Below are 138,323 nucleotides of genomic sequence, written 5' to 3'. Positions count from 1 at the left end.
AGAGATTTATGTGATGCTAAAGCTTCAAATTCTCTTGATAACATCTACCTCTGCAGCAGTAAAATGTAAAGCACATGGGAAAAAAAATGAGGAAAAACACCATTTTACCAATATAGAAGTTACGATACCTGGAAAAAAATTATTTATAAAGTGGTATCAAAGAGATTTACATTAAAGACAGATAAGCAAAAAAATAAAAATTGTATTGGGTAATTACCCAGTTATCCGCCTAATAATCCAACTTGGATCTGTAAAGATGAGTTCAACACAATACTTTGAATAGTTATTTTGGGGGAAAGAAACTCCCTCCCCTAAAACAGAGAGGGCATTTCTACTGCTGAGCTTTAACTCCAACATCATCTGTGAATCTCAGCCCAGCCCATTCCAGCCCAGGTCCCATGGAGCAGAGACAGCACCTGGGGGTGCACTGGGGAAACTCAGAGAGTCAGGTGGGTGACTGCAGCAATTAACCTCATCTGGCTAATTGCAATCATGGTTTTCTCTGTGTTCATGTCCTTCCAGTGTGTTTTCAGCAGTTCAAATGTGCAGCAGCCTGACACAGCACTGCAGCTGTGGTTTGGATGGGGCTTGTGTGGGTGGGTGGGTGTCTGGCACAGCAGGTGGGTTTATTTAAAGCACACTCGGGTTAAAAGTGCTCCAGTGAACCTGTTCCATGTTTCAGTGGGCAAGGCTGGATGGTGAAGATGTGGAGGTGTTTGTCAAAGCATCTTCTCCAGATCCAGCTGTGATCATCCCAACCTTTGCTACTGAGATTATTCCCTCCAGCTGTTCCAGTGAGCTAAACCCTCCCTAACCTACTGCAGGTGGGTCAGCCTGTAAAACCCACAGCAGAGCCACACCATTCCCTGACCTGGCAGATAAACACTGCACCAAGGAAACATGGATTCACTCAGGCTGGACCTGCAATCACAGCAATGAACTCCTGTCCACACCTTTAGCTACCTTCAAACACTGATAAACTTTGCCTAAGCATAGAAATCTAGGATTGTGTATGATCCTAACTTAGCTAGTTTCTGACCTTATCTCCAGTTATTCTTGCTTAAGGTCTCCTGTAGATCCTGAAATTTAACCTAGCTGACCGTCCCACAAGCATTAAGCATGAGCTGACTTCAAAAAAACATCCCCCTCCCATCCCCCCCCCCCCACAAAAAACAACCCTAAAATAAAAAACATCAAGGAACACTCATCCTTCAACGTTTTCAAAGATTTATGTAGATATCAGACCAGGAAGACTGAACCACAACGACTTCCTTGTTGCTTAGATAATGTATTATTGTCCTACCACTCCTAGAAGGCATTTTGTCAAATTGTCTGCAATTAGCCCAAGTAACTTCTACCAGTTAAAATCACAGAAAGTCCAAACCTTTCTTCCCTGGAAGTCATGTGCCCCTAGCTGGAGTTGGCACATGTGTAGTGGGGACTGGAAAATGCTGAGAGAGCTATGCTGAGGTGGAAAAACTCAGAACCAGGTCAGAAAGAGATGACACAGCTGGAGCACTGGAAAGCCAACAGCTTTCTGCTGACAAACTTCACAGATCAATGTCATCATCATGGAATGGTTTGGGTTGGAAGCACCCTAAAGATCATTTAGTTCCAACCCCCTGTCATGGGCAGGGACAACTTCCACCACCCCAGGTTTTTCCAAGTTCCATCCAACCTGGTCTCAGTGAAGATACACCAGCCTCTCTTTCACCAGCATGATTTTTGTTGAACCATTTACCAACCCAGCTAAATCTGAGCCTTAGGACAGAACCAGTTTTTATTTGTTTGGACAACTCTGTGCTCACACCTACAGGCTGCTTGGGTGTTCTATGTGCTCCTGCAGAAGCACTTAATAAGTTAATTAATAAGCTGGATTTAACAGAGGACTGTTTTCTTTCCTACTGCTAGTTCTCTCCTAACTCCTGGCACCATGAGCCAAGAAATTTTCTTTCACTGATTTCCTTCCTTGCTGTATTCAGTTGAAAAGTGCAGAATAATCCCAAACCAATGCATCCTGACAAGGGTGAGCTCATCATTGTCCTTATTCTTCTACAGTCAATAATGATCACAGTGAGAGACCAAAGTGAGCAGAGCTCCTCTTCCACCCATGCACAGCTCTCATCAGTCTGAGGTTCAACAGGTAAAGATTGTTCCTCTTTGTTTTCAAGAGTTTCTGTGCAAATTTCTCCTAATTTGATGCTCTTAAATGATTGCCATTGGAGGGAGGGGAGCAGAATTGCAGCAAAACCCTCTCCAAAATAAAAGTTTCCTGTCCAGCACTGCTCCCCATCTCAGTTTCATGTTAGTTTGCAAAATCTGAGCAGCAGTGTCTTGGCAGCCTGTAAGTAAAACTCACCAGAAAGGGAAGTTTAAGACAGGATTTTGGCAGATAATCATGCTAATCATTGCCTCTTATCAAAGCAATCTGGATAGAAAACACATGCTTGTACAAGATGCTGCACATTCAGCTGTAATGAAGGCAAGAAGTTTCACAAGTCTGAAATAAAAAGGGGTAAGTTAGAGGAGATAAATCATCTCTGTTCATTTACCAGAACTGGGAGCCTCAACCATTATACAAACATATTGTGCTTACTAAGAATGGAGATAAAACAGAAGCATGATGGTTTGTACTGATTTTACTCACTCATGGAAAGATGTGCCCAGAAAACAGTATTTTGTCAGTCTATGAGCCCCAAAGAGAATCAAACATATTTTTAATTTTTTTTTTTTGAAGTTATAGAAAAAGGTAGAAAAGCTGAGCCACTTTTCTGAAGGAAGAATAAATAAACAGCTACACCAAAAGCAGGAAGGAATTTCTCTGAAGACCTGAGCGCCTGCCCCTATCCAGCCCTGGAAGTATGAGGAATAATTAGAAAATATGAAAAAATGTTTTTAATCCTAGAATATCCTGAGTTGGAGGGGACCCACAAGGACCACCCAAAACCAGCTCCTGGAACTCCTCTTTGTGAGCAGCAAAAGCAGAAAGTGTAGTTTGTGTCTGGTGCTGAGCCTGGCTGGCATCTTCTCAGCTCCTGAGAGCCAGCACAAGCACATGCCCCATCCCCACCAACAGCTCTGGCTCTGCTGAGTGGTACCAGACAATCACAGACATTTTTAGCAGGTTTGAAATGGGTTTTTTTTTTTTTGTTGGTTTTTTTTTTGTCACTGTAGAAAATGCAGAATCAGCCCACTCATTTTTCTTGAGCACAAGGTTAAAAATAAGGGAAAAGGGAGAAGGAGATTAAGACAGAAGGAGATTGTGGAATTATTGAATGATTTGGGTTGGAAAAGACATTAAAGATCAGACAGTTCCACTCCCTGCCATGGGCAGGGACATCTTCCTCTGTCCCAGGTTGTTCCAAGCCCCATCCAGCCTGGCCTTGGACACTTCCAGGGATCCAGGGGCAGCCACAGCTTCTCTCTGCCACTGCCTCACCATCCTCACATTGAAGGTCAAGGAAAGCCTCCTGTTTTGGAGGAGATGCTGACACAGAAGCAGGTGTCTGGTCTGGTCTTCTTGGGCCATCTCTAGAACCTGCAGCTGATACAGAAACTCATCCTATCATCTATACCCATCATGCTGGCACCAACCCACAGATCTCCACATGATTGACCAGAAAATTGCCCTTCCAGAGAATTTCTGGACTGATCAGAATATTACTCATTCCTATAATATCAAACTCCCAATAAACCATGGTGATTTTCCAGCCATTAACCCTCTGGCCTACCAAATAGATAATTGTTGGTTTATTTTCAACCTTTCAGCATGCATCCTTTGCATTCTTTACATATTTAATTGTGTAACACATTCCAAAGCAATGATTTTTGTGGAATAGGCTGCCTAGGCCTTTGAACACTCCCAGGAGCACCTGCCTGTGTTCAGGGGTCCAGGAAAGCCTGAGATAGATTCTGGTCAGCACATTCTGGTCACAGCACAGGTCTGGGAGGAGGTATCAGCTGTGCTGGTGTCACTGCTGTGCCCCCCAGCCCCTGGTGATGCAGGGGGCTCTGCACTGTGCTCTACCCCATGGAGCTGCTGCACCAGCATCAGCTGCCAGAACACACAGCCAAGGGGAGCAGAGAGCAAAACAACAAAGGCAGGAGGTCAGAAGAGAAAAGGAATAGGAAAAGCCACGAGGCTCAGACACCCACCTGTGACTGGAGGCTGCTGAGCCCAGCAGGCTGCAAGAAGATGCTGTGGCACTGCTGCTACACCTCCAGCTGTGTCTTCTCCTCCTGCTGAAACAATCCAGTCTCTGGAGGCTGCTCCAAGCCCCATTTCAGAGCCAGAGATGCCCAGCTGAGCACACAGGGTGCTGGGTTCACTGCTGCAAAGGGGGACAAACCAAGCAAAGCTTTGGGCAAAGCCTGTGAATTGCACTTGCTCTCGGTGCTGATATGACTGTGCTGTTTGTAAGAGGCATAAATTTGTTTGCTCTGTTCCCCGATTCATAGAAACACAAGGTGGTTTGTGTTGGAAGGGATCTTAAAGAGCATCTAGTTCCAGCCCCCAAATTAATAGATTGCTGGCAGCAAAATCCAGCACCCAAAAAACAACCAGGCTTGTATTTACAAGCAGCTGCACTCTAAGAATGATGCCATTACGAGGAAACAAACCCCATGTACAAGCAATGCCTCCCTGAGTGGTGTGTGGTTTGCAGCTGAGAGTTCTGCCTGCAAAACCTCATGACCCATGGGTGAGACCTCCTTAATTACCCATCTATGTATTTTCCTAATTAGCTACTTCATTGTCCATCCAGCTAGCACCACTCTTAGCTGGTGGGTGTTCAGGAGCATCAGCACAGGATGATGCCATGAACCCAGTGTCAATTCTGACTGAGGGGAGAGATGCTGGGTAATTTTCTCCCTGCAAAGCCAGTGAGGGCAGCCCCAGCAGGCAGGCTTGTGGAGAGAAGTAGGTCAGGAGTAAGAAGAGGGTTGCGATTTCCTGGTCAGTGGTTAGAGGAGGAGGAGAGCAGGAGACGCCTCCCAGGGCTGGCTCTGCACCACATGAAGAGCTTGGTGATCATAATGAAACAGCTGCTGCCACAGGGTGCAGATGCTTGTAACTGGATGGGAAGGGTACCCAGAGATTGCTGAGGTGGCTCCCAGTGAGCCATGGGGTGCAGAACACACTCAACTCAACAAAAAGCATCAGAGGAGACATCACAGAATCACAGAATCATTGAATTGGGTTGGAAGGGAACTCAAAGCCCATCTCATTCCACTCCCTGCCATGGGCAGGGACACCTTCCACTATCCCAAGGTGGCCCAAAGCCCCATCCAGCCTGGCCTTGAGTCATTTAGACCAAACAACTTGCCTAGCCCACCCTGGGGAGGAAACACAGGATCTATCTGCACAAGGTGGATCTGATTTAAAGTGGTTTCTATGCAGTCAAAATGAAATACTAGAATGCTTGCATAGGTTTGTCCTGATTTAAATGAAAAAGGAAATACAGGATTGAAACCTCCTGCAGCAGAAACAAAATCAGAGGTCTGAGAGCCTGGCCCAGCTCTGGGTAAAAGAGGAGCAATGTCAAATAAAACAATATGGCAGTGATTTGAGAAAACCGTAGATACTTGTAAGGTCATGGAATATCCTCATGGACACACAAGGATCATCCAGTCCAACTCCTGAACAGTGAGCTGTGCTCCTCGTGCAGCTCAGGGAGGGAAAGGACAATTCCTCATTTCCTAAGGCAGGAGACTCAGCTCAGCAGAGAACCACACCCTGCAGGTACAGTTCCTGGTGCCTTGATGTGAGGGATCCTCACCCACCACTTCAACCCCAGCACTGTGAATTACCTGCTGAGGAGCAGTGAGATGGAGCCATCTGAGCTCCCCCTGCATTCCTGCTCAGCCAACCTGTCCTGGTTTGAAGGACAGGTGTCTGCCAAGAAAGGCAGAAGCTTCTCTTTGAAATGGAGACTCAATGGCCATGAACAGGAGATATCTCCTGGAGGGAGGATGGGCTGTGGGAAGATAAAGATGATTGCCCAGCTGGTTTAGAGATGGCCCATTAGCAGAAAATATGTGCCAGGAGATAAGGAATCACTACTCCACCTGGTTTTAACAGATGGGGACAGAATACACATTGCTGGACACATCCTGTACTGCAACCTAAGATACAACCATTCAGCTGGAGCAGGAGAAGGTTGTTTAAAGGGATGAAAGCTTGCCTGGAAGAGGACAGGACAGACCTTTCCCAGCTCTAATGAACCATCCCAAATTCTGGCTGCAGCCCTGGTCATCTCCCATCTCTTTTCCCATCATCTCTAGAGACCATCCCAGAGTTCTAAAAACCTCATTCAACTGCAACCACTGCCTGCAGAATCTCCCTGCAATCCTTTCAGCTCTTCTCTGCATCTTTTCATCTTTCTAGGCTCAAAGTTCTCTTCTGCTGCCTCTTACTCATCTCACTGTACAGGAAAATGCCTGATCTGTGGCAAAATCTCTTAGTGCTACTGCAGCACAAACCATTATCCATGTCTGTTGTCATTCTCAATCACCACAAAAATCCATTTTTTAAAATAAAATATTATTTTTATTTCGCATATAAGTTATTGAATAAATACAGATTAAATTTAACAATTTCTTTTATACTCTGAGCACGCACAGAGCCATAAATACAGCCATAAATAGAAGACATAAATAGAAATATAGATATCTTACCATTTTAGCACTCAACAAGTGGAATCAATTACCTCCCAAAATGTTTGAATTGCAGCAGTGACATAAACCCAGACAACCATTGGCCTGGTGGCACCAGTGTCTGACTGACACCAGTAGTATCCCATTGAGCAGGGATGGTCAGAGAAGGGAAATGGGACAGAAATTAAAAGGGAGGGAGAAGGTTCAAGGGGAGGAATTTTCTGTGGCAGTGCTGGTGGGCATGCATTCAATTAGGGCAACTTACTGCCAAGGACAACTTTGGGAACCCTAATTAATTTGTTGCACCAAATTGACATAAACCACAATGAAAAATAAATTTTTAACAAGCACTGCATTGCCCTCTCACTTCTTGGGGCCACAAACAAAACTCTTCCTCCATCCCCAAACCCATAAACAAACAACAGCAAGAACCATGACTTTCAGGAGGCGATTTGCTCAGATTTGAACACGGGGGTTTCCCCAGAGGGGTTTTTATGGGAAACACTCCCTGTCCCGGCGCTGCTAGGGCTGGTGCTGCACCACAGGGGTGACACAGGTGCATCCCACGGTGAGCAGGCGCTTCTCCAGGCGGTAGGAGGGGACGCAGCCGCGCTGCTCCCGCCGCAGCACCAGGATCTCCTGCCGGATGGGCACCGAGTTGAGGCTGCGATCCTCCTGCCCCAGCGCGCCGGCACAGCCCGACAGGCGGCACTGGGCATCCGCCACCACCCGCGGGAAGCGCGTGGGATCCTCGTCCAGCCTGGGCACAGACACACAAACTCACTGAGGCATGGTTTGGCAGGATCTTGTTTATGTCTCCATCATGCTATTTATCTGTGTGTTCTCACAGGATTGCCTTATCCTCAGCGTTTTCACACTGGTTTCCTAGAAGTGGAATCGGCATTGATTCCACTGATTGGTGATTGATTCGCTTGCAGGTGGTATTGCTGAATCATTCTTTAGGAGCTGATGAATGGCATGGAGCTGGGTTAAATAATACAGAATTCATAACTTGCCTATTAATTTTTTTGTTTGGTTTTAATTTTGGCATTTGGATGCTTGTTTCTGTTTCTGGAAAATGTGAAATGTCAATATACTCGCATCATTCTTTTCCTAGAGGAATAATTAATTTTGTCATTAATTTAATCATTATGTCAACCTCATGAGCACTACAGGCTTGGGGCAGAGGGGTTAGGAAGCTGCTCAGAAGAGCTGGGGAAGGGGCTGGGGCACCAGGAGAGGCTGATGGAGCTGGAAAGAGGCTCAGCCTTGAGAAAAGGAGGCTCAGGGGGAACCTTGTGGCTCTGCACAACTCCTGACAGGAGGGGACAGCCAGGGGGACCAGGCTCTGCTCCCAGGGAACAAGAGGAAACAGCCTCAAGTTGTTCCAGGGGATGTTTAGATTGGATATTAAGAAAGATTTCTTCCCTGAAAGGGCTGTTAAGGCCTGGCACAGCTGCCCAAGGAGGTGGTGGAGTCCCCATCCCTGGAGAGATTTAAAAGCCACGTGGATGTGGCACTTGGGGACATGGGTCAGTGATGGCCTTGGCAGTGCTGGGGAACAGTTGGACTCAAAGACCTCAGAGGGCTTTTCCAACCTAAATGATTCTGTGATTAACAAAGACTGACAAGAGGATTAGAAACCACTCCAATGATATCCCCTCACACTGCAAACAATTCCTCTTGAAGAAATCTCCCCCAACATCCGAACATCAGGGTGTGACAAGAAGTGTTTGCAACATTCACAGGACTCTGGCCATGTGCTGAGGATGAACCACAGACACCACAAAACCATCTGTGACACAGCCCTCACAATTTAGAAGCAGCTGAGCAGTTACCTGTAATCCCAAGGAGCGAGGGACCTGTTCCTGATGTCCTGGACCACCCCAAAGGCGCGCTCCGAGTTGCTGATCCGAATGTCAACTTTCACTGTCGTGGGGAATTTGGGATCCTTTTGGCCTGGGCAACCTTCCCTCAGCCTTGCAGAGGCACCAGCCTTCCTGTGGGGTGAGCTCCTCACAGTGAGGGCTAAAACCAGCATCAAAACCAGTGATCTGAACTGGGAGAGAGAAAGGTGCTGTTAGTCCTGCCCAGTCAGGAGAGAGAGAGCACAAAGAGCCAAGTCTTGGTTAGGCTGGACCATCACTGCACCATCTTCACACTCATATTTGTGTGAAATGGGCCAAGAGGAGCAAATAGCAAAATGATGTTAGTAAAAATCATCATAACTGATGCTAAACTCTGATTTAAATTCGGGTTCATAGTTGATTCTGCACCACGAGCATCTGTCCAACAATCTATGAAAATCCTACTCTGCAGTCACACAGCACCATCTTTTCATCTAAAAATTGGGGTAAGGACTCAGCTGACCCTGTGGCTAAGCTTAAAACCTTGCCCAGCCATGGCTTTCTCAGGACAGTAACAACAGGCCATCCGTCTGCTGGAAATACCCCTTTTCCTAAGAAAATCTGGGATTCTTGGGCCATTTCCAGCAGGCAGACTTTTAGTAAATAATAGAATCATAGAATATCCTAAACTGAAAGGAAACCACAATGATCATTAAGTTCATATCCTGAAAACAAGACAAAATAAATGCAGGACTTTCAAGAAAATCACAGGAGCTGACAAATCACAGTGCTGCAAATGCTACCCAGGTTGAAATTCAAATGCATAGGTATCCACAGTGAAATTATCCATAGTGAAATTTCAGCAATTTTGATAACATGTTGTCTGCAAAAAAAAAAGGACTCTGCCAATCCCACATCAGCAGAGGTGATGAGCAAGAGGTAAATAAATAATGGGTAGTCCACCACTCCCTTGTCACTCTGTCAGCAAGCAGCTGCACCAGACACACCCAGCATCCCATTCAGCTCCCAGGAGATTAAAAGTGTTTTCTGCACAAATCAGGGCATCTGTACTCTGCTTTCTGTCTTGCAGCAAATATATCTTATCCTTTATTGTAAATATAAATACTTACCCCAGCAGAGCTGGTGAAAGCCATGGTAACCTCCCTGCTGCTTTGGGTGGATGTTAGGGCAAGAGGACAAGAGAATTCTCCTTCTCTGGGACCCTTTCAACCCTGCTTGTGTCTCAAAGCCAGTTGTGCTCTCCATTTTATAGCCAAGCTGAGGCACTGCCACCCTTTCCATTGCACAGCTGGCTTACCTGACCCGAGGTTAGGAGCTGACATTGCAATTTTTGCCCACTTCCTCCCATCTACCTCCAAAAAAGGGAAGGGCAGACACTACTACCAGCATCCCAAATCAGCCAATACCATTTTTTTTAGTAGATCAAGAGATAAGGGAAGAAAAAGAAAAAAAAAACAAACCTCAAACTGTTCAGGCAGGTGGTTTTTTTTTACTCCTTCCCACCCCCCCCTTTCTAATAATAGTGTTCTTTCACCACAAACATGTGTGGATGCACTTCCACGTGCCTCCAACCACCCCAACAGCAGAGATCAGTGAGCTGCAAAATCAGGCACCCAACAGGGGTTTCAAAATGAGGGCAGGACATGGAACTTCACCATTTAACCTCCCTTCAACTGCACAATGCACCCACCTGGGCTTGGGGATCCCTGTGTCCTGCAGGGAGTGGGCAGGGGGAGAATGAGTGCCATGGGAATTCCTTCTGGGGGACATCAGGGCACCAGGAGCTGGGATGCCTTCCCCACTGTGGTGACACATTGTGGAGAATTCTGAAAACTCATCCACACCCTGTTAGGGTCCTGGCCATCTTCACTGGCCATGGCCACCAGCAGCAGCCCCATTCTGGCTCAGCTTTGGCTCCCAGTCCCAGCCTGAGCTGTGCTGTTGGAATTCTGCTCCCCTGTCCCTTCTCTGGCCCTGGGTAAACTGGGTGCAGCATTTCTCCTGGATGGGCTCCTTGGACAAACCTGGTGGCTAATGGAGCTGGGGAAGGGGCTGGAGCACCAGGAGGGGCCCAGATTTACAGAATAATCTGGAGCTAATCCACCTTGGTATCTTTAGCACTCCCACACACACAGTTCTGACTGATCCACCTTCACCCTTTCCTTTGCACACCCTACTCCTGCACATCCCATAAGCCTTGCACAATCCCAAAACACCCTAATAAGCCACAGGGCCCTGTAGCCACAGCAAGGTTTTGTGAGGAAAGCCTCTCCTGACTTGTCTGGTGGGACTCACATGGAATTTGGTGGGATTGGGTTGACCATGGTCCCCAAACAGCCCTGAAAGAGCTGGGCCAGAAGCTTCATTTGAACTCCTCCACCTGGTCCTGTTCCTTTGTGTTAATGGAAGATTTAACCCCTCTCAACCACACAATCCTCACTTAATAGGAGAAGGAAGCATGAAAATAGAAGAGGAAACAGAATTCTGCATCCTGTGATCCAGAAAGGAGCAGCCACCAACTGGAAAGACAAGTGCATGTGGTGTTCCCTGGAGCACCAGCAGGTTTCTCTGGGAGCAAAAGCTATTTTTATGGGAGAAAAAAACAAAACAAAAAACAACCCACTAAACAACTTTATGGAGTTTATTTGTGGAGAAAAGGTCTGAGAGAAACCCTCCCCAAAGCTATGGAAGGACAAAAGTGCAGAACTCTTCACACAAATTCATCCTCAGTCACCCAGGAAATCAACAGATTCATTTTCAGTGCTACAAAACAAACCAGAAACCTCTTACAAATTCATAGAACTTTCCAAGGAGAAGAGACTAATGGTCCCTGCTCTGTCACCACTCTTGAATCACAGCAGCAGAAATCTCCAGTGACTGATGCTTTACATCACTGCAGGATGTTGTCATGAGTTTGTGGTCTGACATCTCAGAGCCCAGCACCTCTCCTCATCTACATTTGTCACATTTCAGGTTACCAATTCCACCTGAGGCAACACCAGGGCTGTGACACACGTTCCTATTCTGACTGTCCCAGATATTCACCAGCACATCACCGAGATGCAACACAGAGCAAGAGAGGGTAGAATTACCAGAAATCCACTTTTTAGCCCAGAAGCTGACCTCCTTTTTTTCCCCTTGGGTGCTCACTGTGAAAAGAAAGGGCACTGCCATGAAAATGGGTTGGATTGTGCAGGAACAGGGTTGGGTGGAAATGGTTATGTGTGAAGCAATGATGTCATCACACCAAATTCTGGGTTATGAACCCCCACCACCACTTTCCACTCACTTCTGGTGTCTTCAACAGCTTGTAACTTCAGCAGGGATTCCCTCTTTGACCCACAATTTCCTACAAATGAACTTGGCTTGAGTTGAAGTTCACTGAAAAAAGTTAATGAAAAATAGGCCGCCAAATATGAATCATTGCAAGGGAGGAAAAATAATTTTATTTATAGAATCACAGAATGGCTCTGGTGGGAAGGGACATTAAAGTTCATACAGTTCCAATCCCCTTCCCCTATCACAGGTTGCTCCAAGCCCCATCCAGCCTGGTCCTGGACACTTCCAGGGATCCAGGGGCAGCCACAGCTTCTCTGGGCAAACTGTGCCAGAGCCTCCCCACCCTCATAAAGATTTTTTTTTTTTATATATATATAGAAATATAAAGTTCTCAAAATGCTTGCCCTTCTCACATCAAGGTTTGGAGAAGGGGTGGAGAGTTGGAGATAAAAGAGAATTTTAATTCCACTTACAAGAACTCTTCTACTCTTGAGTTCCCATAAGGAAACAGCACTGATGCACTACAGGATATGTTACACACTTAGGTTTTCATGGATGATAAAATCACAGAAGAGTTTGGGTTGGAAAGAACCTTAAAGACCATCCAGTCCCACCCCCTGCCATGGGCAGGGACACCTCCCACTATCTCAGGTGCTCAGAGAAATTTCCACAGCCTACAGCAGCCAAAGGCTGAAATTGCAGCCTCTGAAATCTCCAGATGACAGCATCAAATAAAATTTCAGCTGCAGCTCAGGACATGGCTTGTACTTCCAGCAGCTTATTCCTGCCTCTCCAGACACCTTTGGCAGTTTTTTCTTTGACAATCAAATTGCAAAGGATGGACAGAGGTGGTCACCAGCACACTGGGATGTGGACACCCAGAGCCTACAGCCCGGGGCTGCAGGAGAGGGAAATCTACCCTGGAGCTCCTCCTGGTGTCCTCTCACGGGAAATTCAGTATTAGCTCTTGCCCAGCTCTAAGAGCAGGGAAAACACAAAATCAAGGAATTATGGAATGGGCAGGGACGCCTTCCACTATCTCCAAGCCCCGTTCAACCTGGCCTTGGACATTTCCAGGGATTCAGAGACCCTCCCCACTTTCACAGCCAAGAATTCCTGCCCAATATCCCACCCATCCCTGCCCTCTGGCAGTGGGAGCCATTCCCTGTGTCCTGTCCCTCCATCCCTTGTCCCCAGTCCCTCTCCAGCTCTCTTGGAGTCTCTCTAAGCACTGGAAGGGGCTCTTAAATCTGTCCAGAGTCTTCTGTAGGCTGAACAATCCCAGCTCTTCCACCCCATCTCCAAAGAGGATCTGTGTTTAACTTGCACCAGTCTTTGCAGTTTTGAGCCAGTCCCTGCCTGAAGGTCCAAGGTTCCTCTGTACCAGCACAATACACCCACCCAGAGATCTTCAGGAGGCTTCAAACCTGCAACATCCCCTCCAACCCTGCTGTCCTGGCTGTGTTGGCATTTAGAGCTCACCAGGCAGCTGAATTCCTTCCACAGCAGCACAAATCCCACCTGTGTAACTGCAGCTGTATCCCCAGAGTGGGATCCTACATCCTCCTAAACAGCCAGTCATGGGGTGAACAATACAGACATTTTTATAACCCAAATAAAGATTTGTGGCACCCAGAAAAGGAGCAGGAGCTGTGCAAGTGTCTGGAGATGGGCAGTGACAACAGCAAACCTCTTAAGGGGTTTCTACAAAGCTCAAACTCACCAGGACAAAAGAAAAAGAAATTAAAGAAAAACCCCAAACCTTCAGCAGCTCTGGACCACAAGCAGCCAGAACTGATCTGATTGTGTGTTCAGCTTTTCTTGAAAGTTTGCCATCCCCAGCACATGATCCCAGGCTAAAGGCAGGAGCAGGAGAGATGGAATCCATCTGTGCCAGGGACACATTCCCTGGGCAGCTCTGAGACCTCCCTTCCCTGGGTAAAAAACCCCATTAGAGGTGTGAAATCTGGAAATTCAAGCTGACTCAGGTCAGACTACACCTGGCCCTGCATTGGCAGGAATCACCCTCCACAGGATGGGTGGGAAGAACAGAACCAACAGGACAGGCTTCTCCTTGTGAGACAAGCAGATCTAGGCTATATAATAGGGGCAAAATGGAAAAAAAAGGGGGAAATCAAAGCTTCATTAACAGTGGAGCTGTCATGTTGCTCCCCATTACCGCTACTGAATGTTGGATTTCTAAATCCAGATTTTTTTATTTAAAAGCTGGAACCCTTGAACACCAAAGCTAAAAACAATACATTAAAAACACTGACAATTTGCTCCCAGGTTTTTCCCCTCATCTTGCAGAAACCAAATTCTTCCCAAATTCTCCACTCTGAAGACAGCAAGAACTTCCAGAGCTCCTGGCTCTTTTCTTCAGCAAGGAAATGCAGAGACTTGAGCTCCCCAAAATCCAGCTCAGCCACATGAAGCATTCAAACACAGAGAGTCTCCAGGCTGAGAGTCCATGAAAAACTCAGGCTCCTCCACCCAGAGGCTCAGATTAAGAAGATAATGTCATCAGACACCATGACCTGGTTGTCATCCTGCATGTGGGCCAGGGCCAGCTTCACCTCAGCAGCTGAGAAGGGCTCGGGGTTGTCCTGGTTGATGGATTCCATCACACTCTTCAGGCCCACAGACTGGGCATGGGAAGCCTTGAACACCTCCAGGAGAGCAGCCTTGAATGCTTTCAACCTGGTCAGGGGAGAGGGAGTCACCCTTGGAGAATGCACACAAATCCTTCCACCTCCAGCCCAGGATGCTTCAGCCTTTCCCCATTCCAGCAGAAGGAAAGCAAAAAATCACAGCTGGGAGCATCACAGGTGCACCTCCAGCTTGGGACATCAGCCTGGAGCCCAGAGGGAGGTGGACACACAGGGACAGCCCCACTCACCTTGGCTCAGCCAACTCCAGCTTCTTCCCTTCCCCAGCTCCTGAGCCTTCGGGTGTTTTCGGAGGGTGTGCCTGAACTGAAGCAGAAGGAAGAGTTATCTTCACCCTGTGCCTGGTGACCAAGTGTCCAGAGAGCAAAAGTATTGGGCTCAGGATGGGGGGTGATGACAAACTGCCTCTCAATACTGTTATTTATGCTGCAGTTTGGAAGTGGATGGAAAAAAATTAATAGGCAATAGAATCACAGAATGGTTTAGGTGGGAAGGGACTCTAAAGCTCATCCAGTTCCACTCCTGGCATGGGCAGGAACACCTTCCACTATCCCAGGTTGCTCCAAGCCCCATCCAGCCTGGCTTTAGGCAATTCCAGGGATCCAGGGGCAGCCACAGCTTCTCTGGGCACCTGTGCCAGGGCCTTCCCCCCTCACAGCCAAAAATTCCTTCCAAGTACCCCATCTAATCCTATATAAATTTGTGGCTCTGAATGGTCCTGTACCACACCAGGGACCACAGGTGACAGCAGCACTGCTGCTCCCAGGCTGTGCAGACTCAGCAGCCCCCTGAAGGAGCCAGATGTCACCAAACCCAGGGACTCACCCTGTGGCATCTCCTCCTCAGCATCACTGAAGTCGTAGGGGTCGTAGGAACCCTCCTCACCTTCTGTGCGTGCCTTCTTCCTTCTGGGAGGGGGAAAGAGGAGGTCACCCAGGGGTTTGGATTGGAAAAGACCTTTAAACATCATCTTGTTCTACTTTCTGGTATGGGTAAGGAAACTTTCCACGATCCCAGGTTGCTTCAAGCCCCATCCAACCTGGCCTTGGACACTTCCACAGTTCCAAGGGCAGGCACAGCTTCTCTTGGCAGCCTGTGCCAGTGCTAACCAGCCAGCTCCTTACACATGAAATTATGATGTCCCTCTATTACAAATGGGATGGAACAAACCACCTGGCTGAGCAAAACTTGGAGTATTTCCCCAAGGTCTGTGGCAACCTCAGAAGAGTCTGGTGCCCTTTGCACCATGTCCTCCCACTGCCTTGCTGTGGCTCCTACCTCCTTGTCCTGCGCTCCTCCTTGTCCTGAGACTCCTGATCCTCCTCCTTCTCAGTCTCTGAGTCATCCTCCACCGGCTTCCTGCGCTTTTTCTCCTTCTCCAGCACCTGTGTGGCAAAGGCAGGATGGACTCAGACCTCATTTTCACTCAAGCTGCTTTTAGGGACCAACCCCAAGCACCCAAAATCCCAAAGCGATCCCATACTGTGTCCTGAAAAGTTCACATCAGCAGCTTGCACCAAGTCCAACTTTTCCCATGACAACCTCAGGTTCCCCTGGGAACACAGGGACACCTTCCCCCTACCTTTTTGAAGTAGGCAAACTGCACCAGCTCCAGAGCTGCCTCAGCATCCTGCAGATCCACAGTCTTGTTCATCCTGGCCTTGGCATGGGCTGTGGAGAGGCGGATCAGGGTCTCCAGGGTCCGGGCTGTGATGGGGGAAGTCTGGGGGAACAGACAGAGGTGTCACCCAGAGGTGCCACATCCAGGTGCAATAAGAAGAGAGGCCTGTGCCTCAGTTTCCCTGCTCCTGGCCCAAGGGGGAGCTGCTCACCCTGGCCAGGTCGGAGTTGGTCTCGTTCTGGCTGCGCAGGCGGGAATACTCCTCGGCGATGTAGCTCGCCGACTCCTCGGTCAGCACGGGCTTGATCATCTTGGCTACGTGGATGTACTTCCTCATGAACTCCATGCTGACCACCTTCTCCCTGCAGGAATGCACATACACACACGTGTTGGGTTGATGTGGCCAGCAATGTGTATTCTGTCCCCATCTGTTAAACCTGCTGGGGCAGTGACCCTGATCTCTTGGCACATATTCTCTGCTAATGGGCCATCTTTAAACCAGCTGGGCAATCATCTTTATCTTCCCACAGCCCATCCTCCCTCCAGGAGATATCTCCTGTTCATGGCCACTGAGTCCCAGTGCATGACTGATAAAATTCCATCATCCCACTGGGAGATGCTCCAGCCAGGGGAGGAGCCAAGCCTTTCCTACCCAGACAAAAACTGAGATTTTGGACACCAAGTTACTTTTCTTTCCACTGGATTCCAGAGGAAAACTGGACCTTTCCACATCATCCCTGGACCTTCAGAGGAAACTGCACCTTCTCCAGGAGCACTGCTCCAGCTGAACCACATCTGCCCCTGCAGGAGGATGCAGCCACCATGGAATGGGACTGTGCCACCACCCTGACTGACTGACGGGTGTCAGCTTGGATTCTGACTCTGGCAGGGTTTGGGATTGTTCTTTGTAATACTGTATTCCTACTTTACTTTTCCTAGTAAAAAACTGTTATTCCTAATTCCCCTATCTTTGCCTGAGAGCCCCTTAATTTCAAAATTATAATAGTAATTTGGAGGGAGGGGCTTTACATTCTCCATTTCAAAGAGAAGCTCCTGCCTTTATTGGCAGACACCTGTCCTTCAAAGCAGGACAACACACATTACCCACACTGGGGATGGGCTTCCCATCCATTTACATCCCTGTGTAGGAAATTCAGCTCCAGATGTTCCCCACCTGCCTGGCACAGAGATGAAGCAAGGCTCCCTTAGCATCCTACCCATGGATCAGCTGTTGGCACTGTAGATACTCAGGCCAAACCCCTGAACCCACAGGGCTGGACACCCTCAGGGAGCTCCAGGGTGTGAGGACTCACTTGCGGCGGTTGGGCCCGTGCAGGAGGTCATCATGTTTCTCATAGACCTGCAGCTCCTGGTCCTCCTCCTGTGCAAAGTCAGGGTCATCTGTAGCCAGCATCTCCACAGCACTGCCCAGGGGCATGGCTGCAAAGGGGAATGTCACAGATAACAGGATTTTACCAACTGGAGCAACTTGTAAGAGCCCCCAGAAACAGCCCCCAGAGCTGTCCGAGGGGTGGCCCCTGGCTGAGCAGGGATGGCACTCACCATCCCCATCCTGCTCGTTGGGGTTGCGGTAGCGGTGCATCCTCAGGACGTGGTCTGAGATCTCCCTGTCCTGCTCAGGGTCCATCTGGTCCAGCACGATGAAGAGCAGGTCAAAACGGGAGAGCAGGGAGTCCTGCAGGCCAATGTTCTCCATGGGCGTCTTGTACTGGTCATACTGGGGAGGGACAGAGGGAGGGGTCACAGGAGACACTCAGGGGTCAGTCCAGGCTGCAGGGAGGGGTGGGGGACCTGCTGGAGCAAGGCCTGAAAGGATGGAGGCATGATGGATGGATGTGGATGGATGGATGGATGGATGGATGGATGGATGGATGGATGGATGGATGTGGATGGATGGATGGATGGATGGATGGATGGATGGATGGATGGATGGATGGATGGATGGATGGATGGATGGATGGATGTAGATGGATGTGGATGGATGTGGATGGATGTGGATGGATGTGGATGGATGTGGATGGATGTGGATGGATGTGGATGTCCTGGCAGCTGGACACCCTACCAAACCCAGCCTGCTGCAGCAGTGCAGCCACTTCTCCCCATCCTGCAAGGCTCTTATTCCCAAAGAAAATGAGTATTTTTTGCAATCCCTGATCAGACATCAAGACTGAAGCTCATCACCAGCACGAGAGTCACTGGGCTGCCCTAACACCCAGGCAGAACCAAAACAGGGTGAGAAACCCCAGGAGCTCCTCTCTCCTCTAGGAAAGCCACAACACCCACCAAACCAACAAGGTCTTTGCTGTGCCATGCCTCCAACTCTCTGCTCCGGGGGGATCATTTGGAATTCACCAGCCTCCTCCCCCCTGCAGGGAGGGTCAGGGCCGCACTCACCCGGCCGTAGACGGGGTTGGCAGCGGCCAGGACGCTGCAGCGCGAGTTGAGGCGGGCCTGGATGCCGGCCTTGGCGATGGTGACCCGGCCCTGCTCCATCACCTCGTGGATGGCCGTGCGGTCCAGGTCCGACATCTTGTCGAACTCGTCGATGCACACCACGCCCCGGTCTGCCAGCACCATGGCTCCTGCCTCCAGCCGCCGCTCCCCTGGGCGGGACACAACAGCCTCAGCCACCACACTGACCCCACACACCCACCCCACACACCCACCCCACACACCCACCCCACACACCCACCCACACACACCCACCCCACACACCCACCCCATACACTGACCCCACACACCCACCCCACACACTGACCCCACACACCCACCCCACACACCCACCCCACCCTGCTGTGCGGCTGCTCCACCTCCAGGGCTCCAGGCACCAGCTCTGAGCTCTTGGCTCCTGCTTAGTTGGGTTAGCTTAAATCAGCAAGCAGCTAATAGTTAAAAGGGTTATTTGTTACAAAGCACTTCTTATTGTAAGGCTCAACAGGTGTGCAGACAGCAATGGCAAATGCAGTGGCAATAAGAGAATGGCTAAAAGCTCTGGCAAAAGCCACTGAAGATACCAGTTTGTTTCAACCTTCACTAGAACTCACTCTGCTACTCTGGAATCTAAACCCTTTCACTTACTAAAAACATTACAACTCACTCTAAAATTACTGACTTGGTTCTACTTAAATGTCCACTTTACGTGTGAGTGGCTTAATATACTTCAATCCAACCAAAGGCTTTAATTCAATCCCTCCACTCTGATTTCTCTCTGAAGAATTAATTAAGAGAGACCTCTGACTCACTGACTCCAACACCCTGCCATATCTATCACCCCTGGGATGAGGGTGAACCTTGAGGAGCAGTGGCATCCTTCTGGGGTGCTCTCCAATCCAACTCTACAGCAGAGATGCTTAGGGTAAGGATTAGGGTTAGGAATGTCTTCCCACAAGGAAGGCTGCTGCTAGCCCTCAGATGTGGCACCAAGTGGAAGAGGAGTAAAGAAAACCTAAGAGAGGTGGAGGAAATATCCCAAAACACAGGATCCCATGATCACAAATGATCATTACCATAAAGCTTCTGGTTGGAGCAAGTCCTTCAAGTGTCACTGCAGAACGAACACCATAAAACCACTAGGGTTGGAACAGACCTTCCAGAGCATTGAGATCAGCATCCCTGGATGTCACAGAGCCCTCCCAGGAGTTAAAGCCATCCCCCCAATCCCCTCACCTGTCTCCTGGTCTGTGGTGACGGCAGCGGTGAGGCCGACGCCGGAGGAGCCCCTGCCCGTGGTGGGGATGGCCCGGGGTGCTGTGCTCAGCACGTACCTCAGCAGCTGGGATTTGGCCACAGAAGGGTCTCCTGGCAAGGAGAATGAATGGCATGTTTAGGAAAAATAAATATCATCCCCTGGGTACCAACTGCACCATCACCCCGTGTCTGCTTTGGGGGAGGCAAGAACAGGGGGGTGGAGGGGAAAAGGGACAGAAGGGTTTTGTTCATAAATATACTTCAAGACTTCAAAAAATAAGGTAAGCAGATGATCTTCCCAACATCATCAATAATCCCATGGGAGGAAATAGGGAAAATGGAGATAAGAGACTTGAGGGATGGGGACGGGACAAGAGGCAATGGGGACAATTCAGAATATAGGAAACCCCAATGGGACAAAAGAAAACAAAAACAAAATTCTCCTTGACCACGAGCAAATACTGGGTTAAGGGCTCACAAAGGTCATGGGATGCCCTAGAACCATGGAATGGTTTGGGCTGGAAAGGACATTAAGGGTCACCTTGTTTCAACTCCCTGACATGGGCCAGGCACCTTCCACTGTCCAAGGTTGCTCCAAACCCCATCCAACCTGGCCTTGGACACTGCCAGGGATCCAGGAGCAGCTGCAGCTTCTCTGGGCACCCTGTGCCAGGGTCTCCCCACCCTCACAGCAAAGAATTCCTTCCCAATATCCCACCCATCCCTGTGTCATGTCCTTCCAGGCCCTTGTCCTCAGTCCCTCTCCAGCTCTCCTGTAGTCCCTTTAGGCTCTGGAAAGAGCTCCAAGGTGTCCCTGGAGACTTCTCCAGGCTGAACAACCCCAGATCTCCCAGCCTGGCTCCAGAGCTGGTGGGGTCTAGTCCTTGCACTCCTCTCCAAGGTTTCCTCTGCACTCACACCAACAGGTCCACATCTTTCTTGTGCATTTGGACACATCTCCATCCCTGGATATGTTCAAACCCAACTGGACAAGTCCCAAAGCATCCTGACCTACCAGTGACACCCACCCAGCCTGGCACACATCCCTGGACCAGGGACCTCCAGATGTCCTTTCTAACCTCATTTACTCCACAAAACTAAGTCCAGAATCCTCCACCTCATCCCCAACACACCAACCCAGGGTGCCCAGCCCTCCCACACCTATTAGCAAGATGTTGATGTCTCCTCGGATGCGGCTCCCATTCTCCAGGATCTTCTCCACCCCTCCCAGCAGCATGCAGAGAATGGCCTTCTTGATGTACTCATGCCCATGGATGCTGGGAGCCAGGGATCTGGCCAGCTGGTCAAAGATATCCTAAGGCAGAGAAGGCAGAGAATGGCCTGTCACATGGGCTGGAGCAAATAACAACAAGCAATACTTTAAAAGTTTCCATTTCAGCCCAAATTTCAGCTTATTCCTATCACAGAGCCACATGGTGAAAATTATTTAGAAAGGAGAAGATTGTTGGCCAGTTTTCTTTCACAGTGGGATTGATCTGAAGTCCAGGAGCATCTTGTCACCATCACCCAAACAAGCACTGGAAGCAGTGAGAGCAAGGCTTGCACCTCTCTGTGCTGCAAAGGCTCTGAGCATGAGAGACTGGGGCAGAACCTCATTATCTCAGTCTGGGGTGAGAGGTGTTTCTTCTGCAGAGAAAATTCCCTGGAAATCTGCTGGTAGGGTCACTACACAGCAGAGCTGACAACAGGAAAGATACTGTGCAAGCAGTACAGAAGCAGCAAGAACAACAACAGTGCCTGATCACAATCTAAGCAGAAAACTCCAAGAAAATGAGTTAGAAAATCCAACAACCTGCTAAGAGGGTTGAAGAGTTACTTGCAACCCAACTCCTTAGCCACATGCCAAGCTGAAACTTCATGCCTGACACAAGACTCAGGTACCTTGGAGCGGCTCTTGCTGAATCTCTTGATCTTGGCCACATCTGAAGCAGAGTACAGAGGCCGGACGTCTTTGCTCATCTGCTTCACATGGCAGGCAATGAGGATGGTCCTGGAGAGGGGACACAGCTATGGTCAGCTCTGCAAACCCCACAGAGACACAGCAGAAGGTTGCACAGGGCCATCACTTGCTCTAGGAAGCCTTGGAAGGGGGTGGGTCCTACAGCTGTAGGAGCCTCGATTTGACTGTGCTGGACCATCAGTGGAGCATCTTTTAAAAGCATCCAAACCCTTCTGGGCACAGCTGGAAGTCACAGCTACACTTTGTGAGGGGGCATCTCACCACAGTCTACAGCTTCCTTACAAGAAGTGGAGAAGTGGCACCAATCTCTCTCTGGTGACCTCTGGACTCAAGGGAATGGCTGGAACTGGGTTAGGGGATGTTTGGGTTGGATATCAGGTTAAGGTTCTTCCACCAGAGGGTGTTTGGGCACTGGAACAGCTCCCCAGGGAATGGGCACACCCCAAGGCTGCCAGAGCTCCAGAGGAGTTTGGACAGTGCTCTCAGGGCTGCACAGGGTGGCACTGCTGGGGTGTCTGTGCAGGGCCAGGAATTGGACTCAATGATCCTTGTGGGTCCTTTCTAACTCAGCACATCTGGTAAACAGGATCAAGGCACAAACCACTTCACTGTTTGACCCAGCTCTCTGATAGCCACATCCCACAGACCCAGCCAAACAGAGGGGGCTGAATGCCAAGGAAGACCCACCTGAAAGTGCCTGAAGTGTAGCCCCCCTTCTTCCCTGGCAGGCAGCGATATGTCCCCACCACCTGCACACGGTCCCCAGGCTTCACCCTGTCCACCAGGTCATCATCCAGAACCACATCCACCGAGCGGGGCAGCTGCCCTGCTGGGGCCTTCTCAGGCATCTCCTGGATGGTGATGGTCTGGTGGTCCTTGTAGACTGAGAGGCCAAACTCTGTCTCCAGTGGGTTGTTCTCTTCATCCTAGAGCAGGAACACAAATTAAGAGGTGAGCAGCATTGTTCAGGAGAGCAGGGAGGAGAGGTGGGGCCAGCTGAGCAGGGGGAACAGTGGCTGCATCACCCAACCTGCACAAGGCTGCTGGGATGGAAGCTGGGGCTCACCAGCTGGCACATTCTCCCTAGAGGAACCTGCTGCTGCTTCACCTCACCTTTGTAGGGTAGATGGAGTTGGATGGGAAAGCATCCAGGGAGGTCATGTCTGTGTAGCGGCGCTCGATTGTTTTCTTGGTAGCTGGGCAATAATGGACACTCCGGACCACTTTCGGACGCACCAGAGAGCCTGGGGGTGGAAAAGAGAGGAGTTAGGGGCTGGGATGTCCCACCCCTCTGTCAGCAGACAGCTCCCAAGAGGGTCTCCAACATTAAAATTACTTGGGTCACAACTTGCTGTCAAATATGGATGGATTTGCTGATTTTAAAGATGATCCCAACACTCAAGACCTTCAACATAACTTCACAGCCCAGATGGTCAAGACACAGAATCATGGGATGGTTTGGGTTGGAAGGAATATTAAAGATCATCCAGTTTCACTCCCTGCCATGGGCAGGGACAACTTTCACTATCCCAGGTTGCTCCAAGCCCCATCCAACCTGGCCTTGGACACTTCCAGGGATGCAGGTGCAGCCACAGCTTCTTTGGCCATCCTCCCTCAGAGGGAACAATTCCTCCCCAATATCCCATCTAATCCCACCCTCTGTCAGCCTAAAGCCATTCCCCCTTCTCCTGCCCCTCCAGACCCTCATCCCAAGTCCCTGTCCACGCCACAGCCCCCGGGTGTGCTCCAGTCTCACATTTGGTCACGATGCCCTCCACGCAGACAATGGAGCTGAGGAAGCAGGCAGTCAGTGTCCGTGGGGACACGTGCTTGGAGCCAAAGCTGCCCTCCAGCCCGATGTAGAAGTCCTCGTACTGCTTGGCGTAGGTGGCGTCGACGGAGGCGACGAAATCCTTGAGGGCGCGCTGGAAGGCGATCAGCTCCTCGAAGGCATTGCTCAGGAGCCTGCAGCAAGGGAGGTGACAAAGCACGTGGGGCAACTTCTCAACACCCTTCTCACATCCTCACTTGCTCCACAAGTTTAACAGAAGCAGAAGGTGAAAAAATTAAATCCATCACAGTTCTGTATGAGTGCACTGGCACCAACAGCCAGGAGGGGAGTAATTCCAAGCATATTTAGAAAGCCTCACATGATCCTGGCCAGATTGGCAAGGCTGGTGCAAAATAGCACTGAGCATCCTCAAAAAGGCTGGGTTGTTCAGCCTGGAGAAGATCTCAGAGCCTCTTCCAGTGCCTAAAGGGGCTCCAGAAGAACTGGAGAGGACTTAGGACAAGGCTATGGAGAGAGAGGACAAGGGGGAATAGCTTCATGCTGCCAGAAGGAAGAGTTTGATGGGATATTGGGAAGGAATTTTTCCCTGTGAGGGTGGGGAGGCCCTGGCTTTCACAGAGGACAAGGTTTGGTGCTTTCTTGTGACAAATGACCTGCACAACCTGGGCTGGACCTTTGAAACCCCTCTCAGGCCCAGTGCCCACACCCACCTGCTGGCTCTCTTCTCATTCTTGCGCCGCAGGTCGTTGATGCTGACAACGAGCCGATACTGGTTATCACTGATCATGTCCCGGACCTTGCTCTGGTAAATCCCTTGGTCTTCCTAGAAGTGGGAATAGGGGAAAGACACCCAAAAGGCAACTCACTTTGCATGTCCGCCTGTGTGAAAAAATCCGCAGGAGCTGGATCCCCTTTATCCCACTGGCAAAGCAGGAAGGGGCAACGCAGGGATCAGCTGCTCCATAACCCTTGGCAGGAATGGGGGGACACAGGCACCAGGGTCTCCCAATCCTCTGGGGTACAGGGCGGGGAGGATCAGGTGGTTCCCAACTCCCGCGGACCCGGATCAGGGGGGACGGACAGGCACAGGGACCAGATGCTCCCGAATTTCGGGAGCAGACATGGGGCGGGGACGCACAGGGATGAGATGCTCCCCATTCCCCGAGGATACAGTGGGGAGGGGACACGGGGACACAAATCAGGTGTTCCCCAACCCCGGAGGGCATGGAGGGCAGGCAGCAGCCAGCTCATCTCACCTCATCGTCCAGGAAATCGAGATAATCGCGCTGCGCTTCTCGCAGCTCCGCATCCTCCAGCCCGCCCGCCGGCGCCGCCATTCTGCCGGCCGCCCTGGGACGGGTCCCTGCGCCGCTGCTGCCGCTGCCGCTGCTCCGGGGAAGGCGGTGAGAGCCGAGGGGAGCCGGGCTGGCCCCGAGAGCAGGCCCCGCGATCCGCTCAGACCCCGCGATCCGCTCACACCCCGAGATCCGATCAGACCCCGCGATCCGCTCAGACCCCGCGATCCGATCAGAACCCGCGATCCGCTCACACCCCGCGATCCGCTCAGACCCCGCGATCCGCTCAGACCCCGCGATCCGCTCAGACCCCGCGATCCGCTCACACCCCGCGATCCACTCAGAACCCGCGATCCGCTCAGAACCCGCGATCCGCTCAGACCCCGCGATCCGCTCAGAACCCGCGATCCGCTCAGACCCCGCGATCCGCTCAGACCCCGCGATCCGCTCACACCCCGCGATCCACTCAGAACCCGCGATCCGCTCAGAACCCGCGATCCGCTCAGACCCCGCGATCCGCTCAGAACCCGCGATCCGCTCAGGCCCCGCGATCCGATCAGAACCCGCGCTCCGCCCCCGCCGAGCGCCCGTTTCGCGCCAAACGCGGCTTCCTTCCCGCCACAGCGCGGGAAACCCGCCTCCGCCCCGCCCCCCGCCGCTGCTGATTGGTCAGTAGCGCAAGAATCAGCCAATGGGACAGCTAAAAAAATGATGAACAAGAACTTCAACCTATCAAAGTGCGGGGGTGGGGTCAGGGGGTACCAGGGATGGGATTGGATCCCGGCTCCGGCTCTTGGAAGTTATCGGGGAGCTGAAAATGCCGCTTTAGGAAAAAAAAAATATTTTAAAAGCAAACCCGAGAAGAACAAAACCACCCAGATAAATTCCCAAACCAAGAAAAAACCCAGTAAAAGCTAATAGAGAGCTAATTTAGGGTTTTGGGTGTTTTATGTTGTATTTTGGGGAGTTCCGTTTCCGGGTGTTTTCACCCCTACAGGCTGGGTGGGCGTTGCTTTTTTCTGTAACGTGATCCCGGTGTGATTCCAGCAGTTTGGGGGTGAACACACAAAATGCAGAGGTCCCGTGGTATTTGGAATGGAAAAGGCGATTTTGGACTTTTCTTAGAATCACAGAATGGTTTGGGTTGGAAGGGACCTTAAAGCTCATCCCATTCCACCCCTGCCATGGGCAGGGACACCTTCCACTGCATCCCAGGATGCTTCAAGCCCCATCCAGCCTGGCCTTGGACACTTCCAGGGATCCAGGGGCAGCCACAGCTTCTCTGCACTCTGTGCCAGGGCCTCGCCACCCTCACAGGGAAGAATTTTTCCCAATATTCCATCTAACCCTGCCCTCTGGCAACTTAAAAACCAGTCCCCCTTGTCCTATGACTATCTGCTTGTGCAAAAACTCCCTTTCCCTCCTTTTTCCAAGCCTCCTTTAAGTCTCCTAAGAATCCAAAAGGTGCTGCTGCCTACAGAGAAACCTGCTGCTCCCCCTTAAAAAAAAAAAACAAAAAACATTGCAGTATCCCTTAAAAATCTTTATCTAAACTCTATTCAAAAATAGAAAAAGAATAAAAAGCATGACAAAACTATTTTCATCAGCAAGGCATACCGGGCACACAAACTTGGCCGCGTTTTCTGGATACTGTAGCTCCCAGCAGTTTTTCCAGGATTAATCCTGGGAATGAATATCCACCCCGAGATCTGCTGGGCTGTGCAAAAGCTGAGGCACAGAATTCCTGCTGCCTGATGTCTCCAGAGGGAGCAGCTGCGGTTGGAGTTTCGGAAGAGGAGCAGGAAACAACCTTTGCTCCCTTTCCCGTTTTCTGTTGGTGTGCCTGGGTCGGATCACTCGCTGGAAACTCCTGGAAACTCTGTAGCCAGGTTGGGATCTGTGCAGCGCAAGTTTGTCCTGCTCCTGAGAGGTTTATTTTTTTTTTTTTACATTGCTCTGTGTCAAAGTGAAAGTTCAGTTTCCTTTTTAGGCCTTTTAGCTCCTCTGGAATAATTTGATGGAGTATTCAGTTTGGCAGGTTGGCAGATATAAATGATCTTATGCTCTGTTGCTGTTTTCATCCTTTTCCCCTTTTTTTTTTATCCTTTTCCTTCCCTTTCCATTTTCATTTTCCTTTCTTTTCTCTTTCCTTTCCATTTTTCTTCCTTTTTTTTTTTTTTTTTTTTTTTTCTTTAATCTTCCAGGTTGCCCTGCTAGCACCAGAGATGTTCCCTGCAGCTGGAATACCCTCCCTGCTTCTATACACTCAGCAGGACCCAATTTCCCTCCAGTTGCTCCTCAAATCCACCCCTTCCCTCTGATTTGATGAACATTTCTTGTTTTCACGAGTGGAAAAAGCACAAAGAATGAACAGAGAAAACCTTTGGTGTGGAACTATTTGTGTGGCCCTGGCACTTCTATTTCTATTTCTATTTCTATTTCTATTTCTATTTCTATTTCTATTTCTATTTCTATTTCTATTTCTATTTCTATTTCTATTTCTATTTCTATTTCTATTTCTATTTCCATATATTTTTGTTTATATTTTGTATTTATGTTTATATACTTCTAGGGGTTTTGTTTGGTTTCTTAAAGTGGGCACATCATCCACTGAGGATCAAAACTGGCTGGAGGAATCCATGTAAGTCACCAAACGAAATATGATTTATCCCAAATAAATTTTCAGAACCCAATGCAAGATTTCATTTCTGAGATGCTTTTTCTCCCTCTGCATCAGGAAGAATATTAAATCCAGCAATGGACAGTCTGCGTGCTTCAGTGCAGATAAAATACGGGTGAGAAAAATAAAATATGGGTGGAAAACATAAAATATTATATATATAAAACCACAGAGCGGGTACCAGGGTGGGATTCAGGCACATCTATGCCAACTGCACAAGATCTCACCCACATTTGGGTGGCCAAAATAAATCCCAGCCCGCAGAGACTTTGTGGATTGCTGCGTTTTTCCTCCTGCCAGGAGCTCCTGGCCGCAAGGTAACAGGAGTTCGGGATAAAAATAGCGCTGTTGTTATTCATGACAACGCCCTATAGCAACTGCTGCGTGCCTGAATAATTCATGGGAAGCAGGGCAGGCCGAGGAGGGATGGAGAGAGGTGGAGACAGCTGGGAAGAAGGCAGGAGCCTTTTGGGACTCCCCAGGGTTGTGCCCAAGGTTGGGTTCACCTCCCTGCTGCATTCTGGAGGTTACAGGGTGAAAAGGCAGCACAAGCTCACAGGGACATTTAGCACTTCCTATCCATTGAAAAAAAACCAAAAAAACAAAAAAACCCAAAACAGGAATTAAGCACTTAGCACACAGAGAGCCAGGTCTGCAAGGCTTGCAGAGAAACAGAAGGACCAAGGGTGGGTGCAGGAGAAATTTCATGGGTGAATTTTGTATGAGGGGTTCTGGCTAGAGCACTTCAACAGCACCCAGTGTGGATTTTCCCATCCCCTCCTCACACCTCTGTGTGTCAGCATCCACCTGTACTTGGTTTCTGAGATCCTTCTGTGATCCTTCTAAGACTCTGGGATGTTGTGGGGTTTTGTTGTTGTTGCTATCATTTTTGTTGGTTTTTTTGTTGGGTTTTTTTTTTTCCTCTTAGTTCAACTAAATGTCAATTTTCAAGCAGCAGTTCAATTATCAAGTTGCCATCTATTTGCTTTCCTGTCTGCTGAGTAGCCTTGCCTCACCCCTGAAGGGCAGGGGGGAGGCTTGTGGCTCATTTACAGCTCCAAAAACAGGGGGAGAGTAGCCCAAATTCGATGGAGTGTCCCCTGATCATCAAGCAACACATTGGAGTGGAGGTTTCAAACCCATTTGTAATAAAATAGAAGGGTAACAACGTGGAATACGATGTTCAGAATGGAGAAGTCACTTTTTAGAACTGAAATTGTGTGGAGAAGAGAGACCACCTATGAGATGTTGTTATCAGGATAAATTTTACATTTTCCAAGGGATTAGAGGGATTTATATTTACTGAGCTCTCCTGAAGCTGCAGTTACAGGAGCTGAACCCTAACTAGGGTTTGAATTCACTCTCACAGACTGTTGTCCTGACTCTCATCACAAATAATTTAATGCTGAAGGAGCCCCTCTTAATCCCCTCTCCTGACCTTTTCCCTAACATAGGCTGGAGAATTTCACCCCATCACATCTTCACCCAGCTCAGGCATTTCTGACATTGTTTTCTTGAAGGATTTGCTATTCCCGTGCACTCTGGTAAATCTTTAAATTATTCTAGCTTGTTTTTTTTTCTTAGTTGTGAAGAATGAAAACATGGAAAACTACTATCAGGGTGTATAAATGGAATTTCTTTACTGAAAGGCACAGGGAGCTGCTGGTACCTCACCAGGAGAGCACAGCAAAGTGGGTAAGGAGTTAAAGCTCTGACCTTCAGTGTGTTTGGATGGGCTGGAACCACCTTCTTTCTTCCCAGAGTAGCAGCCCAGAGCATATGGATTTGTTTTTCTTCCCAGATGCCTCTAGCACAGCCCAACACAGTGATGGGAACACAAAATCTTGTTGTGGTCCAGCTCCTGATGCTGTGGGGATTCATCCTGTCTTCCTGCTGTGCAGGAGGACAACACAGCAATTAATAGAAAACCAAAACAAACCCACACAGGCTGTGCCTGCAGGCATAGGGAAAACTGAATTCCACATGAAACCAGAGGAGTGGCTGAATCAATAACAAAGCTCCAGAGTGGAGCAACCCAACCACATTTGCAGGGAAGTCCAAAGGGCCCAGGAACACAGCTGAGGTTTGGTGTTGCTATTTTGGTCTCCTCGTCTGTTCTCATGACTTTTGGCTGTTACTAAAGTGACAGCTGGTTCCTTTTCTTTTGGTTTTTTTTTTTTTTTTTTTTTTTTTTTTTTTTTTTTTTTTTTTTTTTTTTTCCCTATTCTCTCATTTTCTCCACCCTCAAGCCTGGAAATCACCCATCTGTATGCAAAACATCTCTGCCTCTTCCTGAGAATCCCTGGGAGCTGCTGTCAGCCCTGGGGTGGGATGCATTGATCACTTCAGCAAGTGATGTCCAACTTTACAGTCACAGAATCACAGAGTGATTTGGGCTAGATGGGACCTAAAAGAACACCTGGTTTCACCCTCTGCCATGGGCAGGGACACCTTCCACTACCCCAGGCTGCTCCAAGCCCCATCCAGCCTGGCCTTGGGCACTTCCAGGGAAGTGTACATCATCCTCATTATAAGGAATTTATTCCAAGTATCTTTTTCACCCATTCCCTGTGTCCTGTCCCTCCATCCCTTGTCCCCAGTCCCTCTCCAGCTCTCCTGGAGCCCCTTTAGGCTCTGCAAGGGGCTCTGAGCTCTCCCTGGATCCTTCTCCTCTCCAGGTGAGCACCCCCAGCTCTCCCAGCCTGGCTCCAGAGCAGAGGGACTCCAACCCTTGGAGCATCTCCATGGCATCCTCTGGACTTGCTCCAGCTGCTCCATGTCCCTCTGATGTTGGGGGTCCCAGATCTGGAGGCAGCTCTGCAGGTGGAGTCTCAACAAGATGAAGCAGAGGGGCAGAATCCCCCCTCCCCTGCTGCCCCAGGACTTGGGGGGTTCAGGGGTGGGTCATGTCCAGCTCTCATCCACCAGCACCCCCAAATCCTTCTCCCCAGGGCTGCTGTGGATTTATTCCCTGCCTTGATGGGAAGCTGGGAAGCTGCAGCACTCGGTGCAAGGCACATTAGTAACTCCCATCAGACTGTCACAATGGGCTGTCACTGCTGCAGGCAAACCACGAGGAGGCAGGGAAATCCCGACCCCAAATTGCTTCACAATACTTGTGCAGCACGTGGGGAGCAGCTGATGGTGCCAAAATTAACTGTATCAAGTGCTTCTTTCTAGTTGCAGAGGCTGAACTTGGTAACCCAGGGCTTTTATGAAGGTGTTTTATTTTTTTTTCTGAACTATTAGTAAAGAAAGCCTTAGTGTTCTAATGTGTTCTAAGTGTTCTAATTCTGCATCTGCAGAATTTTTATTTAAAACTTGCCAAATGGATGAGCATCAATTCTTGCCTAGTGAGAAGGAGTTCCATATGAGCACAGACAGTGCAAAAAAAAATTCTTTTACCCCACTACAATAACAGCAAGTCAATATTCTTTATTACAGGCAAATACAGGGAAAAGGTGACCCATGCTACTTTCTGGATTACATTTGGTGCTTGGAATATCTTAGTTGCCTTTGGTGCAAAGCTGCTGCATTGCTCCTCAGCAGCACAGTGTGGACATGGTGTGTGTGGGTGTTTCTTGGTGGAGAGAGACACTGATCCACAAAAGAAAATCCTTTTTATGAGTAATAACTCTAAGCACCTAAAAAAACCAGAACAACCTTTTGCAGGTTCATTCTGACCCAAACCATTCTATGATGCACATTTGGCTGGGGAATTAAGGCATTCAGGACATGTTTGAGGGCACAAAGCATGTTTGAATCCTATCAGATGACTGTAGAGGGTAGGGAGAGCCCAGCCTGGTACAGTCCAGTCTTTACTCTGGGACTAATCTCCTGAGCAAACACAACCACACCTGGGTTTTGACTTGGAGGGAGCTGGGTGATTCATTTCAGGGTTTAAAATGTCAGTGGCAGGGAGTAACAGGGACTGCAGCACAGCAAGGGAAGTTTGAGATGAACTACAGAGTGTGGCTTGGTACCACTCACCTGAGAGCCCATGACCAAAGAGCTCTTTGATCAAAAAGATCACTGTGCAGCATCCTTGGGGTGCAAAACAGGCTGTCAGCACCCACCCAGCAGAGCAGTTATCCCACACAGAGCTGCCCTTTGCCCTTCCATGGCTGCCCTGGAGTCAAACAAGGTAAAAACCTTTCACTGGAGTGAAATAAGTGCAGGTGGTCTGGAACATTGCAAAGTCCATGTTACAGCAGGGGTGTCCCCCCCACCATCCCTATCTGCCTGGCTTGTATTTCATGTCCCACCTCCTGTGTCTTCTATTGCCTATTCCCTGTGTCCTGTCCCTCCATCCCTTGTCCCCAGTCCCTCTCCAGCTCTCCTGCAGCTCTTTTAGGCTCTGCAAGGGGCTCTGAGCTCTCCCTGGAGCCTTTTCTCCAGGTGAACACTTCCAGCTCTCCCAGGCTCCAGAGTGGAGAGGCTCCAGCCCTTGGAGCATCTCCATGGTCACCTCTGCACTTTGTCCAGCTGCTCCATGTCCCTCTGATTTGGGGGTCCCAAATCTGGAGGCAGCTCTGCAGGTGGAGTCTCAACAAGATGAAGCAGAGGGGCAGAATCCCCTCCCAGTTTAAGGAATGAGGAAGATGATGGTGCAGTATCATGGGGTCTTTCGGGAGATGTCTCAGAGGGAGAGAAAATGAATCCAAGATGTCACTGAGGGGGTTGGTAGCTGCCAGCTGTATCTCATCCATATCCCTGAGTGCAATGACAGGGAAAAATTGAGGTTCCTTCCCATCTTTTTCACCCTGGACGTTTTCCCTGCTCACTTTGGGGGCACTGCCTCACCCACATGCTGTGAGATTTGTGCTGGGATGTGCTGAACCTTCACCCAGGCTGCAGAGATCTTATCAGAGTCACAAAGTCACATTCCTGGGCTGCCTCTCTGTGGATCCTCTCCCTTCAGAACAAGCAGTGTTTCTGTTTTCCTCACAAACCCATCTGTTTTTCTCATAAACCCATCAAGAAACAGCGGTTCTGACAAAACTGGAGCAGCAAAACCTGCATGAAGCAGCTGAGGCAGAGCCTGGAGAGGGCAAAAACTCTGAACTCATAAATTAACCTGCTCCTGGGGTCACGGTGACTCTACAGCTGATCCCACCACTGTGGCTTTGGCACAGCTCCATCCAGGATGCATCAGCCTCTCCCAGACATTTCCCAGGCATAGCTCAGAGCCCAGAGGCTGCTCCTGAAAGGTATTTGGGTGAAAATATCCATTTTCTGGAGCCAAAGATTTTGGTGCTGGCAGCTGGCACAAGGCCATACTGCCTTTAGCCTTGGAAATCTTGTGGAAAACCATCTGCTCCTCCACATTTGCATGTCCCCAGCACCAAAATCAGGGTGCTGATTTTCAGGGTGCCCCACTCTGTGGAAGTCATCTGGTGCAGCCTCCTTGCTCATTTAGGGCCACACAGAGCAGGTTGCCTAGGTTCATGTCCAAATGGATTTTAAGTATCCCAAAGGATGGAGGTATCTCTTGCTGGGCAACCTGTTCTTGGCCACCCTCACCATTTTCTGGCGTTCAGAGGAATCTCCTGAGCTTCAGTGGGTGCCCATAATCCCCAGTCCTATGATTTGTATTTTAAAGGTAGAATCTCCATCTTTGAGAGTGATCTCCAGGGCTGAGCCAGGTGACTTCCAGAGGTCCCTCCCTATCCTCAAACACCTTGCAGTGACTTGTAAATCCTATGAGGGAGCTGGAAAGGGGCTCAGCTGGAGAAAAGGAGGCTCAGGGGGACCCTTGTGGCTCTGCACAACTCCCTGACAGGAGGGGACAGCCGGGGGGACAGGATCTGCTCCAGGGAACAGGGACAGGAGGAGAGGAACAGCCAGGGGAGGTTCAGGATGGACATGAGGAGGAATTTCTCCATGGAAAGGGTGGTTGGGCATTGGCAGGGTCTGCCCAGGGAGGTTTGGAGTGCCCATCCCTGGAGGTGCCCAAGGAATGACTGGATGTGGCACTCAGAGCTCTGGGCTGGGACCTGCCACAGGTTGGACTCTGTGATCCTGGAGGTCTCTCCCAACCTGAAGGATGCTGTGACTGTGACTTTACAGCGCTGCTCTCCCAGATGTGTCACACTCTGCACCCACAGCGGGGTGACGGCACCTGGGGGTGCTGCGGGTTTGAGCCAGGCTGGGTTAGGCTGGGCTAGGCTGGGCTGGGCTGGGCTGGGTTAGGCTGGGCTGGGCTGGGCTGGGCTGGGTTAGGCTGGGTTGGGTTAGGCAGGGTTAGGCTGAGCTGGGCTGGGTTGGATTGGTTGGGTTGGGTTAGACTGGGCCGGGTTGGGTTGGGTTAGGCTGGGTTAGGCTGGGCCGGGTTGGGCCGGGCTGGGCTGGGTTGCGTTAGGTTGGGTTAGGCTGAGCTGGGCTGGCTTGGGTTGGGCCGGTCTGGGTTAGGCTGGGCCGGGTTGGGTTGGGTTAGGCTGGGCCGGGTTGGGTTGGGTTAGGTTAGGCTAGGCTGGGTTGGGCCGGGCTGGGTTAGGCCGGGCCGGGCTGGGCTCGGCCCGCGGGGCCTCCCCGGGGCGGGGCGGGGCGCGCATGCGCGGGGCGGCCGCGGGGGCTCCCGGAGGCGCCGGGATCGGCGGCGGCAGCGGGACCGGGCAGGGAGCGGGGACACGGAGGGACAGCGAGGGACAGCGAGGGGACACCGAGAGCGGTGAGTGCGGCACGGGAGAGCGGGCGCTGGGTGCGGGAGGTGAGTGCAGACATGGGGAGATGCAGAGCTGGCGCTGAGTGCGGGTGCTGAGTTCGGTCGGTCCCATCCCCATCCCCATCCCCGAACTCCCCTCCTCTCCACCGGCACACCCCGCCCAGGGTCCCGGCGCGCTGCCGCTGCGGGTACCGCCGCTCCCGCATCCCCGGCGCGCCGGGAGCATCCTTCCTGCGGGACGGGCGGGATGCGGGATGGCTGCGGGGCTGCTCGGTGTGCGGGATCTTTCCTGCTGCGGGATCTTTCCCTCCGTGCCGCGCACTGCTGTGGCTCATCCAGCCGGGCTTGGTGCAGTGTTCAGGTGGGTGCTGGGGAAGAGCGTAAGGAAGGGAGGGATGAGCAGGGAAAACACGCATTTTGCTTTAAATGCCCCCGTTACCGGTGTCTCAAGGGCTTCCTGAAGGAGAGAGGTGGGCATGGCTCTCCTCGGTGTTTGTTTGAAATGGCTGTGGGCGGATGTTCCTTGAATGACTTTGACACCCGGGGAGCTCTGGAGGCCAGGGGAAGGAGATGCATAGTTCAGCCGTGAGCTGGGACAAGAACCAGCTCCCAGTGTTTGCCTTGGACACGAGCTGGGGCGCGTCCCCAAAGGTTGTTCCCTGCTGATCTTCTCCAGGATCCTCCGGGGTCGTGTCCCCCCTATATCCCATCTGGCTGAAAACAACACAAACATCTTTTTTTTTTTTTTTTTTTTTTCGTGGCGGGGAGCGGTAAATATTTTGGACAATCTTAGAGTGTTCTGGTTTTCTTGAACACAAATGTATAGACAGATAAGTTCAGGTAAACATTTAACAGTTGTTTATTTAGTGTCAAACTCAATTCCTCTCTGGCACAAGCAGGATTGGGTATGGAGCATCCCAGTAGCTCTGCCTAGGTGGCTTTCACTGGGGCACACAGGTTTTTACTGGGATGCAGAGGTGCATTTAGTGCAGGATGCTGCGGGATTGTGGCTTCAGAGCTGGGGAATGATTCACATGTTACTACCTGGAGGATTTTTGGGTGGGATGAGGCTTGGAGCAGCCTGGTATGGTGGAAGGGTATGACAGGAATGAGATGAGCTTGAAGGTCCTTTCCAACCCAAAACATTTTAGGATTCTAGGATGGCTTGCTGCAGATTAGGATGAGGAGGAATGTAATGTTACCCTGGGAGCAGTTGTTGAAAAACAGCAAAGTTACAGCAAGGTAATGAAAAAGGATGAATCCAGCAGGTTTGAAATCTGGTTTTTTCCCTCTGCCAGGGTGGCGGGGGGGGACAGGCAGCCATGAATTCTGAATCCTAGCAGCAGACTGTGCTCCTGCCTTGGGGTGCTGTGGTGATACATGCTGCAAACAATTCCTAGAAACCCACTCAGAGCTCATCAGGCCAAACCACACAGCTGCACATTTCCTTCCATGCAGCAAGGTGTGGGTTAACAGCCCTGCACCCTGCAGGATTTTCTGTTTCCTGGGCATTAATTGCTGTTATTTGTTTACGCTGAAGCTGCAGCCTGTGGCTGAGCAGAGAGCTGTGTCCCTGTGGATGCAGGGAGGGATGGCCATGCCAGCAAGGCTGGGGACAAGGGAGGTGCCACCACCGGGTCACATGTGTGAGCTTGCAGCTACTTGCACGTCTTGAGTCAAGCACCAGCTTAATTTTTTATCTGCCAGTTGACAGGGTAACCCTTGCTCATGGGGTCAGAGCAGTGGCCCTTTAATTGTGCAAACAATTAATCATTAGTAAATTCCAGAAGAAGAAATACCCAGGGAGGCTGCTGAAGGCTGGAGCCATACCTTATAAGCTCCATCCTTCACAGAATGATGGAACAGTTTGGGTTGGAAGGGATGATCCAGTTCCAACTCCCTGCCATGGACAGGGACACCTTCTACTAGACTCATGTAACCTGGCCTTGAACACTTCCAGGTAGTAAAGGGAAGCTTGGTCCCAGCTCCTTCCCACCCTCCCAGCCCCACCAAATCCTTGGGATTGGGTAGAGTTCTAAACAAGTGAATGCAGCACAGCCTGCATCCCTTTTGTGGAGGGAATCTTCCATCTGGCTCTTCCTTGCAGCTTTGTAGTCCCTAGAAAGGGCATCACTTCTGTCACTGCAAACCTAGAACGTGGCTGGGAGAGGCCATGGGGTTAACTGGCATGAGGTCCTGGATGGGGACAAAGACTTTCAGTGCAGGGGAGAGGAGAGCTTGCAGCTCCACGGGGTTGGCACAGGGCTGCAGTCTCTCCCTGGCAGTGCCTCCTCTCTGCTTGCAGCAGCCTCAGTGCTCTGCATGATTTATATACATTTTTTTCGAGTGACAAAAGCTCTAGAATCCACAGCCTTAAAAAAAAAAAACAAAAAAACCCCCTATGTTTTTGTGCAAGAGGCTTTTGTGGATGACAGCAAAACTGGGCAGCCTCAGGCCAGAGGTTCTTTTGGGGATGATTTGAACCCACAAAGAGCACATGGCCAGTTTGGTTTGGTTGCTCTCCTGCAGGGTTGTCCCATCAGCAGATGGATCTGAGTACAGAGGGATTGGGTGGCTTGTTGAGGTTTCCCTGTCCTAGCAGGAGTTCCCAGTTCTAAGTCTGCACTGAAGGAAGATTAGTGCTGAAGGAAATTTAGGATGTGAAAGTGGGATGCTGCTGTGACAAATCCACTCCTTTTTTAAGTCAGTTCAGGGGAAAACCCCCAGAAACTTTGCTGGCACAATTGCAGTTTCTGGAAATGGTCAGTCCCAGTCCCTCAGTGATCCCTGCATGGCTGAATACAAGCAGGGACTAGTGAGGGTGGCAGAACCAAAACCATGCCCAGGAGTGTGCTGACACTTCAGCAGCCTGATGGTTATAGTTTGGGACTGTGTCCTGGTCTGGTTTGATTCCTGGTGTACTCATCCAGGGATTTCACAGACACCTGAAATCCAGCCCCAAAGCACTGGGTGCTGTGTTGGTTGTGTGTGGGAACAGAAAGTGGTGAGTGGATCAGGAAAGCACAAACAGCAAAGGATTAGTCAGATCAGGAAGAAAAGCTGCAGAATATTATCTCTCCCTTGAGCAAATTTTGATACAGAGGGAGTGGATTTGCCAGAGGAGGGAATTCTCAGCCAGGGTCTGTGAGCAGGATTAGTGAATATTAACTGGTGCTGCAGGTGTAATTTCAGGAATTATTGACTGTGTTAGCAGCAGCATCACCAAGCTCTAACCTGGGTTAGGCATGAGGAAACTGCAGCTGTGCTATCACAGCAAGCCAGAGCTGTGCCATTCCCTAACATGGTGTGGGAGATAGCACAGCCCAGGGGTTGTTCCTGCTGACAGTTTGTGTGTGGCCACTGTCTTGAGGGGTGCAGCAGCACAGGAATGACCAAACCAGTCCAGCTGATGTCTGAGAACCTGGTAGATTTTTGGTGAAAATCTACCCCTACTTTGCACATGATGCTTGGACTCTCACAATAAAACCACCAGCCTCATCCAACCTTTGGTTTCCAAACTTTGGGGTTCTATTCCCTTGCTTTGCTCCCCCAAACACCACAGAGCCTCAGGGGTGCCCCCTTTGTTGGGATGCTTTGCTCAGGGATGTGGCACTTGCTTTGTTTTGCTCTGTGCCCTCCCAGCACAGCATTCCCTGTGCTGGCTCCACTGCTCTCATCCCCTGGCTCCATCCCAAAGCTCAGGCAATGCTGGGCCCATGTCAAGAGGCACTTGCTGCTCAGCATGGCTGAGCTGGCTGCTGGCCCAGCTCTCCTCCAGGCCAGGAATTGCAGGGGAGCTGACACTGCCATGGCTTCCCTGGGGGATCCTGCCACCTCCCCCTGGCTGTCATGGCTCGTCTCCCAGCATCACGGGACGTTGCTTTCCTGAGGGATATGAGCTTGGACAAACCCTGCCTGGGCTGCTCTGTGTGTGTGTGTATAGAGAAGGGGAGAATTTGAGCCATCTTCTTTTATTGGAAGTTTTCCACCTTTATTTTGACCATTTTTCCTAATAGAACATGTTGTTTGAAGTTGTGCCCTTCAGTAAATCACTGCCATCACCTTTTACCTTCCAGAGCATCCCAACCTGTGCAGGTCCCTGTTGGAGAAATAACAGGAACTGGGCTGATGTAAATCTAACAGGGTACTTAAGCGCCTTGAGGGAAATAAAATCTTCTGTGCAATGCACTGTTAAGTAGTCCCAGCACTGCCCAGTGCATTAGGAGCACCATACCCTCATTTCATAGATGGAGAAGTGTAAGCCCAGTTTACAGAAGCCTCAAGCACCTGGCCCCTCTTTGGTTGTGGGGATTTGCACTTTGATGCTGGGGTGTAGATAAGTCCTTCACACTCTGCTGCCTGCCCTGGCAGGGCTATTCCCTGGCACAAACCATCAAATCATGGAATCACAGAGTGGTTTGGGTTGGGGGGACATTAAAGCTTATCCAGTTCAATCCTCCTGCCACGGGCAGGGACACCTTCCACTGTCCCAGGCTGCTCCAAGCTCTGTCCAGCCTGGCCTTGGACTCTTCCAGGGATCCAGGGGCAGCCACAGCTTCTCTGGGCAACCTGTGCCAGTTGTAAATCCCATGTAAATCCCAGTAACTCCCTGCAGTCAGGATCTGAGCTCTGGGTGTTCCTGCTGCACTCTGGAGGAATGATGGAACCTCAATCTGTGGCAGGAGAAGGAAGCAGGTAATATCAAGACTGCACAGGAATTGCTGCTTGAGCCAGTCCATGGTCTCTTATTTTCTCAGCTCTGGAGGGACCTTTCCAAAACACAGGGCAGAATGGAATGGAGGAGCTGGCACTGTGCTCCCAGGATGGTCTTTCACAGTTTTCTCCAGCCCTTCCGAATGGTTTAATTACAGGAGGAGATGTTTGTGCTCAGGGAGGACCAGCCTTCAGCCAACAGGGTTTGGGATGGGGCTTATCCAGTGCCTCTGAGCTGGGTGCAGCCTCTCCCAGAGCTGAACTGCTCCCTGCCATCCTGGTGCAGTAGAAGCTGTGACACCAAAGTTAACCCCATGCAGGAAAGAGTCACAATAAAACCTCTTTCAAAATAACCTGGAGTCCCCCCAGGGACTTTTGCTCAACTGCCAGAAGAGAGGAATTGAGGCATTCATCACCTGCAGCTCTCCAAACTGGTATTTTGGCCACTGCTGTTATTTTCATGCTTTCCACAACCACCACTTCTTTTTTTTTTTTTTTTTTCTGTTTAAAATGCCATGCATTTATTAAAGACTTCCCCAAAGCTGAGTACCCCCAGTTCTCCCTGCTTTGTTTACCAGGAACTACTGCCTTTTTGGAAGCCTGTGTAAACTTCTGATGCCTGAATACCAGTCTGCAAGCAAATCTATCACATTGATCCAGCCTCAGTCCCAGACAGTGAACTCGGGGGCCAGACCGGTGGGAAAATCGACTGTACACTGTAGGAAATTTTCTCATTCAAACCCTTCCATCAGACTGTGACCAAAAAGCAAAAGAGCTGGGAAAAAGCTCAGGTTTCCAATTACCCTCTCTCAAAAGGGAGAGAAAAATTGGAACAGGATCGTTGTCCTCCTGTGCCGGCAGTTTTTATTGTGGATGTAATGATCCAGCCTGGCCATCATCCACGCCCTCCTTCTCGCCTTGCAGCTCTCTCCCTGAACAAACGATACTTGGTTGCTGTTAATTGGGAGCAGCCAAAATAACTGAATCCCCCGGAGATGGGGGTGAGGATGGAATCTCAACGAGACACCCCGTGGATGAATGTGGCTTTCAGCTGCTCCTACGCCTCCGTGAAGGGAAAAGAATAGGGGCTCTGTGAAAGTGAAACAGCCAGTGCTGACCTTGGGTTTCTGGGTCGGTGTATTTTTGTGGGTTTTTTTTTTTTTTTTCTTTTTTTTCTCTCTCTTTTCTAACGTTAATTACTCGTCACTTTGTCCCATCACATGATCGCTGGAAACTGCCAAATTGTTCTTACTCGCTCGTATCACAAGGTTTGAAATAAGCAGGTTTCTGATTCAGTGCTGTTCAGCACAGTATCAGATGTGTTTCTTGTGATTTTGGGCTATTATTTTGAAAATCTCTGCCCCTCTCAGCCTGTTTAAAAGTGGCATTTTCCAGCTCTGAAAGCCTGCCTGGAATAATCCGTGTGTCAGGGAGATGTGCAGTGCCCAGGCTCTCTGAGGTGATGCTCACTGCATGCACTGAGCTCTGGGGATGAGAGACTGTGGCAAAATCCTGGCATGAGCAGGAGCGGTGCAAGCCGGAGCCAGGCTGTGCCTGGGACAGAAGCTGCCTGTGTCTCACACCCCTGTCAGCATGCAAAGCAGGCAGCCCATGGACTGCATTCCCATGCATTCCTATTCCCAGGCTCCATTGCCTCCCTTCCATGTGTTGCCTTTGCTCAGTTTTCAGCAGGTTTCCCTGCAGGAGGTGAGCACTGACTCTGTTCTCTGCAGGTCTGTGCCCTCTTGGAGCTGGTTTTCAGTTCCTGTTGTGCTTGGCTTCACTCTGTGTTCTCAAAGATGTAAGAAACTTCAGCATGTCCTTCTTTTGCCTCACCATCATGATAATTGAATCACAAAATCCCAGAATGGTCTGGGTTGGAAAGATCATTTTATTCCAACTCCTCTGCCATGGGCAGGAAAAAAATTCTTCCCTGTGAGGGTGGTGAGGCCATGGCACAAGTTGCCCAGAGAAGCTTTGGTTGCTCCATCTCTGGAAGTGTCCATGGCTGGACAGGGCTTGGAACAGCCTGGCATAGTGGAAGGTGTTCCTGCCCATGGCAGGAGGTTGGATTGAGATGATCTTTAACATCCCTTCCATCCCAAACCACTGCACAATTCCATTATTTATGAATGAGCTCCATTAGCTACAAGAAGCCAGAATAGACTGGCTGTACACTGGAACAGGGCAGAGTGAAAATTTGACTCACCTCCCTAAATTTTGGCATATAACTCCAGAGGGATACACAACCTGCTGAAGGAAATGCATTTCCCATCATGGATCAGGACCCTGCAGACCCTTAGGAGGGAAACAAAGTCTTTATGAGTGTGCATAACATTAACTCTCCAGCAAGTGTGCTCTCTTCAGCATTACATATCTGTGAAATTAAAACAGCATTTCCAGGGACCATTTTGCCTTCTAAGGCAGCTCCATCAAACACAGCAGACAAAGTGCCCTGTGGCAAACAGGAGAAAAAAACCTCAAGCCTTGAGAGGTGCTAAGGGAGAAAACATAAGCAGTGTAGGGCAGGAAGAATATTCTGGAAAATGAAACCTAATTATGCCAGCTCCCTTCTGCTAGAATACAGAAGCAATATGAAAATATTTTGTCTGTTATCAGATGCACTGAGTTTCTACAGGAAGTGAGACTTGCTACCTACTTGAGAGTCTGCTCTGACTTTGCCCTTTGTATTGTCTCACCCTGGGACTGCCAGGTCCCACCTCCCTGCTTCCAGAAAACTCTCTTATGGTGTTTAACATTGTTCTGTTCTCTGTATCACAGCCTAGCAGGGGTCTCCCATCACAGAATCACAGGCTGGTTTGGGTTGGAAGGGATTTTAAAGCTCCTCTGGTTCCAGCCCTCTGCCATGGGTAGGGATGCCTTCACTAGAGCAGGTGCCCACACAAACTATTGGTGTCTCACCTCTGGACACAGCTGGTATTACATTTCCACACTCAGGCAAAATACTTATTTCTGTTTCCTTTTTTTTTTTTTTTTTTTTTTTTTTGCTACCTCCATTCCCTGCAGCTTCAGTTGTATGCATTCTGCTCATGCAAACCTGTGTGTGCAGGAATAACCAAAGTCCTGCACAATCTAGTGGGGCCCCATCAGCACCAATTTTAGTTTAACATGGGCATTTGTGATGAATTCTCCTCTGTTTTGTATGACACAAACAACAGCAGGGAAGAGAGCTTGTTGAGAAACGGGGTATTGGGAATTAATTCAATGCCAGGAGTTGTTCTCCACACATTAGGATCCTGCTATGCCCTGAATCTGAGTCTTGCCAGCCAGAGCTTAGCAAGTCTGGAGGTTACCAAGGAGCAGAGCAGGCAGAGGAGTGCCCAGCATTGGGTTTGGCTGCCCTGAGTATCCAGGGATTTCTCTGGCAGTCCCTCAGCATTGGCTCCATGGATGCTCCCAAACTGTACCCAAACTGCTGCCAGCTTGGGTGTGAAGCCTCTAATTTCTTCAGTCTCTCTCAGTCCTGATGCTTCTTGCTTGTGGAGGGATGAGGGCTGCAGGTTTGGGACTGTGGATTTCTCCACTTCTCTCTCTGCCATACTCACTGCAGTAACCCATGGGCAAGTTGTGTGACAGGGAAGCTTCAGTTTCTTTGCAGCCTCCATGGTCTGGTTGGGATGCTCTTAACTCACATGTGGACAGGTTGGTTATCCCTTAGATGAGTTTTTTACACCCCAGTTTTGTCCCTGAGCATTTTGTTCTGGGGTAAGGGATGAAAAATCACCTTCATAAATCATCAGATGCTTTCTTGCCAACTAACTGCTTCCTGCAGCCCCGTGTTGGCAGCTCGTGGCTCCTGAACATGCTCCAAGCTGAGTGCCTGAGGAAGTGGGGAGGAAGGGCAGGCTTGTGATGTTACTGTGCCTTGTGATGTTACTGTGCCCATCTAATGCAGGCTGACCTGGCTCTGCCATCCTCCTCTGTGCTGAATTTAGGTCAGGGAACACATACCCCTGGGAATCTGGTACTCCCTCAGACCCTACTCTAACTCCTCAGGAGATGTGGTACCCTAAAACTTGACAATATTCATAGAATCCTGGAATGGTTTGGGTTAGAAGGAACCTGAAAGATCATCTTGACCCAACACCCTGCCATGGGCAGGGACACCTTTCACTATCCCAGGTTGCTCCAAGTTCCATCCAGCCTGGCTTTGAACACTTCCAGGGATCCAGGGGCAGCCACAGCTTTTCTGAGCAACCTGTGTCAAGGACTTTCCACTCTCACAGGGAAGAATTCCTTCCCAATATCCCATCCATCCCTGCCCTCTGGCAGTGGGAAGCCATTCCCTGTGTCCTGTCCTTTGTCCTGGTTTGAAGGACAGGTATCTGCCAATAAAGGCAGAAGCATCTCCCTCCAAATTATTATCATTTTGAAATTAAGGAGCTCTCAGGCAAAGATTAGGAATTAGGAATAACAGTTCTTTACTAGGAAAATTAAAATAGAAATACAGTATTACAAAGAACAATCCCAAGCCCTGCCAGAGTCAGAATCCAAGCTGGCACAGTCAGTCAGTCAGGGTGGTGGCACAGTCCCATTCCATGGTGCTGCATCCTCCTGCAGTGGCAGATGTGGTTCAGCTGGAGCAGTGCTCCTGGAGAAGGTGCAGTTTCCTCTGAAGGTCCAGGGATGATGTGGAAAGGTCCAGTTTTCCTCTGGAATCCAGTGGAAAGAAAAATAACTTGGTGTCCAAAATTTCAGTTTTTCTCTGGGTAGGAAAGGCTTGGCTCCTGCCCTGGCTGGAGCATCTCCCAGTGGGATGATGGAATTTTATCAGTCATGCACTGGGACTCACTGGCCTTGAACAGGAGATATCTCCTGGAGGGAGGATGGGCTGTGGGAAGATAAAGATGATTGCCCAGCTGGTTTAAAGATGTCCCATTAGCAGAGAATATGTGCCAGGAGATCAGGGGCACTGTCCCACCTGGCTCCAACAGAAGGGGACAGAATACACATTTCTGGCCTAACACACCTTCCAGACCCTTGTCCCAAGTGCCTCTCCAGCTCTCTTGGAGCCCCTTTGTGTACTGGTAGGTGCTCTAAGGATCAGCATCTTGATGATGCCGTCTTTAATCCCACTGGGAATGGCAGCACGCTCTTCTCCCCATCGCACCACCATTAACATTCCCCCTTCTCCCCTCCCTGCAGGTCAGACATTGTTCCCTGGTGGTGGCTGAAGGATGACAGCCATCCTGGAGCGGCTCAGCACGCTGTCCCTCAGCGGGCAGCAGCTCAGCCGGCTGCCCCGGCTGCTGGAGGACGGCTTGCCCAAGATGCCGTGCACGGTGAAGGAGTGCGAGGTGCCGCAGCTCTTCCGCGAGCCCTACATCCACAGCGGCTACCGCCCCACCGGCCAGCACTGGCGCTACTACTTCCTCAGCCTCTTCCAGAAGCACAACGAGGTGGTCAACGTGTGGACTCATCTCCTGGCGGCGCTGGCCGTGCTGCTGAGGTTCAAGACGTTCGTGGAGGCCGAGCAGTTGCCCGTGGACGCGTGGTCAATGCCGTTGCTGATCTTTGTCCTCTCCTCTGTCACCTACCTGACCTGCAGCCTCTTGGCCCACCTGCTGCAGTCCAAGTCGGAGCTGTACCACTACACCTTCTACTTCGTGGACTATGTTGGAGTCAGCATCTACCAGTATGGCAGCGCCCTGGCTCATTTCTACTACAGCTCTGACCAAGCCTGGTACGACAAGTTCTGGCTTTTCTTCCTGCCGGCAGCGGCTTTCTGCGGCTGGCTGTCCTGTGCCGGCTGCTGCTACGCCAAATACCGCTACCGACGGCCTTACCCCATCATGAGGAAGATGTGCCAGGTGATCCCAGCAGGGCTGGCTTTCATCCTGGATATCAGCCCCGTGGCTCACCGGGTGGTTGTGTGTCATCTGGGGGGCTGTGAGGAAGATGCTGCTTGGTACCACACGTACCAGATACTGTTTTTCCTTATCAGTGCTTATTTCTTTTCCTGCCCCGTCCCTGAGAAATACTTCCCTGGCTCCTGCGATATTGTTGGTCACGCCCACCAGATCTTCCACACTTTCCTGGCCATCTGCACCCTGTCACAGCTGGAGGCCATTCTTTTGGATTACAAGAACAGGCAGGAGATTTTTCTGAAGAGACATGGGCCTTTCACCGTTTACCTCTCCTGCATCTCTTTTTTTGGTTTGGTGGCCTGTAGTGCCATCACAGCTTACATGCTGCGACGCAGGATCAAGGCCAGCCTGGCTAAAAAGGACTCCTGAGAGTCACAGATGTGACAGGCATGACACCACCAGAGAAAGTCAAGAGAAGGGGGCATAACATACTAGAGACATGACTGTCTTACTTGCCTAACACACCGTGACTAACCAGGACCCTGGATTCAGATGGAGGGCTGACACTTCATGCTGGATGCATTTTCACAGCAGGGATTGCCTTTTGCCATCCAGGGGGGGACATGGAGTGTTTTAAGCCAGAACAAGTCACTGAACCAAGGATGCTGGAATAGGCAGAGGTTCCTTGATCATTCTGGTAGAGCTGTGGGTGAGACCTTGCTGAAGGTCAGGGTGGGCAGCCTGGAGGCTGTGGGACTGTAGAAGGGTGTGCCAGGGCTCACAACACCACCAGGACCACAGCTGGATGTGATGACCTCTCTGGGTTTTGCCATATCTGTGTGAGAACTGTTCCTATCAAAGGCAGTAGGAAGGTTTTGGGAAGTCTGTGTTTCTAGGGTTTGGATGTGAGGGCATGTGTGGCACCGTGGCTGCTAGAATCCTTTCACTGTTCCAGCCAGGTTCTCTCTGCACTCCCCTTATCAAGTGTGTCAATGCCAGGTCACTTAGATGGCTTTGGAAAAACATCTTTGGAGAGCCAGGCTTAACCTGGGGTCCTCTGGCACAAACTGGGTCTGTGTCATCTGTCTGGGGAGTCTGACCAACATGTAGCAATGTCCATGAAACATGGAATAACTTGGATGTGTTCAGTTTTATACAGGAAAGGCTCTGCTCCTCCAACACCACTATTGTGGCCATGGCCAAAAGGGTGTGAAGGTGGAGGAGTCTTTATTCCCTTCTTAATGGTGCTTTGTGTCCCTGGTGAGCATTGGGGAAAATTGACCTTGAAGCTTCAGGGTTGCTGTTCTATGACCATTGGGGTTGTGTCTCTGGCATGTTTTTATCAGTATTAGGTGAAGGTGGAATAGCAAAAGGCAGGAGTAAAGTGACAACATTAGGGTTGTGCATAACTTCTGGATGGGTTTGTCCTTGGGACTTGGTGATTCTTGTGTGGAGTAACAAAGGCAGTGGTCAGGGTCACTTAATGTCCATGGGTCACTCCTGTCCAAGGTAACAAAGACTGGATTACCATGTCCCCCACTAGAAGAATCTATTCTGTGCTTGCCTTGGGGGAATACTGAATATGAAGCCATCAAGGAGGTTTAAATCCTTGCTGAAACCAAGGAATCCCTGGGATCTATCCCAGCCACGGATTTGTCTCACTGAACCCAAGGGCAGGCAAATGAATTGTGATTGCTGGTTCTGAGCAGGCAGAGTGTAGGGTTGGGGATATGGTTGATGAGGACAAGCACTGGTTTCTACACTTCATCTGTGTTTTAGCTCTTGAGGTGTGTGTTTGTTCATGTTCCATGTGTGTGCATGGGATTTGTTATCTAGAAAGGCTTTGCCTTGGGATTTTATATCTGCAGAGCCTCCTAGTTGGGTTAAGATTAACCTGAAGGAAACAGTGCTGTCCTGATGGAGGAGCAAGGTGGGCCAGACAACAGATTTGTTAATAGGTGGTGGAAAACGGACCTGAAAATAGGTACTTTGCTGGTCATGTGTTTAGTAGGTAAATTTGTAACTCATGGCCCTACAGAAAATTAAATAGAAAGGGAGAGGGAAGTAAGTTTGGAGTATAGGAAAAGAAATCATAGGAAGGCCTTCAGGAGGTCATCAGGTCCACCCTTTCTCATCAGTCCTGGCCTCATCTTAGAAATTAATTACTTAATTTTGTAGGGTGTTTTTGATGGTACAGCTGGTTCAGCCACGCTGACCTAGCAGAAAATCTGCCTCAGGGGAGATGCCAAGCAGGGGTGATCCCACTTGCACCTCATTGAACCTCTTCCCATGCACAGAAGCGAGCCAGTGCTGGGAGAGGGACCATTGGGAAACCAATCCTACTGAAAAAATGTCAGTAATTTTCAGCTGGTTTAACTCAGAGCCAGCTGACTTGGACAATGCAGCTGCTGGCAGGGAGGGGCTGAAGTGGAGGCCAGCAGCATTTCCTCCTTGCATGGCAGCTGGCTGCTCAACTCACTCATCTGCACTGATGGACTGCTCCCTCTGTGGCCTCTGGCCTTGTTTGTGGGTCTCCTCCCAGTTTGAGAAGAGGCTTCCAGTGGGAGCAGCTTTTTCTCACAGCCTGATTTGCCTTGGTTTTGTGGTAGGTGAGGCAGAACAAGGCACTGGGTGTGGAACTGGCTGGATGGCAGAAACAGAGGTAAATCAGCCTGGTCCAGAGCTCATTTCTGGCATAAAATGGAGAAGGATTGGGCATGGCTGATAATAGCACACCTGCTCTGCTGCTGCCTGGAGTTACACTGGTACCAAAGGAAGGGGTCACCCAGGTGTCCCCTCCTCTGAGGGTTTGAAAACAGATGACATGCCCTGCCCTTGTCAAAGGAGGGTGAGTATGGTAATTCCATCTCATTCAGGGAGAGGAGCCCACATGGCTCTTCCAAGGTACTTTTGATCATATCTTCTCCTCCCTGGCTGAGCAGAAGTGACACTTCTCTGGAGCAGTGGTGTGACAGTGGAGGTGTTTTTGCTCACTCCCACATCTCCCCTCAGGTGAAGCTGCTCCCATCTCCACCTGGCCTTCACTCCCACCTGGAGCCGACCTCCTGGTTAGGATGATGGGTGGAGTGAGTGGGAATCTGAAAAACAGATCTGTGCTGCTGTGAGGATGTGCCTTTGTGTCACAAGGGGCTCACCAACACTGGAGCTTCCTTCATCCCTGTCTCCATCCTCTTCCTCCAACCTGCTTCTTTCTTTCCTTCATTCCCAGCCTTCATCCTTGTGCCTTATGCACCTGGCTGCCTTCCTGGGCAGACTCCACATGCTGCAGTCTGCTGGATCTCAGCTGGGAAGTGGCTGTGGAAGCTTTGCCAGTGATCCAGAGGACACCAGGGCTGGATCTGGAAAAAGCCAAAGTGCTGCTGTGATAAATGCTCAGCTTGCCTGAGCCCCCAGGACCTTCTCCTTGGGCTCACTGCTTGGAGCAGGTCTCCTCCATAAGGAAGCACACCTGGGAAGGATAGACCAGTAGCCAGGCTTGGTGAAGAGCTGACCACCAAAGGCTGAGCACACCTGAGATCCCAAAGGGACTGAGGCCACAATCCTCTCCCTCAGGAATCTCTGGTCCTGAGGTAGTATTCCTTCAGATCTTGCAAACCAGGACAGCTCCTGAGAATTCATCCCAATGTGCCTTGTGCTATTCCTTTTGGGGATTAATCCTGAAGGGATCTGAGGATCAAGAGCAGCCTCTTTGCTGTCTGCTGGTCCATGGTTGCTCTTCACAGCCAATTCTCACTGACAGGATTTGCTCACTGTACAGAGCAGGAGGAGAGGATGGAGACAGGTGCCTTTAATTTGTATTTATGCCTAATTTGTGTAACGAGGCAAGGACGGGTTCCTCATGTGCCTTGCAATTTACATCTTTTACTGACAAGATTATTTTTAAGCGTCGTTTGTTACTAAACAGAAGTACAAAAGAATTTGGTTTTTTTTTTTCCTTTGGGAAACAGGGAAGGATATGTGTGTTCCTTATTAACCATCCCCTTCCCAACTCCCATCTGCTGACTTTGTATTGTTGAAAACATTGACAATATTTTAAGCTTTGTACTGTACTGATCTTTATTTGAAAACTTTAGTGGAAAAAAAAAAAATCTGTGAAAGCAAACCAGTTGGTGTGGTGTGAAATTCTCAAATGCACAGCTACAGAAGGTTATGAGTCATTAAAAAGAAAAGGGCATAATAATTACAGTGAGGGTATATTAGAGTGATATTAATTACAATAATAAACAATAAAGTGTGGTTTTATCTGTGCATCTCTAAGCACTTTCAAGGTTTCACGGTACCTATTGGGTTTCACTCCCATTCCATAAGAGAAGTGCAGAACAGCTGCCTTGACACTGATTAGAGAAGTTTTAGTTCATCGTCCACAATCACAGCAGGGTTGAGATTGGAAAAGATCCCTGGGGCCACTTGCTGCAACCCTCAGCTCAAGCAGGTCCACCAGAGCTGGTTGCCCAGGTCCATATCCAGATGGATGTTGAATATCTCCAAGGATGGCAACTCCATCATCTCTCTGGGCAACCTGTGCTCAGCCATCCTCACGGTAAAAAAGCATTTCCTGGTGCTCAGAGGAGCCTCCTGTGTTCCAGTGTGTGCCTGTGGCCTCTGGTCCTGCCCCTGGGACTTGGCACCCCTTCCACGTTGCACCCTCCCTTCAGGGATTTCTACACACACCTATAAAATCCTTTAAATATTCCCTGACCTGATCCTCTTCCACCACGGTACATACTCCTTGCTCCAGCCCTTCCCCCTGGTTTTAGGGGACCAGGGATTTCTGAAGGCTGGTCTTGCTGATAAGCACTGAGGTGAAGAAAACTTTTCCATGTTCTCTGTAGCCAGCTGCCACATCTTACTGAGGAATGGGCCCACAACATTTCCCCTATTCTCCCTTTTGTCACCTTACAGAAACCCTTCTGCTTGCCTTTGGCATTCCTGAACAGATTCCAGTTGGATTTTACCTTTCCTCATCCCCACACACTCAGATAATGTCTCTCTATTACTTTCTCTCCATGTCCTTGCTTTCACCTTCTCTTTGCTGCTTCTGTGTTTGAGTTTTTCCAGGACCTCCCTGTTTATCCATGCAAGCGTTTTTGCCCAGCTTCCTGCTCATTGGAATGGACTATTCTTGGAGATGACTCTTCCCAGGCCTCCTTATCCCAGAGTACTCTACCAAGGGCATAGAGGCCTTTGAAGAGATCAAAGTCTGAAGTCTAATGTTTGATGTTTGTCCTCCTCCCCTCCTTCAGGATCCTGAACTCCACCAGCCAGCTCTGCCTTTGACTCCCACATTCCCAGTGAACCATGGCTGGTGAGTCTGATGTCCAGCAAAGCACCTCCTGGACTGTGAATCACAGAATCATAGAAGTGTTTGGGTTGGAAGAGACCTTAAAGACCATCTCATCTCAACCCCCTGCCATGGCCAGGGACACTTTCCACTATCCCAGGTTTCTCAGGGCTCCATCCAGCTTGACCTTGAATGTTTCCACTGGCAGGGCATCAATAGGTTCTCTGGACAACCAGTGCCAGGGCTTCACCAACCCCATACTAAGTAATTTCTTCCTAATATCCAATCTAAATCTACTCTCCAGCTTCACTTTGAAGCCATTCCCCTTTGTCCTGTCACTACATGTTTTTGTAAATAGTCCCTGTCCATCTTTCCTGTAGGCTCCCTTCAGATACTGCAGTTAGGTTACCCCAAAGCCTTCTCCAGGACGAGCAATCCCAATTCTCTTGGCATTTCCTCTTAGGAGAGGTGCTCCATCCTTCTTTTGTTGTCCTTCCAGCAGGTATGAGGGTGGCTGAAGTCCTGCATGAGGAGCAGGGCCTGCAAAGAGGCAACTGCCCATTACAGCATCACCCAAACTGGTTATCCCCTGAACCCTCCCCCTGTCAGCTCTCTGTTGGCTCATCATCCACACAGAATTCCAGGCACTCCAGCTGTTCTCTAGCTAAAGGGCAGCTCCCTCTCCTCCCCTTTTTGGCTTGTCTGTATCCCTCCATTGCAACACTCAGGTCATGGGAGCCATCCCATGACATCTTCCTGATCCCAAGATCTCTGACTCGTCATGCCCAGTCCCCACACTGCTGGGGTTCTCTGCACACACTCCAGAGAGACACCCCAGCACACTGACTTCCAGGATTTAGGCATCCCAGTTTTAGGGATTTCTCCATCATGGTGGTTTGATGATTTTCTGATCCCATTCTGTCATGCCACTCCAGGTCCTCAACTCATCAGCTTTATCTGGAAGGGTTGTGTGTGATCACGTACATAATTTATCAATTTTTTTCTGAATCCCAGAACTTAAAAACTCTAGAATATCTTCTATTTTTCCTTCAGTTTTAATTATTGTTTCTTAAAGCAGCCCACAGAGCAAGGTTTCTGCAGGTTGTGTTTTTACCCACCAGAGGGCGAGTTGTCTCCATCTGTGTCTTCCAGTGCCATGAAAGCAGAGCCCGATAAAGAATTCCTTTTCCCTTTCATGAGTAGATAGCAGGGATGTGGGAGGCTGAAAAGGCTCATCTTAACCTTGGCAAGTCAGACTTGTCTGTACAGAAGTTGTCAAGGCTGAAGCTTAATCCAGATCTTCACTTGAATTCCTTATTCCTCATTGCTCCTCTCTCCTGTTTTGCAGTCCCATTCCTAAGCACCGGCTTCTGCTATGGCTTTTCTCCTGCTTCCTTCTGTGGAATCCCAGAATGGTTTGGGTTGGAAGGGACATTAAAGACAATCTCAAACCCTTACCATGAGCAGGGACACCTTTCATTAAACCAGGTTGCTCAACCTGGCCTTGGACACTTCCAGGGATGGAGCAGCCACAGCTTTGGTGGGTATCCTGTGCCAGGGCCTCCCCACCCTCACAGGGATGAATTCCTTCCCAATATCCCATTTAACCCTGCCCCTTGTCCTGGCACTGCATACCCTTGTAAATAATCCCTTTTTGGCCCTGCTGGAGACCCTTTAGGCACTGGAAAGGACTCCAAGGACTTCCCAGAGCCTTCTTTTCTCCAGGCTGAACATGCCTAGCCTGTCCTTTTTACAGGCACTCTGTCACAAATTTGCAGTCACTCTCCTTGGTGGTGATCCTTGGCACACAAAGGTGAGTTTCCTTCTCTGAGACAGGTCCTGTTCCCTGTTAAATGCTGCCTGGATATTGCAGCTTGAAAAATCAGAGCAAGGGCTTCATCAGGTCCTGCACCTGGGTCTAAGTCAGCCCTCACACCCAGAGCTTTGCTGGTTTCCAGATTCAGCTCCTGCCTGGCCTTCAGTGCATTATTTTCCTTTCTAAGCTCATCAGCTTCATTCTTTATCTCCCACTGTCTGGCTTCCTTCTCTCTCCCACACCGTGCTCAGACAGTCTGGCTGCAATTCTACCTGCTTAACTTCTGCTTACAAAACCCTCGGCTCTGCCTGCCCTTGAATCACAGCCTGGCTTGGCTGCTGGACTGGTGATAAAGAGGACAAAGCAAAGATGTACAGAAAAGCTTGTTTTTCATGGAATCCTAGGAGGTTTGGGTTGGAAGGGACGTTCAGGATCATCTCATTCCAGCCCCCTTGCAATGGACACCTTCCACTAGACCAGGTTTCTCCTAAATCCTGTCCAACCTGGCCTTGAACACTTCCAGGGATGAGAAATCCACTTTGATGGGGAATCCACAACTTCTGTAGGCAACAACTTCTGTTTTCCATGATGGATTTAGCTTTGTTTTCCTTCTTGCATTTGGGAGTGACTTTTGCACAGCCACCTATTCCTTGATGCTTCTTTTTGCCCCTTCCTCCAGATATAAAAATCATGTTTGAAAGAGAGGAATTTTATCACTGCTACATACAAAGAATACACTATTTCACAACTATATACATTTTTATACATGTATATATACATCATAAACCAGCACCACCACTTCTGTTAAAATATTTCAACCGCTCCAAGTATGGATTTTTCCCTTCAGAGCTGCTCCTTACTGTGGGCACTACAAAAAACAGGAAAAACTCCCCAAAATGAAGCAGTCCAGGTGTCACCATCACCCATTTGGGAGGCCAAGGTGTTTTAACGTGAGGGGGCTACAGGGAGATATGAGGGAGCTCTGAGGGGAGTATGAAAGGCTGGGATTGGGATCTGTTATAAATCAGAAACAAAAATCTCGATATCTAGCAAAATTTAGATTGCTTAATTTTATATAGACAGATCCAGCAGCGCTGGGAAGGCACAGAGGGCACAGCCCGCTCCATGCTCCACCCAACTTTGGTTTGCAGTTCCCTTTTATAGCATGGTTTCTTTGTAGTCATCAATAATTATTTTTTGTTGTCATAATTTTGCCAGGTAAGCAGTGGTGGTCCGTGGGATCGCTGGACGATGTGAATCTCTGGACAATTTGTCAAGTCCCACAGATAACATCTGCTCTTGATAAGAAATGGCAGAAGTCAGGCAGTCTGGTCTCAGGGATAGATTGCAATTGGTCACACAAATCTGGAAATCTGATTTTGCAGGATCTGTTGGGCTGTGTGAAAGCCTTGTTTTGCAAGCTGTCCGTAGATACAATTTAATTAGAAACATAATATTCATAACAGGAGGATTTAAAACAAAATTATTTAATCATATATTTCCCTTTCCTTAGTGTCCAGCTTAATTTCAGACCTAAGTATTCTGGTTTATACAAACCCCAATACTTTTATGATCTACACGAATCTTTTATCAATTATCACAGATCCGAGCGGACAGTGAAGGGCTGTGATGGGGAAATCCCTAATAAAACAGGACTAACGCTTCCCACGTGTTTGTTTCCACGCTGCGGGGCCGGACTCCCCTCACAGCGCTGGGAGGGGCGGCTCGGCCCCTCAGAGCCCTCCCGGTTGTCACGGTGACCGCGCGCCCCGCGGCGCTCAGTGCGCAGGCGCGGGGAGAGAGGCGCGAAGGGCGCTGCGCATGCGCACTGAGCGCGCGGGTGGTTGCCGTGGAGACGCGTCTGTCGGGCCGGGCCCGGAGCGCCGCCGCCGCCGCCATGAGCTCGGGGCCGGAGCCGGGGCCGGGGACACGGCCGGGGACAGGGACAGAGACAGGGACGGGGCCCCCGATCGGGCCCGGTCAGGGGCTACCCTTCCTCCCCGGCTGCGCCATCAAGGACCCCACGGTGAGCGCGCCCGCCCACTGTACCCTCGCTGTGCTCCCTTCCCACGGGAGGCTCCCCGCATCCAAGTGGGCTGGCCTGGCGGGTGCCCCCGGAGAGGCCTCAGAACGGGCCTCTGCACCTCCCCGCAGCACCTTCAGGTGGTACCTGGTATCTCCTGGAGACACTCTGGGAATCTGGTACTCCCTCAGACCTTCCTCTAAATCCACGGGAGACCTGGAGTCCCCAAACTTGACAATGTTCATAGAGTCGTGGAGTAATTTGGGTTAGAAGACCTTCAATGGTTTTGGTAAGAAGACCTTAAAGACCATTCTATTCCAAGCCCTGCCATGGGCAGGGACACCTTCCACTATCCCAGCTTGATCCAAACCCATCCAGCCTGGCCTTGGACACTGCCAGGGATCCAGGGACAGCCACAGCTTCTCTGGAAACCCTGTGCCAGGGCCTGCCCACCCTCACAGGGAACAATTCCTTCCAATATCCCATCCTCTGATAGTGGGAGCCATTCCCTGTGTCCTGTCCCTCCATCCCTTGTCCCCAGTCCCTCTCCAGCTCTCCTGGAGCCCCTTTAGGCTCTGCAAGGGGCTCTGAGCTCTCCCTGGATCCTTCTCTTCTCCAGGTGAGCACCCCCAGCTCTCCCAGCCTGGCTCAGAGCAGAAGGTTCCAGCCCCCAGAGCATCTCCATGGTTTCCTCTGGACTTGCTCCAACAGGTCCCTGCATTTCTTGTGCTTTGAGCTCCCAATCTGGATGCAGCACTGCAGGTGGGGTTTCACAAGAGCAGAGTAGAGCAGGAGCCAGTTTCTTCAGGGAACATGTTACCCTCTGAACCCACATCAGGGGAAACTGCTGCTCCCTCAGATTCCCTCTGTAATTCCCCCAAGAGGTCTGGTACCTCCTGCTTTCACCAAATACCCTGAGACAACTTGATGTCCTGGGAACCTCAAACTCACCAGACCCTGGACATGACCCCCAAAACTGGTGCTCTGTAAACTCATCTGATGCTCCTCAGCAGATTTAATATCCACTTCAGTCACCCCCAGGGACTTGGTGTTTCCCAAAGCCACCAAATACCTGCTGCACTCACTCCTGGGGGATCTGAATGCTCTGTACCCACCTGGAATCTCCTTATCCCACCCACAGCTGACCTGCTACTCCCATAATTCTTCCAACATTATTGAACAATGCAATCTGTTCCCAAGGGACCAAGTGTCCCTGAATTAGCCTTCAAGGAGACTTGGTACTTTTAATCTTCTCCCCAAGGAATCCATTGCATCATGTACCCATCTTATAACCCTGAATTTGTCCTGATAGCTTTGGAGAGAGACACACACACCCCTCTCCCCCTCATTTGTGAGCCTCATTTGAAATTCCAGAAGCTTTTTCCATAACTGCAGAACTACTGTCTGCAAACTCAGCCCTTTGGATATTCAGTTCCCCTGAATCCATCCAATAGTTCCCCCCCAGTTCATGAGACACCCCAAGGGAAATCCCCAAACTCACTTTACAGTCCTGAAACCTGATTCCCTCAGGAAAACTGCTGTTTCTCTGAACCATCTGAATTTTCCCAAAGCAAAGTCTTGTGAACTGATATTGATACTGTCCTGAGCCAAGTTCCTTCAATTCACCTGATATCTCCTCAACTGGATATACCCAGGAGAACCAATATTGGTCAAACCTTGAGCATTCCTCCACTAGGAATTAATCCCCCAAATCATCCTAATGTAATTATTTCCTGAGCATAATTTATCTGTTGCATAGATACACCTTGAAGTCACGAGTCTCATTGGCAATCAACACCTTCCTGATATCCCTTTCTCCAAAGCTCTGATACTTCCAGAACTGCTCTCCTGATGTTGCCTGGAGAACTGAATCCTTGATAATCCAGGTCTGGAACCTGATAACCCCAAATCCTCCCAATGTCCTCTTGAGGAAGTGATGCCACAGAGAACTGATGCTTCCATTTATTTCTCTAATATACTAAAAAAATCCCCCCCAAAAAGGGTTGTTTCATGCCTGGTTTGGGCACACAAGGGATTTACAGCCTCCCTGGAGAGCATTTTTAGCAGAAAACATGCATGGCTGCATTCACCTTTGTATATGAAAATTAATCATCACAGAATTATGAAATTATTGGGTTGGAAGGGACTTTAAACATCATCTTGTTCCAACCCTCTGCCATTGGCAGGGACACATTCCACACACCAGATTGCTCCAAGCCCTTCAAACCTGTCCTGAAATCAGTGAGAACTGAGTTCTCCAATAGTAAATAGAGTAAATTGCTCATAACAAATAATCATTCAATAATGAAGGTTATCTCAGAATTATTATTATCAGATTATAGTATTTCCTGGAAATAATTTATAACATCTTGAAAATCTGCTATTTTCCAGTCCATAAAACTGGCATCACAATATTTGGTTTCCAAGTGAATGCTGCAAAGTTCTGAAGGAAAACTGTGTTGAAGTAAAGTCTTGTTACTACTTAGTGCTCACAGAACAGGGAAACAGACACTGGGAATGGTGTTTGTGTGAAGTGTTACAGACTTGGCAAAAAGAAGGACTTAATTCACTGGAATTTCTTCAGATAAACACTGGCAGCAACTGAGATTAGGAGTTTACATTCTGGGCTTTCCCTTTTAAATTTGTATTAGTCACCTGATCCTGGGTGATGTTATCTGGCATCCAGGCTCACTTTGGGAGAGCTTATCCACTCAGGAGCCTTATGAACAAGGAGGTGCTTTCTTTAGCCAAATGTGGGCTCTTGAGAGCCTGTACACTTCTGACAAATATTGATATTGCTCAAATTAAAGACAAACTTCCTGCTTTTCCTTGAATATTTTCCCCACAGCTTTCCCTTGGCATTTATTTAACTAAAGGAAGTGGCAGTTCTGTGGCACTTTATAAGTTCTGCAAAAATATCTTCACACAAATCTTTTTACTTGTTTTCCTCACTGCTCTCTCCATTGCAAGATCTATAGTAGCAGTTTAAAGAGAAAACAGGGAATTGTGTGGAATTCAAGTGGGGCCTTGAAGGTATAAATAAGATTAGAGGCTTAACCATGAGGGGCAAGGGAGGGAGTGGAGAAGAAGAAGTTTGCATGCCTAAGGTTGGACTGAGTGCAAGCCTGGGGCTGGAAAAAGGAGCTGGAGCTTGTTCTCTCAGCACTAGAAATGCTCACAACTCTGCTTTACTTGGCAGAAGTCAAGAGATTTTATTATCAGGGACTCATAATTTCCCCTGCTTTCTCTGGAGCTTTAGGTGTTGAAGGCTCTGGGGGTGCAGGTGAGGTGCCACGTGTGGTGGAGTGTGCACCAAGTGGTTTGATGTCCCTCCAGTGTGACCCTGCTCTTCAGTGGTGAAGAACAAGACTGGCTGGCAGAGATGAGGTCCTGTGCACAGCTCTGGTTGGATGCAGCCCTTGGAGAAGGATTTGGGGCTGCTGATGGGTGAGAGGCTGGGACACAGAAACCCCCACCATGTGCTGGGCTGATTCCCCCATGTGGGCAGCAGGGGAGGGGGGATTCTGCCCCTCTGCCCTGCTCAGGTGAGACCCCACCTGCAGAGCTGCCTCCAGATCATAAATAGGACATGGAGCTCCTGGAGTAAATCCAGAGGAAACCACGGAGATGCTCCAAGGGTTGGAGCCCTTCTGCTCTGGAGCCAGTCTGGGAGAGCTGGGGATGCTCACCTGGAGAAAAGAAGGATCCAGGGAGAGCTCAGAGCCCCTTTCCAATGCTTAAAGTGGCTTCATGAAAGATGGAACAAACTTTTCAGGAGGGCTTGTAGCAGTAGGATAAGGAATGATGGTTTTAAACTCAAAGAGGCTTAGTTGAGATTACATACAAGGAAGAAGTTTTTTACAAAGAAGGTGGCACAGGTTGCCCAGACAAGCCATGGCTGCTTCATCCCTGCAAGTGTCCAAGGCCAGGTTGGACAGGGCTTGGAGTAACCTGGGGTAATGGAAGGTGTCCCTGCCCATGGCAGGGAATGGAACTGGGTAACCTTTAATGTCCCTTCTAACTCAAGTCATTCTATGAGTCTATGACTCTGCAGAGAGGTGATAAAACAACTAATGTGCTTTTGTACATTGCATAATTGCAGTTCTGTGAGCATGACATGCCTTGATTTAACCCAGCAAAGAAAATCCTGTATCATGCCTGGGAGAGGGTTAAGAAAATCAATAACAATGGAATACACAAAGGGTGCAAACAGTGAAGGGAGCACCATAAGGCAGTAACTGAAGTCCCATGGTGCTCTGAACTGCTGACAAATAGGCTATGGAACAAAGAGCTGGTGAGATAAATACCAGGGCAGATAAAGTGCTGACACACTGTTCTAGGCACTGAATATGGTGTCAGTCAGGAAATCCAGTGATTTAAGTTCTTCCAGAGTCTGTGGCAGTGCAAGGATCTGAATTCACTCTCGTGCTTTGTACACCCACCACTCACTGTTTTTTTCTAAATACAAAATCTGATTTTAAATAACTGCTGCAGCAGTTTATAATAAAATGTTGGGGATGTGTGTGGGAGGAGACATTCTTGATATTGCACTCACTTACTGAGGGTTTTTTTTGTGTTTCCAGTAGCTGTATCTGCTAAATTCATGCAGTATTTTGATAGCTGGGTTTCCTTCCAACAGAAAACATCTTTTCATCGGTCCCAGACACTGGACTTCAAAAATGGATATGCCTTTTCCCGGCTGCCAAGAGAGGGGATTGGTGGGGAAGCACTCTTTGCAAATCAGCTCTCTCAAGATGAATTGGATGATTTATGTACCAAGGGAGCCACACTGACCTATGGGCAAGGCAAGAGACCTGCACCTTCCCCCTTCACTCCAGCATTTGTGACTTATGACAAAAAGGTAAAAAGAAGCTGATCCCAGGAATATCACTGGCCAAATTCGGAGACATAAACAGTCAGCTCCAGGGTTCACGGGACTGCATGCAGCAGTTTTCAGATGCCAGAGCCCTTAGTCAGAGACAGCTGAATCCCAGGCTGAAAGAGGCTTTCTTTGCTCAGGAGGAGGATTAGAATATGTAAAGGGTGTAAGACATTCCCTGCAAGTTACACTCCAGCATTTCCAGCAGATGTTGGAAAAGAGGTTTGATTAGCTCCAGTTTATAAGCATTGCTCTGTAAACCACAGCCTGGGGTTTTGTGTTTCCAAAACTATATTGAGGTTGTAATTGAGCTTTAACTGGAAAAGTCAGTCTGTTTGACTGTGGTCTCTCTGTTCATGTTTGCATTGGTCACCACTGCATGTCACAATCTGAACTGCTCCATTAGTGCTTCCCATGTTCCTGGTGATCCTATCAGACTGGGTGGTGGCTCTGTGTCTGCTCAGAGCAGCCCTGAGCTGACACTTGGTTTTCAGTGTGCCAATGGCCCAAGCTGCAGCTGGCAGCTGTGGAAGGAGCAGCTGGAGCAGTGGGAGCTGCAGGGCTCTGGAGCTCAGCACGTGCAGGCTCCACACGCTGCCAGCCCTGCCAGAGCAGCCTGCAGCCAGCCCTCAGCCTGCCTGTGACAGGCTGGGGAACAGATGAGCTCTGTTCATTGCTGAGGCTGTTCCTTCAGAGTAATGTAGATGTTGCTGTTCAATCTGTCAGATCCTTCTATGCCCCCTCCTTCAAGCCACAGGAGCAGCAGGGGCCCCAGTGCTGCTGGGGATGTCACAGTCCCTTGTGGGGCACTTTGCTGACTGATAGGAACTTGCTGGCTGTATCCTCTCTTAATTATCCAGGCCTCTGGGCTGATCTAGGCTGGGTATGCAAGGCCTGATTGACCACCTGCATTTTCTTAGGGGCACTGAGTAATCTTGGAGGGAATATTCCTCCTACTTCTGCCAAGCAGAGGGACTGGCTGATTAATTTTTTTGTTTCCCCAGCACAAATCAGTTTTTGCTGTCAGTGCTGAATAGATGGGACTTCAGATCATGGAAAGGGACCTTAAATATCATCTTGTTCCAGCATCTTTACCATGGGTAGGGACACCTTCCACTAGACCAGGTTGCTCAGAGCCCCTCCAGCCTGGCCTTAAAATGATGACCCCTTTCAGATTTTAAAATCCTCAGATGTGGTTGAACTGTTTACTAAAATCTGTGGATAACTTCCCTGTAAATGAAAAGCCATGTGTGTCATTGTCAGCAGCCAAGCACCTGGCAGTAGGTGAAACAGCAGGTGATCAAAAAGTAGGGAAAAGGCTGTATTTTTACACTTGTCTCAGGCACACCAAATTTGCAAAAGGCACCTATTGATAAAAACCCTCCTGATGCCTCTGCTGTCACTCACAAATTAAGCCACAGCTGCCCTTGAAGATTTTTAGAACCTAATCCAGTAATTTTACACCACCAAAGCAAATTACAACTCAATTATTCACCTCGCTAGACTAATCCCATTGTTCCAAGTGTTTGTTTCTCTGTCCCTTTGCCCTGCTGTCCCTGGGGCAGGTGTTGAAGTTCGATGCCTATTTCATGGAGGAAGTTGCTTCCTCTGCGGAGGAGCGTTACCGGATCCGCCAGGTGGGTCTGTACTATTACCTGGAGGATGACAGCATGTGCATCATCGAGCCCAAGGTGAAGAACTCGGGTCTGCTGCAAGGCAAGCTGGTGAAACGGCACCGTGTGCCCAAGAACGAGCGCGGGGATTGTTATCACTGGAGGGACCTGAACCTGGGCATCGACCTCCCCATCTACGGCCGCACCTACCGCCTGGTCAACTGCGACTGCTTCACCAAGGTGGGCTCCTGGCAGCAGCTCTGGCAGCCTTAGAGGCCAGCAGGTTGCAGCTGTGGATTTTTTCTGATCTGGGTCTAGCAATCTTTCGTTTTGCTTTTTGTGTAGATTTCTTTTTGCAAGCCGACGGGGAGTTCAGGGTGTGACGTGCTTGAGGTTGAGTTAACTGCTCAGTATTCTTGCCCCAGGACTGCTGGGAGTCCATCTTTTGTCCTTAGGTCTTCTCTTTACAATACAAGTTCTGAGTTCACATCTGGGCAGTTTAGCTGCTTGGAGTCCAGATTAAACATTTTGCATAATTGAGAGGGAAATTAGTGATCCTGACTCTTTCTGATATAATATTTCTCTGTTAGGAGCAGGGGAAGGGAATACAAGCAGTAACTCTGCACACATCTACAGCCAAGCCATGATCTATGGGTTGAGAATCATGGTACGAATTGACCTTTATAAGAAAGCTTACTCATTGCCTTATTTTCTATTTCTGGCTATTTCTGTGCCAGTAAATGAGATAATAACAATCCAGGAACAAGAAATAAGAATTGCCAGTATGCTGGTATCCTGCTAGATTGTTCCCAGTAATATCTCAGCCCTGGTCAGCTACTGCTCTTCCAAGCCAGGAGTTAGACTGCTGCAGGAATCATTCCCAATAGGTGAGTTACATGCAGTCACACTGTCCTGGAGGCTGGGAGAGTTTAGGTCCAGGATCTTCCTTGTCAGTTGGCCTCAGTGCCCAGGAATGTTCCCAAGCATGTATAATATATTGGGATAAATGTGGCTGTGGGAGCAGCTCTGCTGCAACTGGGTGACTGCTCAAGTCAGTCCACATCAAATAAAGAGCTGGTCCTCATGTTAATATTGATGGAGAACATGGAATGAGCTACATGGCTCTACATCTCAAGGCCAATAGTGTATTTATCATTTACTGACATTTTCCAGACCAGAAAATAGTGAGTCTGAAAGTGTGAACCTGCCTTGTGAGTCTCCAGGGGGATCTCATATTCCTGTGGGAGATGTTTGCATAGGTGCTTCCTGGGCTGCATGTTTTCATGGACCACTTCCCAAAGCCAAAAAGGGAACAAGTCCCTTAATTTCAGAGGTTGTTTTGGGTGACTGATGCAAGTCCATGAGTAACACCCTGGATTTTGTTCATGGTCCAAGGTAAGCAAAAAAGTCCCTTTATAAACAAGCAAGTTGCACTCTTTCTGTGGAAAAAGTACTCCTGAAAGATGGAATGAAGCTGTCACTGCCACATATCCTTGTGCCTGTAGGGCCTTGATGTGCCTAGTGTGGATAACACTGGCTTCTTCTAACTGTCTGACACAGCCCTAAGTTCTTGCAAATTCAGGCTGACTACATCTGTGTTTATACAGCAATTTCATCTTTTTCATTTACTGAAAGAGACCAACTGACAGTTATCTTCCATTTAAAGCCCTTAGGCCAGGGAAAAGTGTGCTCAAGTGAAATTTGAGTTAAGATGTTTAGGACAGGACTGCTCTGATTAATTAAAGGGTAAGCAAAGATAAGAAGCAGCTTGAACAAATATATTTGTCATCTGTTGCATTTTGCTGTTGCTGTAGAATTCTCTGTGAGGAGTTAACTTGCAGAATTCTGACCTCACTCATCCCAGCACACCTGTAACCTCTAGTCACTTCTTACCTTCAGAGCTCCTGGCAGCACTAACACCTCAGATGACCTTCCTAGGTGTTCCTGGAGAGCCAAGGAATTGAGGTGAACCCTCCAGAGGAGTTGGTTTCAGATCCTTACACAGAACAGCGTCGGACACCTCTGCAAAAACACAACGTGCCTGCAGGTCCTGACCCCTTCAGGCAGTTTCTGACCTATGACACAAAGGTGAGAGAGCTGGGGATTACCCAAATTATTGTATAATTACTCATATCACACTGCTGAGTACCTCCAGTCCTGTGTCCTGGTCTGGGCCCTTCACTTTAGGAAAGACATTGAGGGTCTGGAGCATGTCCAGGGAAGAGGATGGAGCACCAGGAGAGGCTGAGGGAGCTGGAAAGGGGCTCAGCCTGGAGAAAAGGAGGCTCAGAGGGAACCTTGTGGCTCTGCACAACTCCCTGATAGGGGGGACAGACAGGTGGGGTTAGTATCTTCTCCCAGGCAAGCAGAGACAGGACTGGAAATGGCCTCAAGTTGTGCAAGGGGAGGTTTAGGTTGAATTAGGAAGAATTTCTTCACAGGAAGGGTGATTAAACATTGAAATAGGCTGTCAGGGAGGTTTGGAGTCCCCATCCCTGGAGGTGTCCAAGGAATGACCTGCACTCAGAGTTCTGGGCTGGGTGACAAGGTGGGGGTCAGTCAGAGATTGGACTCAATGATCTTGCAACCTAAAAGATTTTATTATTTCAGTGAAAATGTGCTATTTGAACCCAGGTCTTGTGAGTTTCTGCAACCTCACTCATTCTAAATTGTCTCAGTCTGCTGAACAGAGTCCAGATTTGCTCCTTTCTTGGCTTTAGTGAGAAACAAAACCTTTTATTTTTTTTTTTTCTGGGCTTTGTGCCTTGTAAACAGCTCCTTTTTGGATTGCAGAGCCTGTGCTCAATATCATCCATCTCTTGCTTTCTGTTGGATGAGATAAGCCACCTGCCTCTGGAATTTAGCAGCCATATGCAGTTCTATTAGGAATGGTCTTGCTGCATCCACTCCTCTCCTCCCCCAAAATATTGATGCCAGGTGTCAGAGCAGAGAATTTCAGACACACACAAATGCCCCTTGCTCTGACTAAATTCTCCCTGTGTCTCTCCTGCCTCTTCAGGAGCTGAACCTTGGGGAACTCTCAAGCATCTCAATGTGAAGAGTTTTGATTTCTGCAGCACCAAGAGATGATTCTGATCCATGTTTGTCTGGTTTTTTTTTCCCTCCACTCCAGGTGCTTCGCTTCTATGCCATATGGGATGACACCAACTGTGCCTTTGGTGATCACCACCCCTGCATCATCCATTACTTCTTGGCAGATGACACAGTGGAGGTTCGGGAAATCCACAAGAGAAATGATGGGAGAGATCCGTTCCCGGTGCTGATGAGACGCCAGCGCTTGCCCAAAATCTTTGTGGACAAGAACAGTAAGATTGGAACATCCCTCTGTGCTAAGGTGTCAATTTTTCATGGTTAAAAAAAAAAAAGTTCTTCAAATAGTCACTAAATTCTTTATCTTTTGGGGAACAGTGGCAGGACAGCAATGCCAGCATCTCCCTGTAGTTATTTATACACTTTGCCTTTATATCCCTTTTCAGTAGGAAATGTTAACATCTCCCTGATTAATTTATTTTTCCTTCTGCTGCCTTGTCCTTAGAGAACTTCCCAAGCTGTGTCCTGGAGATCACTGACCATGAGGTACAAGAGTGGTACTCACCCAAAGATTTTGGTATTGGCAAAACTGTCACCCTCCTTGGACGCACCTTCTTAATCTATGATTGTGACAAGTTCACCCAGGACTACTATCGTGAAAAATATGGCATCACAGACTTCCAGCCAGTGGATGTAAATGAGAAACCATCTGAAAAAACTCCACAGGTACTGCAAACAATTTCTCTAAAGAAGGGAGGAAAGGAAGTTGTTGGTATAAGCTCATATAGTAAAGATTCAGCTTAGTAAGAACCAGTAGAAAACAAATTCAACTTAAAGAAAAAATTAAATAACTTGAAAAAGACAAGGCAAGAATTGTTATAATCAATATAAAAATGAAAGCCTGACTGCACTCACACTGCTGAACTTTCCCTCACTCTCCAAAACAGTGTTGCCAAGTCCAAACTGCCTACTGGGGATGGTCACAGCCCTTGTTACCTCCCAAACTGAGCCTAGAAATGTTTTGGAGTTGTGGCTTAGACCACAGGCATGATGGGGATTAGGTTACCAGTGTGACCATTTGATGGCTGAGTTCCTGTGCACAGGAAGATTTAGCTGGAACTAGATGATTTTAAGGTCCTTTTCAAACCAAACAATCCTATGGTTCTTTAATATAGCCATAAACTCTTAATTCAGAGAAATTACCTGGCTTTCTGAATTTCAGATTTGCTTAATCCTCTTATATTTTCATTGAATGCAACACATGGCCAGGCTGGTATCATCCATTTCTAAGGCAGGATGTCACAGCTCTCACTACCTGGTGGCAGAATATTTCCTTCCAAATCTGATGGGCTTTGCTAAGCCTTGAAAACTTTGTCTTGTTCTTAGTGGCAGCTGTTTATGGTTGCTGTCTCCTCTGGATGCAGGTAATTCCTCCCTACAATGGTTTTGGCATCCCTGAAGACTCTCTCCAGAACTGCCTCAGTCTGATTCCAAAGCCTCCACGCAAAGATATCATTAAGATGCTGGAGAATAATCTCAAGGTGCTGCGGTACCAGGTGGCCCTGGTGAGTGTTTTCCTTGGTGGAATAGTGCCAGGAGGAGGGAGGAGCAGCCTGCCCAGACAAGGCTGTTGGCAAACTCTCCTTTGTGCCACTGGGAAAAGAGAGATCCCTGAGCCAACATGAGTATCCCAAGGGGGATGCAATGGGATTACTGTGTGCTTGCTGTGACAACTGGAAGCTCACAAAACTAGAAGGAAAAAAAAATAAAAAGGCCAGAAAGTACAAACCAAACCTGCTACAAACTCACAGCCATTTATGGAAAAACTCCCTCTGGCACTGCTCTGTGACAGATGGCCCTGGCTGAAGCAGCCTGCACTGGGCACTGTGCCTCTGCCTGCCTGCCACCACTGCCAGCAGCCAGAGCTGGATGTCTCTGCTGCAGGCTCCAGCCCCTGTCCTTCTCCAGCCTAGTCCTGGCTGCAGCAGGCAGCAAGGAGCTGTCCTAGCAGAGCAGCCAAGTGCCAGTGTAAAGCTGGAAAATCCATGAGGATGGTGTTTTCCACCCACAGCAGCACCCAGGACTTTGTGGCAGCTTTACAGCTGGTTTATGCAAGCAGCCCCTGGCACATCCAGCAGCAGTGATGGCATTTCCTGTGCTGCCTTGTGCCTGCCCTCTCCAAACACTCAGGGTGGATAAGGGCTGGTTTCTTTCCCCTATTGTGCAGGAGTTTCCTAAAGGTCACAGCTGAGGAGTTAAGATCCACTTAGCTTTAAACTCAGCAAGTAAACCAGTGGTGTGTCAGGGGAGTGACTTCCTGTGACTAAGGGTTGAAGCAGCACCAGCCTCTCTCAGGCACTCAGCATAATGAAAAATGTAATTTAAATCTGAATTTTACAGCCTCTCTGGGATGAATCATTCCATATAGGATATTCCTTTCTCTTGGATTACTCAGGCTGTGAAAACACTGAATATACTTGGTAACTTCAGCCCAGATTCTGCTTCAGTGGCTTGGGTAAAGCAAGTAACCTTTGAAATTCAGATCCTAAGTGCTGTCTAGTGCTTTGTTATGCTATGTCAGCACATCAAGTGCTTTGTTTAGTCAGCCATAAAAAAACCTCTGGGCACTTCTCAGTGTGTTACTAGGTACTCCTAAGGACCCCAGGCAAGGAAAAGCTGGTTCAAATGCTCTGTTCCTAACCTGCTACCCTTGCTCTAGGAATCACCAGTGCCTGAGGACAAAAAACGTCGTTTCATCCTCTCTTATTTCCTCTCTGATGACACTATCAGCATCTATGAACCCCCAATCAAAAACTCTGGCATCCTTGGAGGCAAATACTTAAAAAGGACCAAAGTTACCAAGCCAGGCTCTACTCCAGAGAATCCCATATACTATGAGGCCTCTGACTTCACCATTGGTTCTACAATTGAAGGTAAAATCCAGCCTGGATTTATAATACTCGTTTATTCCATGGGCAGTGCATATATATCCCTTCCTTCACTTGAAAGATCTGCTGCTTCTGGTCTGGTCACATTTGAGTTTCCAGATCAGCAGCTGGTGTACATTGACACAACTTTGTTGTTTGAACCTTTCAACCAGTGAAATTTTTCTTACTTCAAGAAATGAAACAAGTAGCAGAGCTGGCTCAAAGCTGAGCCCAGCCATAGGAGAGGAATCCTGCTCCCTCCTGGATGAAGAAATTACTTTAACACATGCTAAAACACAGGTAACATTAATTCTTTAATTCTTCTTCCCCAGTGTTTGGCCACAGGTTTGTTATCATTGATGCTGATGAATATGTGCTTAATTATTTGGAGAGAAATGCAGAGAGTTTCCCTGCAGCAACAGTGCAATCCATAAGGGATCACTTCTTCCCACGGAAGGTGGTGGTGGAGACTACCAGCAGGTAGGCTGCCCAGAATGGGGTGGGGAGGCTAAACAAGGCTAAAGTTGACAGCTAAGGGCATTTTCAGCAGCCTCCCTGGGCTCCAGCCTCCTGCTCTGCTGGTGGTTCAGCTCCAAGGGTCTGTGTTTGGGCACTTTCAGAGGGTGTGAAGCTGTACAGTAAAATCTTGTGGCTGCTGCTGGCCCCAAAACCTCCTGGGACATCTCTGGCTCAGCAGCACAGACAGAGAAGTGGTCACAGCACCAAGCCACAGTGCAAGAAGTTTTTGTTTCAGCCAGAATCATGGCTTGGATTAGAGGGACCTTGTAGATCAGCTCAGGCCAACTCCTGTCATGGGCAGGGACATCTTCCACTATCCCAGGTTGCTCCTAGCCCTGTCCAGCCTGATGTTAAACACTGCCATGGATGGGGACACATCTTCTCCCAAAGGGCTCAGTTCACTGTAACAGATGCTGCCAGCTTGAGCTGTTTGATGGTTCCATGCTCAGCAGGTGGTGGTGCTGCCCTTGTTTAGGACATTTGTTCCCTCTTTGCTACCATCAGAGCCTAGACCACATCCTCCTTTTTGCTGTCTGGACCCAGTTTGTGCAACCCATTAACAACCCTGTTATCTCAGAACATGGTTTGGAGCCAGTTATGTCATAGCTCTGGTTGAAAGTCAAGTTTCCCCCAGTTTCTGACACTGTGGAGCACACAGGGAAATGCTCCTTTTTCACTCAAGTGTCACAGCAAGGCTGCCAAAATGAGTTTTTACATGAAATCCTCTTATTCCTTTTTTTCTGCAGTGGCATTCCCAAGAAGGACCTGGATGATTTAATTGTGGAGGTCCAGAAAGAACTAAAGCTCCAAGAGCCCTTCAACACCAGGCAGTTTCATGAGGCATTTCATCATTTTGACCAGGAGGGCTCTGGCTTCCTGGATAAAACAAGCTTTTTAAATATTTGTGACAGGTTCCACGTGCCAACCAGCACCATTCTTCTTAAAAAGGTCAGATGGAAGGGGTGCTGTGAGTGTGGAATTCCCTTCCTAAGGCTCTTCCAAAAGATTTTCTTCTAAAAACCAACTCTAACCAGCTGCTCTAGCCTTCAAAGGGGAACAAATGCAAGAAAAGGGCAAGAGAGTCCCAGTTTAGAAAAACTTCTGAGCTCTTGGACTGAGCCTGTGTCTTAGAGGAGATAATAATTGCTGTCCTGTTAGGAAAGGGAAAAAAATGTTATCCAGGTTGCCCCCCCATGTTTGGCTACATTGTAATGTGTGAAAATTCCTGCTGGTTCTTGGATGAGTGGAAGGGGTTTGTGTTGTGATAGGGATCAGGAATCATGACAGAGATCAGGCACAGGTTCCTTGGAGTGTCTGTGATGGTTTAAGCACAGCTGGGATTGAGTAGAGGTGACACTGAGGTGTTCAAGGAATGTGCTTAGGAAAGCTCAGAGACATTCTGGATTTAACAGCAACTGAACTTTAGGTCTAAGAACTAAGTATTTTCAATTTTTTTTTTTTTTTTTTTTTAAGGATAATAATGCCCTGGTTAACACTTGTTGGACACCATGAGCAATAAAAAGCACATGTAGATCACAGTCTGCAGAGCAGAACATGTGAGGGAATCTGAAGGAAAAATTCCTGCAGTGAGGATGGAGGAGGATCCTTTCAGGAATATAACTGGAAGGGATGTTTCCTCAGCATCATGTGATAGGCAGTAGATTAGTGGCCAATAAAGGGGGACTCAGAGTTTAGAGAAATCCAGAAACCAGAGGGAGTTATTTCCTCCTCTAGAATAAAAACTTTTCTAAAGCAGGCAACTGTGAGCATCACAGCCATGGTCAGCAAGGTGCATGGGCAGGGGATTTGTGCCTCTGAATGTGGGATGAATAAAGGCCCTGACAAGCACCCAGGGCTTTGCTGTACCAAATTTCATCAGTGCTCACTGTGCCCCAAGGAATTTACAGTGGTGACAATCCTGCTCCACTCTGAGAGTGGCAGAGAAGTGACACTCCTAAAATTATATGGAGAACCTATGACAATTGAAGCTAAACTCCAATATGTGAGCTCCAGTCTAGGACCTGTGCACTAAAAACATCCATCTCATCCATCTCTTCTCCTGAAATCTTAATCCCAGTGTTCCCAGAGCCCTGGGAAGCATGGCAGGGCTATAAATTAACCATATGGCAGGGAGTTCACTGCCTGGAGAGGAGCACAGCTGTCAGTCACAGAAGCAAACTCCAGACAGAGAATGTGTCTCCAGGAGACAAGGGGAAGAAGAATCCTTTCAAGGAATTGTGATATTAGACCTTGTCCATCTCTCTGGGTGTCAGAAGGAGATCAGTTATGCAATTAAAGAAACAAAAGCCTTCTTTCTTCCCCTGAAGCACACAAAGGCTGTGGCTCTGTAACACAATGCAGGGTCAGGCACGGACACCAGAACTGGCTCATTAGTGGGGCTGTCACCAAGCTCAATTATCTGTGTCTCCCCTTTATGGCATGTGCACACACCAAAGTGACACCAGGGAACAGTGACTGCTCACATTCACTGCCCCCACCCCACTTTTGGCAGGGATTTCTGCAAGATTTTCTGTGGCCCATCTCAGTCTGTGGCCATGCTTTCTATTTTTGTGGCTCTGTTGCCACTCTAGTGAGGCCCAGAAGGAAATCAGGATTAAACTCAAACTCTTCTCATTGCATAATTAGTGTCATCTATAGGCATTCAAGGTTGGACTTGAACCTTCAGATCATCAAGTTCAACTTTTAGATCATTTAGTTCAATCCTTAAATGGTTGGACTTGTAGGTCTTTTCAACCCTTAATTGTTCTGTGATTCCAAGTTTACCTGGGATTCAGGACTACCAGGATGGGGAAATCCACGTGGGGGAATAACATCTCTGTCACACAAGGAGAACTCTGGGCACTTTCCCCTAAAAACAACCCCCATTTTGCAGCTTTTTCCAACTCTTGATGGTGATTCCTGTTTTTTGTCCCCACAGCTGATTGACTACTGTTCCTGTGATGAAGACAAGGTGAACTACCGTGAGTTCCTTCTAGCCTTCCCTAGTAATCTCTTCCCAGAAGCTGAAGGACAGGACCAGCAATTGAATTCTCAGCTGACTTGAAGACATTGTACTTCAAAAAAGATGTTCTGTTTTTCATCCTTGCTTCATTCTCTCCCTCCCCCTTTTACAGACCCAGCTGATTCCACCCTCATGTTAATTTTTTTTTTCCTTCTTAACCTCTCCCTGCCCATTTAGCCACACCCAAACTCAACCTCACAACTGCTGAATGTTGAAATGAAACTTACAGGAGACAAAAAAGTAATTCTGAGAACCAAAGTCAGGTTCTTCTATTTTTCTCAACCTTTTTGTGCAGCTAAAGCTCTCTGGAGCCTGAGTGAAAACCACTCAAATGGGCTTTTCACCTTCAAGTAGTGAAGACTGCCAGTTTGTTATTAAAATTGCAATAAAATTGCAGTTGCTATAAAAGTGTTTAAAAGTCTGTTTTAAATAGAATGGCTGGAATAGCTAAGGATTAAAATAAGGGTGGGGGGACAAAACCCACAAATTGTGATTGTGGGTCTACTCAAAATAGGGTGATGATGGTGAGTTTAGTTATCTGGATGTAACAGGGGTCTGGACACAAACCTGCTGACAGCAGCTCTGCATTTTTTAACAAGAAGTTGAGAGAATGGTTTTAGGATTGAGATGCCATCTAAACCCACCTTATCCACCTGTCACTGAGCACAGGTCTCCAAGGAAAAGGGAGCAGGGGCTGTTGGCATAGCAATAGTTATGACACTCGTGCTCCATTACTCATCTCCCCATGCAGGTGACAGTGTCACCCCAAGTGACACCTGCCAGGTGTTGCCATGGAGCACACAGAAAAGGCAGCTGGCACACACACAGAGAACAAAGCTCTTTGGAACAAAATGCTGCTTCAAATCAGCTTTTGTGCTGTGGATTCCCACTTCTCCTCAGACAGCTGAGTGTCTCCACGTGACAGCTCCCTCCTGGCTCCCCTTGTTTGGAAAGGTCACTGCTCTTCCCTTCTGAGCCTGTTTTGTGCTGCTGCTCACCCTGACCAAGGATCATTCCAGGGCTCTCTGCTCCACCTCAGATTTCAAGAGACCAAAAACTTACAGATGAAATTACTGGAGCTGTAGAAAGTCAGAAATATTTTCTGCACAGGCTATGAAACCATAACCTAACCCTCAGCCAAGTGATGCCTGGGGCCAGCTGCACAAAATATACAACACAGCTCACCAAAAATATGTGCCTAACCACATCAGATAAATCATCTCCTCCAAATACCCTTATCCTCCACTCCCTCTGATGAAAGCATCCACAAATAATGAACTCTGGAGCAGCTGCCCATGCTCTGGACATGGGGAATGTGGGAAGAAGAATCCCAGCTGCAAGGGCTGGGGGTGACAGGACAAGGGGGAATGGCTTTAAATTGAAAGAGAGATTTAGATTGAATATTAGGGAAAAAATTTTTTCCTGTGAGGGTGGGGACACCCTGGCAGAGGTTTCCCTGTGGAAGCTGTGGCTGTCCCTGGATCCCTGGAAATGTCCAAGGCCAGGCTGGATGGGGCTTGGAGCAACTGGGACAGTGGAAGTGTCCCTGCCACATGCACAGCTTAGCAATATAAAGCATCAGTGGGAACAGCACTGGAAGAATCTATGCCTTTTATTTATTTATTTCAGAAAAATACTTCTGCTGAGTTTATCACAAAAGTCACTGAACAATGAACAACAACAAACAAAATCCGTACAAAAACTGAAGTGACAGGCAGAATGAAACAAACAGGATAAAATACCAGAGATTGTTAATTCCCCCCACCCCCTCCAAAATCAGGAAATTTGCACTAAAGCATAAATATGAAAGAACAGACATTTTCCTCAAGTTCCTTTGCTGAAGTTTCTGTAGACAAGTTCAACATTTTTTGAGGAAAACCTTCACACCTCTGCCTGGCTCTTCCAACAGCCATTCTTCCCAGAAAAACCCCCCACAGAGCTCCAAGGAGGAAAAACATACTTCACTGCATAAAACCTACTAAACCAACCCATGAAGTTTCCTGGAAGGCTGTAAATCAAACCCCATCATCTCCATCCACTGCTGACACAATCTGGGGTCCATGTACCAAAGGCAGGAGCCTGAGGCTGCTGTAAACCCCAGGCACTGCAGCCAAGGCAGGGTGGCTCCAAGCTTCCAGAGTCACCTGGAGGCAAGGAAGAGACATCCCAGAGTGGCCACTCTTCCCTCCAACCAGAAAGCCTACCAAAAATACCTTTTAAAACACTGAGTTGAGGATAAGGAGACCTACAGGGGAACTGGAACTTGGCTACTACTAACCCAAACATGATGAATAAGAAGGAAGAATCCTAAACAACAACAACAACAACAAGACAAAATGTGACTGTAATGCCCCATAATGTAAGAGTCACTCAAAAACTGTATGTGAAATGCTACATCTGTTCTTCCTCCACCCCTTTCTCTTCCCAAGCCCATTCTCCAACTAAGACAAGAAGATAGAACTAGTGCTGGTATTTCACAGCTCTTCTAGGCTAAGAAAGGAAAACACTACACTTCACCCCAAAAACCACAGGCTACTCAATTCCTCACCTCCTTAGGTTGGGTAATGGACACAGACTACTAAAGCAGCCTCAAGCCCATGGGAAGGGTGCAAGGAATCATGTCCCACTGGAAGTTTTGGATAATCTCCATCACCTTCTGCACTGTGGTGGACAAGAGCTTCTGTTTGGGGTTGGATCTTGGTGTTGGATTAAAGGTTGGATTTGATGAGTTTGGAGGCATTTTCCAACATTACCCAACAATTCCATGATGTTTTCTGCAGGGCTTGACAAGATGGGGCAGGAGAAGAGCATCCACTAAAGGGAAGTGAGCTCGTGGCATTTCATAGGCAGAGCAGCCAAGGACAGACTGACCACGAAGGGCTTGCAGTGAAAATGCTCCATGAAAAAGCTCTTTGGGCTGAAAGGAAGGCTGGATCTGCTGAGAAATGACATGGACACAGGAGCAGTTGCTGCAGGCTTGCAGCCCAGGGATTGTGCTTGCACTACAACACAGAGAGAGGAGCAGCCCGTGGCAGCCCCTCTGATGGAGAGGGAATTGCAAATCTCCAGGATGACAGTGGATATTGCCTCACAACAAAGACTCAGCTCAAAAAAAAAAACAACAACAACCTGCCAGGTTTGGGTCTAACAGAAGGATGGGGATTTCTGAGGACTAAATATAGGGAAGGACTTTAAAAAAAAAAAAAAAAGCCCCATATCTATAGGTTTAAAAAACCAAAATCATATAAAGAAGACATGGAAATGCTTCAAAAACAGATGTCCCTTTTCCTGGTAACTCTACCAAAAAGAAAACAAAACACACCTAAATGTAGCATATGTTGTACATACCTAGTAACAAAGGAGGGGGTTCAGCTAATGTCATAGTGCACAGAGAGGCTACAACATAAGGCACTTGGGATACAAAGCATCACCAGCTATGGCAGAAGAGATAGGATTGTGCAAGTGGAAAAGCTGCCTGAAGCCAAGCAGGCAGGAGAGGAATCATTCAGCAGCTGTGGTTTTGGGGAGCTCCATGAGTCACCTGCTAACAGAGTCAGCAGCTTGGCTGTTGTGAGGCCTGGCCAAGGGTCTGGGGAGGTGCCAGCCAGATGTTCCTGGAGGGCACTGACAGTGGATGAGAAGAGGCAGGAGAAAGGAAAAACCTCTCACACAAGACTTTTTCCATGTCACCCCCAACATAAAGCTCTTTCTCCCCAAGTCATGCTGCACTGTGGGTCTTGCTGCTGCCTCTGAGCCAAAAAGTGTTTTATCCTTTATCCAGCAGAGGCTACAAGGAGAACTGGCAAGGTACCACCCAGGGCTCTGCTCCAGCCTCCTTCCCCAGCTCCCCTGAAAATGGGGAAAGCCCTCTCCTGCCAGTATCCCTCACTGGACACTCGAATGTTGTGGGGATTGAGGAACAAGTGGAATTTGACCAATTGTCCTCACATCCCTGCATGTTTTCTCCTTCCAGTGCCTCCTCTGCAAGGAGAGGGGGAAGAAAGGAAAGACACCCAGAAAAATGGGATCAAACCCCAACTCAACTCAAAGAGGGGCAGAAAATCAACTGTCACCCATTCCTCAAAACACAACTGGTGTGAAGGACAACACCAGCCTCAGGCTGGAATTGCACTCGGAGAGAGCCAGAGTCCAGCTGCCTCCAAGGGCTGAGCCAGGGGCAGGCCAAGGATCAATCCTGGACTGCACATGGAGAGCACCCAGCTCTGTGTCCCTCTCCTCACCCAGCCAAGGGGACACCACGAGTCCCTGTTTCTGCTGTGGCAAAGCAGAACTAAAGCTACAGCTGACTTCGCTGCACAAGGGGCACCAACAGCAAAGCCCAGCTCAGGAACTGCCCCAGGGCAGTGTGGGGACAGAGGGGCCACTGCTGCCCACCTGCCAAACCCAGCCTGGAGTGGCACCCCAAAAAGAAGTGAGATGGCACTCACCCACGAAAGCCCAAGCAGATGCTGCTCCCCAGCAGAGGGATCAAGCTGGTGGGATTTGGCTTTCCACAAAATCTCTTGCCAGCACATGGAGGTGGCAGCGGGCAGGAGCAAGAGAGGAAAGTGGTCTGCAGCAACAGATGGCCTCTGAGGTAGATTTGAGACAACTCCATCTGCCAACAGCTACGTGTCACCAGCCAGGCTTTTCCTAAAATGCAAGCTGCTCCTTGCAGCCCTGGCCTCCTTCTCCTTCCTTCCTGTCATCTCATTCACAGCTCAGAAAGGGGTGAAGGGGCTAGGATTTTTGGAAGAAACCCTGGATTTGATAGCACCTTGGGTGGATACAAGCACTGTATCCTTTGGAAACAAAGAGTGAGGCTGGTGGCTGCCGATGGCACGGCTGGACTGGTACTAGGGACGAGGAAGGATGAGGTGACAGCACGAGGGGCACAGTCCCACTGATGCAAAAACCCTTTGCAGCAACCACCTGGATGTGGGCATGAGCAACAAGAACACCAGGTCCATGAAGCACAGACAAGCTGGCAGAGAGCCTGGGCTGCCAGGAGCCAGGCCAGTGCTCAGAGTGGGGCAGGACTTAAGGATTCATGTGGAACTGAGGATGTTGCTGTCCCATAACAAAACACTGAGAGCTACAGAGCCCTGGGCCCAGCTCTTGGGGCTGGGAGTCTCAGAACAACCATGAGGCAGCCAAGAGAAATCCAGCTGGGACAAGCAAGGGCTAGGAGCTGGACCTTCCACATGAAGAAGGAAGTCCTCTCTCTTCTCTGCTGCCCAGCTCTCAAAAATTCTCAAAAAGGGTTCAGAAAACCCCAGTTAACCAGACCTCACCAGGAGACAGGACAGGGTTGAGTTTCCTCCATCAGACCCTGATGTCTCTTTGCAGCATCACCATCCTGCTGAGTGCTGACCAGATGTGCCCCATCTCACCTGAGAGCACCCCTGAGCCTCAGATCTCACAGCCCCAGCACATTCCCCCAGGAATCTGATCCTACAACACACACATTTGGTGCCTTCAAGCTGTCGTGGCCCTGTCCCAGGGGCTCAGGGAAGCACCATGAAGAGAGGGGAGGAACATGCTGTAGGAGAAAAAAGGATTGTTTGGAACCATCTACGATACATTTGCAACCATTAACCAAAATAACCGAACGCTAAAATAGAAAAGGAAAAAAAAAATTGCACGCTGGTTTATGATCAAACAGAGGAAGGCAAAACCAGGAGGGCTGGAAAATGTTCCTATGAGGGGGATGGGAAAAGGGGAAAGGGGCTTTTTTGGTTTTATTGCAAATGGTTCACGAGAGCAAGAAAGGAAGGGAGGTGAGTGAGAGACACCTTGGGAAGACGATCCCGAGCCTTTCCAGACGCCACTTGTGAGGAGCAAGAGGAGGAGCTGCTCAGTCCTGGTCTCTCACCCTCCTCCCCAGGACACAACCCTTGGCTTCTAGGGAGACTTGAGCTTCTTAGTGCGAGGTGAGGTTCCGTTCTCTGCTTTCACCACTCCGTTTTCATGGTAACCTGGGGGTGGCAACAAAGGGACATGGAGATGGTGAGGGGTCTGAGGGAACTGGGGGTGTTTAACCTGGAGAAATGGAGGGTCCACAAGGGAGGGACCTTCTTGACAGGAGGGTGCAGCCAGGTGGGGCTCTGCTTCCAGGGAACAAGGGATAGGACAAGATGAAATGGCCTCAAGCTGCTACAAGGGAGGTTCAGGTTGGACATTAGAAGCAATTTCCTCACAGAAAAGGTAAATAAATAAACACTGGAATGGGCTGCTCAGGGAGGTTTGGAGTCACCACCCCTGCAGATGTCCAAAGAATTCAGCACTCTGGTCTGGATGACACCAGACAAAGGTCAAAGGCTGGACTCCATGACCTCAGAGGTCTTTTCCAACCTAAACCATTCTGTGATTCTACGGAGAAAAAAAACTTGTCCCTCGCACAAGCCAAACCCTTTATCCTCTCAGGCCTCACAGACACAGGGAAAGCCCTAAGACATCAGGACACTGCTGGGGGGATGCTGAAGCCCAGCACGGAGAGTGGCAGCCCTGCAGCACTCACCCGAGTCCCTCTTGAGCAGCTTGCTCTGCTGCTTGCTGCCGGTGCTGGCGGCGGCGCGCTTGCGACTGCTCTGCTCGTGCCAGTATTCCCTCCAGCGCCGCAGCTGGAAGTGGATGAAGCGCCACATCACCGAGGCCTGGAAGAGGCACACCAACAGCAGCACACTCATTCTGCCAGGGGCGGAGAAGAGGCAGCCTGAGAACACGGCAGAGAGGCCCCGCCTTCCCCCTGCACCGGGGATGGTGCCTGAGCTCTTGTCATTGTCCCTCCAGCCACCACCTCTGCTTTCTGCCACCCCTGAGCCCAGAGCAGACACATTCCTGTGCTTAGCACCGTAAAGCCCTCAGGTTTTGATTCATTGGTTCTTTCACTTTAGGGCAGGAATGGATGAACAGCATCATCTCAACCAGCACTGCCCAAAACACAATGTGACACAGTCAAGGTATGATGTCCCTGGATGATCTAAAAGGTGGAAGGGAGGTAAAAAAGACCCTCAAATCCTCAGGTGTGCCAGCAGTCCTTGCTTCAAGAAGCTTGGTAATGACCATGTCTAGCAAATTCTGAACTGAACCCACAGCTGCTGCAAGGGTAAGAAATGCTCCCACACTGCAAGGCATGAGGAGCCCATTTCACCCTCTGCTTCCCACATCAATGGGCAGCAAAACATGGCCAAGCAGAAGAGAAAATGCCTTTTCCTTGACCACATCCATGTAAGTGCACTTAAAGGTACAAGAGGGAGCATTTCTTCAAGACAGGCTTGCACTTTATAACTTCACCTGATTAACTCTTTATTTCCTGAGCTTTCCTCTCTGTTTTGGCTCTATGTAACCTTTAAACCCCTCCTTGTTTCCTCCACACCCCCTTCAGCTCATTAAGGCCTTCCCCAAATGGAATCAGGACCAGATCCTCACTGTCTGGATCTCATTAGGATGCAGCTTGGAACAACCTGGTCTAGTGATGGTATCCATGTCCATAGCAGGAGTTGGAATGAGATGATCTTTAAGGTCCCTTCCAATCCAAACCATGATTTCCAAACTCAGCAAATGACACAACCAAGGAAGGCACAGGAGACATTCCTACCTGAAGAGGATATTGTTGAAGAGGAAGCTGAAGAAGTTCCCTCTCTCAGGGTCCAGGGCCTGGCTCTCCACGCGTGGCAGCCCGAAGCCGATGACCAGGATGTACAAGGTGAGGGTGAAGAGTCTGGTGACCACAAACACGACTGCCCAGATGTTAAACCTGCAGGAGGGCAAGCAGAGGTGTGGGCAGGAGCAGCCCCAGAGCTGACCCAGGAGGTGAGAGCAAGAGGATGGGAGGCACAGGCAGCTCCCCTGCTTACAGCTTCTCGTTGTTCTCGTCCGTGAAGTAAACCAGCCGCGCCATGTGGAAGAAGAACTCGGCCAAGTACTGCAACAGCAACAGGATCAGCCCCAGGCGGGTTAAGCTGGCAGAGAAGAGGAAGAAAAAAGCATTACTGGGCTGTCCAGCCTTCATCCTTCAACTTTTATCCTTCAAATCCAGCTACAGCCTCAGCCCTCATGCAGTCCATGAGCTGCAGCGCCAGCCCAAAGTCAGACCTCTGTGCAGCAATGGGGTAGGACTGCAATAAGGGAAATCCCTGTCTACAAACCATGAACATAGTCCAAAACACTAGCAGGGCTGGGATGTATCCAACACAAAACCTTGTGGCTAGTAAGGCTGCTCTGCTTTTTATCAGATAATGGCTTGGGTGGGACGGGACCTTAAATCTCATAATCTTATTCCAACCCTCTGACCTGGACATCTTCCACTGTCCCATATTGTTCTAATGCCCATCCAACCTGGCCTTGAACACTTCCAGAGATGGGAAACCCTCTGGACAACCTATGCCAAGTGCCTCACCACCCTATAACAGGCAAAAATTTCTTCCCAATATAAAACTCTCCTCTTTTAGTTAAAACCATCCCCCTTGTCCTATATACCAGCCTAGGTAAAAAATCACTCTCCACAGAAACAATCCCATTTATTCCTTCTAAACCCCTCACCCCACTGAGGATTCCCAGGGCAAAAGCAGCTGCCCAGCCCTCTCCTGGTGTGGGAGGGGGTGCTGAGATGCTGAGGCAGGTGACTCACTTGAGCAGGTAGGCGCCGGCGATGTGCAGCAGGTAGAGCGCGATGCAGCGCAGCTGCCGGGGGATCTCCTCCTGGCAGGGCCAGAAAAGCCAAATCAGCCCCTCTGCCCTCTCCAGCCACCCTCTCCCACAGCCCCCTCTCCCAAAAGCCCCCCCTGGCTCTCACCTTGCGGACTTTTTGGAAGTAGAGCTCAGGCAGGGCGTGCAGCCAGTACGCCAGCTGGCACAGGTAGAAAAACTTCACCTGGTACCTGAAATGCAGGAAGGAGCCACGTGAGCCAGCCCAGGCCATGGCAGGACCCGAGTGCCAAGACAGCTTTGGGCAATCCCTCCACTGTTTCAGAGCCATGGGATTTAGGAGAAATCATTTCAGGGCTGAAATTATTTGTTGAGCTGAGAGAGCTGCACATTGAGTTTAACCAGATGCTCTTAGCAAACCTCAATTTTGCAAAAAACCAAGAAGGAAGAATCATCCCCCACTACATTTGTGCTGTGAAAAATGAACAGCAAAGAGACTTTCCCAAGGTGATGCAGGAAACAGGCAGGATGAGTATTCCTGACGAAACCCTCTGGAACACCTCACAAATGAGATATCCCCATTCCCCATGGTCTCACTGCAGCAGGGTGCTGGGCTGTCAGCTCCCCACTCCCAGCAGGCAAAACCATGCAGAGGAAGGAAGTTGCCAGCCCCAGAACAAAATGCCCTCACAAGTGCTTACGGCAGATAAACATGCGGGTAGTTTTCCCACAGACTCCGGGGGTTTGAAATGTATCCTTCCTGAAAAAGAGAAGAGAGGCAAGGCTTCAGCAAAACAAAACAGCTTATGAGAGGGTGGGCTGATGGTACAGTGAAACAAGGAGCTGGGGATGACTCCTGAGTCTAGTCACAGCCTGCAGGAAAAAACACATTCCCATTCTAAAATTTCACCAGGCCCCTTGTTTGGGGGCTGAAGTTGCCTGCTCAGTTGCACAGAGGTCCCAAGTTCAGGAGAGGATATTTTAGGGTTTGGAATGCTTTGGAGGGGTAGGGGTGAGATTCTTGTAGCATGGCTCAGGGAGCTGTGTGCATGGTCCAGAGGCTTCTTCCCCACTAGCATTTCCAACCACTTAAGCAACAAGAAGTACTTCTGAAGAGAAAGCAAAAAAACAAAAACAACTGGATATGAATAGGACAGTTTCATTTTCTACCTCTTGCCTTACAGGATGAGCCTCCCTTCTCACTCCTGCCACACGGATGCTGCCCTGGCTTTGCAGAGATGCTGGCATGGAAAATTTGTCCTGCCCAGTCACCATCATCCATTCCCTGTCTGTCCCAAGACCTTTTATTCAGTTGGGGAAGGCCAGGGATGCACAAGAGTGACCTGCTCTGCACATGCTGGGTGTATTTGGGGAGCACATCACAGCAATGTGGGTTGTACAGGAGGGTCCAGCCCCACAGATGCTGAGGAATGGGTCTGGCACTGGGCAAGGGGTGCCCCAAACCAGCCCAATCAACTGTTTTGCCTAAGTTTTCTTCCTCAGAGCCCTATGGGGCAGAGGCAGTTCCAGCAGATCTCTAGAAATGAAGGGAAAAGCAGCTCTCTAAGAAGGGCTGGCAGGACCCTCTTAGCAGTGGAGAGAGGATCTGACCCCAAGGATCCATCCCCAGAACCACTGGAGACCACAGCTGGATCCCAGTGGCTGCAGAGAGAAAAACATCATCACTTCACACTGCTAAAATGGTAGATCTCACCCACACTACCTGTTCTTTCCTCCCCCTTCCTTCCCAAAACGAGTTTTCCCTCTGAATTCTTTGGGTTGACACATCCCCAAGGAACAGCATGGTTTCCCTGTTTTCAAAGATTTCCTCACCACCAGCTTGCCAAGGAAGGAACCATAAAGAGGGATCTCAAAATTCTGCCCATTAGCCCCATGACCCTGCAAAAGGCACCCAAAAACCTCAAGGCACTGAATGTACATAAGGAGGAAAAGAAGAAGCTGAGAAAGGCAGCAGGTCTTGGAGCAGAGGATGGAGATGATGGGGCCAGGCAGGATTGCTGGGGCCCAGCTCTACAAATATTTCACAGCCCATTTACCTGTGCCTTGTACAGCACAGGAGAAAGATCTCCCAAAACTTCCCTCATGCAGTGGTTGGAAAGATCCACCAGAGCTGAAAACTGAACTGACTGCAATGTGCCTGTTATGGCCCAGAAGCTGGCTGGGGACTCTGCTGCCTGTGGGATTTTGTGCTCCAGAAGCCACACATCCCCCTGGAAACCCAAATGGCAGCCAGCCCTGTGCCTTACCGTCACCACGACGTACAAGCACCAGATGACAGAGGTGAGGTGGAAGGCAACCAGCTGCCCTGACTCATTGAACTTGCTGTGCTTGACTTTGGAGAGATGCAGACGCCTGTTGATTTTCTGGGAAGGAGCAGAGGGAGAGACAAACAACAAAAAGACCATGAGCCACCATCAACTCTCTCTCTCCTTCTCCTCCTCATCCAGAGCAGCCTACAGAGATGAAGGCTCACTCATCACCACCTCAACCCCCAGACCACCCCCAGAACAGCATTTCACTGCAGCAGGAGCAGAGCCCCCTGTGGGATTTGAGGGATTTTGAGGACACAGGACAGGGAATGGCGCTCACGTCCAGGGCGTACTCCTGCACCACCGCGTGCAGGATGATGGCGATGAAGATGTAAAAGAGGATGGTGACCAGATCCTTCAGCCCATAGTGATACTGGACCAGCTCCCCATCTGCAGAGAGACCAAAGTGTGGGTCAGACCCCCATGGCCCAAAGGATTGCCAGGGAAGGGCTTAGTGGGGAGCAGCTTGGATGGGGACACCAGAGAGGGGTCATGACAATGCCAGTGGTGGGAAAAGGGCTGTCCCCAGGGTTAACTCATGGCAGAGGAGGGTGGTTTCCCCTCTAATAGGTTGTGTTGGGTTGATGTGGCCAGAAATGTGTATTCTGTCACCATCTGTTAAAACCAGGTGGAGTAGTGATTCCTTATCTCATGGCACATATTCTCTGCTAATGGGCCATCTTTAAACCAGCTGGGCAATCATCTTTATCTTCCCACAGCCCATCCTCCCTCCAGGAGATATCTCCTGTTCATGGCCACTGAGTCCCAGTGCATGGCTGATAAAATTCCATCATCCCACTGGGAGATGCTCCAGCCAGGGGAGGAGACAAGCCTTTCCTACCCAGACAAAAAATGAGATTTGGAACACCAGAGCAGCCTTTCCACTGGATTCCAGAGGAAAACTGGACCTTTCCACATCATCCCTGCACCTTCAGAGGACACTGCACCTTCTCCAGGAGCACTGCTCCAGCTGAACCACATCTGCCCCTGCAGGAGGATGCAGCCACCATGGAATGGGACTGTGCCACCACCCTGACTGACTGACAGGTGTCAGCTTGGATTCTGACTCTGGCAGGGTTTGGGATTGTTCTTTGTAATACTGTATTTCTATTTTCCTTTTCCTAGTAAAGAACTGTTATTCCTAATTCCCATCTCTTTGCCTGAGAGCCCCTTAATTTCAAAATGACAATAATTTGGAGGAGGGGGGTTTACATTCTCCATTTCAAAGAGAAGCTTCTGCCTTTATTGGCAGACACCTGTCCTCCAAACCAGGACATAGGTACACACCTCAAGGGAGGGGACATTGGGGACACTAAAAGCTTCCCCCTGCCACTGGGGACAGCTCAGCTGTGGAGATGGGAATTTAACACCTGGAGGGATGAAGACATTGGAGGCTGAAGCAGGTGATGGGATCAAGGAACATCAGGGCTTGGGATAGGATTTCCACCCTCTCAGTTATGATTTAACACTTCCTTATGATTTCCCATTCCTCCCTGAAAACTGCTGGAGCAGGATTCAGCTGCTATTCAGAGATCTGAGGCAGCAGCACAGGGCTGGTGGAAGAGAAATAGGACTCGTGGGAGGCTCTTCTGGAGCAACAGGAGACCCAAGAGCACCCAAAATACCCCAGACATCTGCATTTAGGTGACTATTTGCAGCCCTGAAGCTTATGGGAAGAAGCAGAGTTGGGAAGGCTGAAGAAGTATCATATGAAGCTCAGCAGACCCCTGGCTGCTGCTCTCCCTCATCCTGATCCTCTCCTGATACCAGTGCTGGGAAGAGACTGCTCTGTCACCATCCCTCTTACCCTAAACAAAGCTTTAGTCCAGATTTCTAATATTTGAATGGGATTTATGAACACACCCTGGCCCAAGGATATGGAAATACCCTGTCCTTAGGAGTCCCTGTGCTGTGCAGACCCAGAGGTAAAAATGGTTCCTGTAATCCCATATCAAGGTAAAAGACAGAACTGCAAGGCCAGGGAAAATAATATCATGTGCATGTGCTCTGCCTCCTCTCTCCAGGGCACCTCAAAAGCTCTAGCAGGAACAATTTGAAATTTAGAAAAATTGGAAAAATTGGAAAAATTTAGATTGGAAAAATTGGAAAAATTTAAATTCCTCCCAAGAAGCTGCTGCACTAATATCTCTCTCCCCACTAGCTCATGCCCTATATTGATACCACAATACCTGGTCCTGGGGAGGTGTTTCTGTGCCCACTGGGACTTCTCCTATCAGGAAAGAATAAATCCCTTAAAAACCAGCAGAGGAAGCTGTCTGGACTGTGCCACAGGGGAGAAGGGACCACAATTTAATCTGGAAGCTGAATGATTCCTTCAGCCATAACCAAAAGCCTTTAAGGGCAGAGCTTTCATCTTCCGCATGTCTGCCTCATTGTAGCTGCACTAATCCAACACCCTGCTCTTTCTCTGGGTGATTACTCAAACACTCCCAATTAACTGCACTTTTCTGCCACCAGGCCAGGCTTTGTGCCCCAGGCATTTGGCTCATCCTGAGCCCAAGCTTTACCCAAACCACCTCCTGCTGTCTCCACTCCAGTGCCCAGATCCCTGCCAGACCCAGAGGGGCTGTGAGCCAGCAAGGCAGCAACCAGCAGGCAAAACAGGAACAGGGGCTGCTGCCTGGGAGCTGGGACACCTCCTCTGGTCTGCTGAGTTCTGGGCTGCAGCAGCTCAGAGCCTCCTGGAATTTAATCTTTGTGAATCAGCACAGGGATGCTGCACACCACGTGCATCTCCACATCCTCCTCTCCAGGTGCCATCCCCAAAAATCAGCAGGACAGGGATGCAAGGCACAGCCCCTGCTGCTTGGCAAAGTGATAAATAAATCCCTTCTGCTCCCCAGGGGACAGGAAGCTGCTCCAGGCAGACACACAGTTGCATACTGCCTGACTAGGCTTGGAGCAGCATCCTCACCCTGCAGGGAATACAGAGGGGAATGGCCATGGCAAAAAAAGAGACCCCAAATCCCCTGGAAAGCATTTCTTCCCAACCCTGGCAGACATGACCAGAGTGCTCTGAGCCACTCAAACTTTGCTTCTTCCCAAAATATCTTGTTTTTAACATCTCTGCCAGACTGCATTTACTGCCAGACAAGACCCTGAGCAGTTGATCAGTAGAGGGTGAGCCCAAGCCAGCTGGAAGTGGGGATTTGGGGCAGAGCAAATTTAACTTTCCCTTGGGATCTGTGGAGCAGAGGCATCTCTCACCTGCTGTAGGCACACTAACATTATACTGAGGTAAGATGAACAGGAAGGCAGTCTTGGCTGTGACCTGTCAAAGACACAGAGGGAGAAACCAGTCAGTTGTTAAATCCATTCCTCTGGACCAGTTTTTTCCTATCAAAATGGGAAAGGCAAATCACCCAGGGAGATGTGCTGGCACCAGTTTCATTTATAGAAACACTGATCCTCACACTGGTCACCCACAAGATCCTAGATACATGTCCAAAAAGGGAAAAGAAAGTCTTGAATTAGACATGAGGACATCCAAAAGCCAGGGCTGTGCTGCTCACTCTTCATTTATTGAATCATATAATCGAATAATGGAATATTCTGAGTTGGAAGGGACCAAAAAGATCATTGAAATCCCACTCCTGTCCCTGCACAGGACACCCCAAGAACCCCATCCTGTGCCTGAGAACGTGGCCAAAAGCCTTCTTGAACTGTGTCAGGCTTGGGGCTGTGACCATTCTCTGGGGAGCTCAGGGTGCCCAGCAACCCTCTGAGGAAAGAATCTTTTCCTAATATTCAACCTGAGCCTTCTCTGACCCAGCTCCAGCCATTCCCTCTGGTCCTGTCATTGATCACCAGAGAGGTGGCCATTGACTAAATTGCTTTTAATTCAAAGGACTGATCCTCCCCAGCAGCAAAGCAGGAGCCTTTGTGGGGGTGGGGCAGAGCATCCACCCCACAGGACACCCCAAAACTGCACCTCCGAGACCAAAGCACCTTCTAGCTGGGGCCACAGCAAAATCCAGACATCCAACACCAAACATGCCTTCACCCCAGCCAAGCCCACTGGCAGCAGGTCACCAGATTTTCCCTTTCCAGTGGCTCCAGTGGCTCCCAGCCAACCCTCCAACACTTCACAAGCACCCACCCTCAAACAAAACCATTCCCAAGACCAATGGAGATGAGCTTCATTTCACACAGTTGTGGCTGCCACTGCTTCAGAGCTGCAGGTTATTAAAATCCCAGCTGGAAATTGCTCCACAGTTTCTGGGGGAGACAGGGGGACTTTGCCAAGTGTTCCCATTCTGCCACCACCAGCATTGAGCAACTGGTGCAAGCAGCCCCAGCTCAGGGACAGCCAACTCCACAGCCTGTTTTTGTGATGTTTGGGCATTTTATTGGTTTTCCACTTTAAAAAAGAAAAAAAAAAAGGGGAATCCCACATGTTGTGCTCTGTTTGTGGAGGAGTAGATGCAGAAGATGGAGACCATGGCCAGAGTTTGGGGTGGGAATGGAAAAAGTGCATCGCCCGGCTTCAAGCTGGCTGAGGGAGACACTTCTGGCTCCTGCAGGCCTTGCTGGCTGGGAAAGCCAAGTTGCTTCATCCCAGAGCTGTACAGCTCATCTAGGACCTGGAGCTCACCTCCAAACCTTGCCACAGGCTGGCACAGGGCATGAAACAAAGGCATGGAGCCAGTGGTGGCTGTGGTGCTGCAGGGATGGGCAGCAGGGATGACGTGCTAATGGCAGCAGGCACTGATGGATTTACAGCTCCCTGAGTACCTGGCTGACAGCCATTGCTGTAAACAGCTGGAAACAAGATACCATCTGCAGGTGAAGCCTCCCAACCTGCTGGAGAGGAGGTTAGGACAGAGTTATGAGTCCAGGAAAGACCCCAGAGTATTCCCAGGGTGGGAAGCAATGACAGACAGAGCTCAGCCCCAGCACAGTTTCCAAGGATTGTCTTTATCTTTGTTCCCAGAACACCTTGTAGGAAGGTTCTTCCATCCACTCCAGCATCAGGCAATGCTTTGTCCCATCTCCACACCTGCCTTTGCTTCCTGTGGGCTGGAGAACCAGCAGCAGCTCTGGAGCCACCCCAGTACCCCTCTACCTTTCCTTACAGAGGGGTAGCAGGTGATTTCATAAAGTCTCAGGGAAATATTTTAACAACCAAAGGTAAATGTAACTTCCTAGATTCAGGCACCTGCAAGGCAAAAACCAGGTTTCCTTGGCTTGGGAAATAGGGATGAGCATCAGGGATGGCAAAACTCTTCAGAGCCTGCCTTGGGCATTTCACAGGCAGCCAGGGAAAGCAGAAGTTTGGAGTGGGAAGAGCAATGTGAGGATTATTCAGAGGCAGAAGAGTCACTGTCTGTTTGCTCTGAAACAAGATGCTGTATGGGAAAGGAAGTGCTGGGCACACTTCTGCCCTGCAGGGCAGTGAGTAGAGCCAGAGCTGCCACTAAACTGCTACTGGCAGGGGCAGAATTCATGGAATCATAGAATAATGAAGGTTGGAAAAGCCCTCAAAGATCATGGAATCCAACTGTTCCCCCAGCACTGGCAAGCCCATCACAAAACCACGTCCACAGGTGCCACATCTACACAAATTTTGAACAATTCCAGGGATGGTGACTCCACAACTTCCAGCCTGTTCCAATCCTTGACTGCCTATCCTGCAAAGAAATTTTTCCCCATATCCAACCTAATTCTCCCTGGCACAACTTTTCAAAGGGTGGGAGAGGGATTTGTGTCTATGGGACACAAAGAGCAAGGACTGTGTAGCAAATGCTGTATATTTATTTCCCATCCACTCCCTGACCTGCATTAAGGGCACCCCTAGACAGAGGAAGATGTTTCTCATCCCAGCCTCATCCTGCCTTACACGAGGGATGTGGCACTTGGGGACATGAGCTAGGGGTGGCTTTGGCAGTGCTGGAGGAATGGTTGGACTTGATGATCTTAGAGGACTTTCCCTACAATTAACGATTTTATGATTCTGTGTGCTTGAAGCAGATAAATTTGGGAAGCAGTTGTCCTGGGAGCTCTCTACAGCCATGAAGAAAGAACCACAGCCTCAGCAGTGAGTGGCTTTCTGCTGGTTAAGCCACTAACTCAAGGACCAAAGTGCAGATGGATGGTGAAGAGGCAAAACTCAACGTGTCCACTAAGACCAGAGTTTCCTGAGATGCCTGGATCAGCCAGGACATGGATGAGGCTGCTTCTCATGGCCAGAAATCAAATCAGCACATCCACCTTGCAGCCCTAAGTGGCAGAGCAATAGATAAAGCCAAGCAATCCCAGCACTCCCATACATTTACAATACCACCAGGTATTCACTCCCTGATAATGTGGTGATTGGAATAATCCACACTCCCAGTAGCCTGGAGCTTGCTGCCTAATACAGAGCAGCAAAGCTCTCCCCATCCTTTTTTAGAGTCTCAGAATGGTTTGGATTGGAAGGGACCTTAAAGATCATGTTCCAAACCCCTGCCATAGGCAGGGACATCTTTCAGGGTGCTCAGAGCCCCATCCAGCAATTCAGAAGATGCTCTTTTTACCCCCTGCCATGAAACTCTCCACATCAAAATCCCAACTCCACTTGATCACATGAGCAAGTGGCTTTTTAACTAAGCACACACATCCAGGCAGTTTAGCACCTCTCCCAGAAAGTATCCACTGCAACTCTCAAACACAAATATTTTCAGGAATGAGGGATGATTTTTGAGCATCCTTCACCAGGACACTCTGTGAACTCCTAGAACAGCTTGCCCAGATTGGTTGTGGATTCCCCATCCCTGGAAGTGTTCAAGGCCAGGTTGGACAGGGCTCTGAGCAATCTGGTGGAAGTTGTCCCTGCCCGTGGCAGAGGGTTGGAATGAGATGAGTTTTAAGGTCCCTTCCAACTCAAACAATTCCAGGATTCTATGAAACACGTTTCCCTTCTCCAAAGCCTCATCCCAGTGGGATTTCTCTTCACCCCAGCCTGCAGCCCCCAGGCATGCCACCATCCCCATGGTCCTGCTTGAGTCAAAGCCACTCTGGAGCAAGGAAGCAGCTCCAAACCTCTGGCAGGGGAGGCTGGGGCAGTTTTCTGCAGTCAGAGCTGGGAAAATATTTCCAGGGCTTGAAAAACAACTCAAACTAATTACAGACAAAAAGCTGTCCAAAGGCTTTTCTCACAACTTTGAGTTTCTTTTCCTCCCCCTAGCCAGAGTTTATTGAAAGACAAACTGATCCACAGTATGGATTGACACAGGCTCTATATGTAAACTAAAGCCCAAACTTTGGACCAAAGCCTTCAAAGTAAACATCTGGCTTTGACAAAAAACCCTTCCCAAGGGTGGTGCAGCCCCTCTGCCCCCACAGACAAACTCATGACACGATTTCCACTGCCTCACCCTCCCTCCTGTTTCTTCCCTTTTAAAAAGTAAACCTAAATATTCCTTCTTTTTTACCTTTTTTCCACTCTCCCCCAGCAATTCAACCCTTACACCGCCTGCATGCCTCAGTTCCCACATCTGGCAAAGACCAGGGGAGGCAGGAACACATTTTGTTTTCCCTCATTAACAGTGGGAAGGCCTTAATTTTTAGAGTACTACGGAGGGGACCAGGAAGGGGAAAGTATATTTAGCAGGAAGCCTGGAAATAGCAGCTCATTTGTCAGCTGCCTTCTTCTGACAGTGTCACAACCCAGAGTTTGGGAGCCTGTGACTCACATCCCACGATCTGCACAGGGGGAAAGCCCAGCAAGGACATGGAACCATTCCTAAACAATGGTTTGTAACTTTATTTCATCATCCCATGCATAAGACTGAGCCTCAGCTTCCCCACCTTAGAGATTACAACAGCAGCCCCCATGTAATATAGAAACTTCTCCAAAGCCAGCAAAGTTTTCCCCAAACTCAACCTGACACTGTTCACAGGAGCCAGCCCAGGTGGGACACAGGTTAAACCCAGCCTATGCTTCATTTTTCTGCAAAGCAGGGTAGAAAAAGATATGCAAACTAATTTCTGCATGAGGATGGGAAGCACCTGTTTCACGTTTCTATGCAGAGTCACTCAAAATAGTTTTTCACCAAAAAAAAGGGGAGGTTTCTTTCTGGGCTCCAGCAGCCATGCACACGTGGCAAAATCCCTCTCTGGCACCAGGCAGTTGCACAACCAGGTGTGTTTTCACACCCTGAAGGCTTAGGGCTGGCTGGGAGGGAAAAATCCTTTGTAGTGCCCAGCTCAGGACAGCTGTTTTTGGGGAAACTCCCTCCAAGCCTGGGGCTTCCCTCTCATGATCCTCAAAAACACACACAACACTGGAATAATCAAATCACCTGAAACACCAAGGAGCAGCCTCATATCACCAAATCCCACCACGACTGGTACCTGCTCCCTGCCACAGAGGAATTGTCAGTTTGGTGAATCCATGTGGAAAGGTTGTGCAGCCAAAAAGATGCTCAAGGTGTAGCTTATGCTGTGCTTGGGCAGTGGGAGACCCATGGGAGTTCCCCAGCATCACCCTGAGCAGGGTGCTGGTGCAAGGAAGCAGACAGCTCCTGAGGGATGCCTGGGAAAAGGTTAAAAATCTTATTTGTGTCTTCCTAAAAAAACCTTCCCTGCAGGAAACAGCCTATTGTGAGCAGGATTCGGCCTTTTCCGCTGGGCCTGAGCTTGGCTGTGGCCACTGGCATTGGGGAAGGTGGAAACCTGGCTCAGGGTTGAGAGGAGGAGGGGAAGGGACAGTGACAGGTCCTCCTCACCATGCCAAAAATCACCAGAGAGGTGGCACAAATGGGCACCAATGGTTTGGAGGGCTGGGCAAGAGCAGAGGCTGATTTCTCCTCACCATATCAACCAAAAGAACCACAGCAGCAAGCCCAGGTACCACCTCTCCAGGATGGGGTTCCCAATATGCAACAAAACCATCTGCAGGGAAAAACCCTTAGACAGAGATGCAATGGCATTTTCTTTTTAAAGTACGAGTATGAAACTTGCAGCCCAACTCTGCAGCATTTGCATGTGGCTTTGGAATACAGCTGGGCCTCCTGGGTCGGTTTTGAAACCCTTAAATATATAGTTATATTATATATAAGACATATAAATTTCTATTATATATATTTATATTATTTATATTATATTTATATTAGGGCACAAGGACATTGAAAGGGCTTCGAGTGCCGCAAGAGACTCGTTCATTCAATGAGTTCGCAGCAAGAAAAGGAGGGGGATAGAAAAGCAGGGGGTTGCAGCGGGGCGGAATTAAGGAAATGGATTTCCTCCTCCCGCGATTTGCTACAGAAGGAGCCTTTCCTCCCTCGCCAGGCCCCCCGGCCACCCCTTTCCCATCCGGATTTGCTTTGAAACGTGGCACTGCCGAAGGGGAGGGCTCAGCGCAGCCGGCGGGGGGGTCCCGCTGACCACGGCCCGGAGCCTCGGCGTGGGATGCCCGGAGCCAAAAGCCAAGGGAAAGGAAAGGGAAAAAGCAAAGCAGGAGGAGAGGGAAGGAGCCGGAGCAGCGGGAGAGAGCGGCGCTCCCGGGGCTGGGACAGCGGGGACACCCGGCAGGGTGAAGGGATCCCGGGATGCCTTCCCACGGCCCGCGGGGACAAAGGCCCAGGAGACCCCGGATATCGTCCCACGGAGAAAACACCTGGAAAAGGGCTGCTGTTGAAGTAAAAAGGCCAAAAAACAAGGAAAAACAAAATCCTTCTATTTCCAAGAGCTGCGAATATCAGACAAGGCTTGGCTCCTCGCTGTGCAGGGATGATGTGCCCCTCAGCGCTTGGGACATCCCGGCAGCTGCGGAGGGTTTGGGGAAGGGGTTTGGGGAAGGGGTTTGTGGCAGGGATTCTGACACCCCCCGTGCTCCCCCTCCAGAGTCAGGGACCCGGCAGAGCAAGGATGTGCCAGCCCTAAAGCCAGCACCAGGCTGGCGATGTGGGGATGTGGGGACACTGCCCGGTGTGGGGAGCGATGGGAATGAATGGGGCGGCACCGCGAGCCCCAGACCGGGGGGTCCCGCACCCCACAGCCCCCTCACCGTGCGGAATGGGGGCGCCTGGCCCGGGTGGGGACAGCCCCGAGCCCCAGAGGGAGACACCCCAGGCAGAGCAAGGGGATCATCTCGCCCCCGGGGTGGGCACACACGGACAGCCGGTCCCGGCGGGGGGCGACGGCGGAGGGGGCTCACCTCGAACATGAGGGCGATGAGGACGCTGAGCACCAGGCAGAAGCCGATGTCGGCGTGGTTGTGGATGAGGAACTCCTGGCTGAAGAGCGGGTGGCTCTTGGCCCGCCGGCGGAAGGCCATGGCCGGGGCCGAGCCGAGCCCAAACTTCCCCGGGCCCCGCGGAACTTCGCGGAGCGCCGCGATGGCCCCGCGCAGGCGCCGCCGCTGAGCCCTCCCCGCCTCAGCCCGCCCGAGCCCGCCTCAGCCCGCCCGGCTCCGCTCGGCCCGGCCCGGCCCCGCCCCGGCCCGCGCCAGGACCGGCACCGGCACCGGCACCGCCCCGACCCGCACCGGGAGAGGGACCGGCACCGGCACCGCCCTGACCCGCACCGGCACTGCCCCGACCGGCACCGAGACCGGCACCGGCACCGCCCCGGTCCGCACCGGCACCGCCCCGACCGGCACCGAGACCGGCACCGGCACCGCCCCGACCCGCACCGGCAACGGCAGCGCCCCGGCCCGCACCGGGACCCAGGGTGGCACCGGGACTAGAACCGGGACTAGCACCGCCCCGACCGGCACCGGGACCGGCACCGCCCTGACCCGCACCGGGACCCCGGCTGGCACCGGGATCGGGACCATCACCGCCCTGACCCGCACCGGGACCGGCACCGCTCTGACCGGGACCGGCACCGGGACCAGCACTGACCCCGCCCCGGCCCGCACCGGGACCGCCCCGACCCGATTGACACCGGTACCGGCACCACCCTGACCGGCATCAGCTCTGAGACTGACACCGGGACCGCCCCGACCCGCCGGCACCGGCACTGGCACCACCGCAGCCCGACTAGCACCAGCACCGGTACCGCTCCGGCCCACACCGGGACCAGCACCGCCCTGACCAGCACTGGGACTGCTCCAGCCCACACCAGTACCGGGACCAGCACCGCCCCGACCGGCGCCAGGACCGGGACCGGCACTGGCACTGCCCCAACCCAACCCGACCCACACCGGGACCAGGACTGGCACTGAACCGGCACTGCCCCAACCACACCGGGACCGGGACCGACACCGCTCCAACCACACCGGGACTGGCATCGGCACTGACCCGCACTGGGACCCAGCCACAGAACCAAACCCAAACCGGGAGCCAGCACCTGACCCTGCTGCAGAGCTGGACCAGAGCTGGGCATGGGCCAGCCCCAATACTGGAACCAGACCTCACCCCAGCCATGGACACGGACCTGGCACTGGTCCAAGAGCTGGGAGCTGCACCCTGCACGGGATGGAAAGCTCGGATGTGGACCCAAACCAAGAGCTGAGACCTGGCACCGGGTGTAGACACAGACATGGACCCTTCCTTGGACCAAGCCCCAGCCCCAGCCCTGGATCCAGCCCCTGCTCCAGCTCAGCACAGCCCTGGACACAGCACTGAGCCAGGACCCAGCCTGGCACCAGACAGAGAACCCAACTCTGATCATGGCTCCAGCTTACCCCACGCACACCCCAGCACTCCACAGAGGGTGGAGGTATCCACTGGTTTTGGCACCCACTTCACATCTGCACCTCAGTACTGTGCACATCTGGACACTCACCCACGCTTGAACCCTGCTATTGTGTCTGTGGGGATGCCCACCTGCATCTGCACCCACCGTGTGCAGACAGCCTCCCACCTCTGCACCCACCTACCATGCACATCTGGGCTCCCATCCACCTCTGCACCCACCTACTGTGCACATCTGGGCTCCCATCCACCTCTGCACCCACCTACTGTGCACATCTGGGCTCCCATCCACCTCTGCACTCACCTACCGTGCACATCTGGGCTCCCATTCACCTCTGCACTCACCTACCGTGCACATCTGGGCTCCCATTCACCTCTGCACCCACCTACCATGCACATCTGGGCTCCCATCCACCTCTGCACTCACCTACCGTGCACATCTGGGCTCCCATCCACCTCTGCACCCACCTACTGTGCACATCTGGGCTCCCATCCACCTCTGCATCTGCCTACTGTGCACATCTGGACTCCCACCCACCTGGGTCCCAGCACACACCCCTGTGCACACCCTGACCCCTTGCTCTGCATCCCAAAGTCCCCATGCTGGACCCCAAATCTCCCTCATTAACTAGAGGCATGAGGTGCCTTCCCTATCTCACCCCCTTCCCAAAAGCACCCCCCAGCTCAATCTGGGGGTATAGCAGTGGGGACAGAGACAATCTGAACACGACTCCAGGGCAAAACAGTGGAACATTTGCAGTTATTTATTGAATTCAATCCCTAAAAATCCCCCCAAAGCTTCTCAGGGAACTCCAAGGACATGAAGGGAGCGGGCAGGGCCCTTTGGTGGTGTTGCTTAGGAAAATCAAGGTATAAAGAGTGTTTTGATTTGAAAGATAAAACACCCTTCAAGCAAAACATGGATCATTTTGCTTCCAGGGTCTTATTTAGCTCCTCCAGCATCCCTGGATCTGTCTTGTATCCAGTGAGGATCCAGGAGGGAGAAAACACTGCTCCAGCACATTGGAGAGAACTGAGGCGTTTCAAACCTGGTGTTGAGAGCATAAAGCATTTTCCTCCAGCCAAATCCAGCCAGGGAAGCACAGTCCTTGGGTCCTCATTAAGCACTCAGTCCTATTAGGCAAGTCCTGATTAGCTGGGCTTACCCTCTGCTCCCCCCCTCCGTGGTATTGTTTAGCCTTGGAGCCATGGGCACAGAGCTGCAGCCTGGGCCCTGCCTTTTACAGGAACACTGAAGGCACCAGAAAAGGATTTGCAGCAAACCAAATTTAATTAAAGGAAGAAAAAACTATCCAAAGTTTCAGCTTGGAAAAAAACTCAGACAAATAACAACAGCCCCAGGGCAAGTAATTCTATTTTCTGTAATGTCCAAGTATTGTGTTTCAATGTTGTTGGAAGTGAGGTGGTTTTTTCCGGGGAAATTTTTCTTGGGCTAGTTTGAGGGGAGGGTGGAGGGGTGTTACATCATTTTGGAGCTGGAGGGAATGTTTTTCACCCAGCCCAAAACCTGGCACCCACGGACAGTGCTCAGAAACTGGGCTGCTGGGGCAGGGCTACTGCCCCACCCTCGAGCCCTGTTGGTGCAATTCCATCCTGCTTTATTTTATTTCACCTTGAAAAATGAACAAGAGTGACCCATTAAAAATAACAAGGCAAGGAGCAGTGGTCAGGACAGCCACGTTCCCAAGCCCAGGCACTCACCTGGGTATTGTTTAATTTCTTGGGGACGTAGCCTCTGTTCCTGCCTGTTTGCTCCTTTTTCCAGATCACCAGAGTGGCACGGCCAGTTCTCCTGGGGAGCCCTTGGGTCACTCCCTGCATTGTCAAAATTCATGCTTGGTTCCTACTCCTGTGTTGCCCTTGACAGCTCCTCTCACCTGTGGCACTGAGCTCTCCTAGGCTGGGAGAGCCATGACCTTCCACCTCTCTAAAGTGATGGAGAAGGTTTCCTTAAGAAAAGATTCACAGGAGGCAAATGAGCAGAAATTTCTATTACAGAGCAGGCACAAGCACTGGACAACCTGAGTACTGTGGGATGGAGATAACTCCTCACTCCAGCCCTTCTGTGGGTGGCTGAAACCTAAATGTTAGTGATGAGCACCCCCAAAAGCTGTGTAGACCCTGGTCTAGCTCAGGATTATTCCTCATCCAAAATCAGCCTCATGGAAGATGCTGCAGAAGGAGCAGAGGGTCTGGCTGGGTCTCCTCAAGCATTTGGGACATTTGGAAGAGAATACCAGCAGGTTGCCTGGAGCAGTTGGTCCACTGCCCCTCTGCCAGCTGCAGTTTTCCATCCTGAGTTTGGACTGGGCCAAGCCTCCACATTGCTCCACACAGAGCAGTGACCTGGGATTTGTGGGATTTCTGCACCCCATGGGCTGATGTGAAGAGAGACCAGAGTGTGGGGTGACCAGATCACCCACCAGGGCACAGCTCCAAGGATACAGCACCAAAATGAGGACTCAGCACCATGGTGGTGACAGCTGGAGCCAGTTCTACCAAACCTCCAGGATCCCATCGTGCATCCTGTGTGATCTGGGGCATCTCTCCTTGCACACACACCTTTGGACATGAAGGCACCGCAGGATATTTACAGATCAATCACTCTTCTCAAGAGGGCAAGCCCCTGACAGTGATTTTCAAACATTCCTCATGGCACAGTGATGCCTGGGAAGTAGAAGGAGATGCCCACAGCCATGGTCTCATTCCTCCAGGCACCTGCTCTGCACTCCACTTCCAGTATCCCAGAGCTCCCCATTTCATCCCCACTGGCTCCCAGTGCAATGTCCTGCCCTCTCCTCTCCTCTCCTCTCCTCTCCTCTCCTCTCCTGTCACCATCCCTGGAGGGATTCAAAACTTCTGTGGATTTGGCACGTGGGGACATGGGTTAGTGGTGGCCTTGGTTGGACTGGATGAGCTCAGAGCTTTTCCATCCTTAATGATTTTGAAACACAGGCACTGGAGGTGCACACAGCATCTGGACCTTGAGCAGCATCTCCCTCTGGTGGCAAAGGAACAAGGAGTTTTGGGGAGAAACTCCTCCCCAGCATGATTTCCCCAGTCTGGCAGCACTGGGAAAAATCTGCAGGTGCACCAGGTAATTGGGGCATCTTCAGTTCTGCCCCAAGAAGACAGGAAGGGTGGGGAAGGATGTCTGAAGCTGTGATTTGCTGATGGAGTTCTCCTACTTCAACCAGGGCTTTAGAATTCACTAAAGAATAGGTTTAGATGGGATACAGGGAAGAAATCCTTCCCTGTGAGGGTGGGGAGGCCCTGGCACAGGGTGCCCAGAGAAGCTGTGACTGCCCCTGGATCCCTGGAAGTGTCCCAGGTCAGGTTGGACAGAGCTTGGACCAACCTGGAATTGTAGAAGATGTTCCTGCTCATGGCAGGAGATTAAAATGAGATGATCTTTAAGGTCCCTTCCAACCCAACCCATTCTGTGATTCTCTGATCAAATACAGGTTATTTCTACTGTGGCTGCAGGATGTGGACCCTGGGTGTAACAAGGCTCTCACACAGGCTGGAAGCCTTTAAGCACAGACAATCCATACTATCCCACCTGATTTCACATTGCTCCCAAGGAGCAGGAGAGCATGGCTCACCTCTCATCATCAGGGAGCAAAGCTTCACACAAACACCTCATCCAAGGTCAGGCTATCAGCTCACAGTGCACCTCTGCACTGTGGATGTGCTCTGAGAAATCAAAGTCCGTGTTTACACCTGACTCCTGTGCACAGAAGTGTTCTTTACTGTCTTTAAATTGTCTCTTTCTTTCCTGACTGCCCTGTGGAACAGTTTCATGCTGGCTGAATCTTTTTCTAACACCCCTCCTTAGCCTTCCCTGACACATTTTCATGTCATTCCCACAGATCCTGTTGCTCAGGTCCCTTCTTCACCCTCCCACTGGAAATCCTGACAGACAACTCATGCTGGGGCTGCAAGAGTAGGAAAAGAGACCCCTCTACACTTATTTTCATCCCCAACATGAGGCACAGACAGAGCAAAGGCTGGTTTGGGGTGTTTTCAAGCATAATTGTATATTATCAAAAGTAGAAAACCAAGCTAGATGAAAATTCCTGTAATGGCCTGGCAGCAATGCTGCCCTGTGTGTGATCCACACAGTAAGAAGAACTCTGAAAAAGCCACTGGATCTGCTCCTGCCTGCAGAGCACAGCCACAGCCTGAAGGGCTGGGGTTCAGATGGACACAGGGAGCCTTCATCCCCTTGGAATGTGGCTTCACTCCATACTCAGCACCAACTGGGTTTTCTGTGCCCTGAGGAAACATCTGGCTGGGTCAGCCCTGAGCAGTGAATGCATCATATAAAGTTTTTTTAATAATTCATCACATGCCTGTGCCCTTCCTGCTGCCTTTCCTGCCCTGTGGCAGCACCAGAGTCCTGCCCACAGCAGGACAACAGCTGGAGAGCACAGCCAGATGTGCTCCAGCTGGCACTCAGCAGCTTGGTGGTGAATCCAGCTAATCACACCTCAATTAACCTGTCAGGTCATGTCCTGGGCACAAATCCATGCCCAGCCAGCCTGGTGGGAAGCACTGGATATTTCTGAGACTATGGTGTTGATGGTTTTAGTTCCTAACACACATAAACCCTGCCTGCACTGGGGGTTTTATGGTGGCACTAGAACTGGTTTGAGATTTGGCCTGAGGCTGAGTTTAAAAGGGAGCATCCAGGCAGATGTGGATTATAACCTGGTAACCTGGTCTAGTGGAAGGTGTCCCTGCATGTGGCAGGGGTTGGAACTGGATGAGCTTTAAGGTCCCTTCCTACCCAAATAATTCTGGGATCCTGTAATCTGCAGCTGGAAGGAGACAAGGAGGAAGTTGGAGAGAAAAGACCACTTGAGGAAGCAGGACAGTGGGCAAGCAGCAGGACATGTCTTTTGGTTGTAATTCCAGGTTCTGAGGTTCTGGTCTGCAGCAGGAAGAGGATCTGCAATCCTATGTGACCCCCAAAAGTTGGTAAAGGCCTCAAGATAAACCTTGTGGTGGGAAAAAAAACAAATCAAGCAACGCTGAGCCTTACTTGAGGCCTTACTCTGCCCAGAAGGAAGGACATCCAAGAGTAAAACCCATCATTTTTCTGATTTAGGCACTTATTTGTCCTGAGAAAACTGCTTTGGCCAGCACTGCAGCCCCTGGAGACAGCAACCAGATCCCACACAGGGACAGGCCAGCAGCTTGTGCAGGCACTGGTTAAAGGACACACTTCAAGTCACTGTCACAAACACGCCAGAGGCAGAAAGCTCTGGCTGCCTGGCAGCTCTGTGATATAAATAAGCTCAATAAATAACCAGCCCTGGACTTTTAGGGCTTTTTAAGGCTTTTGAAGTTCTTCAAGACTGCCAGTAGAAGATGGGAAGGAAGGTGATGTCTCAGTGATGGAGGAGCACATCTGCCCCATGGCAGGGGCACTGTGGGGACAGTCTTTGTCCCACCACCTCCTGCCATACCCTGCTGATGAGACAGTGACCCCAAGGCTGGCCCAAGGTGTCAGTGCAGCCATTTACAGGGTCACTCTGGTAACCCAGACAGGTCTGGCCCCTCTCCCAGCTCCCCCAGTCCTTGCTGGGGACATTTAGAGCCAGCCTTGGGGGTGGAGGTGAAGCATGGTGACCTCAGCTTGCTCCTCACCACAGTCCCCTGCAGGCCACAAGGGTGGGTGTCCCAAAGGGGATGGCATCCCACAAGGGCACCCTCTGTCCCTGTGGGCTCTGAGCCCTCTTTGGGGGGACCTGCCACCCCACAGCTGCCTGTGTTGCCAAAGGAAGAGCTTCTCTGCAGATACTTGTGGGCACAAGCACCCAGGATTGGGCTGATGCTGGCCATCCCAAGGGATAAATCCCCTCCTCTTCCTCCTCCTCCTTCTCCCAGGCAGCCTGGGGGAGGCTGAGCTTTGCTGTCCCTTTGCACCAGGGCCATGCTTGTGGCTGTGGCTGTCCCAGGAGAGGCCATGCCTCCTGCACTTGCACTGAAATACACAGAGGAGCTCTCGGTTGAATCTGGGGAGAAGCCACTGGGGTGGGATGTGGATGGGGGAAAATCAGGCTCCTGCCCTGCTCCATCCTCCTGTGCCATTCCCAGAGCACCAGGGCTGGGTTTGATGGCTCCTCCATTGCCCACTGCCAGTCCAGAGGGATGGATGTCCCTCATGGGGAGGGAAAAGTCTCCTCCAGGCTCAACACCAGGGGGTTTCTCCTTCATCCATCCTCCAGGAAAAGCCTCTCCCACGCCACCATCCCCAAAAGCTGCGTTGATCACTGACAGATCTCCTGTCTTCAAGGCCAGCTTCACCAGCAGCCAGTGGTGATGCTCTGTCCAGCTGTCCTCCAAACACCCTTTGGATTGCAGCAGTGATGAGCTGGGCTCATTTTTGGGCTCTGTCTTGGTCTCTTCCCCTGGCAAGGACTCTTCATCTCCCAAAGTGCCAGCTTGGGAGCTCTCTCCAGACACCTCCTCATCCCCAGCTGCTGCTGCACTGCAGAGTGTCTCCAGAAATCCCTGCCAGATCTCTGTGGACTTGGGATGGAGCAGGCTGTAGTAAATCACCAGAGCTGTGGCACCTGGGAAGGAGCAGAAAAGTGTCACTGAGGAGTCCCAGCAGCATTTTGGTCAGGTGTGGAGAAGAAGCCAGACCTTGCTGCACCTCCAGATCAACAAAACCTTTCCAAAGATGCTGCTGAGCATCAGGTGTATGAGCAGCACACATTTCAACCATTTACGGGGATGCAAGAATCCCACTTGAGCAGCTTTTGGCAAAAGAGGTGCACACTCAACCCAAAGGTTAATCTGGATTAATTGCAGACTGACAGTTGCCTAGCAGGGAGATGTGTGATGCAGGAAACCTTCCAAGTCACAGAATCCTCATCCTCTGGCCTTTAAATGAGACATCAGCAGGTTTTTAAGACAGCTTCCTACTTATACCCTAAACCAATCCAAGACCACAGGAATTGCTCCTTTTCTATCCCATTCCTTTAACATGGTTGCTCTGAAGATCTGGGGAGTTGCACAACTTCCCTCTGCCCCCATCCCACTGGGAATATATAACCCTGCTTGGCACAAAGATGCTCCCAGGGCTGGAGGCCCTCTGCTCTGGACCAGGTTGGGAGAGCTGGGGGTGCTCACCTGGAGAAGGATCCAGGGAGAGCTCAGAGCCCCTTGCAGAGCTTAAAGGGGCTCCAGGAGAGCTGGAGAGGGACCTGGGACAAGAGTCTGGATGCTCATTTCCTCAAACTACTCTCAAAATGTGCAACCCAGACTCTAAAATCAATGTTCTTACCTATTACAGACCCTGACATGACAGCCCCAGTCACAGTCAGGCTGCTCCTCAGCTCTGCCTGCAGGAACCGGGTGCCCAACAGCAGCAGGAGTGTGTTCTCCATCAGCATTATCTGCAAGGCAGAGGGAAGAGAGTCATCACTTATATCCTTCTAGATATGTCTCTCATAACAGAAAACACCCATTTCCCAGATTTTCATAGGTTTTTAGAATAACAAAATGGTTTGGATCACAAGGAAACTTAGAGCTCATCTCATTCCACCCCTTCCATGGTCAGGGATACGTTCCACTATTCTGGGTTGCTCCAAAGCCCCACCAACCCGGCCTTGAGCACTTCTCCTCTTATATTCTGCACCTAATTTATCACTTAAAACACAGAAGTTGTCAAACTGAACTTTCTGCAATGTCTTCACCTATATTTTTCCCACTGACATTGTAAGGCTGCCTCTAAGGAATCAAAACATCTGCCTCGGTGTCCACGTGGCTTTGTCAGGACACAGTAAAACGCTGGATTGTGACCCAGTGGTGATGGGAGAGATGAAAACAAAGAGCCTGAAGCTGTTGCTGTTGTGGAATACAAAACACTGCAGGTACTCACTGCATAAAACACAGCCACCCTGCTCTTGGAGGGGCCGGGGCGGACGTTGATGTAGCAGAAGATGTGCACAGCCCCCAGCAGGCAGTTGAAGAGCCTCCAGCGGCACGGCTGGGACACAATATCTGTCTGCTGGGCCCCCAGCCAGAAGGACATGAGCAGCCAGTGCACCCCTGCAGGGAGAAGGGACTGAATTTTTCAATGTCATTCCCTTGGGGAGGATGCAAACAATCCTGATTTACCAAAATAAGAGTATTGGTCTAATAGCAATACTCAACTGTGACAGACAAAAGATCTTCTAACAATTTAAAGTCACAAAGTCTGTGTTTATTCAGCACTGGGAAGGTAATCCTCTAATACACAGTGCAACATCACAGGTGATCACAAAGTCTATTTATTGACAAAGGATTCAAACAATTACATATTCATAATAACAGCCCCTCCCATCACCTGCTTCCTATGGTAATAATTATCTTGAATTAAGCATGTGTGATTGACTGCTTAAATTAAGTCTGGGGTCGTTTTCATGGGGAGGGGTCTTAAAAGGAGGAAGTAAGGTGAGTCTTCCTCACCCTAAAATCTGGACTTTTTCTATCAATGACAATACAAATGATTTCTGGGGATAGCCCAGTTTTTCAAAGAATGGGTTTCTAATTGCATTGTCTATGTTTCTTTGAGTCCCCTCACTAATTTCATCTTTTCCCATTGTAAGCCCAGCTGAGCAAACATAAAATGACAATCAATTATTTAAATTTCAGATAACTACTCCCTTCTAACTTCTAACTTTTAATTATTTTCAGCAAGGTAACTAAACCCCTGATTTTTTCCTAGCAGCAGGAACATCACAGGGCTGATATTGGGGTGGGGTGTGGGGGAACAAGATCTCAGGTCTTACCTGCCACAGCAAAAACCCAGAAGGAATAGAGCCTGGCAAAGAGCACCAGGGCCAGGACCCGGGTCCCCAGCATCCCTGTCCTCCAGAGCAGCAGGCACAGGAGGACAGCAGCTGGAGGGCTCAGGTGTCCAGGCTTCAGCAGGCAGGTGAAGTGGCTGTAGGACACCAAAGCCCAGGCCAGGGACAGCAGGGACAGCCCTGCACTGACACCTGTATGGGAACAGGGGCAGTCAGGGTCTGATGGAGGCCCAAAGGCACTGCAGAGCCAATGCTCTGTGTTCAGGAGGTGTTGGTAGCACAGCACCCCCATACAAGCTAGGCACCCCTTGATCCTCCCAAGTGAATCACAGAACCAAGGAATCACAGAATGGATCTTAAAGGCCATCCAGTCCAACCCCCTGCAATGAGCAGGGACACCTTCCACCAGACCAGGTTGCTCAGAGCCCTGTCCACCCCAACTGGATGGTTATCAGGGATGAAACTGGAATATTTCAACTAGATCCTGCTAAAACTGAGTGCTCAGCATCATTTTGTGGGTACTCTCTGAATGCTGTCTCCATGGACAGAGTCTGCAGCCCCAGGGCAGCTCCATCCAGTCACTGCCATCAGAGCAGAGATGGACAATGAGCGAGTGTGACCTTGCATGTGCTGTGACTCCTCAACATCCCTCTTTGCACACCTGAAAGCTCACACTTGGAGCAAAGCAACCCCTTTTGCATTCAGCCACTGCAGATCTTTCAGCCACACTTGTCCCTTCTGCTTCTCATCGAGGCTTCCCAGTCCCTTTGCAGCACAAACTCATCACCCCTCGACAGCCTGAACCCCCCTCCTGGGAACTCACCAGGGATGAGTCCTGCTGGCTCCACGGCCACCACCACATAAGCCTGGAGCAGAAGGTGAGGCAGGGTCTGCAGCAGTGCCTCCAGGAGCCGCAGCACACAAACATCCCCGAGCTGAGCCAGCAGCTCCCCGGCACCGCCGCCCGCCTCCGCCCGCAGCACATCCCAGTACCTGCAACAGCCACCGTGTTTGGGGGAGTCTGGGCCAGCACTCGGCTTTTTGGGGTCGTGTGGATGGAGGGGAGTGTCTCTCACCGCTTCCAGAGCCCCAGCTGCAGGAGGTGCAGCGCCAGGAGGCAGCAGCCGGGTGTGTGTCCGTCTGCCCGGAACCAGAGGATGCTGAGGAGCTGGGCGGCGTAGCCGGGCACCAGGCAGGCGGTGGTCAGCCCGAACCAGCCCAGCTGCCCCCGGACAAGGTAGTGGATGATGGCACAGAGCCCTGGAGAAGGGCAGAGAGGCGGTGCTGAGGGATGGCACAGCCACACCCCCCCAGCAACTGAGCGGTGCCATTCATAACCACAGAATCCCAGAATGGATTGGGTGGGAAGGGACCTTGAAGCTCATCGCATTCCATGGGCAGGGACACCTTCCACCACCCCAGGATGCTCCAAGCCCCATCCAACCAGGCCTTGAACACTCCCAGGGATCCAGGGACATCCACACCTCCTTTGTGCCAGGGCCTCCCCACCCTCACAGGGAAGAATTTCCTCCTAATATCCAATGTAAAACTGCTCTCTGTTAGTTTAAAGCCATTCCCGCCAGAACCTCATCTCCCAGCCCGCTCGGAGGGTTCGCAGCCCTTGTCCTGGGCTTATCTCCAGCTGCCGGCTCCCGGTGGCTTTGTCAGCTGAGGCACAGCCACCGCCACCGAGGGACCGGGCCACCAGGAAGGCTCTGATAAATAGCTTGGGCTCCAAAATTAACAAGTAAATAAATACATGTAGGGGGATAGAAAGGGGATCGATTTTTCAAATATGAAAAAATCCAAGAGGACGGCCGGAGCCGCCGGGATGCCGAGAGCAGAACCGCAGGAACGCAGAACAGCAAGAACGCAGAACCGCAAGAACGCAGAACCGCATCTCCCCGAGCGCGGGGCGCAGGGATGATCCTCCCCTCTCCGGTACATGGAGGTGATTTGGAACCCCCGGGACGGCCGCAAAGGCGTCACTGCCAGCATCCCATCCGCCTTCCCCCCGCCCTCGGCCGGAGCGCAGCCCCCCAGCCCCCCGCGCATCCTGCGCGCATCCTGCGCTCACTCACGGGCGCCGCTCTCCGCCGCCAGCAGCGTCAGGCTGAGCCTGGGGACGGCCCCGCGCATCCTGGGAGCACCAAGGGAGGAGGAGGAGGAGGAGGAGGAGGAGGAGGAAGAAGGAGCCGCCGGGGCCGGTCCCGCTCCACCCGCTCCTCCCCCAGTGTCCCCTCCCCGGGCAGTGTGACATCACGGTGCTTGCGTCACCCCCGGGGGCTGGGGACACAGGCACCGAGCGGGGCTTCACCCGTCCGAGACCCCTGGAGCTGCTGTGCGCTGCCACCAGCCCATCCCGTATCCCCCAAATTGTTGTGAGCCGACACAAGCGCACCCCGATGTCCCCCGGGTTCTTGTGCAGTGGCACAAGCCCATCCTGATGTCCCTAAAATTCCTGTGCACTGGCACATGCCCTTCCTGATGTCCCTAAAATTGTTGTGCGCTGGCACAAGCCCATCCTGATGTCCCCTGGGTTCTTCAGAACTGGCTCAAGCCCACCCCGTTGTTCCCTGTGCTGTTGTGCAGTGGCACAAGCTCACCCCGATGTCCCTAAAATTCCTGTGCACTGGCACAAGCCCATCCTGATGTCCCTAAAATTGCTGTGCACTGGGACACGCCCACCTCTGATGTCCCTAAAACTGATGTGCACTGGCACAACCCACCTCTGATGTCCCCAGAATTGCTGTGCACTGGGAAGAACCCACCCCGATGTGCCCCAAATATTTTTGCACTGGCACACGCCCACCCCGATGTCCCCGGTGATGCCCGCGGTGTCCCCGTGTCGCGGGGATGAGCACTAGGTGGCAGCTGGGACACGGTGCGCACAGAGCCATGAATCAATCCCGTTGTTTTCCTGAAACCGTTGTGAAATGAGATCCCAAAGCATCGGAGGTTGCAGGAGCCCTCTTGTGTGCCTTTGCTTTTTATCCCAGTTTCCAGCCCTGCAGCCTCCAGCCCTGATGGTTTTTTAGAAAATAAATTCCCAGCAAGTTGTTGCGGTAAAAATCACAAAGGGGGATTTAATTAAGTGAAAATATCACCTCTGGTTTTGGTGGTTATTGCAGTGTGCTGCAGGCAGCTCCCAAAACTTTGCACATCAACTGGGCTGTTGGATGTACCTGTGTTCTGGGACGTTCATACATTTATTCTTGCTTTTTTAAATTTCATCAAGGTTTTTTTGCAACTCTGTCAATAAAGCCCAAGCTCTGCTGTGTAACAGGAGCCATGAAACTCCTCAGAAATGTCCTTGCCTGGTTTTCCCTACTCGTGGGAGCATCCCCAGGCTCTCTGTGGGTCTCCAGCACTGTTTTTTACCAGGAACTTGGCATCTTTGCAGCCTCAACTCCATCTGACTGGGTTTGGGGGCCCTTTGGGTGTAAAGGACAACCCACTTTTCCTCCTGTCCCACTGCCCTGCCTGTGGTCATGTTTCATTAATTAATGATGATGGGCTGGTGAGCCCAGCTCCAGTGAAGCATTTTAATAAAGTCAGGGGTGTAATTAGGGCTCTGGAGCCAAGTGAAGCTCAGCCTTGGCTGTCTCTGTCCTCCACAGCAGTAAAAACCACGTGCTCCATTCCTAGAAAACAAAATTTTTAGCATACTAAGCACTAATGGACACTAAAGCCTCTTCCAGACCTGAGAGAGGGATGCGGAAGAACCATTTTTGCAAATTCAGCAGTGCAGATGCTGCCAGGGTCTGTGCAGGCACAGTGTCACCCTTCTTGTCACCCACAGAGGACATGTGAACCTCATCATCTCCTCCCCCATCATCATCATCCCCACCCTGAGGTGTCTCAGCTGCCTTTCCTCCTCCTGTGTGCCAAGCCAGGAATAAATCCTGTGCCATCATCACCCCAGAACTTTGCCAGGCAGAGAAGGAGGAAGCCAGAAGTCCTTCCAGAAGATATTCCCAGAGCCAGCCACCCTCCCCAGTTTTTCTGCCAGCTCCCAGTTGCTCTGGCTGCCTCCCAGCCACTGGTTTGGCTGCACTTTTCTCTGCTGGATTTCAGCACCCAGGAGGCTCTTCTGCTAAAAAAACTCCTCATGTCTCCAAGAAAGCTTGGGAGGGGAGAGCTCAGAGCTTCTTCTAGGGCATAAAGGGGCTCCAGGAGAGCTGGAGAGGGGCTGGGGACAAGGGATGGAGGGACAGGACACAGGGAATGGCTCCCACTGCCAGAGGTCAGGGATGGATGGGATATTGGGAAGGAATTGCTCCCTGGGAGAGTGGGGAGACCATGGAATAGAATTCCCAGAGAAACTGTGGCTGCCCCTGGAAGTGTCCAAGGCTGGGCTGGATGGGTTTGGAGGAATCTGACCTGGTGGAATCTGTCCCTGGCCATGGCTCCAGCCCTTGGAGCATCTCCATGGCCTCCTCTGGACTCACTCCAGCAGCTCCAAGTCTTTCCTGTGCTGGGGACCCTCAGGTGAGCTGCCCACAGGTGACACAGACCCAGCTGTTCCTCACGTGCTGAGCCCCCTTTCAGCCCAGATGTTTGGCTGCACATCTGTCTGCAAACATCTCAGGGAGGGGTTTCAGCAGCAGCCCTGCCCTAAAGGACTCAGGGACCAGGGCACATCTTCTTCAGGTGCCACCCTTGCCTGAGGGGATGCAGCAGAGCAGATCTGACAGGTGATTGTGGATGATGCCAGGAGATGCAGACATTCGATTTTTCCTCTGTAGAACACACATTTTTCTTGTGGTCACAAGAACATTTACCTTCCTGGATTAGGTGCCAAGGTTTCACTTCCAAAGCTGTTTGTGGGAGCTGCTCTGTAAAAGTGACCACAGCACAATTTTGTGTAACCACATTGTGGGACCAAGCATGCTCAACACGAATTTAATTTCAAAATAATAAAAAAAAAAATTAAAAAAAAAAAAAAAAGAGGAAAGAAAAGCACCCAGAGGAGCAGCCCAGAGAAACAAGAAGCCTGTGGGCAGCCTGAAAGCTGCTGAAAAGGCTGTGCTGGAAACCTCAGCGAAATAGTTGCTTTGATTGGGAAAGAAAACAAAGAGATCTAAGAAAAATCCCTGCAGGGCATGAAGGGCGAGCCCAGGGAGTTTCTGGCAGGGATGAGCTCAGCCCTGCTCCAGCAGCTGCTGCAGCAGAAGGGCAACTCCCATGGAATGGGGCTGGATTCAAGAAGGAAAGAGAGATAAAAGAGAAGTAAAGGTCCCTTTGCAACAGGCACCTGGATTTATAGAAGTGTCTGTAAATGCATAAAAAGCAGGGAGCCACTGGAAGAATCCTTGGTGAGAAAGGAGGATGCTGTGCTCAGAGAACTCTTCTGTCCATGGCAATAGAGTAAAGATAATAATAAAACTCAAATTGCTGGGCATGGGCTGTAATAATTTTCATAAATAGATATGGCATAAAAAAGGCATGCAAGTAACCTGGTAATGAAAATGTGTTGGGGCAAAAATTTGAAAAAAAAACAAACCACTTTTGCCTTTATTGTTCTTAATTCTTAGATTTGTTTTCCTCACTTTTTTCCCCTACCATTCCCTAGTGCAGATCTTTTCCATGTTCTTAATTGTGCAGATTTTCCTTTCCAAGAGCAGTAATGATGCAGAATTAATGACAGCTCATTAACCCTCTTCCTGAATTTCTAAATTCAGAAGAACTAAAGAAGAACTAAAGAAGAACTGACTTCCCATTTAACATGAGTTTGGTGGGTTTTATTTTAACATAATTCCAGCTGCTGATTCTTTTACTTCTGGGATGATATATTGTTCAGGTTTGTAAGGAAATGTAAAAGCTCTGAAAACAAATGGAAATAAGCCTTGAGTGAGCTGCTGTGGCCAAAGGGTTGCTCAAAGGGAGGAGCCCCAGGGTGGTTTTTTTTTTTTTATCTCAACACATTTCCTGAGGTGATGCTGCAATGGTTTGAAAGCCAGACCTTGGTTCCTCTTAGGACAACAGCAAAGAGGATCCATTGGGTGTCCCCAGAGCTCCCCAAAGCCTCATTGGCCACCAGAAAGGCTGTGGAGGTCCAAAACCCCTCACCACCCTGCAGAAAGAGCACAAAGCCACTCTCTGCTCCTTCTCCTGGGTGGCTGGCACTGATCTGGGACTGTTCCAGCCTAGAGCTCCTCCTGCCTGGTAACCACCAAAATATTCCCATTATTCAGCCTCTCTCAAAAGGTTTTGTCCTTCTTAAATGACCTGCAGACTTCATATCTTTTATTTTTATCTGTTTTATTTTTGTTTGGTTTGAAGCCTTAAGTGTGCAGTGACTCCAGTCTGTCATGAGCCAGTTCTAGAGGTGACAAATGTTGATAAGGGAGAGGAGTTTTTGTTGGCTGCAGGAAATGCAAATGCTCAAAAATTTATCCTGGAAATAATGTAATTCTTGAGAGGAAAAATAAACAACAGCCTCTAAGCAAGAATAAGGAGAAGCTGGTTTTTTAGTTAATTGGGAAGAAAGTTGCTTTTTCTGATCTTTTTTTTAGTATAAAAGCTTTAGAAAACCCATGGGGTTGTTTAGTATAAAGCTAGCAAAAATTGTCTTAATTTCTGAATTAACAGCTTTAACTTCCATAAGGCAAATCAAATTTATTGCAATGCATTGCAAGCCATCAAGAAATCCAGGATAAATTGCTGATCACTTGATTAAAAGGGGATTTAAAATAGTATTTTTTTACATGGAAGTTTTTTCCTATGCCATGATCCTATGTGTGCTCCAGGAAAATCTTAGGACAATGGACATGATCATGACAAAAATGTGTAATAACCTCTTTTAGGTAACTTCCAGGTCTTGAAGAATTTTTCTCTGTGTCACTTCTGGGACAAGGCTCTAACCAATGTCCTGGTCTCCTTTCTCTGCAGTGACCTGAGATTCCAGCCCACCCTCTGCCATGAAAATCCTTCCTTTTCTCCTTGTTCTCCTCTTGGTGGCATCTCAAGGAGCTGCAGGTAAGGTGAGGGACTAGAGAGAAGATGAGAGAGAGGAGAAAGGTCTTCTGTCCCCTTTGGGATGTGACCAGGCTGCTTCCTGCAAAGAATCCTCACAGAAATCATCAAAACTCATTAGAGATTGCAGATGAGAAATTAAATTAGCAGGCAATTACTCCAAGCATCACTTTGAAAGGGGCAATCCCCAAATTACCATTCAGCACCAGTGTTTTCCATGTTAAACCCTGCAGGTTTGTACTTAAATCACTTTGCCTCTGACTCACCCAACAAACAAATTCAATCATGATCAAATATTCTTAAACCACACAGAAAAAAAAAAAAAAAAAAGAAAAAGAAAAAAGGAATTTGGCCCCATGCTGTTCAGATATCCTTTGCCTTAGGAGCTGGGACATAAGGTGGAGAGGCACAAAAGGAGTGCAAAGGAATCTGGATCCCCAAATCAACTCTGTTGTCCAGAAAAAGGGATTTTATTTTCCTATCAGCCCTGAAAATGGCACAGCTACATTTGCAGGGTGCTCTGTGCACAAGCAAGAGGTGGTGGAGATTTGATCTCTGTAGGAACAGGGTAAGGATGGGAAAAAACTGTGATGAACTGCAGCAGGAATGCCAGAAAAGTGGGAAAAGTGTCACATATATCTCAGGAGGGATTTAAAAGCCATCCAGGATGTGGCACTTGAGGACATGGATTAATGGTGGGCTTGGCAGTGCTGGGTTAACAATTGGACTTGATGATCTTAAAGGTCTTTTCCCACCTAAATGAGCCTGATTTCTATGATTTTATCTGGTTGTCTGATGTTATTCTTACCTGGGGCTCTGCCTGTGCCAGTTCTCAGAGGCAGAACACTGAGCAAAGAGTTCCTTTGGTCTGTGCTATGTTCTTATTTAACACACAGTGGATGTTTGGGTGTTTTCAGTTGGACCTTCTGGGTATATTAAAGCCAGAAATTTATCTGTATCTGGGAAGAAAAGTGTTTCTGAGAGCTCAGACTGCTCACAGCCACCTCTGCAGTGCCCCACAGGCCACTCCTTTGTCACCAGGAGTGTTTTATTTACCCTTTAAACCCCCCTTTATTTCTCCCTGGGATCTTCTGGGTGTGCATACACCACTCTACTCACATGCTGGGAATCCAGCACACCAGGGAAGTGCTGGATGCATTGTACATGCATGATATCAAATATCTGTTCCCTGGAACAAGTTCCCCTCTCTCTGAATATGCTGGGTTGTTCCATGGATGAGCTGGAAACTGGAATTAATTGGTTCATGTGCACTCAGCCAGGTGCATCCAGAACACTTCAGCTGCCAGGCCACATTTTTATTAATTGACCAAACAGGGCCAGGCAAGTTCCTGCCTAATTGCTGGTCTGCTCCCTGGGGTTGTTTTGATCCCTGACAATTAGCACCTTCATGGATAAAACCTGTTCTGGGAATAGCACAGGAATGGCTGGAGGCCATTCCTAAAAGGCACTTTAAATGTGGGTATCCTATTTTAGCAGGGAATTCCATTTGGACACATAGGGAAGAGCAATTCCAGATTGTTCAGCCCCAGAGGCCAATGCCTGGTGTGGTGGGTTTGGTGGTATGGAAGTGTTATTCTGCAGGGATTGAGGGATTTTTGGGAGCCATCCATATGGACTGCTGGACACCAGGACCTTTTTGAGATGTGGGTGAAATGTGTAGGGAGGGAAACAACCAAATCTGTAGAACCATGGAATTGTGGAATGGTTTGGGTGGGAAGGGACCTCAAAGACCATCTCATTCCAACCCCCAGCCATGGGCAGGGACACTTTCCACTGTCCCAGGTTGCTCCAAGCCCCATCCAACCTTGGACACTGCCAGGGATCCAGGGACAGCCACAGCTTCTCTGGGCACCCTGTGCCAGAGCCTCCCCACCCTCACAGGGAAGGATTTCTTCCCAATTTAAATCTCTCCTCTTTTAGTTTAAAGCCATTTCCCTCTGTCCTGTCACTGTTCACATCAAAAGTCTCTTCCCCTCTTTTTTTACACAAGTGGGAGTCTCCCAGATGAGCTGCTGCATCTCTCCTCAATTGTGACCTACAAGGTTTTAAGAGCTGCTAAGAGCCTGCTCAGTATTTTTTATCAAGTCTCTGATGTCCATCCCTAAAATCTGAGTTCCTAAGGAACTCCTGGGTTTGGAGACACATCAGAAGAAGGAATTAGAGTGTTAGTTTGGTCATTGTACCCACAGACCTCCTCCTCTGAGGGTTAAACTGCCATGACTCTGTCAGCTCACAGAGATTAAGCAAAATGAAAATCTCTGCCAGAAATAAAATGTCTCCCATTTTTGTTTATTGGTTGGTTTATTTTTTTTTTTCTTTTTTAAGGCAGAAGCTTGGTAAGACCCAGGAGACCTTACATGGAGTGTGGCTATCGTGGGACCTTCTGCCACAGGGGGAAATGCCCTCGTGGCAATGATTACCTGGGGTCCTGTAGCTCTGGGTTTAACTGCTGTAGGTGGTAAGTTCAAGATTTATCTGGGGCAAAGGTGACTTCCCAAACTATCATTTGAATCCCAAGCAGCAGGATTTCCCTCATAACTAATTCTGAAAATCCTTTGTGCAGGTTGTAGGGTGGTGAGTTGTGCAGAATCTCCAGGAGTGATCGCTATTGACTTCACTGGATTCAAGGAATTGTTGTAGCAGCCACTGAGGATTTGTCATTCTCCTTTCAATAAAAGCAAGATCTGGAGATGTTGCATGGCTGCACTGCGTGGTGTTGTCATTCATTTCCAAAAGTAATTTATTTCCCAAGTCCTATTTTCATTAAGAATTTTAAACACAAATTCTGAAATCAATCTAAACCTGCCAGGAATGTGTAGCTCAGCAAAATATTATAAAAATTATAAAAAATAAACCCTCTTGGGTTGCTGATTGAATGAGTGCTGGCAAGTTCTCTACACATGCCTGATAGGGAATTCTCTGTCATGACCAAGTCTGAGATCAGTCACCATTTCCACTGGGGAACACAAAAGTCTTCTCCAGTGTGATGCTTCACAGCACCTCTGCTCTGAAAATTTTGAGTTCCCACCTCCTGATCCAGAGCTTTCACTCCTGGGAACAGCATATTGTTTTATTGTGAGAACTAAAGTCACATTGAGCAGCACAAATTGGTAATCTGATTTTACTCTTGGCATTTCTGTCTCATAGACATTTGGAGTGAATCTGCAAAATGTGTATTGGCTGCAGTTGCAAATCAGGAGATCAGAGTTAGACCTGTGACATTGCTTGAGACAATTACATAAACGTGTGAGAGAGGCCAATCCCACTGTGCCTCTGATCTCTTCTAAGAGATTCAGCCTGTCCTGCCCTGGACCACAGCAGAAAACCTGGACTCCTGTCTTTGCAGCTGCTCCTGCAGTCAGGAGCATCCTTGTGCTGACAAGGAATCCTTGGTGCTCAGAGCTGTGGCTGCCCCTGGAAGTGTCCAAGGCCAGGCTGGATGGAGCTTGGAGCACCCTGGGATAGTGGAAGGTGTCTCTGCACATGGCAGGGAGTTGGATTTTGATGATCTTTAAGGTCCCTTCCAATCCAAACCATTCTGGTGTTCTGTAAAGAGAGGAGAAGTACTGGCTGACTTTTTAAGGGAAGCAACAAACCAAAGTGCAAAGGATTGACTGGAAACCCTGAGCTGCTCATTAGTTGCAAAGCATTTGCCCACCCTTCACAGAATCACAGAATTTTTAGGGTTGGAAGAGACATCTGGAGATTATCCAGTCCAACACCCCAGCCAGGGCAGGGTCACCCAGAGCAGGTGGCACAGGAATGCATCCAGGTGTGTTTGGAATGTCTCCAGAGAGGAAACTCCACACCCTCCCTGGGCAGCTGTTCCAGTGCTCTGCTACTCTCAACATAAAGAATTTCTTCCTCAAGTAGAGGTGGAATTTTTTGTGTTTCAGTTTATGGCCATTGCTCCTCTGAAGAGAGTCAGTCACCATCCCCTGACACCCCTTGGAGATATTTCTATGGATTGTTCAGACCCCCTCTCAGTATTCTCCAGACTGAACAGGTGCAGCTCCCTCACTCCAGGCCTGTTCAAAGCAGATGTTTCTGCAGATGCCTCTGGCACCATTGAAACCACAGCCCTGTGCAGGGCAGGAAGCTGGGCCAACAGCCTCCTCCAGGGATCTCCCTGCATGGAAACCTGAGGAAGTTGCCAAGTGGAGCCAAACCAGCAATTTACAGTTGATGTCCTAAGAGGTTTTTGCACAATCCACAGTAGGTGAATGTTTCACAAACTGGAATGGCACAAGATTTTTGCTCAAGGGCTGAGGGCTTTGCAGGGAGGGTTCAGCCCTTGTAATTTTAGATTCATCTGTCTGCAGCCAGCATCATGCAGAATCCAGTCTCATCATGCTTTCAGCTCACCACCACAAAGAGCTGTCCTTGCCTTTATGGCTGGGGAATGGCTTCAAGAGCCACTTTAGAGTGAAACAGGCTGAAACCCCCGAGGATCCATGCTGCACATCTCCCTGCTTGTCATCCCAATCCCATCTCCCCAGCACTCTACACCTCAAATTCATAGAATCAGAGAATCATTAAACGGTTTGGGTTGGAAGGGACCTTAAAATCACATAGATCCAACCCCCCTGCCATGGGCAGGGACACATTCCACTATCCCAGATTGCTCCAAGCCCTGTCCAGCCTGGCCTTGGACACTTCCAGGAATTAAACTGATGTGTGTGCTAAAGAGCAACAGCACAGAGATGTAGCTAATTGCAACCTTAATGAAACCCTATAAGGAACCTGACTGCTGGATGTAGCTGCTCCCAGCCCCTTTCCTCCTGGGGTTTTGATGCCAAGATATTAAAAATAAAAAAAAAATGGGGCATGGCCTTTTCCCTTTTCCTGCCTGTAGCTGTAGGGTCAGGATTTCCTTCAGTGGTGAAGAAAATAAGATGTCCTGAGTGCTCTGACTGCCATGGCAGAGCAATAGTGATCCCCTTGGGTACAGATTTGCAAACAGTTTGCACAATGTCCCTCCCTGGGGAGTGAAAAAGCCATGAAATAGGGTGAGCTGTTTGGATCAAAGGCATATTCATGTATTGCCTAGAGGAGCTGTGGCTGCCCCATCCCTGAAAGGACTCAAAGACAGGTTGGATGGGGTTTGGAGCATCTACTGAAAGGTGTCCCTGCCCATGGCAGCTGGTTGGAACCTCCAGGTCTCTTCCTAACCAAATCATTGTATTCCTGTGTCTGTTCAGTGAACCAGGCACAAATGTGTTTTTAACACCCCACACACGTCCCCATAACTGCAGCGAGGCTGGAAACGTTCATGAAGGTGCTCCATCAAACAGCAAAGGGTTACACACAGCAAACTCCACCAAACAAAGCCACAATTACAGCCTGTCCTGCCTGGGATTGCCAGCTGGACGGGGATGTCATCCCTGGTGGCGTCTGCCCAGTTATTTTCAAGTGAAGCATAGAGAGAGCGCTTCCCGCGGGGGGAGGAGGACAGAGCTCCTTTGTGTGATGGAAGCTGATTGTTTGCCAAGGCCTGAGGAACAGGGATGCTGTGTGTGTGACCCCAGAGGTGTCCAGCAAACCACAGCACCCAGCAGCCCTTACGCAAGGCGGGGTGACACAAGATCCTGGGCTGGAGGTCTGGGAATCAGGTGTCAGATGAGGAAAGCTCTGCTGGTGTCGGGGGAAGAAACTGAAAAAGGAGCTTTGGGGCTGGACATTTTGAGGACTCAGCCATCCCAAGGGATTTTGTGCCTCGTGGAGAGAGCAGACTGCTGCTGTTGGTGCCAGGAAGCTCTGACTCCCGGGTGCATCCTCCCACCAGTGGCTGGTCACATCCCCTCTCCTCAGTTCTGTCCCCACAGGTGCTTCACCACCTTCAAGAAGGGACCTTCCCACTCACTTCTGCTCCTTTCTCTTCTCCTCAGAGCTGCAAGTCTGCTGGCCACTCTCAGCCATGAGGATCCTGCCTGTCCTCTGTGCTCTGCTCCTCCTGATGCTCCAGGGAGTGACAGGTAAGAAACGTGCAGGGTTTGTCCTTTGTCAGTGTTTTTAGGGAGGATTTGTCACCTGAGTGAGTTCTCCTGGTGGCTGTGCCATCCCCACCAGGGTCCCTCTCACCCCACACCTTTAAGGAAAAGTTCCAGGTGCAGGTTATGCTGTTGGGACCAGAGATGGAGCATTGTTTTCAAGCTCTTATCCTTCCAAAACTGGGATTTGACCCCTCTCTATGTTGGTGTGGAAACATTATCATAGGATGATTACATGCAGGTTGAAGAGCTCTGGGAATCAGCGTACAAATCCAAATCTGACACTGACATGGATTCAGATGGACATGTTTTATACCCTTTTCATTATATAACTGCATATTAATTATTAAATCCATATTGTTCTATTGTATACATTGATCTTATCCAAGCATGTATTCTTGCAATTTTCATCAGGAACCCCTAACATCCTTTTTCATCATTCTTGCTATGATTACATTGTTTCTCATTATTCTTATTATGATTAAACAATGATTCTATTCAATTACCAAACAATCATTATATTTAACAATCGTATTATTTATCATATGATGATTATGCAGGTGCAGACAAAGCTCAGTGTTTATTCCCAGGGCCTTTCCCAGGCCTACCAGACCCAACCTTTCTTTCCAGCCCCTGAATATATTATATACAATTCCCCTGTTTTAGAAACATCTTAACCCTACACTATGACCTATCCTGACCCTTGCATTTCTGAGTCAGCAGCACTGCTGGAGAGGAGGAGGAGGAGCAGGGAGGAAGGGAAATCCTGCTTCCACCTCTTGGCTCCTGCTTTGTCAGTTAATCTTCTAAATAAGCAAAGCAGCTAATAGTTAAAAGGGTTATTTATTACAAAGCACATTTTATTACAATGCACATCAGTCTCAAACGACAATGGCAAAAAGCAATGGCAAAGCAGTGGCAAAGCAAAAGCCTGGCAAAGAGCAGATGGCTAAAAGCAATGGCAAAAGCCAAAGGCTAAAAGCAACAACTCTCCCCAATACTCTTATATAGGACTTTTCCAGCAAGCTAAAATGCAAACTCAGACTGCCACTCCTTAAACTATTAGAGTCCTTGTTTCTTACATGCCAGATTACGTATAGACTATGCATACGACTCATCTTGTTCTATGTGAAAAATGCAAGCAATATTCTCACTATAGCTCTATTATGTCTAAGCACTGTTTAAAACTGTGGGCCTGGAGCCTCTTGCTGAAGATATCAGTATGTTTCAACCTTCACTAGAACTCTCACTGCTACTGTGGCATTTGAAACCTTTCACTTACTAAAAGCATTAGAACTCACTCTACTAACTTACTTCTACTTAAATGTCTACTTGATGTGTGAGTGGCTTAATATACTTCAATCCACCCAAAGGCTTTAATTCAATCCCTGCACTCTGATTTCTCTCTGAAGAATTCAGAGACCCCTGACTCACTGACCCCAATACCCATCCAAGTGCCATAAACTCGCCTGGATTTTTGTTGCAGCCACCTGCTCAGCAGTTGTGGCAGGGGGCAAGCAGGGCTGGGCTGACACTGAATTATCAAAATATGAATATTGGTCTAATACTGATACTCAACTGTGATGGACAAAAGACTCTCTAACAGTTTAAAGTTAGAAAGTGAATGTTTATTCAGCGCTGGGCAGCAGGGTGAGGTAATCCTCTAATACAAACTGCAAAATCACAGGTGATCACAAAGTCTATTTATTAGCAGAGGAATCAAACAAATACATATTCATAATAACAGCCCCTCCCATCACCTGCTTCCTATGGTAATTAGCTTGAATTAAGCATGCATGATTGACTTCTTAAATTAAGTCTGGGGTCGTTTTCATGGGGAGGGGTCTTAAAAGGAGAAAGTAAGATGAGTCTTCCTTACCCTAAACTCTTGACCTTTTCTATCACTGACAATACAAATGATTTCTGGGGATAGTCCAATTCTCCAAAGAATGGGTTTCTAGTTGCATTGTCTATGTTCTTGTGGTTCTGCTCTCCAGCTTCGTCTTTTCCCATTGTGAGGTCACTAAAATCCTAATTTTCTAAGATTAGTGTTTCAACACGGGCTGTGCTCAGCATATTGACTAAATTCTCCTCTGTCTGTGCCCTGCAGGGCTGTCCCCAGTTGGAGCATCAGCCCAGGAGTGCGAGCGCCGCGGGGGGTTCTGCTCGCCGCGCTCCTGCCCGCCGGGGATCGGCCGCGTCGGGCTCTGCTCCCAGCAGGAATTCTGCTGTCGCACGTGAGCTGGCTCAGCCTCCTGCCTGTCAGGGGGAAAAACGGGCAAAGTGCAGCCCTGGGGTGTTCTGGTTTGGAGGAGAGGTGTCTGACAATAAAGGCAGGAGCTTCTCTTTGAAATGGAGAATGTAAACCCCCTTCCTCCAAATTACTATAATTTTGAAATGAAGGGGCTCTCAGGCAACGACATGGGAATTAGGAATAACAGTTCTTTAATAGGAAAATTAAAATAGAAATACAGTATTACAATGAACAGTCCCAATCCTGCCAGAGTCAGAATCCAAGCTGACACCCGTCAGTCAGTCAGGGTGGTGGCAGCAGTCCCATTCCATGGTGCTGCATCCTCCTGCAGGGGCAGATGTGGTTCAGCTGGAGCAGTGCTCCTGGAGAAGGTGCAGTTTCCTCTGAAGGTGCAGAGATGATGTGGAAAGGTCCAGTTTTCCTCTGGAATCCAGTGGGAAAGGCTGCTCTGGTGTTCCAAATCTCAGTTTTTCTCTGGGTAGGAAAGGCTTGGCTCCTGCCCTGGCTGGAGCATCTCCCAGTGGGATGATGGAATTTTATTAGTCACACAGTGGGACTCAATGGGCCATCAGCAGATGATATCTTCCTGGAAGGAGGATGAGGTTGTTGAAAAGATAAAGATGATTGCCCCAGCTGGTTTTAAAGATGACCCATTAGCAGATAATATGTGCCATGGAAATAAGGAATCACTACCCAACCCGGCTCCAACAGATGGTGACAGAATTCACATTTCTGGCCACATCCTGTATTGCAACCCAAGACAGGGTACAGGGACATTGCTGACCCTCACTTCTTTCTTCCCACAGGCGGTGGTACCCCTGATGGGCTCCTGCATCCCAGGACACCAGCTGTGCCCTCCTGTGATGCTGCCTGGAGGCACCAAGCACTGCCAGGGCCAGCAGACCTGGATCCCATGGGAATCCCATTCCCCAGTGTCTCCAATACAAGGTGGTGGTCGTTCCCACTGCCAAGATGTGTATCCTGGTTGTGTGTCTCTTTCCTCTGCATGCAGGGAAGGGAGGAGAGGGTGGGGTGAATTTCTGAACATTGTCCCACCGTCCAGCCTCTCTCTGTGCTGGCCTCAGCCACACCAGCATCTCCACCCCTGGTGGGAGGGGGGACACATGTGACACTCACAGGGACCCCAACTCCAGCCTTTTGGCTCAGCAAGAGGACCCCAGCACCTCTCACACAGAGATGGAGGGGTTGCTAGGACCACCCTAATTTCAGTAGGGACTTGCTGGCTGTGCCCTGGCTTCCAGGCTGGGTCAGGAGTCCTTGTGGGGCTGTTCTATGGGACACACACTGTCTTGTGTCTTTGGGTCCATCTCCAGTTGTGGGGCTGGGTGTGGGGCACTGGAGGATGTTGTGGGGTCCAGGGCTGTCCAGAGGGAATAGGGACTGATCGCTGTGCCATGGGGTTTCTCAGGAGCTCAGGATTGAGTTGAGGGTCAGGGCTGGGAGGGTTTCAAGGCCTGGGGGCTCAGCTAAGAGCCCAGGTGGGTCATCCTCTATGATTGGTGTGGCAGATCCAGGATGCTCAGCTCAGGGGTGCCATGGGTTCCCCTGCACTGCTGTGGGGCAGTGACTACAGGATACTGGGACAAGGGACACCCACTTCTCCCCTCCATGGAGCAGGGCAGCCAGGGGTGGCAGCAGCCTCTCCTGGAGAACTGGACACTGCTGAGGGTACAGGGAAGGTCAGATCAAGGTGCCAGCTGTGAGTCCAAGTCCAGGTCTGGATCAGCAAGACCAGGCTGCAGCTCTGGTGGGGTTGAGCACAAGATCCCCAGGTCAGAGCAGCTTCCCAGGGCAGGACTGGCCCCAGCCTCCCTGCAGTGAGGATTATAGAAGTCCTTCCCACACCATGAGCAGAAAATCCTGGTTGTGCTGGCTCTGGTTCCAAACTGAGCCTGACTCCAAACCTCCAGGAGGGAGGATATTCCAAGGACCCAAAAATGGACATTCAGTCCTACTTCTACAGATTGATGTTCAAGGGATGTCCCCATCATACATCAAAGCCAGGCTGGATGGGGCTTGGAGCATCCTGGGATAGTGGAAGGTGTCCCTGCCCATTGCAGGGAGTGGAAGAAGATTAATTCTAAAGTCTCTTCCAACCCAAACCATTCCATGATTCCACACATCTCTCTGAGAGATGACACCAGACCCCATGTCCCTGATATATCCAACCTCAAGTCTCATTCTCCTCTCCAGGACCCAGCTCCAAGAGCTTTGGTCTCTCTGAGCAATGGATCATCACCCTGAAGACACACCACAGACAGACTGTACAAAAAAGAGTTACAAATAAAGTTTACTAGCAATGTAGGACAGGTACTAAGATGGATGTAGGGCTTGGCCAGAAAGCAGCCATAGATACATTGCTTCTTTCTCTCTCATGATCTTTCCTCCATGAGCCACCTTGATCTTTATCTTTTTGAAACTTCACAAAATTCATATAAATCCAAAAATTCTCCTGATCAAGTCCACACCTTTAAGGCCTGGGAAGGCCCTATTCATCTTCCTTCACTAATCTCCCATGGATTGCACATTTTTATACAGCATTTTGCTGCTGTTGAACCACACTTGTGGATTTTGTACCAAGCAGGGCAGTTTCAGAAGCAGTAGATTCAGACAGAACCAAGTGAAGTGTAGTCTCCCTTGATTTTATCTCCTCTTTATACTGCAATTTGACTATTATACTGACTATTTGTGTAGATATCAGAAAGGCATCCTTAGGCTTACCACTTCCTGGCAGGTGGAATATAAGTCACCTTGGCAAGGATGAAGCTGTTCTGGTGATGTTAAAAGAGAAGGAAACCAAGATTCTTGGAATGTTTCTGTGTGTCACGCAGCACCTGTTGGAACCTTGAAACCTGGGAGTTTTAAACTTTCTGTGCTTTCTGACACTGGTCCTCAAAAAACACTGCTTTGACTTGAGGCTTTGGAGAAGGCTTCAAATTTGAGTGATGGAGTTAAAATCACGGGTGTGTAGTTAGAAGTGTGTAATTTCACATGGTGAAGGGTTTTGAATTTGGGGGTTTAGAATATAGTAATAGGTATGGGACAAAATAGAAGTTCTTGGATGTTGTCTTTTCTTCCTTCTTGTTCTCTCTTCATGATTTCAGGTAGCAGGTTTTGGAAGGTCCCAAAGTGTGGGTTCAGTTATTGGGTCAAAAGATGTTAGCTTTTAATTGGATAGTTAGACTTTAAAAGACCTTGTAACTAGCTATATTCACCTCCATTTTCTTGCTTTTGGATTGATAGCTAGAAGTGCTGAAGAACAGGTTATATTTTAGATAAGATTTAATAAACAACCAAGTCCGAACAAGAAATTAATCTCTCAAGCGTTAATCCTGACTCTGAGTGAAGGAAGAAGAAAAATGCTAACCACTGACAAGCACCAGCTCCCTAAGCAAAATGACAGGACAGGAAGAGACAGGTATTTTATCCAAGAATCTCAGAATGCTTTGGGGAAGAAGTGAGTTTTAAGGTCATTCAGTTCCAACTCCCACATGATCAGGGACACCTTCCACTATCCCAGGCTGCTCCAAGCCATGTCCAACCTGTCCTTGGACACTTCCAGGGATGGAGCAGCAACATCTGGGCAACCTGTGCCAGGGCCTCACTCACAGGAGAGATTGGTTGGGACTGGTTCCTATTTCTGCCTGCACCCACCAGGCTGTTTTGTCCATCCCAGGCAGTTCATGCTGTGCCACCACAGCTGGGGTGCCTCTGTGGCACGGGTGTCACAAGAGGTGTTGCGTGGGGACAACAGTGCCATTGATTGCAACAGCCCCAGGAGGCACCTCAGCCTCTGCTGTTGCATTAGGGAGGGATAAGGAGAAGTCACAGCATCCCCACATGGATGGGTGGATTTCTGATTGGCCAAGAGGAGATGTGTCAGTAAAAATCAATGAATGTCCTAACAGCTTGCAACAATATAAAGTCAGAGTGGTTTGGCAAAAAAAAGTGTTCCTTGAATCCAAGGACCACTGGACACAGTGATTCCTGTTGGGTTTGTTGCTGTCTGAGCACCCAGACCTTCATCAGGTAGGTGAGTGTGGGGTCTCCTGGAAAAGGATCAGATCAGGTTATGGATTTCCCAGATACTGAGACATCATTAAGTGCTCCTGAGGCTGGCAGGGTGGCACAAATTCTTTGTAAGAGGAAAGTAGAGGGAATATCATCAGCTATGTCTGGAAGCAGCCCTTTGCAGTTTGGTGAAGCAGAGCCCAGGCTCCTGCCCCACCTGGGCTCCTGCATGTCCCCATTGCCTTGGTGTCCCTCTGCAGCTCTGTGAAGCCCCAGAAGAAGCAGCAGCCATGAAGATCCTGTTCCTGCTCTTCCCCCTGATCCTCCTGTTGGTCCAGGGTGCTGCAGGTGAGAGGGGAAGTGGGGAGATGGGGAGAAGTTTCATCCTCTATTACTGGGGTTTTCCATGTTGTGGAAAGTGAGCAATTTAGTGGAGTGATGCAAAGGAAAGGAGGGGGATTGAGCAGAAAGGTGTTTCTCCAGTGATAGAAGGACACAGAGCTGGGGTGGAAAGGGCCCATAGAAATAGAATACTGGCTTCTTTGTCGGGTCAGCAAGGGGGTTGGTTTCATGCTTCCATGCTGCACCCAGCTGGTGGACACTCTCTGGGTGTCTCTGAATATTCTTTTGTCCTGTGTGTGATCTTTGCTGTGGGGAGATTGGAAATGAATCCACCCACTGGCCAGAAATGCACAAACACCTTCAGCATTTTGCAACCACACACTGCTCTCACAAATGATTGCTTTAATTGTTCTGTATGTTTCTTTCCCCATGGAAACCCAAAATGCAGCTGGATGCAGGCGGAAAGGGGGATACTGCACTTATGGGAGATGCAACTTCCCTGCGAGACCCATTGGAAGATGCACACTGTACAGTGTGTGCTGCAAGAGATAAGGTCTGGAATCCTGCCTGAGCACAGAGTTCCTTCTTTTCTTCACAATGAAATTTGCAGCAAATTTTATTTCCTGTGAACGTCTGCAAAAGACCCAAGTAAGCTGGTCACCCCAGTCTGCTCCAGACCCAAAGCCTCATTCAGGGTCTACAGAGGATTTGTCCAAGCCAACAAAGAGGGAAACATTCCCTGTCCTTGGGCAGCACTGAGGACATGATGCAGGTGTTGCTGCATCTGCACAGAGCTGCAGCCAGGGCTGCCAGCACTGAGACAGCCCAGCTCCAACCTGCCTGCACTAAGGACTGCACCTCAGCTGCCCTGAGCCTGAGGCTGCTGCACCACACCTGGGCACTGCAGGGCAGGGGGACACAGTGGCAGGGAATGTTACACCAGGTGATGTGCTTGTCTTTTTTCTTTCTACAGTCTCTGGGGTTGAGACCCTGAAATTCCTGCAAAGAGCATCCCCTTGGCTTCTGTCTCCTGGCCCCACGTGCTGCTGTCCCCTGCCCTCCCTGCCTGTGCCTGCCCAGCTGGGCTGACAGCAGCAGTGGCAGCTGCTCCTGCTGGCTGCTGCTGGGCTGGAGCCCTGTGCTGCCAGCCCCGCTGTCTTTGGGGCAGGGGCTGCTTTTCCCAGCTTGAATAAAGACTCTGAGAACTTTGGCATTGCAGGGCTGGGCTATGTGTGTGTGTCCTGCTGCTGCAGGGGCTGTGCCTGCTGCCTCTGGGGGTGGCACTGCCTTGGTGGCAGCAGAAGGCCCTGGGCATGGTGCTGGGGCTGAGCAGTGCCTGTGTCCCTGGGGATGCTCCTGCCTGGCCCAGATTTGGGGACGCTGAGCCTGGCACTGCCTGCTGGGCTGGGCTGCCTGGCTGCCTGTGCTGGAGCTGCCCTGGCAATTCTCCCTCTGGGCCAGCTGGGATCCCTGTGCTGCTCCTGCCAGGGCCACTTGTCCCTTGTCCCTGACAGCCACAGCCTCATGTGCAGAGCTGTGCTGGTTTTGTATCCCTTGAGTGGGCATGGCCATGGTGACCACAGGAGCTGTCCCTGCTGCTGCTCCTTGTCCTGTTCCTGCACCACAGCCCTCCCTGCTGTGCCTCTGCTGCTCCACACCCATCCCAGCAGAAAGGACAGGGAGGAAGCTGTTCCAGTCTTGGTCTGGGTGACCAATGAAACAGTGCTCTGATGTGATGTGATGACCAAATTTGTTTTCTCATGGGAGTCTGCAGAATGTCCTGGTCTGTCTGCCCATCTCAGCAGTCTGGGGGTGTCACTGCTCTGTCCCATGAATGGCAGGGGTGTCTCCCTGTGCTGGTTTCACATGGAGGGGTGGTGGGAGCCGCCTGAGGGAAGAGCACAGGGCTGGAAACAGGAGGGCTGTCCCCTCTCTGGGGGCTTCCCCTGAGGGCTGCAGGGACTGATCCGAGGGCTGATTTGGTGGTTGACATCCCAAGTAACCAATGAAAAGTTATTTTGCTTCCACAAATCGTATTGGTAAGGCTAATTCGCCCTCTTTTGACTTCTGGTCTGGACAGGTGAGGTTGGCCCTGGCCCTGGCCCCGTCTTAGCTCTTGGCTAGGCTTGGCTTGGCTTGGCTTGGCTCAGCTCAGCTTGGCTCAGCTCAGCTTGGCTCTCAGCTCAGCTCTGCTCAGCTTGGCTCCCCTCTCCATGCAGCATGCCTGAGCAGAGGATGGAGGAGCCACCTAAGCCCTGTCCCTTCCCCCTGTTCTGGGGGGAGAGGCCCCCAGCTGACCATGCAGCAGAAAGAGGTCCAGCCTTTTCCACGTGGTCCCTGTTTTTCCCAGTGTGGCTTGGCCAAGCTCCTTCACTTTCTGGATGCAAGTTTAACCCTTTTAATGTCTGGTGAGACTCTAGATCTCCTGAGCTCCCCTGAATGAAAAAGAATAAAGCAAGGAGTCAACTGAAGTCAGTGAAATGAAAGCTAAGTTTTCCAGATGGGAAGAGATTGAAGATATGCCACAGATAAGTAGGTGTAAACCTTTTTTTGTGGGCTATAAGGAAATTGTGGCTACACTAAAATTCCTTTAAACTGTGAAATATACTTGGGAAGGTTGAAATGCTTGAAAAGAGGACTTTTGCCTTGAAGATATGTGGCTCTCTGTTTTGGAAATACGGAGAGAGACATTTAATGGAAAAAGAGGTGAAGATTATTTTGTCTTTCAGCAGCTTGCCTTTAAAAGTGGTGCCCCAAGAGTGCAGCATAACCCATAACACGGTTCTGGAAGGATTGTGGAGATGAGAGGAGAGTCATAATCTGCAGTATTTCCCGGGTGGACACAGATTGTGAAAGTGAGACAACTCCTAAGCCTAAACCAAAAAAGGAACTTTTCTCTCTAGAGTGGACTGAAATTATTATTTAAGTAGATAACTGACTGAAGTACTATCTGTATGTTGCTGTTAAGGAATGTGGAAGATGAAGGAAGGAGGAGGAGGGAATAATCTGGAAATCTTATTCTGAATTTTTTTTGTGTTATTAATAAATTTCTTCTTATACCCTTTTAAGTTTTAGGCCTGTCTTGTTCTGGCTCCTAAATCCTATCTCTAAAAGAAATTAAATATATTAAAATTGGCAAACCCAAGTCAAACTATGCCAAAAAATCCCTCAGGTGCTAACATTTGAATGGATCACTACACAAGTGTGTGTCTGTGTACTTTGTATAAGAGTAACTGGTTCCCTGCCTGGTTCAGGGATAGCTTTCTCTCCCAAGAATCCTAGTCAGAGAGTTATTGACATTGGAAAAGCCCTTTAAGCTTATCAAGTCCAATCATTTCCCCAGCACTAGCCAAAGCCACCACTATACCAAGTTTCCAAGTGCCACATCTGCATGGCTTTTAGAGACTTCCAGAGTTGGTAATTCCACCACTGCCCTGGGCAGTCTGTCCCAAACAGAATTACTGATTCAACAGAGAAGCTGCTCCTAATATCCAGTCTAATCCTGCCCTGGTGCTGCTTGTGACCATTTCCTCTGGTCCTGTCAATTGTTACCTATGAGAAGAGACTGACCCCAAAAATATTTGCACTGCTATTGCTTTCTAGAACTGGAGGATTTGGTAAGGATGTTCATATCAACCCTGTCTGATGTGGCCTTTCCTTCCCCCATGCTAATCTTGAAATTTAATTTTGTCCCTCTTCTTTACAAACTATGAAAACAAAGCAGTGGTGGTGAAATGAGAGGTAAACCTTTCCTCTCACCGTACAAAGCTGAGCACTGTTGCAATATTCAGTCTGATCTTCCACATCCCCCTCTGAGAATAGAACTGCTAAAATGAGGGATCTCAAGGAGGGAAACCATTTCCTCATTTTTATTCTTCCCAACATCAACTCACCTCCCTTCTCCATCCCATCCCTCTCCTGCTCCACATCCCATTGTTGCTGTGCTGTGGATGTCACAAGAGGTGTTGCATGGGCACAACGGTGCCATTGATTGCAACAGCCCCAGGAGGCACCTCAGCCTCTGCCCCTGCAGCAGGGAGGGACCAGGGGCAGCCCCAGCACCCCACACACATGGGGCACTCCCGGGCTGGCCCAGGGCACTTGTGCCAGCAGCAACTGGGGCCTGTCCCACCCACCAGCACTGCTATAAATGCAGCGTGTTTGGGGCACAGCAGCATTCCCTGGCCCCAGGGGCATCTGCATACAGCCATTCTTCTTGGGTTTGTTGCTGCCTCAACACTCAGACCTTCTCCAGGCAGGTGAGTGTGGGGTGAGTGTGGAATCCTGCCTGCTCAGGGTCTCGGCTCAAAGCTCAGAACAGCAGAGTCTCCAAAGTCAAAAAAAACCTGGAAGTATCCAGGTGCAATATTTGGCTATCAGAGATGACTGGGAAAGAGAATAAAAGCCTTCATATGACTTTTAGAGTCCAGAATACGAGGAAAGTGAAATTCTGGTTTCCTAAATGCAGGAGAGACTGGAATGGTGCCTTTGCTGCAAGCGGGAGATGAGATAATTGTTGAGAGAATGGGAAATTTCTGCAGCAAAGCATGGAGATACTTTCCCCAAACCAGGACAGATATTTCCCATCATTTCAGGCTTTCAGTAGCTGCAAAGGTTGATTTCTGTTCCCATTTCTGGGCACCAAGACACTTCCCTGCCCTCTCCTGCTCTCTGGGTTGCTGCTGGGGAAATGTCCTCACTGGGAATCCTTGGAATGCTCTGGACTTGGGGATGGGCACTGCCAAGGTGAGCTGGGATGATTTTCCTTATCCCATGGAAGCAGAGGGGATTGGTCAGGGTGTTTGGGAATGTATCTGATACATGAAGCCCAAAGGTGGAACAGCCCTGTAGTTCCATAATGTTCAATGGGAATTTAATCTCTGCATTTCCCAAATTTCACTGGCCACTTATTTTGATGTGATCAGCAACAGTGAGCCCCAGATCTGCAGTCTGTGTGCTCTGGGAAAACGTTTTAGAAGAATGGTAATTGAATCAGCATAGATTGTTGATTTCCCAGAGACTGAGACAGTGGAATATTCCCAAGGTTTGATGACTGGCATAGACCTAAGAACTGTTTTTAGAGAAAGGTAAACATAATCAGATGTGGGTGGAGGCAGCCCCTCTGTACTTTGCTGAGCCACAGAGCCCTGCAGCACTGGCTCCTGCCCTATCTGGGCTCCTGCATGTCCCCATTGACTTGTTGTCCCTCTGCAGCCCTGTGAAGCCCCAGAAGAAGCAGCAGCCATGAAGATCCTGTTCCTGCTCTTCCCCCTGATCCTCCTGTTGGTCCAGGGTGCTGCAGGTGAGAGGGGAAGAGGGGGAATGGGGGAAAGTGTGAGCATCCAGCAGTGGGAATCAAACGTCCCTGGAAGTGACTGTGTTTCTGGGAGTGATCAGAAGGTTAACAGGGGATTGAGGTCAAAGGGGTTTGTCAAGTGAGTTTCCAACTGGACAACAATTTGGGATGGAGAGATCCCACAGAGACAGAATACTGGCTTGTTCTGTCGGTTGAGAAGGGGTTTGGTTTCAGGCTCCAAGCCTGCACCCAGCTGCTCCTGTTTGGGACTCTCTGTGTGTTCTCTTGTCCTACAGAGGGATGGCAGAGAGCCCAGGGGAGTTTGGATGAGAGGGTTCCCTAGAGCCCAAATGTCTCCCTTCTTATCATTTTGTTCATCTCCTGATGAACATCAAAATGATGATCTCAGCAAGGGCTGCACAAAGACTTTCCACCAGAGGTCACACAAATCATGGCACTGCCAGGACAGGGGCATGGAATGTGAGGAGTCCCTGCCTCCCAACTGTGCTGGTCCAGGCTGAGGTGGGAATTCAGCTGGGAGCCAGCACAGCTCTTCCTCAGCCTCACGCTGGTCCTTTCCACTCTCTGCTCTGGTGTGCCCCAAATTTAGGGGCACAGAGACCTTCCAGGTGAGATACATTGCAATTGGAGATGTGGCTGTGGGGGGCTGGAGCTGAGCCCTTCTCTTGGACTGAAATGCACAGGGAGCAGCCTGTCCATAACAGCACTATTGTCTTGTCCCCATGTGTGTCTTTACCCGTGGAAATAGGAAGTGAACTTGAATGCAGGCGCCGAAGAGGATACTGTTCTTTTGGGAGATGCATCTCCCCTGCCAGACTTATTGGAAGATGTACAGCACAAACCATCTGCTGCAGAGGGTAAGCTCTGGAACTCTGACTGGGGAAAGAGTTTCCTTCTTTATCCCCAGAAAGATCTGTTAGAAATTTCTTTCTTGCCAACCCCTGAAAATACTCTTTTGCATTTATGCTTTGTGAAAGATGCCCAAATAGGAAAGGAAAAGTCCCTGAGGTTCTTGGAACTGTCCTGAGTGGCTGCAGCAGCCCCAGGTCAGACAGAGCCTCCCCAGTCACCAGAGCCAACAAAGAGAGAAACATTCCCTGTCCTTGGCAGCACTGAGGACATGATGCAGGTGTTGCTGCATCTGCACAGAGCTGCAGCCAGGGCTGCCAGCACTGAGACAGCCCAGCTCCAACCTGCCTGCACTAAGGACTGCACCTCAGCTGCCCTGAGCCTGAGGCTGCTGCACCACACCTGGGCACTGCAGGGCAGGGGGACACAGTGGCAGGGAGTGTTACACCAGGTGATGTGCTTGTCTCTTTTCTTCCTACAGTCTCTGGGGTTGAGACCCTGAAATTCCTGTGAAGAGCATCCTCTTGGCTTCTGTCTCCTGGTCCCACGTGCTGCTGTCCCCTGCCCTCCCTGCCTGTGCCTGCCCAGCTGGGCTGACAGCAGCAGTGGCAGCTGCTCCTGCTGGCTGCTGCTGGGCTGGAGCCCTGTGCTGCCAGCCCCGCTGTCTTTGGGGCAGGGGCTGCTTTTCCCAGCTTGAATAAAGACTCTGAGCACTTTGGCATTGCAGGGCTGGGCTGTGCGTGTGTGTCCTGCTGCTGCAGGGGCTGTGCCTGCTGCCTCTGGGGGTGGCACTGCCTTGGTGGCAGCAGAAGGCCCTGGGCATGGTGCTGGGGCTGAGCAGTGCCTGTGTCCCTGGGGATGCTCCTGCCTGGCCCAGATTTGGGGATGCTGAGCCTGGCACTGCCTGCTGGGCTGGGCTGCCTGGCTGCCTGTGCTGGAGGTGCTCTGGCAATTCTCCCTCTGGGGGGACAGGAACAGTGTGCTGGTGGTTATAAGTTCAGATGAATTATTTTTTCCAGCCCCTACTCTCCTGTCAGAAAAACATGGTCTAACATACCTCTGGACATAGTGGCAAAACCTCATTCCTAAAACAGCCACAGCTTTTTTACAAGGTCCCAGCTCCAGGCCCAGCCACAAAAACCTGCAGCAGGAGCCAGTCCTTAAAGGGATGTGTTGTGATGAACCTTAGTTAGCATGGCATAGACATTCAGGGAATTCACATGTGACTCATGGCCTTCATAGGGAAAAAATATGTACCTGAACCAAAAGGTTTGGTTTGTGTCCTTTCATCTGCATTATGTCTGTATGGAATACTCAGTATCCACAGCACAGCTTCAATGGAGCTTCACTTAAACCCTCCATTCCTCCATACTTTAAATTCACTTTTATCTTTCCTGCTGCTCCTTGCATCATCAGGAGGGGGAGAGCAGAGAGGCCAGGCTGGAGTCACCAGTAGCCCAAAAGTTCCTGTTCCCCTTTCTCCCTCACACCAGGAGAAAAGGAGGCTTCAGTTTTCTCTTGTGACACCTCTGAGAGGGATTCCTAACCCAGGGTCTTTTGTCATCCTGCCTTGTGCAATGACCCGGTGGTGCTGTGGTTTGCTGGACACATCCAGGGACACATCCAGGGACACAGGGACACATCCAGGGACACAGGGACACATCCAGGGTCACACACAGATCCTGCTCTCTGGAAACCAGCACCAACCTGCTGCTCTGGCACAGAGTAGAATCTTTTCTCAGTCCCTTCAAAAAACCATCTCAGTAAACCCCACCATCAGTAATGTGTGCAGGTGCTGCCTCTGCTTCTGCTGAGTGTGCAGAATCCATCTCCCACATTTTTTATGATTGTCACTTTGTCACTGTGACTTCACATTCTCAGGATTATGAAGCAGAAAATGTTGAGATTCCAGATTCCACTGCCAAATCCCCAGCAGCTCAGCTCAGTTTGTAGGGACCAGATTGTTCTGCCAAACACCTGGAGAGGAAGCTGCTAAATTGGGCACCTGGCACAGACCCTCGTGCCTGGCAAGGACTGTCACTTCTCCCAGTGGCATGGCTGGCATCAAACTCACTGGACTCACAAGTGATGGCTGCATCCAGCTGGTATTTATTCACCTTGGCAGGCATTAGGAGGAGGTGCTGTTTTGTTGTGTCACCTGGTTTACAAACTTACCATCTGTGCTGGTGTTGCTCTCACTTTATCAGACAATCCATGAAGGAGAAGCCTGTTTATCTCCCTGAAATATCAGGTGCACAGATATCTTGTCTAATAAGAAGTTTTTGATGTTTTCAAAGTTGTTTTTCTTATTCTGTGATGATTTGAACATTCCATGCCAGCTGGTTGTTCAATCCAAATAGGAAAGACAAAGGATAAAAGAGAGGGAAAAGTTTTCACACTGTCACAGTTTAACTCAGATATGAGGATGGAATCCTTCCCTGTGAGAATGGTGAGGCCCTGGCACAGAGTGCCCAGAGAAGCTGTGGCTGCCCCTGGATCCCTGGAAATGTCCAAAGTGAGGTTGGACATTTAGGCTTGGACCAACCTGGGACAGTGGAAGGTGTCCCTGGCCATGGCAGGGGGTGAAAAGAGATGATCTTTGCAACCCAAACCCTTGCAGAGGTGATCCTGTGAGCCTGTGCAAGAAGGATTCTGCTCCCCCAGGACTACACTGGTGCCTGTGCCTGCACCCACCAGTTCCTGTGCCCATCCCAAGTGGTTTTCCAGCTGCCCCACAGCCCGTTGCTACTGTGTGTCACAAGAGGTGTTGCATGGGCACAACGGTGCCATTGATTGCAACAGCCCCAGGAGGCACCTCAGCCTCTGCCCCTGCAGCAGGGAGGGACCAGGGGCAGCCCCAGCACCCCACACACATGGGGCACTCCCGGGCTGGCCCAGGGCATTATGTCAGCAGTGGGAAGGGTCTGTCCCACCCCCTGGAAACAGGACAAAACCAGCGTGTGTGGGGCACAGGGACACTCCCCGAGCTGGACTCTCACACCAGAGATTCCAGCTTGGTTTGTCACAGACCAGTTCTGCCTTGCAGACTCTGAACCAACACCTTTCTCAGGTAGGTCACTGGGGAGTCACTTCCAGCCCACCAAAGCACTTCCCTGCCCTCCTGCTTCTTCCTGGGTCAGTACTGCACAGGGATGGGGAGTGGGTTTGCTGGGAATCCTGGGAATAATCTGGAGTTGAGGATGATATTTGCAGGTTGAGCTGGGAAATCATTCCTGACTTCAGGGGATTGTGGAGACTGGGTTACCAGCATTGGGCTGGCTGGGGGGATGGAGAGCATTGGATCAGACTTCATTGAGCTTGGCATCTCCAGGCACAAAGATTCCCCCAAATCCCTGACCCTGCTCTGGTTCTTGCTGTGTCCCCTCTGCAGCCCTGAGAAGACCCAGGACAGGCAGCAGCCATGAGGATCCTCCACCTGCTCCTGCCCTTGCTGCTCCTGGTGCTACACAGTGCTGCAGGTGAGACACAGGGGGCATGGCTGAGGTGGGAACCCCCTGCACTGGGGATTTCCAGCTCCTGGTAAACGACACCAATCCTCAGGTGTTTATAATATTTGGGAGGGATTTGCTGTGAGGAAGGCCTGGGCAGCTGAGGATCCAGCTCAGCAGCTCCTGTAGCTCATGCTGGCCTTTCCCTCTGTCTTTCCTCACATGCACAGATTCCTGTAGGGGAAATGAAGTCTGACTGGAGAGTTTAAGATGTTGGGCATGGTGCTCAGTTCCCATAAAAAAGTGGGACTTAGAGCCAGCACCTGTTTTCTCTGGAACCAGACACATTTTTACAGTTATGCCACACTCACTTTGGCTTCTTTCACTGTGTAGGATCCTCCTTGGAACCAACAAATAAAGAACAATGTCAGCGTGAAAATGGATACTGTGGATTCCTGCAGTGTCGTTTCCCATTTGTCATCAAAGGAAAATGTTCCAGGTTTTTCTATTGCTGCAAAAAGTAAGTTTTAGAATTACAGAAGTTTTTGTCAGGGCAGAAGGTGTTTAAGGGACCCTGGGGAGATAAAGGCTCAGTTCCCATCAGGCTCCAAGGCAGAGCTGAGGGGAGGGAAGGGGCTTGGAGCTGCATTGAGAGTGGGGCTGCAGCAGCCCCAGGTCAGCCAGGGCCACCCCAATCGGCTCCAGTCCCAGGGCCTCATTCAGGCTCTCCAGAGGATTTGCCCAAGCCAACAAAGAGAGAAACATTTCCTGTCCTTGGGCAGCACTGAGGACATGATGCAGGTGTTGCTGCATCTGCACAGAGCTGCAGCCAGGGCTGCCAGCACTGAGACAGCCCAGCTCCAACCTGCCTGCACTAAGGACTGCACCTCAGCTGCCCTGAGCCTGAGGCTGCTGCACCACACCTGGGCACTGCAGGGCAGGGGGACACAGTGGCAGGGAATGTTACACCAGGTGATGTGCTTGTCTCTTTTCTTCCTACAGTCTCTGGGGTTGAAACCCTGAAATTCCTGCAAAGAGCATCCTCTTGGCTTCTGTCTCCTGTCCCCACGTGCTGCTGTCCCCTGCCCTCCCTGCCTGTGCCTGCCCAGCTGGGCTGACAGCAGCAGTGGCAGCTGCTCCTGCTGGCTGCTGCTGGGCTGGAGCCCTGTGCTGCCAGCCCCGCTGTCTTTGGGGCAGGGGCTGCTTTTCCCAGCTTGAATAAAGACTCTGAGCACTTTGGCATTGCAGGGCTGGGCTCTGTGTGTGTCCTGCTGCTGCAGGGGCTGTGCCTGCTGCCTCTGGGGGTGGCACTGCCTTGGTGGCAGCAGAAGGCCCTGGGCATGGTGCTGGGGCTGAGCAGTGCCTGTGTCCCTGGGGATGCTCCTGCCTGGCCCAGATTTGGGGACGCTGAGCCTGGCACTGCCTGCTGGGCTGGGCTGCCTGGCTGCCTGTGCTGGAGCTGCTCTGGCAATTCTCCCTCTGGGGGAACAGCAACATCATCCTGCTGTGCTGGTTATGGGTGTCCCTTTTCCCTGACAGCTACAAGGTTGTGTTGTAGCTGTGCTGGTTCTGTGTCCCTTGAGTGGCCATGGCCATGGTGACCCACAGGAGCTGTCCCTGCTGCTGCTCCTTGTCCTGTTCCTGCACCACAGCCCTCCCTGCTGTGCCTCTGCTGCTCCACACCCCATCCCAGCAGGCAGGATGGGGAGAAAACCAAGACCAAACCTGGTGTGGGTGACCTGTGAACAGGTCCCATTTTGGGGCAGAATTATCCAACTTTGTTTACTCCCATGGAATAAGCAGAATATCCTGGCCACTCTGTCCAACTCAGGGGGTCTGGGGGGGCCAATGCTCTGCTCCATCAATGGCAGGGGCCTCTCCCTGTATGCAAATCAAACCTCAGGCATTTGAATCCCTGAGTGGTTCAATACCTTTGTGTGTCCATGCACTCATGTGTATGGGAGCAACAGGGGCCTCTGCTCTCCACTGAAGACTTTCCCTCTTGAGAATCATACCAAAAAATTATTAATGTTGGAAAAGACCTCGAAGAATATTGAGTCCAACCATCAACCCAGGACTGGCATCACTAAACCATGTGCCCATGTGCCACATCCACAGAGGTTTGAATTTGCAGTTGGGAATGGTGACTACCACTGATCTGGGCAGCATGTCCCAAATCATCATTATCATTTCTGCAAAGAACTGATTCCTACTACCCAATCTAATCCTTCCCTGGTGCTATTTGATACAAATTCAATTGGTCCTGTCAATTGTTACCTGGGAGAAGAGACTGACCCCAAACTCTTTGCGATGCTATTGCTGAAAGACTTGGTCAGGATGTTCAGCTCATCCCTGCCTACCATGGCTTCACCTGCACCTGTGTTCACCTGTCCTGGTTCTGACTCTGGAGCTGTTATCTCAAGCTCCCTTCACCTCTGCAGTGAAGTGCTGTTCCCCAGCCCAGGGGCTCCTTGCCCCAGAACTGATGGAGGTGTGGAAAACGAGCTCAGGGCTCTTGTGATGAGCTCTCAGACCCTTGTGACCAAAGGCATATCAGTGGGAGGTAAAGGGTAAGAGGGGGAAAAAAAGAAGCACTTTTTTCCCCATGAATGCAGGAAAATTCATTTGCTCCATCTTATTTCCAAACTCCCCATAAGAGCTGTTGAACTGAAATGAATGGCAAACCTTTGCTCTCACTGTACAAAGCTGAGCACTGTTGCAATATTCAGTCTGATCTTCCACATCCCCCTCTGAGAATAGAACTGCTAAAATGAGGGATCTCAAGGAGGGAAACTATTTCCTCATTTCTACTCTTCCCAACATCAACCCACCTCCCTTCTCCATCCCATCCCTGTCCTGCCCAGCCCGTTGCCACCGTGTGTCACAAGAGGTGTTGCATGGGCACAACGGTGCCATTGATTGCAACAGCCCCAGGAGGCACCTCAGCCTCTGCCCCTGCAGCAGGGAGGGACCAGGGGCAGCCCCAGCACCCCACACACATGGGGCACTCCCGGGCTGGCCCAGGGCACTTGTGCCAGCAGCAACTGGGGCCTGTGCCACCCACCAGCACTGCTATAAATGCAGCGTGTTTGGGGCACAGCAGCATTCCCTGGCCCCAGGGGCATCTGCACACAGCCATTCCTCTTGGGTTTGTTGCTGCCTCAACACTGAAGCCTTTGTCAGGGTGGTGAGTGTGGGGTCTCTTTCCAGAATCCTTCCCACTCAGGGTCCTGCATGTCCCTATTGCCTTATTGTCCCTCTGCAGCTCTGTGAAGACCTGGGAGAGACAGCAGCCATGAAGATCCTGTTCCTGCTCTTCCCCCTGATCCTCCTGTTGGTCCAGGGTGCTGCAGGTGAGGGGGGAAGAGGGGAAATGGGAGAAAATATAAACCTGCACCAGGGGGAATTCTGTGTTTTTAGAAGAGACTTTGTTTGTTGAAGGGATGACAAAGTAACAGAAGACTAAGGTCAAATGGGTTTCTTGGGCAAGTTTCCAGCTGGACACCAATTTGGGGTGGATAGATGCCATGGAAAGGGTATGCTGTCTTGTTCTGTAGTCAGGGATGTGGAATGTGAGCAGTTCCAGCCTGCCCCTTGTGCTGGTCCCAGCAGAGGTGGGAATGCAGCTAGGAGCCAGCACAGCTCTTCCTCAACCTCACACTGGTCTTTTCCACACTTTACTCTGGTGTACCCCAACTTTAGGGGCACAGAGACCTTCCAGGTGAGACACATTGTAATTGGAGGCATGGCTGTGGGGAGCTGGAGCTGAGCCCTTTTCTTGGACTGAAATGCAGGGAAAACATCAGCCTGTCCATAACAGCACTCTCCCCTCCCAGATGATGATTTAATTGCTGTGTGTGTGTTTTTCCCCTCGGGAACAGGCAGTGAATACACATGCCGGCGGATGCGCGGATTCTGCTTTAGGCGTCAGTGCCCCCGCAACATAGCTACTGTGGGAAGATGTGGAAAAGGCATTGTGTGCTGCAAAATGTAAGGACCAGATCCCTGCCTAGAGAAAGCTTTGCCTCCTTTTTCCTCAGAAAGATTTGTTACAAATTTATTTCTTGACAAGTCATCATGATAAATAATCTGCTGCATTTATGCTTTGGGAGAGATGTTCAAGAAGGGAGGGAATAGTCCTTGTGTATTTGGTCTTCCCTTGGTGGGGCTGCAGGAGCTCCAGGTCAGCCATGACATCCCCACTGTCCCCCAGTCCCCAGGGCCTCATTCAGGGTCTACAGAGGATTTGCCCAAGCCAACAAAGAGGGAAACATTCCCTGTCCTTGGGCAGCACTGAGGACATGATGCAGGTGTTGCTGCATCTGCACAGAGCTGCAGCCAGGGCTGCCAGCACTGAGACAGCCCAGCTCCAACCTGCCTGCACTAAGGACTGCACCTCAGCTGCCCTGAGCCTGAGGCTGCTGCACCACACCTGGGCACTGCAGGGCAGGGGGACACAGTGGCAGGGAATGTTACACCAGGTGATGTCCTTGTCTTTTTTCTTTCTACAGACTCTTGGGTTGAAACCCTGAAATTCCTGCAAAGAGCATCCTCTTGGCTTCTGTCTCCTGGCCCCACGTGCTGCTGTCCCCTGCCCTCCCTGCCTGTGCCTGCCCAGCTGGAGTGACAGCAGCAGTGGCAGCTGCTCCTGCTGGCTGCTGCTGGGCTGGAGCCCTGTGCTGCCAGCCCCACTGTCTTTGGGGCAGGGGCTGCTTTTCCCAGCTTGAATAAAGACTCTGAGCACTTTGGCATTGCAGGGCTGGGCCGTGTGTGTGTCTCCTGCTGCTGCAGGGGGCTGTGCCTGCTACCACCCCACCCATCCCAGATGTCCTGGAGTTACCACCACATTGTGCACTGGAATCTCCATCTGCCTCACGTGCCTTGGGGCTGAGGACTGCAGTGCAGCCTTTACTCAGTTCCCTCCCTTCTTCCAGGCCCACATCACCAATTCCTCTATCAGCCCACAGCTTCTGTCCTTTCCATATCCCTTCTGGAGGAGCCTGATCCTGCAGATAGTCCCCAGGAGACCTTAGCATGCCTTCACGGAAAACTGGCTGTACAGCTCCTCCAGGAGCTGATCTCTCCAAAGTGTCCCTTGGACTACAATGTGAAAATGTCCATAAATATCTCCCAGCAGTACAAAAGCTGACTGTCTTCTCTCTGCCAGCTCAGTCAAATTGGTGTTACCACATTCCAGTGGCCAGCAGTCTCAGCATTCCTGTGAGCCCTGCAGAGTGAATTCACGTGTGCTGGGGCTGCCCCTGGTCCCTCCCTGCTGCAGGGGCAGAGGCTGAGGTGCCTCCTGGGGCTGTTGCAATCAATGGCACCGTTGTGCCCATGCAACACCTCTTGTGACACTTTGGCACAGCAGCAATGGGATGTGGGGCAGCTGGGAAACCCTTGGGATGGGCACAGGAACTGTTGGGTGCAGACACAGACACCAGTGCAGTTCTGGTGACAGTCCTTGCTGGGCAGGAGGGTCCGTGTCATGTGCTCAAGTCAGCAGCTCCCTCTCCACATGTTTGGCAGAACAATCTTGTTGTCCCCAAACTGCAGAACCTGAGTTTTTTGGGATTTGGCTGGGGAACCTGGTGTCTCAACGTTTTTCCCTGCAGAACCCTGAGATGTGAGGTCACAGTGACAAGGTGACAATTAAGAAAAATATGTGAAAGCGGTTCTGCATCCTCAGAAACGGAGGACCCAACTTCCCAGATTAGTGATGGTTTACTGTAAAGGTTTTTTGAGGAGAAGTGGAAAGGTTCCACTCTGTGCCAGAGCAGCAGGCTGGTGCTGGTTTCCAGTGAGCAGGGTCTGTGTGCGTGTCCCTGAATGTGTCCAGCAAACCACAGCACCACAAGATGTTCTTACACAAGGCAGGATGACACAAGGGAATTTTCCTGGGCTGGAAATCCATCTCAGAAGAGGAAACTGAAACTTCCTTTCCTCTGGTGCAGAGGGGAAACAGGGAAAGGAACTTTTGGGCTGGACAATTTGAGTCCTCAAGTGCTTCCAGCCTGTCCTATGAGCTCTACTCTTTTCCATGTTTGAAGGAGCAGCAGGTGCAACAGTCATGAATTAAATTAATAAAAAATTTAGAGTGTTTAAGTGATGCTACAGTGAAACTGTGCTGTGGTTATTGAATTTTGTATTTATTGAAACAGAATGAAGACAGAAAAAGACAGAAGGCAAACCTTAGTGTACAGGGGTTTTTTTTACCTTTGAGGAGATCATGAGTCAAATGTGAGTCCCACTGGTGGCCGTGATACTGAGAGGTTCCTCACAGCTATTTCTTTAAGGAATGGCTCTTGCTGCAGGTTTTGCAGCTGGGACAGAGCTGGGACCTTGTAACAAAGCTGTGGCTATTTTAGGGATGAGGTTTTGCCCCTGCCACAATGACCGCCATAAGTCTTTCTGAGTCCACAGCACTGTGCACAGCAGCCCTGGTGGAGAGGAGGAGGAGGAGAAGGGAGGAAGGGAAATCCTGCTTCACCCTGAGAATCCTGCCTTGTGCAGGGATGGAGGTATCAGACATGTTGAAGAGTCTCTGCCAAAGGATGCTGAGGGGAGGTCCTGAGTGTGCCCCAGTAAGTGCCATAAACATCACCCACCTTCCACCAGAAAACTTTCCCTGGATGTTGGAGTCAGGGGACAATTGTCAGCCCAGGGACATGGGAACAACATTGGGCTGGGTCTGCTGCCCTGCCCAGTCCAGAGCTGCTGCTGGGGCTGCAGGGACACTCCAACAACTCCCAGAGCTCTGCAGAGCCCGGGTAGCCTCGGCACAGAGGACCATGGCCAGTCCCAGGTGTGCCCAGACAACATCCAGACTGAGAGGAGATTCCCAGGGTGTGCACAATGAACACACAAACACAGATGTGTAGATTGAGATTCCCAGTCAGTAAAGACCTTCTCCATTTGGACATATGGGACATACCTGCAGAAAACCCACTGAGTTCTTTTCCCACCCAGCACCAGGACAGAGTTTCCCTCGAGCCCATCCTCACTTTTGCTGAGCACTCCCCATAGGAAAGGACCATCACCATCCTCAAAGTGAGAACAGAAAAAGGTCTGGGCCTATAAAAAGCAGGATATGGTTTCTGCTTCACAGGAGGGAGCATCTGCTGGGCAGCTCCAGCACAGGCAGCCAGGCAGCCCAGCCCAGCAGGCAGTGCCAGGCTCAGCGTCCCCAAATCTGGGCCAGGCAGGAGCATCCCCAGGGACACAGGCACTGCTCAGCCCCAGCACCATGCCCAGGGCCTTCTGCTGCCACCAAGGCAGTGCCACCCCCAGAGGCAGCAGGCACAGCCCCTGCAGCAGCAGGACACACACACAGCCCAGCCCTGCAATGCCAAAGTGCTCAGAGTCTTTATTCAAGCTGGGAAAAGCAGCCCCTGCCCCAAAGACAGCGGGGCTGGCAGCACAGGGCTCCAGCCCAGCAGCAGCCAGCAGGAGCAGCTGCCACTGCTGCTGTCAGCCCAGCTGGGCAGGCACAGGCAGGGAGGGCAGGGGACAGCAGCACGTGGGGACAGGAGACAGAAGCCAAGGGGATGCTCTTCTCAGGAATTTCAGGGTTTCATCCCCAAATACTGTAAGAAGAAAAGAGACAAACACATCACCTGGTGTAACTTTTCTTTTTTCTTTCTCCCTCTTCCCCTGCAATGCAAACAAGCACAGGGAGGTAACACTGAACCTAGAGACGCCAACTCCAGCTGTTACAGATATCAGGAGGAGGATCCTG

General features: G+C 50.0%; 7 protein-coding genes and 3 long non-coding RNA genes across 14 annotated transcripts in view; 5 read left to right on the top strand and 5 right to left on the bottom strand.

Moving 5' to 3' along the window:
• Nucleotides 1-7,176: 7,176 nt before the first annotated feature.
• LOC306798306 (interleukin-17F-like) lies at nt 7,177-9,724 on the bottom strand (the record flags this gene model as incomplete). Its single annotated transcript, XM_079298283.1, has 3 exons — nt 9,632-9,724; nt 8,493-8,713; nt 7,177-7,414 (listed from the first exon to the last, which is right to left on the bottom strand). Exons 1-3 carry the CDS (start codon nt 9,653-9,655, stop codon nt 7,177-7,179), a joined length of 483 nt encoding a protein of 160 aa, XP_079154409.1. The 5' UTR covers nt 9,656-9,724.
• A 3,406-nt stretch (nt 9,725-13,130) lies between these two features.
• Nucleotides 13,131-25,502, bottom strand: MCM3 (minichromosome maintenance complex component 3). Of its 3 annotated transcripts, none has more exons than XM_079298195.1 (19): nt 25,436-25,483; nt 25,194-25,237; nt 24,829-25,026; nt 24,283-24,395; nt 23,537-23,745; nt 22,894-23,024; nt 22,468-22,706; nt 21,702-21,810; nt 20,961-21,114; nt 19,779-19,910; nt 18,507-18,715; nt 17,655-17,829; nt 17,405-17,531; nt 16,303-16,453; nt 16,053-16,193; nt 15,749-15,855; nt 15,296-15,378; nt 14,701-14,776; nt 13,662-14,501 (listed from the first exon to the last, which is right to left on the bottom strand). In XM_079298195.1, the coding sequence occupies exons 3-19, from the start codon at nt 24,907-24,909 to the stop codon at nt 14,303-14,305; spliced, it is 2,436 nt and encodes an 811-aa protein (XP_079154321.1). In that variant the 5' UTR covers nt 24,910-25,026; nt 25,194-25,237; nt 25,436-25,483; the 3' UTR covers nt 13,662-14,302. The 3 variants fall into 3 exon arrangements, with proteins under 3 accessions (XP_079154319.1, XP_079154321.1, XP_079154320.1); XM_079298194.1 differs by lacking the exon at nt 25,194-25,237 and adding an exon at nt 25,122-25,176 and having other exon boundaries at nt 25,429-25,475; XM_079298193.1 differs by lacking the exon at nt 25,194-25,237 and having other exon boundaries at nt 13,131-14,501; nt 24,829-25,044; nt 25,406-25,502.
• Nucleotides 25,503-34,191: 8,689 nt separating this feature from the next.
• Nucleotides 34,192-48,878, top strand: PAQR8 (progestin and adipoQ receptor family member 8). The gene is made up of 2 exons (XM_079298227.1): nt 34,192-34,221; nt 44,096-48,878. The coding sequence occupies exon 2, from the start codon at nt 44,123-44,125 to the stop codon at nt 45,179-45,181; it is 1,059 nt and encodes a 352-aa protein (XP_079154353.1). The 5' UTR covers nt 34,192-34,221; nt 44,096-44,122; the 3' UTR covers nt 45,182-48,878.
• Nucleotides 48,879-53,727: 4,849 nt separating this feature from the next.
• EFHC1 (EF-hand domain containing 1) lies at nt 53,728-70,312 on the top strand. The gene is made up of 11 exons (XM_079298196.1): nt 53,728-53,896; nt 58,533-58,754; nt 60,338-60,625; nt 62,324-62,473; nt 63,519-63,711; nt 63,942-64,162; nt 64,861-65,001; nt 66,156-66,369; nt 66,696-66,843; nt 67,629-67,830; nt 69,821-70,312. Exons 1-11 carry the CDS (start codon nt 53,768-53,770, stop codon nt 69,944-69,946), a joined length of 2,034 nt encoding a protein of 677 aa, XP_079154322.1. The 5' UTR covers nt 53,728-53,767; the 3' UTR covers nt 69,947-70,312.
• A 1,186-nt stretch (nt 70,313-71,498) lies between these two features.
• TRAM2 (translocation associated membrane protein 2) lies at nt 71,499-91,256 on the bottom strand. 2 transcript variants are annotated; one of them, XM_079298641.1, is made up of 12 exons: nt 91,043-91,256; nt 84,112-84,175; nt 81,164-81,273; nt 80,821-80,937; nt 79,255-79,313; nt 78,702-78,786; nt 78,537-78,607; nt 77,764-77,868; nt 77,505-77,663; nt 76,425-76,594; nt 75,080-75,882; nt 71,499-75,028 (listed from the first exon to the last, which is right to left on the bottom strand). In XM_079298641.1, exons 1-11 carry the CDS (start codon nt 91,160-91,162, stop codon nt 75,809-75,811), a joined length of 1,134 nt encoding a protein of 377 aa, XP_079154767.1. In that variant the 5' UTR covers nt 91,163-91,256; the 3' UTR covers nt 71,499-75,028; nt 75,080-75,808. The 2 variants fall into 2 exon arrangements, with proteins under 2 accessions (XP_079154767.1, XP_079154768.1); XM_079298642.1 differs by lacking the exon at nt 71,499-75,028 and having other exon boundaries at nt 75,309-75,446; nt 75,700-75,882.
• Nucleotides 91,257-95,371: 4,115 nt separating this feature from the next.
• Nucleotides 95,372-103,559, bottom strand: XKR5 (XK related 5). The gene is made up of 7 exons (XM_079298198.1): nt 103,435-103,559; nt 102,430-102,613; nt 102,177-102,346; nt 101,336-101,545; nt 100,444-100,613; nt 99,847-99,958; nt 95,372-99,130 (listed from the first exon to the last, which is right to left on the bottom strand). Exons 1-7 carry the CDS (start codon nt 103,490-103,492, stop codon nt 98,082-98,084), a joined length of 1,953 nt encoding a protein of 650 aa, XP_079154324.1. The 5' UTR covers nt 103,493-103,559; the 3' UTR covers nt 95,372-98,081.
• Nucleotides 103,560-108,246: 4,687 nt separating this feature from the next.
• LOC306798265 (gallinacin-5-like) lies at nt 108,247-117,525 on the top strand. 2 transcript variants are annotated; one of them, XM_079298241.1, is made up of 5 exons: nt 108,247-108,339; nt 110,694-110,810; nt 114,241-114,327; nt 116,453-116,579; nt 117,403-117,525. In XM_079298241.1, exons 2-5 carry the CDS (start codon nt 110,765-110,767, stop codon nt 117,416-117,418), a joined length of 276 nt encoding a protein of 91 aa, XP_079154367.1. In that variant the 5' UTR covers nt 108,247-108,339; nt 110,694-110,764; the 3' UTR covers nt 117,419-117,525. The 2 variants fall into 2 exon arrangements, 1 of the variants encoding a protein (XP_079154367.1); XR_013773309.1 differs by lacking the exons at nt 108,247-108,339; nt 114,241-114,327; nt 116,453-116,579; nt 117,403-117,525 and adding an exon at nt 110,916-111,043 and having other exon boundaries at nt 110,699-110,810.
• Nucleotides 117,526-124,974: 7,449 nt separating this feature from the next.
• Nucleotides 124,975-127,856, top strand: LOC306798425. Its single transcript, XR_013773343.1, has 4 exons — nt 124,975-125,229; nt 126,185-126,272; nt 127,036-127,144; nt 127,618-127,856. It is a non-coding gene; the product is annotated as an uncharacterized lncRNA (long non-coding RNA).
• A 2,178-nt stretch (nt 127,857-130,034) lies between these two features.
• LOC306798424 lies at nt 130,035-131,826 on the top strand. Its single transcript, XR_013773342.1, has 4 exons — nt 130,035-130,206; nt 130,528-130,615; nt 130,979-131,105; nt 131,588-131,826. It is a non-coding gene; the product is annotated as an uncharacterized lncRNA (long non-coding RNA).
• A 6,106-nt stretch (nt 131,827-137,932) lies between these two features.
• LOC306798843 overlaps nt 137,933-138,323 on the bottom strand; it is a 5,188-nt gene continuing 4,797 nt past the window's right edge. Inside the window, exon 4 of the long non-coding RNA XR_013773477.1 lies at nt 137,933-138,171. This is a non-coding gene — a long non-coding RNA (uncharacterized lncRNA). The remainder of the gene's footprint in view (nt 138,172-138,323) is intronic.

Source organism: Erithacus rubecula (genome assembly GCF_903797595.1).
Source record: "Erithacus rubecula genome assembly, chromosome: 2".
NCBI classification, from domain to species: Eukaryota; Metazoa; Chordata; class Aves; order Passeriformes; family Muscicapidae; genus Erithacus; species Erithacus rubecula.
The sequence above is the reverse complement of the archived record's forward strand: the minus strand, read 5'-3'. Positions and strand labels throughout refer to the sequence as shown.

Excerpts from the sequence above, each read along its gene's own strand:
- EFHC1 (XM_079298196.1), top strand. The coding sequence starts at position 53,768 with ATGAGCTCGGGGCCGGAGCCGGGGCCGGGGACACGGCCGGGGACAGGG. Across the intron at positions 58,755-60,337 it reads TTGTGACTTATGACAAAAAG|GTGTTGAAGTTCGATGCCTA; the intron begins GTAAAAAGAAGC and ends TCCCTGGGGCAG. Across the intron at positions 62,474-63,518 it reads TTCTGACCTATGACACAAAG|GTGCTTCGCTTCTATGCCAT; the intron begins GTGAGAGAGCTG and ends CCTCCACTCCAG.
- XKR5 (XM_079298198.1), bottom strand. The coding sequence starts at position 103,492 with ATGCGCGGGGCCGTCCCCAGGCTCAGCCTGACGCTGCTGGCGGCGGAG. Across the intron at positions 102,614-103,434 it reads GGCGGCGGAGAGCGGCGCCC|GGCTCTGTGCCATCATCCAC; the intron begins GTGAGTGAGCGC and ends GCCCTTCTCCAG. Across the intron at positions 99,959-100,443 it reads GGGTGGCTGTGTTTTATGCA|ATAATGCTGATGGAGAACAC; the intron begins GTGAGTACCTGC and ends TCTGCCTTGCAG.
- LOC306798265 (XM_079298241.1), top strand. The coding sequence starts at position 110,765 with ATGATTACCTGGGGTCCTGTAGCTCTGGGTTTAACTGCTGTAGGTG. Across the intron at positions 110,811-114,240 it reads GGGTTTAACTGCTGTAGGTG|AGCTGCAAGTCTGCTGGCCA; the intron begins GTAAGTTCAAGA and ends TCTTCTCCTCAG. Across the intron at positions 114,328-116,452 it reads GATGCTCCAGGGAGTGACAG|GGCTGTCCCCAGTTGGAGCA; the intron begins GTAAGAAACGTG and ends TGTGCCCTGCAG.
- TRAM2 (XM_079298641.1), bottom strand. The coding sequence starts at position 91,162 with ATGGCCTTCCGCCGGCGGGCCAAGAGCCACCCGCTCTTCAGCCAGGAG. Across the intron at positions 81,274-84,111 it reads TGTTAGTGTGCCTACAGCAG|ATGGGGAGCTGGTCCAGTAT; the intron begins GTGAGAGATGCC and ends GTCTCTCTGCAG. Across the intron at positions 78,787-79,254 it reads TACCCGCATGTTTATCTGCC|GTACCAGGTGAAGTTTTTCT; the intron begins GTAAGCACTTGT and ends CCTGCATTTCAG.
- PAQR8 (XM_079298227.1), top strand. The coding sequence starts at position 44,123 with ATGACAGCCATCCTGGAGCGGCTCAGCACGCTGTCCCTCAGCGGGCAG.
- MCM3 (XM_079298193.1), bottom strand. The coding sequence starts at position 24,909 with ATGGCGGCGCCGGCGGGCGGGCTGGAGGATGCGGAGCTGCGAGAAGCG. Across the intron at positions 22,707-22,893 it reads ACTCCATCTACCCTACAAAG|GATGAAGAGAACAACCCACT; the intron begins GTGAGGTGAAGC and ends TTCCTGCTCTAG. Across the intron at positions 15,856-16,052 it reads AGTTTGCCTACTTCAAAAAG|GTGCTGGAGAAGGAGAAAAA; the intron begins GTAGGGGGAAGG and ends TTTGCCACACAG.